Raw genomic sequence first — 144179 nt, forward strand, 5'->3', positions numbered from 1 at the left:
GTTTGATGATGATGAGGAGGTGATATGAGAAGTCAGGGCAAGTGAGAAGTTTATGACGCGAGAAAACTAAAGCTCCATAAGCTTCGTAAATGCCGGGATAATAACAACACTTACGTCTATAAATAATGTTACCTAATATTTTCCCCCCTGGCATCACCATCTGTTATACAGTCAAAAGTCGTTAATTCAGACTCGTCAGGACTTCGACGATTCCGGATTATCGATTTTTCCGGATTATAGATCATCAGTTTAAATATGGTAAGATGGCATGCAGAAATTACAAAATTAAAAATATGAAACCGTAATTTATGAAATAAAGAACAATTATGATCTAAAGGGTATCAAAATTTACAAAAAGAAAAAGCTTATTATTTATTTGTTTACTTTATTAAACATTTCTTTCAATGTAAGTTGTTTAAGTTGGTAACTGATATCCGATCATGTGTAACTGATATCTTCGATTCATGTGACAATATTTTCTCTTTAATTCTATTAAACAGACCTAATTTCTTGTTTAGTTACAAAGTTCCGCTGTTCAAGTCCTATAATTGCTGTGTCGAGAATACCGACTAATTTGTCAATTGAAATTTTTTCGTTTTCAATAACCTCCGTGTCACTTTCTTCACTATTGGAAGCGAATTATAATGACGAGGAACTTGATTTAAATCATATCAAAGATGGAGTACATCGAGAAGAAATACTACATTTAGTAAGGAATTATAAGCCAAATAAAATAAAATCATCTGCCCTGAAGATAGGGATAGTGCTGACAGATCAACTTTAAATTCATTGCGCTCAGCGGCGTTTCCTCCCCCCCACCGCAGAGCAGCGTGAAATTGATAAACAGATTTCGTATTTCGAAACATACTTTCGCTTTGTAGATCCTTTACACATTAGTAAATATATGTCGGAAATTCTATTTGACATAATCGAAAGTTCAAGCTTACTTTTATAAAATTGCTCTAAAAGTCTGCAAAAAATAATAAGGCGGATCCAATTCGAAGATTAAGGAACAACGCAATCTGCAACATTAACTGAATTAGATAATTTTAGCTTAGCTTATACCGTCCGTTATACATTAAATTAAATCCGTTATACATGCGTAAATGTATTATGCGCATGCGCACACGCATATTCGCAGCCGTAAATGTCTTACGCGCACGCGTAAACGCCTATGCGCATGCAAACGCGACGCCTGCGCAGAAATTTTGTAGCTTTGTGCTCCGGATTATGAGTATCCGAATTAACGACTTTTGACTGTATTATAATTTTTGGAATCAGCGTTTTCTATATGAACATTTTTTACTTCCCTAGAAATTTATATAAACCTTCCATATGCATATCAATAATACACTTTATTCAATTCATATTTATTTATAATATACATTTTTATCTATCTTCTATTCAAACACACACATATTTCACAATAAGCTTTAAACATTCATTTGCGATATCATGCAGTTGGAAACTATATTCATAACTTAATTTCACTTTGAAATATTACATAAATATTTTGTAAGACATTTTATTGTGAAATTGATAGACTTCAAGAAATGAAAGGCATAAAAATCAAAATAATCACTTCAGGATATGTTTAAAGAAATAATTTAGGAACTTAATTTTTAACTTTTCATAATTAAAGTACAATACTCCTTATTTCATTATATGAAAATATACACATCATTCAATTTCCATTATTACATTTAAACTTGCGATCAATAACAACTTTGGATTAATCTTCATTTGGGAATATTCAGTCAATAACTTTTGACGGTATATTTATTTGGCACCATTTAAAGCGATAATCACTCAAATACAGTAGCTTGTTTCAATACTGAAACAGGAAGCTTGTGGCAAATTATGTTCAAATGTTACCTATAATTACAAACCATCATTGAATAATCACCAATAAATCCAAAAGATTAACCAAAGTTTGAAATGTCATAAATTTCTTATATTTTAATATAAAAATTATTCATTATTCTTCACCATTTGATGAAATAAATATTATAAAATATTATTTATGAAAAGTTGTACATGCAGCAACTGTACATTTTAGGGGTAACAAATCATTACAAAATAACCTTAACTCACAGCAAGTACTACTATTGAAATACAGTAGAATTTCAATCATGCAGCCTCTAGTTGTGTAGAATTACAACTACCTGGATTATTAATTTACTTTCTAGATCTAAATGATATTAAACTTCCATTTTTTATAATTAATATAAAAAGATAAAGAGTACACTATTTTTTTTTTTTTTTTGAAATTATTTAGATCAATATGTATAACATGAAGATTGGCCTAAAATGTTCAAGACATATGTAGGCTTAATGGGAAAAAAAAAAAAAAAAAAAAAAAAAAAAAAATGCTGCAGAAAGGCCTTTTTGATCATTAGTCCATGAATAATTGCTTAGCCATTGATAATATGCTACCTTTTTTAAAGCATTTTAACAAACCTGATAATTAAACTATGTTAGTTTTCTTTCTTTTTCTTTTGCTTTAATTGGAGTTTGGTACTTAACTACAGTCAGTTACTAATAACTATTTTTTAGAAGAAAAAAAGAAGAGGTTTCCTTTCTTGATAAAGTGTCATGATGTAATATAAATTTATTACTCAAACTATATGTACTGAAAGCATAAAATGCTATATTTTAATCATTGGTTTCATTTGATTATAATATATGTAATAAATAATTACATTAGTATTTAATAAATATAAATTAATCACAATAAATATGCATTTAACTTAAAAAAGGGTAAAACCTAGTTATGGACATGGATTGCAGCTCCAATTACTCCAGATAATTAAGTTCTACAGCTAATTCCTTTGATGATTTTGTTATAAATAATTTTAATGATTACAAAAACAAGCAAAGAAAAAGAAAGATAACACACAAACAAAGAAAAAAATAAAACCGTAACATTATATTAATAAAAGATCATCATCATCATCATTATGCACAAAGATTTAAAAGATTATCATCATTATACAAAATGCACAGAAAAATATATTAAAAAATTAATAACATATAAAATTCTAGATGGGGGGGGGAGGTCTTAGCTGAAATATAGAATCACTTGCACATAAACACACAAATAAAGCTCAAATTTTTCATATCAATATTTCTTCACCATACAATAATAAATACTTGTTACTGTTAGCTTATTCCTTTTTTTTTTAAAGTAAAGTATTAGTTTTTGCAACACATACTGTTATTAAAATATTAATTATAAATTAAATTTATGGGACTATTATCTTTTACTGATCTTTCAAGTCAAATAACATATATATATAAAACATATATAATCCACCTTCACAAAGAAAATTCTTTCAGAACATTTTCAAAAACATCAGGTTTTAATATGCCTGATTTTATTATAATTCTGTAGCCTTTTAAGCTCTACAAAAATATTGCTAAAACTCCTACAGCCTATTTGAATATTATATTTTATAAGTTTTAAATGATCTTCACTTATTACAAGCAGCAGTTAGATTCTAGTTACAAAATAATTATCCCCCTACATATACAAATTTAAACATTTTGGGTAAACTTTTAAAATAACTTATGTTAACATATGTATATAAAAATTAAGCACTTATAGTTTTGAAAATATTTAGAACATGCTTTAAAAAGTAATTACTTCAATAAAATGCATAAATAAGAATCAAAATAATTCAAAACAGTGATTGCATTTTTATTAATTTGCTGCATAAAAAAAAAAGAAAAATATCACAACATATTAAAATACATTTGAGATAATGTTGTTGTATGAAGGATATCTAATATATAGCTTTGTGGTACATGTCATAATGTTACGTTTATCGGATATGATCTTATACAATTCTCAATTTTTTTTTCCTTTCATATATCAAAGGCCTTCTAAAACAACACTTATACATACATATGTAGAAATATGTAATGTTTAGAAAACAAAAATGGTCAAGAATCTTAACGTCTTTATGGGTTAAAACAATCAATTATTTGAAAATAGCCCTTCTTTTAAAATAAAACCTAAAAACACTATCAAAATTTGTTCAGAATCTACGCACAAATTATAACCTAACACATTTTACTATAAAGGAAATGTACATGCCGAAAAAGCCTTGCTTTAAGGTTAATTATCATTGTCAACGCACACACACATATATATGTAATAATAAAATTCCATAGTCAAAAATACACTTAAAATTCTAACTGTATGTTCTTTTCATTTTTACTGGCGACGTTCTCTTATTTGAAAGTACATGGAATTAAATCCACAGCCCCGTAGTCAAGTTGTTTTTCCCGCCTTTTCTACATGTACAGTTATAGAATGTTCTGGAAATATTTAAAGTGAACTGGATTGGCTGACGATATTTTTTTGAAGCTCCGCCTTTCTAGAGGCTATAATAGGACTCGCAAAGGAATATCGGGGGCTTTTTCTTAAATGTCACGATGCAGTAAACGTCATACAAAAAGTTATTAGTAATTCTTTTTATTTACTCCGGTTATCTGATTTTGTAACTGCTATTTCTCCTGAATAATAATAAATGGATACTTTTTTTTAACTTATCGTCTGATAATTTAAGCTACGACTAAAGCTGGTACATCACAAGGAGTCGACAGGATGGGTGTACCCAAAAGGTAAGAAATTACAATGGAAGAGAAAGAACTTTTTTTAAGTGCAAGTTGTGTCTGTTTTTTACAACTGAAGAATTGTGAATTGTGATACAGCTTTGTCTTCAAATTTTGAGCACGTCTCATAGTTATAACCGCATGATTTGGATATCGTCTGCTGGAAAGAAGCTGAAGAATTTCAATCATTTATACTTTTTTTTTTGCAATTGAAGAATTGTGATACAGCTTTGTTGCCGCATTCACCTGCAATAGATTCAAAAAATTTCTTAGAAATTATAATGTAAAACAACTTCTAATTACTGCCCATCCCCCCCAGACAAATGGTAAAGTAAAGCATGTGAACCAAACCCTAGTAACCCGTTTAAGATGTAAAGTAAATTCTACATCATTGAAAATTCCATGGATGAAAATTTTGGATCAAGTTATTAGTGAATATAATAATTCCCCTCATTCGGTAACTAAATTCACCCCTGCATATCTTTTACTCGGAAAACTTCGTTTCGATTCTCCCCTAGATCGAAATACTTACCCTCCGGTTGACATAGCGAGAAAATTAGCTAAAGAGAGAACTATTGAATATCATAAAAGGAATAAAAGTCGTTATGACACAAAATTTGCAGATGTAGATTTTCAACCTGGTGATCTAGTTTTATTTGATGAATTTGAATTTCCAAATAAACGTAAATTGACAACTTTCTATTCTGGACCATACCAAATTGTCAAAAAATTATCTGAGGTTAATTATGTAATTGATAAAAAGAATTACCACACAAATTAGTCTGGAAACATGGACTATTCCAGACTACGACACTACCAAGACCCAGAAAATTTTAAATTACATCACCAATAGGTAGACACACCTTCCTTTTGGTAAACGCTCAACTGGGGTTGCTACTAAAGGTAATTAGAGCACCTAATTATTTAATGTCTAATTTTCTGTGTTGTAAATTTTTAGTATGTTGTTTTGTATCTTTGTATTTATTTTGTATTTATGTGTCAATTTTTGGCAACGACATTAATGGTAATTATAAAATACTATTGAAGTTGAAAGTTGTGTTGAACGACAATGCAGTATATGACATAATTGTCATTGTCGATAGTAAAAGGTAAAATACGAGCAAAATTATTGTGTAAAATTATTATTATCAAAATTAAGTGTTTTTTATGAATAAGTAATCAAAATGAAATACTGTAAACAAACTAAAAGTCAAAAGGAAATGTTAAGAAATTAGTCAAGTATTGCAATTGTCAATGATATGAAGAAAAAAATAGAGGAATACCTCACCTCAAATAGAAATTTTTAATATTAAAGCCACGGCGAACTGGAAATGAAAGATTTGTAAAATACGAACTGCTCTAATGTTTTGCAGCAATCTCTAAAGACCTGGATACAGAACTGAAACTGTTCTCGAGAAATGTTTTCCCAATACTGCATGCATAATGTTATTTTTCTTTATTTTCTATAAATGTCAATATATTAAGGTATGTTATTTACAATTTTATATATTGATATTATTATTGACTGTGTTATAGTGAGAGTGTCTATTTAAGATTAATATTATTGTAACTCAAATTCTGGATGAGAGTTTTTCAAACAAATTAAGCAATTATTTAAAATATTTTTTCTATTTGGAATGTCTTGTAGTCGAGACGCCCAGCTTCAAGCCTTTTCAGATGGGGGGAATATTTTGTAATAATAAAATTCCATAGTCAAAAATACACTTAAAATTCTAACTGTATGTTCTTTTCATTTTTAATGGCAATGTTCTCTTATTTGAAAGTATGTGGAATTAAATCCACAGCCCCATAGTCAAGTTATTTTTCCCGCCTTTTCTACATGTGGCAGTTATACAATGTTCTAGAAATATTTAAAGCGAACTGGATTGGCTGACGTCATTTCTTTGAAGCTCCGCCTTTCCAGAGGCTATAAAAGGACTCGCAAAGGAATATCAGGGGCTTTTCCTTAAATGTCACGATGCAGTAAACTTCATACAAAAAGTTATTGGTAATTCTTTTTATTTACTCCGGTTATCTGATTTTGTAACTGCTATTTCTCCTGAATAATAATAAATGGATCCTTTTTTTAAACTTATTGTCTGATAATTTAAGCTACGACTAAAGCTGGTACATCACATATATATATGTTTCCTACAGTTTCTCTTCAGAAATATGATTTAATATCTTTAAAATAACATAAATTTGCAAATTTTGCTGATAAATTGCTCCCATTAATTTCCTATATGAGAAAATTTAAATATACCTTTTTTCTATTAATAGCTTCTCATAAATTACACAAAGGAGCAAAAGAACTACATTAGAATAGAAATTAATGCAATCACAATCTTTAAGAAATAAATATAATACATATTCAATGATTTTAAGGATTATGAAATGTGGTTTACAGAAGATTATCCAAATTACAAATCTTAATGCCAAAAAAAGGGGGATATTTGCTATCTAATTCTATGTATTAATACAACATATAACATTGCCCTGTACTCAACAACAATATTTTTTAATAAAATCGTGAGAAAATGAATATAAGTGCACACATACATAACTATCATATACATCTTAATTTTCAATAAATCCTTGAAACACACAAACTTATTTTAAATATTTTATGCAGGGGCACAGAAAAATGAAAAATTTATAACATATACCACATAATGAACATACAATACATAAATTATATTTATGGTGTTAGGTGAAAAATATAAAAATGTAAAATGTGAAGTAAAAAGCTCATAACAGAAGCATAATAATAGCAAATAAATCCACTTTTCACATCACAGTACGGAAGACAAGCATAGCGATCAATATATTCTAACAAAAATGCAAATATCAAGCTATGCATGTACTAATCAGTTTATATTTAAATTTTCTTTATAGGCCTATATTCTTTCAATAATTGTCAATTTAAAAATTACCTTGGATTAAATATAAAGTGAAAAGCAATGTAGCTAGTCTAGTCAAATAACACATTTTTCTTTCAAATGTGTCATTTAATGCCTAATTATTTCACCCAAAATGGAAACAGGTATTTTGAATATCACTATTAACCCTGCTTGTTATCAACAGTGCACTTACATTCAATAGCAAATTTCACATATTCTTAAATATTTTTATTGATGCATTGCAAAACAGCTATGGGACTGAATATGTTATGATAAAGTTATTGCCAAAATTAGAACATTTAGCATATTTCAAAAAGTTACTATAATAGTATACTGCTGAGCAAACTTGATGCGTCTGTGTATATTTTGAGTTTTACTGACATTTACAGCAGTATTTCCAATTGGGCATTTGCAGAATATTAAGATCATATTGAGAAGTAATTAAGAATTTCATGATAGAGTCTGCACTTTTCAACTTTAAACATTGAAGATGGGAGATTATAAACATCTTGTACTTTTTAAATACTGAAAAGGGCAACTAGTAATTCACTTGTGCATATCCACAGAAAATATATCACATATATAAGTTAATAACATACACCAGATTAAAAAGTAGCATTTGAGCAAAATTCATATTATTTAAATACTTAATTTAAAAGAAATGTGCTTATCTTATCACCATTAAAATCACTATTATCACTATCTTATTTAGCAGTTTTACCTACAATTTAATACGGCTTGCTTACAAGGAAATAATGAAAGATGAAAAGTAATAAATTCTGCTTAGCACTTCTCTGAAAGAAAAATGTTTCCATAATTACAAAATTAGAAAATGTTACTAGCAGCACTAAATGTATTATTTTTGAATGAGATTACATTTGATTAAATATATTATTTTGAACATATGCATGATTATTTGACTATTGTGCAGGAAATGAGATAGGATCCATTTCATGGTATAGCATCAAAAAAGTGTTAAGTAAATTAACATAGCTAACAAAAGTTTGATAGATTTGCCTTAATATATTAAAATGTTTAAGAAAACAAAGAGACAGGCTGCAAAAAATAATTAAAAACACATTCCCAATGTTTTATTGGCATTATTACCTGTTAAAAAATTAAAGGGTTCTAATTTTATACTGTATTTTACACATAAAGAAGTGGCTAAGTAGAAATGTATAATAAAGCTACTCATAAAAGCAGAAATCATAAATTTATAACATAAATAAGAGTTTCTACATTAATTAAAAAAATAAAGTATTTGTCTTCAGTTAACATAAGACAAAAATGAGCGATTTACAGCCACACATATTTAAAACAGAGAGAAAGGAAGAACTCTGTTCACAAAACAAGATAAAAATGTTATAGGTATTAAACTTTAGAGTGCCTCTTGAAAACACAAATACTTTTGTACATCTCAAGCATTAATATATTAACACATTTATAAGATATTAAAAAATCAACTTTTAATTATGCTGCAGAATAAAAAGCTTTTCATAGTAGTTTAAAACAAGAACAGGTCAAAATAAAGACAATAACATCTCCTATCAGTAAATGCTGTGAATGTGCTATATATGAACAAAATTGGCATTTACAGAAAGAAAAGAACTACATTTAGCAACATTTAATATTATATTCGAAAGTAAAAGCCAACTTGAAATAAAATATATACACCATAAGCAATAAATAAGATACACTACGTGCATATCTTAAAATCTGATTTGGTACTTAATTTGAAATAGGAGAAAAGTTTACCTCGAAAACATGAAAAAATATCACAAGCAACAGTAAATAGTACATCACATGAAATAAAATTAAGCAAATTTTCATGAAATAATAAAGCTAAAAAACTATCTAAATAAAATTTTACATCACATATTTAGAAGATGAATTGATCACAGCAATTTTATAATATTTTCAAAAATCCAGCTTTCTATATGTATATTACATGCAGTTTTAAACAGGTGGAAGTGCTTTTATAAAAACTTTAAAGGCAACAACTAATTTAAGTATTTCTGGCTATGACAACAAAATGCTAATTCTATGATATGATGAAATATTTCACTCAAGAAACGAATTCAAATAATTACTTTAGTAAAAAACATTTAAATGATTTCAATTGAGGCTTTAAAAATCTGACACAATTAAGATGCTAAAAAAGTGAGGATTTCAAATTAGAAAAATGGCAAAAGCAAGTTGAAAAATCATACACATTTATTAGCATACTATAAATAAATTTAAAATAAGCTAAATACCTTTAAATGAATCTAACAGTTTCTAATATTGTATACACTGCATACTTCCAGCAATTCATTTCATGAATACTGCCAGAGAGTTTAAAGTTATGTATCAAATTTTTGGATTATCTCTTTAGGGTAAAGCTTTTGTTCTCTACGTGGGAATCAAGCAAATTAAAAAGGATATAAGAAAACAGCAATAAAAATTTCTGTCTCTTCTTATCACAGTTTTGATTATCTCATACATACAATCCTGAAAGCCTATTCCACTAATGTCTTAGGTCAGTCATGAAGAAAAGTGCAATAAAAAGTGATAAAATTAATTTTTTTCATCCATTTTGGATTTAGTTTTTGATATTGGTGGAAAATTAACTTTGCATTCCATATTGCATTGCAGTGATATGACAATCTTTTTTTTTTCCTTCAAAATATACATTTTTCTAAACAATTATCTTTATAGTCAAGAAATTCAGTACATATTAACAAAAATTATAATTTTTCGCCCATAAAACACTGCAATATTTCAAAAATCACTAATTTTTTTTCAATTTCTCTTGTTCCAGTTTTAAATGCCCAAAAACTTTGAATGAAAAATTCAAAATATTTAAAGGAACAAATATATATGCATGTTACAGCATTACAAAAATTTTATTTAAAAACATAATTTTCAAAGTATTTTCGTGCAATATGCTCCTGAAAATTGATGAGACAAAAAGTAAGAAATTTAGAATCTATTTTACATAAGGACCCAAAAAGGTGATACTCAATACCAACAAATTTCAAAATATCTTCTAAATGTACAAAATAAGAATTAAAGAAATGTGAAATTAAAACCTAAAAATATATACCAAAACCAGAAAAATAAAGAAAGAAGAGGAACTCTATTAAATCTGATGTAACTTATTGAGAAAATGATACATCAGACTGAATTAAATGCCTCTTCTGCTGAAAAACCCTTGTATTTCTGTATTCAAAATCAACTGATGAACCATTCCATGAACTAGTCGAAGGGTTTTTAAATCAATAACAGTTCATCCAAAAATTTTATTGATATATCAAGTTTGATAATAAATATAATTATAAATAATATAAACAACCTTTTGTTAGAACAAACAAAATAACTTGAAAATTAAGTAGTAGTACCACAAAGATAAAGATGACTAGTAATAAAATGGACGCATGGAAACAAAACAGGGAAATGATTGAAGAAATAAATAAATCACTACATTTTTCAACCTACAGAGATACATATTTATATTATCATTAGGTCCAATATATAGTGGTTGTTGTACAAAGTGGCACATTTATATTTGAAAATACATAGCAGTAATGATATAAGCCATCAACAAACAAAAATCAAAATACTATGATATGCAATTTCACTAACTTTCTACATTACGAGATGTACTTCACTGAGAATTACCCTAAAGTTTTTATGTAAATCCTTCCTACAAATTATATAAAAATAATTTTTAATTTCTATTCAATATAATTTCCTATTTAGTAAATGAAAATTTTTTATTCTGTAGCTTATAAAATACTACACAGATTACAGATTTTTTTTTAAAGAACAGATAATTATAATTCTATATGTTTTAAAAATAATATATGGCAGTGATTTTCATTCACTGTTGTGTTGCAGATTAGTCTACAAAAAGTATTTAAATCTATGCATTATCTACTAGGTTAGGAAAAAGCAAATTCAATAGATGATAAGAATTTAATAGGATACTTTTACATTAATCTAATTTCCTGACATTTTTATTATTGTTGAAGGCAATTAAAGAAAAGACAAATAATTAAAAACAGATAAAAATGCAAAAACACTGCTTCATAAATGGTTGATTTATACTCAATGTTCATTAAAAAATTTTTTATTTTTTTCATTTGGCACAATGGTAGATATAGACGTTAAACCTACATTGGTAATACCTGAAATCTGTCAAATCAGACCATTTAACAGCTTATAGAAAACCATTGCAGATACTTTAGGATCATTCCAGTAACTGTATTGAGATTTTCAAGAAATGCTTCAGATTTAGAAGGAAAGAAAAGTATCCTGTTATTATCATTATGATTTAAAAATAACGGTATCCTTTTTTGAATTCATTTCCCTAACAAATAATCAAATATAAAATTTGCATTTGAAATAGGTAAAATGTACCATAATATTAAATTAAATGTACTTTTCTTTTTAATGGCTGGATACATTCCAGATGAAAAAATTAATTATATATATAAATGCCCATCTCAGAACAGGATAATGTTATGCCTTATGTTCTGAGATAAGCATTAGCACTATATGCTGCTGCTTGAGAGCCATTGCAATATGGTATAAAAGTTACAATTTTTTAATGAAAAATGTTATATATTTTGAGTTTTCTGTATGTAAATGATATTATAAAAAACAAGAGAAAAGGAGATTTACTTTGATGATACTTAATCTGCTGGATCCTCATAGGTAATACGAGCATTTGTAGAAGTAAAACCAAATCTAAGAAGCCTGAAGAACTTCAACTATGTTCAAAACAGCTAAATACAATAAAAATTAGATAATTCCCTCTACATTTTTTTTTTCAACTTCCTTTTCCCAAGTAACTAACTCCAAGAAAAGAACTCTGCATTAAATTTCTGTATTGTTTTTTTTTTTTCTTTTTTTTCTGGTGATCTGTTATTTTTTAGAACAATTTTGTAGTTTATAAATTCTTCTATAGCATTTTATATTTTTCATACTTTACACACATTAGATATTAGTTGGTCTTTCTTTAAACTCCATAGTACATAATATACTTAAATATGAGGGCGATTCCGAATCTAACCTCCATTTGTCTGTAAATAAAAAAACTTGCATAGCTTCAACAAATTTTTTATTTATACCTGAAAGGTACAGCTGTCCTCTATTTTTCAGCATAGTCACTATGTTTATTCAAGCACTTGTCATAGCATTTTAGAAATTTACCAAGCCCCTTCTGCATTAAACTCAGCTACCTGCGACTTCAATCAACTTGTCACAGCAATCTGAAGTTTCTCATTATCAGTGAAGTGCTGTGTCCCAAGCTACTTCTTCATTACAGAGAACAGACGGTAATCAGAAGGAGCCAAGACCGGGCTGTACGCGGTATGTTGGAATGTGTCCTACTTGAACTGGTGCAAAAGATCTCATTTCACTGAGCACTGTGGAGGTGAGCATTATCACGCAGGAACAAAACCCCAAATGTCAGCAGGCCATCATATTTGTTCTGGATGGCTCTTTTCAGTTTTCTCAAAGTGTTACAGTACACTTCAGAATGGATTGCTGCACCGAATTTGACAAGTAATATTTTGTTAGCATCCCAAACGCAGTGACCATAACCTTTCTCGGCGACAGAATTTCAAGGGCTTTCATCGGCTGGTTCGGAGAACCGATATGACCCCATCCATTGACTGCTGTTTTGTCTCATCATTCACATGCACAACCCAAGTCTTTTCGCCAGTCACTATTCTGTTCAAAAACTCCTCTCCTTCCATATGGTATCAGGAAAGAAAGTATAAGGCAGCACCCCTTTGATTTATTTGGTGGATATCCATGAGAAGTTTAGGTACCCATCGAGAGCAGAACTTCTTGTGGCCTAATTTGCCAGTGACTACCTAGTACAAATCAGTCCAGGAAATGTTTGGAAACTGTGTAAACTCCGAGATCGTGAATAAATGGATGTGACAGATTTTATCATCAATTTGTGTGACAAGATCATCACTCACTACTGATGGCCTCCCACTCCTTGATTCATCGTGAATGTTTGGGATCTATATGACACACAATTCACAATGAATGTCTGCTGCTGATAGTCCTCCCATAAGAATTCGTATTACTTACATTTGGCAGGATTTTTAATAGTAGCACACATTTTGTGATGTTCTAACCAGCAAACACATGGAAGTATGACACTCTCATTAGGACAGCGGGAAGCTTACTCAATCACAGATTGCTTGATGCTACAATGATTGCATTCCACCCACTACTATCAGTGCCATGCCACATCGGAGGATAATTTTCAAATTGCCTTTGCATAAATGACAGTTATTTCATATTTATTTAATATATTCTAAGCACTGAGCAATATTTTAAAGCAATGTTTAGAAGCTGTGGTTGTAATATTTCAATAATTTAATAAATCAAATTATACACATTACATTATAATTACTTAATTTCAGCTTACAAAATTGAGTTTAAGAAGAATTTATATGTAACCCATGTTTAATACAAAACAGGCAGTACTTAATAAAAGCAACTCTTATTACTCGACCATGAAAACAACAACAAAAAAACTGCAAAGAAAAAAAAGACCATGGCTATTCTGAGTGGTGTTGATCAACTAAAAAGTCAAATATTTGGTTAAAAAGAACTCCCTTTTTTTGAATAGGTATACATCCAGTTACTGTAGCATTTATTATCGCATAAGAAATATTCAATCTGGCCATGATGGCATTTTTTGCCTTATTATAACTCCCAAAAGGAAACTTGTGTTAATGATTCAGGCAAGAGCTACATCTGATATCAGAACACTGCTATAATGCATTTGTTTATACAAGGATTTATTGGAGAAGGGGGGGATTATAATGACAATCTGTACAATCTTATTACACTTATCTTGTTTCATGCTGATACATCAGTACTAGACTTGCATGCATTTACAATTAACAACTTTCACATAAAAAACTTATATATCACAGATGGCACGTAACATATGAACATCAGTCAGCATGCATTATTTCAATCCCTATGAGTTTCAAGTGCTGTTATTTGTATACAAAAGAATGCAATAAATAAATAAAAAAAATACTGTACGAAGAAAATATATTAATCAAAAAGAATAGAATAAGCCTCAAAATATTTCTGAAAGGATTTTAAAAGAAATAAAAAAGTCTGACATATAAAAGTATTCAATCACAAAACATATGGAAACGGCCATGAATTTTTAGCATTTACATTCTATAGATACATTGTAATGAGCAGTTATTCAGCAGCTCAGCACAGTACTCAATTGCAAAGCTTCATAAATATTTCCCTTGTTTGATACAGATATTTTACTTACATTCCTTTCAGCTATGTAGCATTATAAGGATACTGGAAATTTCATCATGGACATTGGATAAATAATATATAAAAGTATTTAAGATTAAACATGAGGTTTCCACAGAAATTTCAACAAAATGGAAAGTAACTAATGATTTGAACAAGAAGAATAAATAAAAAGGCAATGCCATACAGACGAGTATTACTGAATATACTTATTACTGAATTCTCCATTTAACTAGGAACATTTCACTTTACCTACTAATAAATGCAGAAATACCTATTCAGAATTCTCAAAATATATTATCATACTTTAATAAGTAAATTTTCAAATTAGATTAAATTAACGAGACACTGCTCAATACCTAATATTTATATTTATGCCAATTAAAAAAAACTCCAGATTTTTATAAATTCCACTCAAATTATTATCTGCTTATAAAAAAGGATTTTCAGTTTTCACCAATCAGTCAGTGGTTCCTAAACTGTGAGCAGCAGTTCCCCAAGTCACTTCAAAATGCTGCAAATATTTACAAAGAAATAATACTTAACTCACATAGTTTTAGAATTTGAACCATAGATGCAAATGATATTATAATATGAACATCCAATAAACATTGTATTAACCGGTTTTTGAAAAGTACCACTATGAGCTTACCAACTGAACTAATTGAGAAGCTGATCCCTTTCAAGAAGATAAAGTCAATAAGTTAGCACAGATTCAAAAAATATGAATGATATGTGATATTGATTATAATCAAATAATTACTGGACATGGGTGCTTCCTTGCATACCTAGAAAGAATTAATTTGCAAAATAATAATCTTTGTAATGCTTCAAATTTCATCGAAGACAACATGTTAGGAAAAAGCATGGCAACATAGAGGAATTCTATTGCCACAAGAAAGAATTTAAATCTGCAAAGGAGCTGATGAATTGTATAAATGGTAGCAGAACAGTACTGGGAATTTTAATTTGATGTTTGTACCTGCAAATATTTGATTTTATTTCTGCTATTAATTATCCTTTTTTTTTTTTTTTTGGGTGTGTGTGTATGTGTGTGTCTGTGAGTCATGTTAACCATGAGGTTGATTAGTATCAGCTATGAGTGTTGCAGCTCACTCATATATTACATTAAAACAAATTCAAAGCTCATTCCAAAATCAGAAAGCTCTGAATTTAGAAGAAAATTTTACTGAGCTATCTTTTAACAATAAACTTCAAGTAAAATTTTACAGCAAAGAATTTCCTATCTTTGGGATTATCATAAAAATACTGTGCAATGTCATGTTTTTGCAAGGCCAGGTTTTTGACAGTCACAGAGATAAAAAGCAAGCATTGTGATAAAAGTCCCTGTAGCACAGGAAATAAGGTAGCTATATCCAGTTTGGTCACCCTTTTCAAATGCAGTTATTTTATGCAATGATATGATCATTACAAATTACGTATTTTTCAGTACAGTTCATATAAATTATTTCCAAATTTGAAATAATATTTCCTTATTTTTTTTAAAAATTCAACAAACCTAACTGTATTTAGTGTGCACAACAAGACTTAATTTCTAAAATTAGAAGGCCACTATTAGTTCATTTATTTGATTATGGCAAAGCAAGCAAGGGTATCTGTCCTTGCTTGCTTGCCCTAAGGGAAGGAATATCTTCATAACAGACCTTTTGAGGGAAATGGCTTGTATTTACATTTACATATGGGGAAAACTGTGAAAATGCGCATGCTGCTGGCTTGTTCTCCAGAATTTGACCCAAGTTTAACTATCAGTGATCAGAAACTTTACCATTCAGTTGCGTGCCAGCATAGAGAAAGCCACCAGAAATAAATAAATAAAATAGAAAATAATGAATAAGTAAAATGAAATAAAATATAAATAGATAATGTATCAAAGAGTTTATATAAATTAATATTAAATAAATAAATAATAAAATAAGTGAAAGATGAATCAACTAATGATAACAAGACAGGATATTCAGGATTGATGAAAAAAAGCCTTATCAAAGAATAACACTGCTCCTATATGGAAGAGTATTCTTCATGGTGAAATAAAACTGCTTTCTCATTTTGGCTACTGATTCATTGAAAGCCTTTTTGACGACAGCAAGAGTCAGCATCCTCTAAAGTTCAGGGAACGTCAAAGAATGAACTGGAAGTTAAATGTGTGCTGGTAAAGTTCCTGTTCTTTTTCCTGATGAGATCATATTTCAACACAGAGGATTCTTCCCTTCCCATTTCAAGTTTTCCTACATATTTTGCTTTTTTGTAGAAAAGAGAGGCTCTTCAGTAGCTAGTGCCAATGTCAATTTAATCAGTAATACAATAAAGAACTGCAGTTAATGTTATTTTGGACTATAAGTGAAATTATGACTTCGTTAAAAAACTGAGAAGTACTAGAGGTAGGCTCTGGCTAAATTTAAGCCCTGGTTACTGTTTTAAGCAATTTATGTATCGGATATATTCTAATGCTAACAAAGCTGAATAATGTTATGATTAATACAAGACTATTTTTATAAATTCATCTCAAACAATATCACATCAGTTATTGATTTCCTCAAATGCGAATATTCATGTATATACATATTAAAAAAGGCATTTTCTCATCAGTTCTCCTTCAGTGTTATAAAGCTTGTTACAAAACAATAATGCAATCAAGTTCTGCTCATCAAGGAGGAAAAATACATTATCTTGAAGATTTCCAATACAACTAAAAATTTTATGTCTCCACTTTTGAACAATAACCCGGACATCTTGAATGTGAACAAATGAATACACATATTTCAACTTTGAAACATATAAAAAGCAAACTGATCTAATAAATAATGAAATATAATTATGTACATACAGTGAAACATATACCTGAACATAAATAATGGTAAAATTAATAAATGCAAATGATAAAATAATAAATGCAAAAATTAATAAAAACACTTTGAGGTATAAATGACGTATGGTTAAATATTTTTAATACATATACTTTTTTAATCATAAACACACACGCAGAACAAAATATTGCCAGATTGCCAAACATTTGAAACTTTTCTCATAACTAATGGGAAAATGCCTAAAAGCATAGTTTTTATCCTTAAATCAAACCAAACACATAACCAAGTTTATTATTTCCATGTATATTTTTAAATTATATAAATACGTCATTTTACATTAAAATATATAATTACACCTATTTTATAACCTAAATTTACACATAAAAATACATATTCACATTAAACTAATAATATACAATGTTTACATAAATTACAAAGCTTTCAAGTAAGTGCTTTCCTTAGTAGAAGAATAAAAGATTCAGTTGAATATATATAAATATATACATACATATAAATAGTTTTTAATGATTTTTTTATGTTAGTTATAAGATTCTCACTGTGTCAAAGATGTTATACTTCTTCTTTGGTAATAATAAGGTATTTCTTCATTGGGTAAATGTAAAATATATTCTCACTGTAAATATATTTTATCACTGGGTCAAAATATAATAAAATCTAAAATGCACTGTCAATTATGCAAAAAGGTCTTTGGTTAAATAATATTATTTCATAAAGATTTTCAACATTTACATAAGTGTCATTTAAACAGGAAAACTAGAGAGATATTTGCAACATATTAACTACATACAGACACTAAAACAGAGAAATATCTGTAACATATTAATTCCAAACAGATACTAATTGAACAAATATGCTAAAAACTAATATTTATAAAAGAAAATGAATAGCAGTATACATTACATTAAGTAGAACAGACTTTTTAATGAACACAAATATAACAAATATACACCTCCTAATCAATTCGATCTTCGATCGGATTCGGTTTTCTTCTTCGGTCTTTGCCAGCAAAGACCAAATAATTTAGATCTGAAAACATAAAAATATATTTGTGAGTATGAGAATATTATAGTATTAAAAAATAAATTTCAATAGCATTTACATATAATTTTCCAATATATTATAGATTCAATATACAAAGTGGTGATGGCTAATATTCATTGCACAATAAACACTTTAAATATAATAAAAATAAATAACAAAGGCAACTAAAAACGTTTTTGGAATCTTACATGAAACCTGAATATAGATATTGGGAGTAAGTTTTAACAATTTAAAGAGATAGCCTCAAAACTCAAGGAATTGTAAATATACTCAACTCCAGATTAACCAAAATTAAACTATCTCTCTATAATGTTAGTATGATTTACTATATACATCTGACAATAACTTTCTCTCTGTATTTGTTCTCATTACTTCTAACATATGAACAATTTAATAAATTTTGATTGAAGATCATTAAAATTATCAGATACAATTCTGCTATGCAGAAATAAACAGAGAGTTGATGTTAATAAAGAACTTAACGATTTTACAAAAAAGAATTAAATTTTAAATACATAAATATACATATATGTGATGAAGATGCTGGTGTCCACAACGAATGATGTAGATCAAGGATGTGAAACTCGCGGCCCACAACAAATATTTTTGCGGCCCGGCCAATATATCGGCAAATAATAATATATAATAATAAAATAACATATCGACGAAGAAAAAAATGAAATGTTTACTGCTAAGTAATTAACGATAATTTATTCAGTGTTGTTAGATTACTCACAGCGAGCTGACACACACACTACTTAAATTACAAATGCATGTGAGTAGCTTGCGTTCAGCTACCTTCGGCTTGGGGGACACGTGCACTCAGAACTTGTACGCATCCCCCGATAGCCGAATGTGGCCGAACTCATGGTCTCAGTTTTCCAATCATAGTTTTGTACGATATATTGGTGCATGCACTTTGCTTTATTATTAATTATTACTTAATTCATATTGTTACAGATTTCATAGTTATTTATTTATTTAGTTTTTTTTTTTTTTAATTTAGAATTGTAATTAGATTTGCTTCATGTTGCCTTAGCAACGCAGACGATTTTTGAAAAGACAGCTGCGTTGGAAGTTAAAAATAGAACAGCGCGTGCATTTAATACCTAATAAATAAATATTTCGTAATTGCTGTTGCCATCCACAAAAATCCAGATATTTATAGATGTTTCCAGTATATTCGAGAAATTAATTATAAAGCTTATAAAAGGCGAGAACAAACAACTCATCTCAGTAGTAGCCGTAGTTCTAGCGAACTGTTTGTTTACTTAATGCTGTGATTGATTTGTAGCAATTTCGCTGTGAGATAGAATTAGATTCTCTGTTTTGAACTGATTTTTGCTACGGGGTTCATAGCCACATTTTAGTTAAAAAAATAAGCACCTATAAGCACTTTTCAAGAACATTTCAAGGAAAAAAAATAAGCACCTCTCTAATTACATTATACACAACTGCATAACCTTAAAAATTAGACTTGTAATTTAAAATATGAGAAATGCAGTATTAATTAAGAGAGAATAAGCATTACCTCAACCATGGAAAATAATTACTTTTTTTTTTAGTTTTAAATAAAAAAAGTTCAATTTACAGAACTAGTTTACAATGAGAGAAAAAAAAAAAAAAAAACTATGCAGAAGTAAACTATATTACAAAATGTAATGATGAAATTTCAGTTCAAAATAGAGAAAATAAATAATAATAAGGCACATTTATTGTACAGTCAAAAGTCGTTAATTCGGACACCCATAATCCGGACCTCAAAGCTAAAAAGTTTCTGCGCATGCGCCGCGTTGGCACATGCGCACAGGCGTTTTACGCTTGCGCATAAGACCTTGACTACTGCGCATATGCGTGTGCGCAAGTGCAGAATACGTTTTCGCCTGCGCGTTTAATGTATAATGGACGGTGTAAGCTAAAATTATCTAATTATCTATCAGTTAATGTTAATGATTGCGTTGTTCCTTAATCTTCGAATTGGATCCCGCTTATTATTTTTTGCAGACTGTAAGAGCAATTTTATAAAAGTAAACTTGAAATTTCGATTATGTCAAATAGAATTTCCGATGCTGGAACTTCCAAAGGATCTACAAAACGAAAGTATGTTTCGATGTCCAACAAATAAAAAGTGGAATTGCTCCAAAAAATGGATAAAGACATAAAAAATGTGACAGAGAGGTTAGTGAAAACAAAAAAATTTCGATTGACAAGTTAGTCGGTATTCTTGGCACAGCTATTAACGGGACTTGAACAGCGGAACTTTGTAACTGAACAAGAAATTATGTCTGTTTATAGAATTAAATAGAAAGTATTATCACATAAAACGAAGCAACTTAAACAACTTACATTGAAAGAAATGTTTAATAAAGTAAACAAATAAATATTAAGTTTTTTTTTTTTTTTTTTGTAAATTTTGATACCCTTTAGATCATAATTGTTCTTTATTTCATAAATTACGGTTTCATATTTTTAATTTTAGAATTTCTGCATGCCATCTTACGAAATTTAAACTGATGATCTATAATCCGGAATCGCCGAAGTCCCAACGAGTCCGGATTAACGACTTTCGACTGTATTTGCTTGGAACCTAATAATAAATACGATTTATTTTTCCACTCATATTGATATTTAAATAATTTAAATCTAAATTCTGAACATTTTCTAAATTTTCACTGTATATCAGTTTTCCCTTAACAGATATTGCAAGCAAAGTAATTTAGGTAAAAAAGAGGAACATTTCTGAAATCAGAGGACAGAAATTAGCTTTATGCAGTCATCCTTTAACAGTAAATGTTTAACTAACACGCATACTTGGAAATTGGGGAATATTTGGACAGTCGAGCGTAACTTGAAAAAGAGGAGCGGAGGGGGAGTAGACTGTAGCCGCTCTTTAGATTTTTCCGCTAAATAAATGCTTTTGACATTTCGATATGTGCATCATACAAAAGTAAACCAATTGAACTGAAAAATATTCTGCTTAGCAAGCACAGTAAAACTCTTTTAAGTGTTCATAAACAAATCTCGGACAGAACATCAAAATTAATTATCTCTGCAAAATATCACAAACGTTATTGCACAATACGTGTGCCATAATTCTTCCCTACGTGATATTACGCAATCTGAATCAACAGCTGGTGGTATTGGGTGTTTTTCATTTTAATTTTCAACAGACGTCGTTAAATTTCCGGAATAGAATCATTCTTTGCTTCATAGACCGCAGACACTTTAGTCCTATTCAATGCAGATTGGAAAGTGACTTAAAAAAAAAAAAAAAAAAAAAAAAAAAGGTCCGTTGCTTGTTTTGCAGCAGCGAAATGTAACAGTTCCAATATTCGAGATTTTGCGAAGAAAGGGGAGAACCTCCCAATCTTCGTACTGTATAATGTATTGGCCAAAAAAATGAAATTATTTTGACTATTTGATTACTTTCCCTTTATTTAAGCCATTCCGAATATTATTCCTTAGAAAGCTAATCTGTGTTAAAACACAACCATTTTTGGAAGTTTACTATATTTCAGCAGTTACTGAAACTATGTTATTATAAACATTCATACATATGCTCATAATATAAGCATGATGATCATAATAAACACAAATATGAACTGACCAAGTGGAACGAGGATGCAAATTATTAAGATCTTGATAGAAATTCAGACGTGTGTAGTATTTGGGTGGGAGGAAAAGAATGCCGAATGTACCGGAATTTTCTACTGCTTTCGCAATTCTTTGACCGATAGAATGACGCGCACCTGTCTGTACTCTTTGTGCACACCAAAGGTTATGTTAATGCAGAGAAAGGGAGAAAAGCTATTTCCGGGTGTATGATTCCCCATCTGACATTTCATATTAGGAAAAAAAAGTTGTTTATTTAGTTTCGGCTTTGGTACGGGGAAAAATAGCGCGTTCATTAAAAAAAAAAAAGCACTAAAAGCAAAAAATAAGCACTAAAAACAAAAAAATAAGGGCTTTAAAGAAAAAGTAAGCACCTATAAGGGCCCTTATATTTTATTTTCAAATATAAGGACTTATAAGCACTTATAAGGACCGCTACGAAACCTGTGCTAAACGTTTGACATTTTGTGATATTGTTAGAATATTTTTGAAGAAATATTTCAGCATTTTGATTTATCTCTTGTGGAAAGAATAACTTTTTGTTAACTTTTTAACGTTAACCGTGTTTATTCCAGCCCTTTGTATTCAGTATGTCTATATCAAAATAAAGTGGTAGTAAAATTAAACGAAAAATTGCTGACGAACATAGAATATTCCAAGTAAAATGGGAATTGGAATATTTTTGCTGTGAAATAAAAGATAAAATAATCTGCTTGATATGTAATAATACTATTAATGTACCAAAGTTATATAATATTAAACGTCATTACGAACAAACACAAATCGAAATATAACAATGACGAAGGATTAATGAGAGAAGAAAAGTTGAAAGAGCTCAAGTTAGGAGTGAAAAAGCAACAGTCCATGTTTAGTAAAGTATTGCAAGAAAGTGAAGCGGTGGTACATGCAAGCTACGTCTTGTCCAAGTTGATAGCTAAACATTCGAAGCCTTTTACTGACGGTGATTTCATCAAGGAATGCCTAATGAAAGCTGAAGAAATTGTTTGTCCTGGAAATGTGAAGGCTTTTCAATCAATTTCATTGTCTCGAAATACAGTTGCAGAAAGAGTTACTGATTTAGCCGCGAATTTAAGTGATCAGATCAAAGCAAGATCATCTAGTTTCGAAAGTTTATTGCCTGTGACGAGAGCACGGACATTAGTGGCAAAGCTCAATTAGCAGTGTTTCTTCGTTCTTGTGACAAGAATTTTAACATTTTTGAGGAATTACTGGAACTAATACCGATGCCTGGTACTACCACAGGAGAAGATATATTTACTTGTGTTTTTGGACTTCTGCAGAAATACAATCTACCTTTGGCAAAATTAAATTCTGTAGCTACAGATGGCGCTCCATCAATGACCGGGAAAAACAAGGGCTTCGTAGCATTACTAAGAAAAAAACTCAGTGAAATTCATGGTTCAAACATTCATCATATGCATTGTATTATATATCAAGAAGTTCTATGCACGAAAGTAATAAATATGGAGAATGTTTTGTCATATATAAAAAAAGTTATAAATTTTATAAGATCTCGAGGTTTAAATCAGCGTCAATTCACTGCTTTCTTTATTCACTGCTTTTCGTCAATTCACTTCTTTAAGTGAGTTAGATAGTGAATATTCGGGTTTGTCCTACTATACCGAGGTACGTTGGTTATCTTGCTCCAAGTTTCTCAAACAATTCTGGGATTTTAAAGAAGAAATCTGTCAGTTTTTAAAAACGAAAATTAAGACGTAAGTTTGTTTTACGATACAATATGGATACAAGATTTATCTTTCTTGGTTGATATAACCAAACACTTAACCGATTTAAATTTATCGTTACAAGAAAAAGACCATATCATTACGAACATGTTTGACATAACTAAGGCATTCAAATGTCAACTAGTTTTTGGGAAAAACAATTTAAAAATGAAGATTTGACGCACTTCCTGATGTGCAGCATGAACAAATCAAGTTTAGATGATACTTGTTCGTATCAAAAATACGCAGAAAAAATTGCAAATTTAACAATGAATTTGAAACTAGGTTTAATGATTTTAGTTCCCTCGAAGACAATTTTTTTTTTTTTCTTTTCCGATTTTCTCAATAAGTATTGACTCAGTACCCAGGCATATGCAAATGGAGGTGATCGAGATTCAATGCAACTCAAATTTGAAAGCAAAATTCATTGAAGTGGGCGTGCCTGAATTTTACAGATATTTACCAGCCAGGTTTGAAAATACTCAAAAATTCGCATATGAAATTATTTTAATGTTTGGTAGCACTTATCGGTGCGAGCAGTTATTTTCGGTCATGAAAGGTAATAAGTCTCCTATTAGAAACCGTATTAATGATGCTCACCTTGGGTCAGCGTTGAAAGTTATCATTGCAAACAAAATTTCTCCCGAAATAGGAAAGATAATAGCAGAGAAGAGATGTCAAGTATCAGGACGTAAACATTAAATTTTTTTTGTTCTTTTCTACATAAATATATATATATATGTTTATTATTGTGTTATTCGAAATAAATCTACATTTCTATGAATATTGATTTTTTTTTGCGGTCCACCTAAAGTTAAACCTTGTTTGTTTGGCCCAAGTGTACTTATGGAGTTTGACATCTCTGATGTAGATGCTACAGAGCTTCCAGACAAAGACGTAGCACCAATCATAGCCACATGAATGCTTTTTTACTCTTGATAAAATATTCTTCAACATAAAATATACAGTTTAACTGATGGGTGTTGCCTTGGCAATCATTTTTGCATAGTAAAATTGGTATTCTTAAATTTTTGTTATGTATTTGAAGAAAGAAAGAGCAAAAACAGACAGAAGGCTTGCAAGCCACAGAAGCTGAGAAAAAAATGCATCAATTATACTCCAAAGGTTTGGTTAAGAATGAATCAATTTTGGTTTGACTTTATTCCAACCGGCAAATTAAGGTTTCATTTAATTAACTTTAACATTACTGTTGGCTAAAGCATTATACAAGTATGTCATTAGCCTTACATTTCAAGATTAATCTTGCAAGAGTGTAGTTTAGAGATTTATTTTGAGCATGTTACCTTTAGAATAAAAAAGGAGAAATAAATAAAAAATAATTATGAGGCAACTGCAAATTAAAGCTAGTATTTTATCTTGGTTTGGCTTGGTTTGGTTTGTTTGATTATGGCAAAGCAAGAAAGGTCTATCTGCCTAAGGGAAGAGATGCCTTCAGGGGAGGATTTTCTTCAGTTCCACATGACACAAAGAGAAAACAATGAAATGCCCATGCAGGCAACTAGTATGCTAGAATCTGAATCTAGGTTGAACTACTAGTGTTCAGTAGCTCGGTTGCTGGTAAGCCTCCCCCCCTTTTTTTTAATCTTGTACGCATACATATATAATAACATAAAGCTTTGTAAGAATCCAATACGTATATTTATAATCTATATAAAGCAGCTAAAAATTAATATTAGAAAATTCAAAATCAAATAAAAAAAATAATACTGCAGAGCAAAAGTAAAAGCAAAACAAATATTAAGATTCTTGCAACATCTCCTCAGGTGGTTGGTGTCACTTGAACTACTACAGATAGTGATACTGTCAACATCTTATTTACTGCACGTTTTGTATGAACTTACTACTTTTTATTACAAAAATGTAGCTTTACTGGCTAGGCAAGCTTATATTTTTAATTAAGTATAATTAACTATTTATAGTAATTTTAACTAATATTACATTTTCAAGTGTGTTATGTATTCTCATTATATTTATAAAAACAAATCTGATAGGGACACTACATGACTTCCATGTATGGTCGATTAAATTATACAAATTTTTTTGCTGCATTTCATTTAAACTTAATTCCTCAAATTTCATTAGAGATATATTTCTCATTCAATTAATTCAGTTCTCACTTCAAGGCAAAGCAAAAATACATAAAAACTCAAAACATTTTCATTAAAAATTGTAAAATACAGAAAAAACATAAAACACCAAATACAGTTAAAACAGTTAAAAATAAATTTTACAATTAAAATTACAGTTTTCTTTGCAAAAATAAGCCATTTGGCCAACGGGCAAGAAGGCAGATTTTTTGGTGCCCAAAACTAAAAGTTTACTTTTGAGTGAGCAAAAAGACATTGAAGATAAAGAAACTAACTTAATTCACTATTCTACTCAGTTTCAAATGCAAACAAATGGCAGTTCCTTAGGCTTACCTTGCCACTTCAAGTTTTAAATTGTTGACAATTACTCATAATTTTACAACAAATCCATGCAGATTAACTAAAGGCATAAAACTACATAATTCCATCACTTTTAAAGCAAAAAATGCACAATTTACCAACATATACAAATAAAAAAAGTTGAGGTCGATGAGCCAAATAACAGAGTGAATATATTGTACATCAACTACTGTAACAATATTATTAGTTTTGATTGTAGCTTATTGATTGTACTCGAAGTTTTAATTACTTCTTGCGAGTTTTAATTAAGTCTTTTCACCTAAGTTTTATAACGTTCTTTGGATTATATGCTACATGTTTAAAGGTAAAAATTAAAAATTTTTAACTGAAGTATTTTATTTTATTATTTAATTTTCACTTCCTTTTCAATTTTTTAAATAAAATAGATTTCTCTTTATTTAAGGTTCAAAATTTTAATTAGAATTTACTTTGTTTTTTCCTTGCTTTGAGGAAGGGCCAGAATTTTCGGATGAACTATTTTAAGTAAAATACATTGAAATGATTCATCGGCTAACTCTGGACATAAAAAAGCATGGATTTTTGTGGAAGAAAGATTTCAATTCATTTCAATGTTCCTCCTCCCTGACGAAGTGGCACTGAAGTTGATTGAATTCCTCTTCTGTTATGTTAATTTTTCTTTAAATTTCATTAATGTTTTGAATTGGGGTATTGCTTGTTTAAAAATTTTGGTTTTAACATTTTTTGAATTCTTTGTAACATTTAATGGATTATTTGGAATTTATTATAAAATACTAGGCATGTTTATATGTTGTTTAAAAAAAAGTTTTGAAATTATATATATGTGATTAGTGCAGTCAATCACAATGAAAAAGTGAGGAACACAACCACATGTTCTAGCAATCCCATATACAAAATTACAATGTTCTACGGCAACTCGTTCTTGAGTTATGCAAGATAAGATACATAAGTATGTATGTAGAGACATAAAGAAAAAAAAAATCTCTTCTGAATCCATTTTGAAATCCTTCTTGGCAAAAACAGTCCTTTATTCTGTCTGTACGTATAGATGTCAAACAAAAACATTGTTCACATGGTTTTGAGAATGGTTGAAATGAATATTTTGGTTCAAATATGATATGTGAAATTTTTCACAACTACAATACTTCCTTGACTTCATACAAGGAAGTAATAATTCAAAACATAATAAAGAAAATATTTATATATGAATTCTACGCACATTTCTCACAGAATTCTGTTTAGATTAATGATAAGTGCACTCTGATTTTTAGGTCTTTATCAGGTAAGGGGGTTACATAAATAGTCTGCATATGCCCCTCAAAAAATCATTAAATTTATTTAATACATGTAGAACAAGCATTAAAGTAACTGCAGAATATGCCCCATTATTATTAACCTTTTTGTGAAGAAAGGCATATACATAAACTTATCACAGGGGTGGTCTGTTTTTGCAAACATCTCTCCCGAGACAGAGAGAGACCTTTTCTCTACTAAGCCTAAATCCATAAAATTATGGAGATGTGAACACATTGTTTAATAATGCTCTGCAGAATATATATTTTTATTTTATTACTTATATATGAAGTACTCCATATATAAATTCTTTTTTGTTTAAATATTTTTATTTTGTACATTAATTTTTTTTCAGTATTTACTATTAATAACTTTTGACATTATACATTTCACCGCTACACATTTTACTTAAAATTCATTTTTAGTGTGACAAATTTCAAAGCAAAGGATCTACACATAGTCCTGCATTGCAATCATTGCATTCATAATAGTTTGTCTTTTTGGAGAACTATGATGAAGTACTGCCATTAAGTAAATGAAGTACTGCCATTAAAGTTTTTTATAACTTTCATTTGAACAAAGCACTTCCATTCTATTTCTGAAAGCAGTTAAATTTAGGTTCTTTTTCTGTAAAACCAATATGACACCAATTTTCATTTTGGATGGCAGAAAATTTCCCAGTTATTCCTTTGCTTCGCCTCTTTACAGTTGAACAACTACAGTCAAAAGTCTTTAATCCGGACTCATCGGGACATCGGCGATTCTGGATTATTGATTTTTCTGGATTATAGATCATCAGTTTAAATCTGGTACGATGGCATGCAGAAATTATAAAATTAAAAATATGAAACCGTAATTTATAAAATAATGAGCAATTATGATCTAAAGGGTATCAAAATTTACAAAAAAAGAAGCTTAATATTTATTTGTTTACTTTATTAAACATTTCTTTCAACGCGCGCATGCGTAAAGCATACCTTACGCATAGCCGAAATTAGAAAATTGCAACCAGAAAACTATTTGATTTGTATTCGTGATATTTATAATGACGAGGAATTTGATTTAAATCATATCAAAGATGGAGTAAATCGAGATTAAATACTACATTTAGTAAGGAATTATAAGCCGAATAAAATAAAAACATCTGCCCTGAAGATAACGATAATGCTGACAGATCAACTTCCAGTTCATTGCGCGCCCGCCGCGACGTTCCCCCCCCTCAGAGCAGCGTGAAATTGATAAACAGATTTCGGAACGGTTAGATAAACAAAGAATATGCCTTTATCAATTTTTTGTAGCAATTCGTTTTTTGTTTGATGGACATCGAAACATACTTTCGTTTTCTAGATCCTTTGGGAGCTCCAGCATCGGAAATTCTATTTGACATAATCGAAAGTTCAAGCTTACTTTTATAAAATTGCTCTTACAGTCTGCAAAAAATAATAAGCCGGATCCAATTCGAAGATTAAGGAACAACGCAATCATCAACATTAACTGAAATAGATAATTAGATATTTTTAGCTTATACTGTCCGTTATACATTAAACGCGCACGCGAAAACGTATTCTGCGCTTGCGCAGACGCATATGCGCAGTCGTAAAGGGCTTGCGCGCACGCGTAAAACGCCTATGCGCATTGTTGGAAAATATAGCTTATTTTTAAACCTTTTACTGCATCATCTCTCCTCCTTGAAATGTTTATTTAGTTTAGTCCTTATTTTAATGTAATATAGTAGTTACTTCTACTTCTTTTTCTTGCTGCCACTGTTTGCATTGAGGACGGACTGTTTCAACCTAATTGAGATGCAAAAATGAAACATGATTTACGTCATCTGAAAAGCCGATTGGCGCCGATAGCTGATTGGTCACCGTGAGATGACGTCATTCCTATTTCTGCTATAAGTATCTCACGTCGCTCTGGCTCAACCCTGCTAGTTCCTGCTTTCCCAGCACTTGAGTGAGCGGTTTCCAGCCCCTTCAGAAGGATGCATGCAGTCCGGTGATTAAAAAGCCTTGGTTCCGGTTTGCGGGATGATTATTCCAGATTAAAGTTCTTTGGTTCCAGAGGCTACCATGTGAGTGACTGCTGTGGGTGGCATCCATGTTCTTCAATAAAGGCGGCAATTAAAAATACGTGAGAGGCGACTCCTTGTGCAAACGGGGTTAGGCCTGTTTTAAGTGCTTTCAAGAACTTCATTTAAATTTTCAGGTGTTTTTCTTGACCATTGATTATGGACTTATTGAATGGGTAGCCAGCTTTATTTTTAGGCCGCATAATTACTGTTTAGGACATTTTTGTTTGTATAGAATGCCAGTGTTTTGGAGACCAGGTAAAAATATTTGATGAATGATGGTTATATTATATTTTTCCTAAGACTCTAATATTGTTGACATTTATTTTCTGTGTTTTTATTCTTTATTATATTGTTAATAAATTGGTTAAGTTCAAAATCTTTTATTGTCTTCAATGTCTGCACAACATATCTCAGGGAGCTTTTATTGCTACTACTGCTAAATGTTTAATTTCTTTAAACTTTGCTTTAGCATCATTTTGGTTATGGGCCACCAGCTCCTGAGTTATTTTTAGTGCAGACTTTTGAAGTTTAAAGTTAATTTAGGACTTAAGAGATTGGGGGGGGGCGGTTTTTGTTAAAATTCAAATATGGCTACTGTTAGTGTCATGCATAATATTGCTAAACTTGATGCATGTAATTATTTTACATGGTCCAAAGATATGAAGTTTGTCTTGAATGAAAAAAAATGCATGGCTTTTGGTCAAAGGTATTGAAAAATGTCCTGATTTGGATGATGTTAAGGGTATTGCAAAAGAAATTATTGCCGACTATCAAAATAGAAGTCGATTGGCATTATCGTTAATTTATATGAATGTAAGCCCTGAATATAGAAATTTGATATGTGAAATTGATGACCCGGTAGTGGCATGGACGCTTGCCAAATATTTCCAGCCAGATTATCAGTCAAGACATATGTCCCTGTTTTCAGAGTTCTTAAATTGCAAAATTAAGCCAAATGAAAGTATTAGTTTCTTTTCTTCTAGATTAAAATGCGTAACTGAACAGTTAGCTGATATTAATCAGGCTGTAAGAGACATATATATATATATGTTTCCAGTTTCTTAGGTTCCTTCCAGATAAATTTGATCAAGTAGTTCAGAATATTTTGAGGTGGCCAGATGAAAAGTTCATTTTTAAAAATGTTGAACTTGAAATACTAGCAGAGGAAATGCGTCTTAATTTAAGAGAGACAGATAGGGAAAACTCCAATAAGACTATAGAAGTTCAAAGTACTCACTGTGAACCCAAATTTAAGCAGATTAAAGGGCTCAAGTGTTATAAATGTGGCCATCCAGGTCATATTCAAAAATACTGTAGAATGAGAGGTAACTTTTCCAGATCACCCTCACCTGCTTCTTCTGTTTCCTCAGCTGTATCTAGTAGTAATAAAACATCTTCTAAGTGTAAGAATAAACCCAAGTTGAGTAAAAGTAAAAATAATTCCCATGCACAGTCCCATTTTATAGCTCAAGCCAATGTTAACAATTTGGAAGAAAATGATGATAGTTGGATTTTTGATACGGCTGCATCTCATCATTTTTGTAAAAATCGTGAATTGTTTGATACTTTTTCTCCTGTGAAAAATGAGAATATGCTAATAGCTATTGATGGGGTAACTTTTCCAATTCATGGGAAGGGTACTGTTAAAATGAAATTTGGGGATACGGTTATTTTGCTTAAAGATGTGTTATATTCACCTGAACTGAGACGAAATTTAATATCTGGACCTAGGGTGGATATCAATGGAGCAAGATTTTATGGTAAAAATGGGCAAATTAAAGTTACTGATGATGAGAATTCAACTTTGTACAAGGCTAAGTTGATAGGAAGTAACTATCATGTGTTCCCGAAAATAATCAAAAAGGGGGGCAAATCTGTAAAATTTGAGGCATCCACAGTTCAGCATAATAATAGTGAATTATGGCATGGTCGGTTTGGTCATATAAATTATGATACTATTGTCAGGACTAGTATGAGACATTCAGTTCGAGGTCTTCCTGTGTTAAAGCACTCACCTAATTTGTTTTGTGAACATTGCCAAATCAATAAGCAAAGACGAATCTCCTATAGACCTTTAGAAGGTATTCAAGTAAAGAGACCGTTTGAAAGGGTTTTCTCTGATGTATGGGGACCTATTAACATTCCAGGTAGGAATGGTGAACGTTATTTCGTTTCCTTTATTGACGAATATTTTCGTTACGTGGTAGTGTACCCCATTGTGGAGAAAAGTCAGGTGTTTGAAGTATTTGAAAGGCATATAGCACGTGCGGAAAGATCTTTGAACCTTAGATTGAAATACTTTAGGACTGACAATGGGCGAGAATATGATAATGATCAATTCAGGTCATATTGTAATAAAAATGGTGTAAAGCACGAATATTTGGAGTATATACAGATGTATATACTCCAGAACAGAATGGAGTTCGTGACAGATTTAATCAGACAGCTCTCAATAATGTACGTGCAATCTTACATGATAGTGGAATGAGTTCCGAATTTTGGTCAGATGCAGTAATGTATTTTGCATATTCATTTAATAGAATTTGTCATAAGGGCCAAGACAGAACCCCATTCGAATTATACACTAAGCGGAAACCATCAGTACGTCATCTTAAGGCATTTGGTACGATTGCCTATGTGGGAATTCCAAAGGCTAAAAGAAATTCTAAACTTGATCCAAAGGCAACAAAGGGCCGATTGATTGGGTACAAGATTTGGTTGGAAAATGAGCAAAAGGTAGTAGAAACCCTAAATGCTACTTTTAAAGAGTCAATTGGAATGCAGAAAAGTGGCAGTGGAGCTGCACTGGGTACCCTTCCTGATTTGGAATCTGAAGAGAGGGTAGAGTTCCAATCTACTGACACTCCAGTTGGCTATTTTCCTGAAATAGAGGAAAGAACCGATACCAATGTACCTTCTTCTACAATTGGCACTGACACTCAATCTACGTTGAGACAAGTAACTTGGCTTCGTAAACCTGTTCCAAGGCCAGACGGCACTCGTATGGATGTGTATTATTTTGAGAGGGGGTCTAATCAAAGACTACGATCACCAAATGATGTAGAAAGGTATTGCACTGAACATAATATTCAGTATGATCCTACCTTGTTTGATTTAAAGGGAAGCAATACAAATAGTGGTGAAATCGACCCAACTGGTACTCCTTCAACGTCGTATACCCGAGATAGCTGACTAGATGTTTCAATTCCAAACACTTATAACCAGGCAATGAAATCTGCAGAAAAGCTTAAATGATAGAGGCAATGGAAGAGGAAATGGCCAACATGCGAAAGCATAAGGTATGGCATCTTGTTCCACTTCCTAAAGACAAGACTCCACTAGGTTGCAGGTGGATTTTCAACATTAAACGTGACGAATTTGGAAATATTGTTCGTTTTAAAGCTCGTTTAGTGGCTCAGGGTTATCGGCAAATTAAATACGATACCTATGATGAAACCTACTCTCCTGTAGTCAACTTATCAGTAATAAGGCTCTTTTTCTCCCTTTTAATTGCACACCTTGGATGGGCAAATATACAATGTGACGTGAAAAGTGCCTATCTCTACGCTGCTTTATCAGAGGAAATTTACATGTCCCAACCTCAGGGTTTTGTAGAGCGAGATAAAGAAACTTTTGTGTGTCGCTTAGATAGAGCCTTGTATGGTTTGCATCAGAGTGGCCGATTATGGTACTACGAGTTGGATAGAACACTATGTAACCTAGGGTTTATCAAGTTTGAGTGGTGTAATTGTGTCTATCGTTTTAAAGATTTTGTCATTCTGTTGGTTTATGTTGATGATGTAGTTGTGTTTGGGAAAAGTGAAGTTCAGGCCAAAAGGATATTAAAAGTCCTGAGTTCACATTTTGATTTTAAAATTTTAGGTAAAACAAGAAAGCTTCTGGGTGTGGAGTTTGAATATGAGAAAAATAGTGTTCTAATTCATCAGCAGTTATATATAGAAGACATAGTTGATCGATTTAAGTCTTTTAAAATACAAATTACTTCCCTTCCAATAGTTAAAGGTGTGAAATACTCAAAGTCTCAAAGTCCCAGTACACAAGAAGAAACGATTGAAATGATGAATTATCCTTATAGAAATGTTTTGGGATGTCTCTCGTTTCTTTGCAATCGTACTCGTCCGGATATAGCTTATGCTGTTAATATATTTTCTCAGTTCCAAAGCAATCCTGGTAAGTTTCACTGGGAAGGATTACTTAAACTGTTAGGGTACGTTTCCAATACCAGACAGCACAAACTCAAACTGGTATGTAAGGAACTGAAGCTCAATATATATTCAGATTCGGATTTTGCTTCAAGCAGGGATGATATGGTGTCTATTGGTGGACAAATAGCTTTGTTGGGAGAATCACCTGTATCTTGGCGTACATTTAAAGAAAGGGGAGTGAGTTTATCTACTATGGAGGCTGAATTTATCTCCATGACTGAATCAGCAAAAGAATTAGTTTGGTTTAAAAACATTTTGGATGAATGCATTCAGTTTAAAATTGCAAGTAACTATGTTTCGAGGCCAATATTGTTTGCTGATAATATGGCTGCTATATGTTTTACAAAATCACCCATTGAAAACTCGAGGACAAAACATATAGATGTGAAACTATTTTTCATTCGTGATCTATTGAACAGGGAAATTTTTGAATTAAAATATGTCCCAAGTAAAGATAATCTGGCTGATCCCATGACAAAACCGCTGACTAAGCATAATCTGATAAGATTTTGTGGAACAATTTTCTTATGAAATTTGTTTTTGTGTGTATTTAAATTAAGAGTTTTGTTAATTTGAAAATATGTTATAAGTCATATATGATGGATATTAGGTAAATGTAAAATTGTATAGTGTAGAATGTTATATGAGTGACCAGGGCCCTGGGTAAAAGTATTGAGTGTGTGATTATATATATGTCTTTGTATTGTTTTGTAACATGTTGGACTTTCTTGCTACGGTAAAATTTTTTGAATAATGGGATAAGATTTTCCCAAAGAAAAATTTTCTTAAAAATTTCTGAATGAAATTGTGATATTCATTTATTCTTGTTTTGAATCTTGTAAAGATACTGGCATTCGGTTTTTATTTCAGGTCGGAGATGATGATGTGGGGGGCATTTGTTGGAAAATATAGCTTATTTTTAAACCTTTTACTGCATCATCTCTCCTCCTTGAAATGTTTATTTAGTTTAGTCCTTATTTTAATGTAATATAGTAGTTACTTCTACTTCTTTTTCTTGCTGCCACTGTTTGCATTGAGGATGGACTGTTTCAACCTAATTGAGATGCAAAAATGAAACATCATTTACGTCATCTGAAAAGCCGATTCGTGCCGATAGCTGATTGGTTGCCGTGAGATGACGTCATTCCTATTTCTGCTATAAGTATCTCGCGTCGCTCTGGCTCAACCCTGCTAGTTCCTGCTTTCCCGGCACTTGAGTGAGCGGTTTCCAGCCCCTTCAGAAGGATGCATGCAGTCCGGTGATTAAAAAGCCTTGGTTCCGGTTTGCGGGATGATTGTTCCAGATTAAAGTTCTTTGGTTCCAGAGGCTACCATGTGAGTGACTGCTGTGGGTGGCATCCATGTTCTTCAATAAAGGCGGCAATTAAAAATACGTGAGCGGCGACTCCTTGTGCAAACGGGGTTAGGCCTGTTTTAAGTGCTTTCAAGAACTTCATTTAAATTTTCAGGTGTTTTTCTTGACCATTGATTATGGACTTATTGAATGGGTAGCCAGCTTTATTTTTAGGCCGCATAATTACTGTTTAGGACATTTTTGTTTGTATAGAATGCCAGTGTTTTGGAGACCAGGTAAAAATATTTGATGAATGATGGTCATATTATATTTTTCCTAAGACTCTAATATTATTGACATTTATTTTCTGTGTTTTTATTCTTTATTATATTGTTAATAAATTGGTTAAGTTCAAAATCTTTTATTGTCTTCAATATCTGCACAACATATCTCAGGGAGCTTTTATTGCTACTACTGCTAAATGTTTAATTTCTTTAAACTTTGCTTTAGCATCACGCATGTGTCAACGCGGCGCATGCGCAGAAAGATTTTAGCTTTGAGGTCCGGATTATGGGTGTCCGAATTAACGACTTTTGACTGTATTTGTTAAAAGTTTAAAAAGTTCATTTACTAATGAGGAAGACATGAAAAATGATCAATATATAAATATGACAAGAAAATGATCAATATATAAAAACGACCAGAAAGTGATTCAAGTAAATATTTAACAACTCTTCCTCATATAATCCTCATATAATCTTTTTATGTATAAATAATACAATTGCAGATATAATCTGACTTAGATTCACATGATTTGTTAAATATTTTTGATGCTTCAATGTTGTAACACTCAAAACAGAAATATTTCACACACACGAGGTACAATTCTTGACTGGCCTGCAAATCCAAACACTTAATGCTCTAGCAAAAACTTTCCATATCATTTATCAATAACAGGCACATATTTAAAGAGGAGTCAAAAAGCCTGCAAGTCAAGAACATGTTTATATAATCAAAATCCAAGTGCATGTGATATCTTTGTTTCATTTCGAGAAGGTCAGATCCACACTATCTCAAATCCTATGGACATCTTGTTAAAAAATATTAGTTTCTAAAATGTTTCAAAACCCTGACATGAACGCGTGCTAGGCAGGGGTGAACAAGAAAATACCTTCTGTCAAATGGGCAGAAATGAGTTCATTTCATGCCAGCATGTCTGTGACATAAAAAGGTTAACTGCTTTCCTTACAAATTTTTTTGAAAAAAATTGCAAAAAATCATCACATTTTTTTTATTTTATTATTAAATATAACAAAACGAAACAAATCAAAATATGTAAGTTTTAAGTTGAATTTTTAATTTTTTGAAGATGTAAAAGCATTAATTTTTAATATTAGTTTACTATCCCGAGTTATCTTGGGCAAACGAAAGAAAGTTTAATATTAATCTTTGTATGATAGTTTTTGAAACAAGGGACAACACAGAGTGATACCTGACGTTCTACACTGGTATCTGGTCTCTTTTCTTACTGGCTTACCGCTGGAATCTCTTTCATGGGAGCACAGAGTACACTGTCTCGTTGGATTTGACTTTTTTTTTTTTTTTTTTGATTTTTTTCCCAACCTTTTCATAATCACTATCTGAAAATTCATCGTTTTTGCTATCTTCCATAATCGCCATTATTTAATTTTTTTCCATTGCATGCATCCTTCTTTATACATTACTATCCACAAGCCAACGCATACTATACAATAGGGAAACACACGACCAGTCCCTCCAAAACAACCGCGCAACCAACAAAATTTGGCAAACTGTCAATCAAAGCTAAATATTTCCTTTCATTTCCTCGAGACCGAGTAAAACCGTGATAAAAGAAATCGTACTTACAAATTCTGCATCGCCTGAGTTTTCTCGGGATAATAATTAACTGCAATATATACGAACCCGAGATAACTCGGGATAATCAGGCAAGTGTTTAAACAAGTTATAAATATTACTGTTTCAAACTACACTGTCGTATTATTTTCCCTTCACATTTTAAGAAATTTATCTCTTTTGGAATTCTGCTTTTCGTTCACAGAAAACCTTCTAGGATTCACTACATCCCAACAAAAAAGCTGCCTTTTTTTCTGCAATAAAAATACAACACTTGCTGACATCATATTTCATATTTAATACCAACAGTCCATTTCTGACATCTTTTGCTACGGCTGTTAAGTTTTCATTCATCATAAATGAATGGTAGTTCATACTCATATTAACAATTTATCTATTTGGAAATGGACTGCACATCTATAACTTTGAATGGATATTTTGTAACATGCACAATTACAAGATTTGAACATGAGAATCTGATGACACTTCAAGACATATAATTTTTTTTATTTAAGTAAATTTTAGGGCAACTTGCCTCTAATAATCTGTATACTTAAAAAACTGTTTACCATGATTTCTGATTAAGAATTTTTACAAAACGAAATGGCATTTTTTGTTATTTCTTTATGTAGCACTATTTTCGTTCTTTGGCATTCTAAAATTTCTCATAATTAAACAAAATTCTTAACTACCCAGTACAAAAGAGATTAGATATTCACCATTTCACAGCTGAGCAAATTTCAGTCACTGTCAAGATGACCTGACGTTGGAGCAACTTCAATTGTTTTAGAATGATGATAGCGCTTCCTAGAAGTATAATCTGTATTGTCCTCTGTTAATTGAGCAGCTTTTACTTCAACTTCAGGAAGGACAGGGGCAACAATAATTTGATCATAATCAACTATTTTGCATCTGAAAAAAGCATAACTTTATAAAAACAAATTATAAAGATAATGTAAACATTTGTGAAACATGATGAAAACAAAAACCACATTTTTTAGTGAAAATAATAATAATAATAATAATAATAATAATAATAATAATAATAATAATTAAAAAAAAAAAAAAAAAAAAAAAAAGAAAAAAAAAAGAAAAAAGAAAAAGAAAATGCATATATGAAGTAGCAAAAACAGAAATAATTTGAATGCAAAGATGTACGATATAAACATGCCTCCCCCCTTTTTTCCCCCTCCCATAGAAAATATTAAAAAAAAATCAAACCGACTTTTAAGAGTTAATATTTTGAAAATGCTTATCGATTTAAAACCTTTTAAGAAAATAATACATGCAAATTTTTAATTTTTTTTCTATGGAAAAATATTGCTGCATACAGCCACTTATCATATAATACAAAAACTGCTCACTTAGACATTAAGATATAGAGAAAAGAACATGTTGTACAAAATCTACCATGCAGTTAGTTAAAAATAACACATTTGTTTTGCTAAATAACTATAGTCCAATGATTTAGAGCTTAAAAGATACAAATGCTTCTTCTTAATTAATCTTTTGGAGTTACTCAGATATATTCAAAATGGGAATTTTAACCCAGTTAGCCAATGATTTGGCCCCAGAACATAACATTTCTAGAAAGGTCATGAATAAACGGTATTTTTTTTTTTAAATTATGATTACAAAATGACCCTCTCTGTTTGTACCTTGAATTCTTTTCTTTCAACATATATACTAAAATTATCTGGAAAACATTTTAAGATGCATGTCTGTGTTCTTAAAGATATCACGACTAATGTTTTTGAACATACAGGGTATTTTTTTAAAATTGACACTACTCAATTGTAGCTCAACTGTCAGCTGGACTGCCACCATATTTGGTAGGTGGACTACTGATGACATGAAAAAAAATAGATTCTGTGAAAAAATATTTTGAAAAGTTGCCAATAGCAGGAAATTTGGTGCTGCACTAGTCTATATAGCTGAAAATTTGCATGAAACACGGGTAAAATTTGAAAAAGCAAATGCACAGTTATATAAATAAGAGCACCAGCAATTTAATCTATAAATATAAGGAAAAAAATTTCTAAATGTTAGCTAAATTCAATATGCATCTCACATTACCTCATCATGCCAGGAACAGTCTAACAATTAGACTTAAATCTTTCAATAGTATGAAAACTCTTGTGGAAAATTTTCCTCTTCACCCCAAACAAGATAAGCCACATGCAGGAATTAACACAAAATGATTATGTTCTGACATTTCTGGCCATTATGCTTGGCCAAAAGTAGAATTCTACGTGGACATGCTGCCATTTCCCCCTAAATGGGACTGTTAACACTCACAATTTTTTACTTTAGGCATCTAAACAAACCCACATAGTTTAAAAATCCCACTGTGTTCCCCAAATCACTAATTGGTGTGGTTTCACAGCAGATTTCATCTCTGTAACTCTTTGGGGCAGTTTATTAGCTGCATTAAAACAGTGCTGTCCTTATATTTTTTTGTTATTCGCTTGCTTAATTAACAACTCTGTACATTACAACAATGCTATATTTTCCACTATCAATGACTTCCAGAGCTAATTTTTTTTTACATAATCTTTTTTCCCCATACCCTCATCAGTCCTCCAAATTTGATGGCATTTAAGCTGACAGATTCAGTTACAGATAGTTCTGAATAATATCAGTTAATATATATATACCGGGTGGGCAGAAGTAAAATGACAGTGCTCACAGTGTTCTGCAGCAGGGATAAATAGAAGGGCTAGCTCTTTTCTTTGTTTGACTCCTCGCCGACGCGAGCCTAATGGGGGGACGTAAGAGGCAATAATCTGACGTCTCTGTGATGCCACCAGTCCTGATTTCCCGCGTTTCCCCGCGTTTAAAACAGTAGTTTCATTGAGTTGCGAGACGATTTTCTAGAGGTTACATATCATAATTAATTTTAATAATATATATATCTGTTTTCTAATAAAGTATATATTTAAAATAATTTATATATATGTAATTTTAGTCAGTTTTTATTTTAAATTCTATATTCTAAAGTATCGTTTACGTAATATGGCTTTTTGCGCTGCAGTAACATGCTGTAGCACTTACAGAACTATGAAAGGATGAGATATTTTATTTCATGGGACCAAAGGATCCAAATGAGAGTTTGCTTTTGACGAAAGAATGGATACACAAATGTCAAAGAGAAGATTCTATTAATGTGAAGAGCGGAAAAATCTGCAGCGAACATTTTCTATGCAGTGTTTATGAAGATATGAAAAATTGCTTGTTTGGATAGCCACAAAAAGAAACTGTTGAAATGGAATGCTTGCCGAAAATAAATTATGATGACAATAATAAATCGAACTTGATGATGACAATAATAAATCAAATTTTAATGATTTTGAAATAAAACTCACAAATGAAAATGTAGATCATCCTGAATGTTTAAGGATAAACAAGGATGCATTGATAATTTGAAGAACAAAATAATATCCTTAGAAAATTGTATTAAATTGTATTAAAGTACTGAAAAATAGAGAAAAGAAAAATATTAGAATGTTTGTTCAGCGACAAAGAAGGTGGACGGCATCTAGACAGAAATTGGTATCAGAAATTAAAATATCAAATAGCGAAATTTGGGGGGGGGGCACAAATCGGAGAATTTGGAAAAATGTCTAAAGCCAATTTTTATAAAGACGCAGATTAATGCATTACTGAAAAAGAAGAAAAAAATCAGGTAGACTAATAAAAATATTTCACGTTGCATCGTCATAAGAGCTCTGTCATCTCAAAGATATGATTTTTGGAAAGAAAAAAATTAAGAAAAAATTTGGAATATCTTTACCTAGTATTATCAAATTAAAGAAATGGTGTTTATTTTATTTTTTAGTGTTTTTTAAATTTTAGTGTGGTCCAAGAATTCAAAGTAATGTTCTTACTCTAAAGAAGGAAAGAGGCGAATATTTGTATTCTGTAGAAAAAATATGCGTTCTCAGTTTCGACAAAATGCACATAGATTGAAAACTCTGCTATGACTCTAAACTGGACTAAGTTGGTTCTTTTCAAAATGTGCAGTTTGTTTTAATCAGATGTCTCATTTCGCGCTCTGCCTCAAATTACTGAAAAACCGCGTTTTAGATAGAGGATTTGTTTTAGAAGATGTAACTGTTTTAAATTTTGATATTATTAAAGAGGTTTTAAATAGAGATTGAGAAGAAATCAAATTGTGTCACAAACTAAAACCAAATTATTTAATGGTCAAGGGAAGCGAGAGACAAAAAGTCGCTCCAGAGAAAGCATTATTTTCAAAAAGTACCGCAAAAGGTATACTATACCCCACAGAAAATCAAAAAGCATCTGACTTCTATGAGTTAATCGATAATATTTCGGTATTATGAATAGTACTAAAATAATACCAACAATAATAACAAGTATTTAACAAACTAATTTTGTTAAGTACTTGTTATTCTTATTGTATCCTTTGTAACTAATTATTGATTAGATTTTGTGCTAGATTAGCATTCTAGATAAAATATAATAGTGTAAAACATCAAAGTAATTGGCATAAAAAGATCTGCTTCCTTTACTCACACTTTTGAAAAATTAAATAACTGTTTTAGGTACTCTGAATAAAGCTATTTCGTCAAAATTAAGGTAACAATCTTATATACATTTATTTAATTGTAATATAGATATAAGTATAAATTACAAAATTATTTAAAAATTATCTATTATATTGAATCGGAAGAGAATTATAACAATGTAAAATTTACAATTAGGCAAAAAATCAAACGTAGGTTAGCAGAAATGTTGCCATATATGTCATACATGTTTAAACCTATGTCAATGTAAAGTCGTTTTTTGAGTAAATTTAAATAGCTACTATTATAGTTATCTTAGAAGCAGTATAAAAATTCTCTCAGTTAGCATGCAAATAAAGAAATGATTAGAAATAAACGTGCATGAAATAAAAAAACCCGCAAATAAAAATTAAAAAAAAAAAAAAAAAAAAAAAAAAAAAAAAAAAAAAAACGGAACTTTATGTTAAAAGAGTAGCACATTTTATCTATTATTTTAAAATTGAGTAAGCATTATTAAATTCTTAATGGTTCAGTCTAAAATGCATAAAGCAGTAACATTGCCTCTTCCAAATTATAGCTATCTTTCACACACAGTTCATTTTAAATGCTGGTTCAAAAACGCTAATTTCCAAGCTGTGAATTATATTGGCGCGCTCAGTGTCATCATGGCTACGTCATCACTTCTCACTTTCTGCTTCAGGGGGAAAAGCTCTATGAGCTAGCCCTTCTCTTTTAAGTCCTGGTTCTGCAGCGCGATCTATTTGCGAGAATGACACCACATTTTGTAGGAAGATTAAACAAGACGGGGGACGAAGGATTCCGCGAAAAAACAAACTAGTTCCAAAAGTCACCGCTAGGGGAATATTTGGTGCTGTGTAATAGAAAATAGAGTGTTAACAAATGCAAATTAATATGGAATAAAATTAATTGAAAGTTTATGCGCAATGTCTTTAGTCGCGCATGCGCTACTGGTCAAATTCTTTTACCTCAACCAGTGCAACGTGTCAGCCGCTCTTCGCACTTTTAGAACACACAAAAAAATGCGTAAAGGTAACGGTCCTGTGTCAGTTAATGGGCTAAAAACAATGGTTGCGGCGTTTGCGAAAACAGGTTCTCTGAAGGTTTAGTCAGTCAGAGGACAAAAACCTGTACCACAGGATACAATCGAAGAAGTTACTACAGCGATTGTCAACAGAGGACCAGACAATATTGCTGCCACCTCTAGCGCTCATGAGGTAGCTCGGAATATGGATATGCCTTACTGTACGGTATGGAAAATCTTACGAAAGATTATCAACTTCTATCCGTACAAGATAAGCCGCGTACAGAAGTTACTGTACCCTGACCATGATAAGCGATTGACTTTTGCTCTCACCTTTCTTGCTAGAATGGAGGTGGATGATGCTTGGGTGTGGAAAATCTTATGGGGAAACAAGGCCCACTTTTACCTGAATGGAACTGTGAATACCCAGAACTGCCGAATTTGGGATGACAAACCACCACATGCAGTCACAGCAATTCCCTTACATTAACCAAAGGTAACTGTTTGGTGCGAGTTCACAGCGGAATTTATCGTAGGTCCATTCTTCTATGAGAACATTACCCCAACAGGACAGGAAACCTGTTCTGTTACCGGAGAGAAATATCGCCACATGTTGAACACATGTTGAACAGCTTTGTCATTCCGGCACTTCAGCAAACACAATGCCTGGGGGAAATCATTTTCATGCAAGATGGAGCCCCTTTACATGTTGCTGTATGGGTGCAACAGATGCTACAACAGAAAGAGTACTTTCCAACTGCATGGCCACTTCGGTTGCCTGATCTTACCCCATGCGACTTCTGGCTATGGGGTTACCTTACGACCAAGGTCTATCAAGGAGTGGTCCAGGACCTGGCTATGTTGAATGATAACATATCACGGACTGTACGGGAGATTCCTGCAGACATGTTACTTTCTGCTGTTGTGCATACTGTGCACAGAATGCAATATGTGGTCCACAACAACGGCAGCCACATTGAACCTCATTTGAATGCAAAATAAAAGGTAATTTCGGTATTGATTTAAATTTGTTAACACTCTATTTTCTATTACACAGTGCCAAATATTTACCTAGCATTGACTTTTCAAATTAATTTGTTTTTTCGCGGAATCCTTCGCCCCCCGTCTTGTTTAATCTTCCTACAAAATGTGGCGCCATTCTCGCAAATAGATCGCGCTACAGAACACTGTGAGCACTGTCAGTTTAATTATGGCCATCTGGTATAATAAAAGTACAATTTTGGAAGCACTGATGTATGACCGTTGAGATGTTGAAGTATAGTAATACTGTTTAGAGTAGATGCATGATCCATAGAGCGCCCATCCACTTTGAAGAAGCAGTCAAGCCAGATTAAATTCTATATTTATTTAAATTCACATTTGTAGCCACAATTCACTTAGCACTCTACTCATGCCTATTAAAGAACATTTACATTTTTTATAACTGTTGCGATAGCAAGCAAGCACAGCGAAATTACGTCCAAGAGCATAGAGAGAAGCTGAAGTGAAAAAGTGACATATTCAGAGGAAGACGGAAGGGAGTCAAAAGTTTCAGTTCCAGTTAAAAGAGTTAAATGGTTTACAATTATTTGATTGGGCAAGAGGCATCTGCATTAAGCGTTATGTAGGATCGCATGATTAATTTCAATGACACAGTTTAGACTTATAGTGCTATTTTAAAAATAGAGAAAGGAAGTCCCCAAATTAAACAAAAAAAAAAAAAAAAAAAAAAAATGAGGTTATTGCCGATTAAAATTATGAGTTTGCTTTCATGCTTTTTATATTACACATTAAATTTTTGTGAACCATAGTTTGACCTTACCTGATTCGAAATTCAAGTAGTGATGAACATTTTCTTTTTTATTTTATCCATTAGTTAACGATGCTAGATTAGTTGAATAAACACTGCATAGGGAGTTCCACACACATTTTCTGAAGAAGACTGCAGTTTGAAGACATGACATGAAGGATTTCATTTTGAATGACTTACATTGAAATTTTCGGTGAAACACGGCTTTCCCATGATTCACTGTGAACATAGAATAATAAAGCTGTGTAGATTTCTTCATAATTAGAACAGGCCGAATAAATGTTTCCAGATATGAATGATGAACTTGCAGATACTATTTTACAGAAATCCAACTAAGGAATAAATGTTCCATTGAGGTTAGTAGCTCATAACTCGATCCTGTGCAACTAAAAATGTAACGACAGAACAATTTTGGAAGCATTGATGCAAGACCACTGACATGTAGAAACACAGCAATGCTGTTTAGCGTAGATGCTTGATCCATAGAGCGTCCATCCATTTTGAAGAAGAAGCAGTCGAGCCATATTAAACTCCATATTTATTTAAATTACATTTGAGGAAACAATTCACTTGGCACTCTACTCGGGCCTATTAAAAACATTTAAATTTTTTATAACTGTTGCGATAGCAATCAAGCATAGCAAAATTACGTACAAGCAGTGCATAGAGAGAAGCTGAAGCGAAAAAGTGATACATCAATTTGGAGGAAGAAGGGAGGGAGTCAAAAGTTTCGGTTCGAATAAAAGTTTTGGTTTACAATTATTTGATTGGGAAAGAGGCATCTGCATTAATCGTTACATAGGATCGCATGATTAATTTGAATGCTGCAGTTTAGACTTACATCTCACTTAAAACAAAAACCAAAACACTTCAAATAAGAAATACTCCAAATCAAAAAATAAAAAAAACAAAGAAATTTAAATAAAAAAGAACATAATAGAAGAGGAATTCCATCAACTTCAATGCCACTTTGTTAGGAGGAGGAACGCAGAAATCAATTGAAATCTCTCTCTATATATGTAATGAGAATGATGTAGCAATGTTAATGCTGTAGAATGTACACTGCTTAAAAAAAAAAAAAAAAAAAAAAAAAAAGGGACAGTGCTATATCTCCCGTTCTACTGGGCCGATTGACAAAATTCAACCTGCATTTTTCATGTCTCGAAAGCGCGACTTAGGATATATATTAGATTTATATATAGCACTATTCTAACATAGGTATTTTGACACAAAATCGGACTTTTTCTGAAATAACATACCATTTTTTTCCCATATTTCGATTCTACGACTCAAATTATGCCAGAATACCAAGTTTTGTAAAAATCGAACGAGTAGTTTTTAAAATATTAGCTCTCAAAATTTTAGCTCCTCAATGTTAATTGAATTTGCTAAATATTTATTAATATCTCTTTTTTTTATTAAACTTTTTCGATTTTTTCTCTCACATTTCGAAATTTAGATTCATTCCAAATAAAATTTACCCATTTTTTGTGTTTTATTTTTAAAATTTCTATTTTAAAATAATTTTTATAAATTTTTCGAAAAAAAATTTAAAATTCTATAAAATTTTTACCATCATCTTAAAGTAGGTGTATTTTTAAGCATATCTGCAAAAAATTAGACTTTTCTATTCAGAATTTTTTAAGATATACACGAATTTACATATTTTCGCATTTTGAAATTTGGCATCTTTTTTTGAGCGATAATAACGCCAAATGTGGTCTATGGAATTTTGTTACACTGAATTGCCACAGCTATTTTTAACCTTAAGTTTCAAGTAAAATTTTACGGAGAATTAATTATATGACATTTTTTTCCCTCAATGATGCGTAATAAATAATTATTAATACTATATTTAAAGCTATTTTTAAAAATTACAGATGATATTATTCAAATTTTTAAATATTTTTTTAAATTTCTCTATATCTTTTAAAAAAAATAAGAGTAAATTTTTGCATGAGTAAATTTTTACCTTCGGCGTTTTATCGTCTGCTGCTTTACCTCATTTAAATCGAATTGTCTAAAACTGAGAATTTTCGTTTGATGTTCATTTGAATTTTATGACAGTAACTGCATAATTTATTTCTAAACAAACTATTGCTTTTGAAGTGGCTGAAAGAGCGGCTGATACATATTTTTAAAGCATAGTATATTTTTATACAAACATAAGATTTAGAATAATCATTTTTATAAAAGTCAAATTATGATATAAACATACAACCCTCTAGAAACTGAATTAATGGAAGTTTGGTGGTTGTGTAGAAATGATTTGCAGCTACTTAATGGCTGGATAAGTCAGCAGATTCTGTGGACAAGTAAGAATAATTATATAAACAACACCCAACATTCTGGATTCAATTAACAACGAGGCTACAATGTTTATTAAATGAATTCAAGAAGTTTTAAAACATAAAAAATCAACTCATTTTTTTATCTTAAAATGTATTTTTGTGCGTAGCGTATTTTCATTATATTCTTAAAATTCTTATTTAGAATGTAATTGTCAAGAACTGAATCCTAATCATTAGTAGTATAATAAATCCTTCTTATAAATTGCAAACATTTCTAATTTTATATTAATCAAGATTGCACACGATATTTTTTATTTACACTTCAATTCTTACCGTCAGCTCTAGTAGAAGTTACAAATCAATTATATTTAATTAAGGATCGGATTGGATTGGATTATTTAATTATCGAAAAGCACACGAGGGTTATCTGCCTAAAGGGAGGGATTCCTTCGTGGAGGACTTTCTAAGGGAAACTGGCTCGTATACAAGTTACGCATGGGGAAAACCACGAAAACGTCCATGCAGCCAGACCGTTCGCGGGATTCGAACCTCAGACCGAACTATCAGTGTTCAGTGTCTTTAACGCTTGGCCGCTGGTGGGCTATTTAATTAAGGAATGACCATCTAAGTTTAAAAACAGCGTACCCTAGCAGCAATTCAATTATTGGCGCCGTATCTTTCATGTTACTCCCGATTGGCAAGCTACATGATTTTTAATGAGTATTCGGGTTTTGCTGGTAACTTCACTTAGAAATCGCGCTTAAACTAGGTTAGTTGGTTATTTGAACATAGAAAGAACATGTGAGCTATTTGATTAAGATGCTTTCATAGAGAACCTTTGTAAAGAGAACCTAGGAAACTACGAAAACCAACCATGCAAGCCTGGGTTAGACTTTGCAACAAACAATTAGTATTCAACAATCTTCAAATGCTAGGCAACTGGTGAGGCTCCAATTAAATCTCCAATTTAATATTTTATTTGTAAATATTTAAAATATTGTTGTATTCTTAGACACAAAAGGCAGAATTTAAGTTTTGTTAACTCGTTAGTAAACTACCAAGCCGTAGTGCAAATAAATATTCAATTGCTTTTGCAATAATTGTATTCACTTAATATTCTTGGAATATGAGCTAAAGAAGGAACGTTCTCGGAAGATTAAAGAAGTGTTTAAATCCAGTGATATTAGGTTTGTCTTACAAGCTCAGGATCAAAACGATTCTGCAATTGCCCGAGTAGTTGACTTGTAAATGACTGTGAATTAAGCAGATGACTTTTAATCTTACGTTTTCAGTCAGAAAACCTATTCCAAATGTTTTTGTATTGCATGACAATGCATCTTTTCATTATTCAAGAACCAGTCGGAGAACCGCTTGTATTCCGAAATTAAGTATGTGTACTCAATCGTCCTGCATGTTCTTCAAATTTGTCTTTTTGTGATTTTTTTTCTTTCCCAAAAACTAAAGTTGCCTCTCAAAGGAAAGTTTTTTGACACTGAAGAGACAAAAGGAGTATGACATCTACTTTTAGAGGCATGTCAAAAACAGATCTCTACAAGCCTTCTCTTCCATTACATGTTGTGCAGTCAGACAAAAAGTTGCATCAGCGTAAATTTTATAATCTATTTTTATTCCACTCTGATTACTTTATTAACATACAGTGAATATATACTAAATCTTTTACTTTAGCTTAAGTAATTTGGAAGTTTTGACGGAATTGTTGTCGGAACTAGGACTTAGAAGATAAGTCAAATTAAATATTTCGATAACCCAATAAATTCAAGGTCGAAGTTTCAATATTTTATTTTCGGAGGAAGGGGAAATTTTTTCAGTTTTGGTCCATTATCCTAAGTATATTTGCTTCGATTCTTTATTTTTCCATAAAAGTGAAAAATTTACGCATGGTATACATATAATGCATAGCTTCATATTAAAATTTAATAATATACAGAGTGGTTATAATTAAAGTTCCACATTGAAACGGTCATATAAGGAAAACTACTGGATCAATATGCAATATTGTTAAATGAAATATGGGTAGGAATCTAACTTAACCTTTTGTTACATGGGTTTAACATGTTGCATACCCTTAAGAAACTTTGAAGTAAGCAAATTACCATTCAAAAGCGTTGAATTCGATAAAAGTTGAGTGCGCCATCTGTGTAAGTGGGAAATTCGTCTGTGAAAACCACGAATTAGCGATTAGAAAATGTGAGATCACAAATCACTCGCACAAGTGCGTACAATCTGGAAATTGTTTTCTTACAGATCGCTAATTTGTAATTTTTGAAGCCTGAATTCGGCACTAAAACATGAAGATACTGATTCAAAACGCTTTTAATCGATTTGGGCCAAAGAAATCCCTCATGTTATCTACCTAGTTCCATTGCATTCTCCTACTGCATTCGATTGCATAGCAGTCATTCCACACTGTTTAGTGTTGAATGACAGCTAGTTTTATAACTGAATCATTTTTCTCTGAAGAGCAGGCGACAGCTGGACCACTGTGATTGCAGCTCACTTAGAGTCAATGTTAAAATGTTTCGTGATACATGAACTGCATGGAACTGCAGTAACATGGCATTTTAGATACTACGATTTTTATGCAGGGCTGGGCCCCACCTCAAGTGTGTCGCACAGTTACTTAGGAAACATTTCACGAATGAACGTCTTATAGGCCGACAATTCCCCTCTTCCCACCAGACCTCAATCTCTGTGACTTCTGGCTATGGGGTCATCTCAAAAGCACTGTTTATGGTGATATTCTAAACAATTTGGCAGAAATGAAAAATGTCAGTAACATTCCTCCTGATATGCTAAGAACTGCTGTTAAGAATGCAGTAACAGGATTTAACTAGCTCTCGGGAAATGCTGGACGCTACATTGAACATGCTTTGTAAAACGTTTCGGAAACTATTAAACACATTTTAAACAGATGTTTTCACGTCTTATTTCATTTACCAATATTGTATACAGCGCCATTTTTCCACTGGTGGTGAGTTTTTGAACTCTTTTTTTTCCTGCGGAAAATAAATTCCCGTAACCTCCTTTACACGATTCCCAAGTTTGATAACATTTGGTCTGGTAGTTTTCCTTTTATGACCATTTCAAATTGGAACTTTAATTATAACCACCATGTAAATTAAACTTTAAAAGTCTGACAGTTTGGTTCAAGTCCCAGCTTTAAAAATATATATATATATAATCTTTCATATTAATCCTCTTAGAAAGAATGTTTTAAGAAGCTAATTTTTCTCTCGCGTTATAGATTGTATATAAAGAACATGATCTTTAATATGATTTAGATTGTTTCAGCCTATATAAGAATCGGGTCACTTGGTGGTACAGAATAAACCCTGCTGGACTGTTTTATTTCTTTGTCATTTAGCAAAAATCTTTTAATTAAAATATTTATTCTTTGGACTTCGCTTTAAACTTTACTTATAGTTAAAATGACTAGAAAATGAAAAGCTGTCTTCAGCTGAAACACAATTCATGTAATTCATATTATAAATGATATTTTAAAATATTATAAATGATATTTTAAAAAATTGACAAGAATGCAAAATTTATGGAAGTCTAGCAATCGAAAAATCTTAATTTTTTTGTTTGAGCACTGAAAATAACTGTAGAAGGAAAGAAGAAAATTAGGGAGAAAAGTAAGCAAAAATTTGGAGGGAAATTTGGCTGTCAGACATACCAAAATGTTTCAAAAAGTTGGACGCTTTTGAATATACCTTCAGGATACTTCAAAGAATTTAGGTGTTCAAAGAGAAAACACTTGGACGTGTACACCACCACCACCACCAAATACCATCAATTGAGCTTGTGTTAACAGAAAAGACAAAAACGATATCATTACAGATTAAAGTGAAGAGCGACTGGTTGTAGACTATATGGTTGTATAAATTTAAATTACATTATAGAACATCATATCGTATCATAAATGGAGAATCCCATGATTTTCTCAGTCGAATTATTTGAAGATTCAGGAGCTTATCCAGTGATGTATGTGGATGTCACCTAAAGACGTTTTTTCTCCTTCTGATGAAACAGCGGCTGAGCGGTAAATCGCTGAACACTGGTAGTTCGGTCCGAGGTTCGAATCCCGCGAACGGGCTGTCTGCATGGGCGTTTTCGTGGTTTTCCCATATATAACGTGCATGCGAGCCAGTTTCCCTTAGAAAGTCCTCCACGAAGGCATCCCTTCCCTTAGACATAATTAAATAAACCAAAACCTCTTGATGAAACCAGACTTTCCTTTCATCTCATACCTTCAAAATGTTTAGCCTCTAAAGACTGATAAAGGCTCTGATCAAATACTTTGTGATGAACTTTCTAAGAGAAACCAGCTAGCATACACGGTACACATGGGAAAATCCATGAAAACGCCCATGTAACGAGCCCGTTTACCGGGATTCGAACCCCGGAGTGAACTACCAGTGTTCACCGACTTTACCGCTCGGCCGTTTGTGGGCCTTTATGAAATGGAAGGCGATAACTTTATTTAAAATGATTGTCAGAAATACCAATATATTTCGAAAAGTTGGATGCTTTTTAATATACTTGCAGAATGCCTAAAGAAAAAGTGCAAGAATAAAGTAGAATGCCTGAAGAAAAAGAAAAGAAAAAATAAATTTTTGCGTATAATTTAATATTTCTACTTTTCTTTTTGAATTTAAAACTTTTTAATCTTATGATATTTGATTCTTGCGATTTCAAAAATAAAATATTTGACTAAAATGTGAATAACATTTTAAGAAACCAAATGTAAGATAAAACTGTGTAAAGCAATGGGCACAATGATTAAACTGTTTAAAGCAGTGTATGCAAGTCATCCTATGTTAAAATGTCCGTTATACATCTCTCTTATTTATACATTTCTTTTCTGAAAGGAATATTGAAAGGCGTGTTAACTGTGCTTTACTGTGATTTCTCTTTTAATATATGCAGTTTTCAAATGCATCATAGTCTGGGTTACAAAATATTCTTCGGAAAGAAACGCAATTCAAATAAATAAAATCAAATTCTGGAAAATTTATATTAATAAATATATTTTAAATGCTCAGTTCGAAGGAATAAATAGAAAATTTTAAAACAATTATCTGAAGAGACAATGCAACTGAAACAATTAAAAAAAAGTATAAAAATTAAAAAATTTCCTAAAATAATAACTATGACAAATAATTATATATAAAGAAAACTATTTGAAAAAAAAAATAAACGCTGCACCTTTATTGACGCAGTTTGAATAGGTAAATAGAAATTTTTAAAACAGTTATTCGAAGAAAAACATGCAACTTAAAGAATTAAAATGAAATTCGAAAAAGAAAAATTTACTTAAAATAATAACAGTTATAATAAAAAATATATAAAGAATATTATTTGGAAAAAAGAATGATGGTGACTTTTTTCCTCTCACGGGAAAGGAAACAAGGTTGCCATATATTAAGACGTTCGCCAAGTGAACTATTCTTGGCGCAAACTGAACAAAAAGTGCCAACATAAATTTGTGAATTTCTCTGTAAATTTCGCTCCAAATTTTGCAAAATTTCATATTTAGGCGTAATTTGAGTCGTAGAATCAAAATATGTAAAAAAATTGGTATGTTATTTCAGAAAAAGTCCGATTTTGTGTCAAAATACCTATGTTAGAATAGTGCTATATATAAATCTAATATATATCCTAAGTCGCGCTTTCGAGACATGAAGAACGCAATTTGAATTTTGTCAATCGGCCCAGTAGAACGGGAGATATAGCACTGTCCCATTTTTTTTTTTTTTTTGAGCAGTGAACATCCCTACTGAGGAGGAATGGCAGGCGAGTAAGATTAAATATTCAAGTTTATTTCAAATGACATTTGCAATAGAGATGGACGATCTGCTCTGGAACCGATTCAACCATTTTACTGAATGAATGATCAGCTCTCCGGTGAAAACGGAACAGCAGTTCATTAACAGTTCACCGACAGCTAGCTGTTATTGGGAAGTGTGCCAAAAAATTTGATTTATCTTAATTCTTTCCTTTATAATTTACCAGAAATTTACTGAAAATCTGCTTAGGGGGAGGAATGCTGTTACAACTTGAATGCGAAATGAGCAAAAGTTTTTTTTTCTGCAACTGGCAACAGTGTCGAAAAAAACTTGGACAAGGGCAGTCATTTACTCGGTTTCTCTTAACAGTATTTTGATTTGAATGGGGAATTATCCTCATCTTTTGATCTAAAATTAATCTTGAACCATGTGAATGGTGTAATATAGTAGGTGTACATAAATAAATAGTCACGGAGATTTTTTTTTAATTGTGATTCAAGTTTGAATTGGAGCATGCACTCTAAATCTATCCCCCCCCAAAAAATATCGTCAACATGTTGAATTCATGGATTAGAACAGATGCCTTTGTGAAAAACACTGAGGGCATCTGGCTCATGCACATGTTACACATGGGAAAAACCATGAAAATGCCCATGCAACCAGCCCATTTACCTGGAATTAAAGCCAGGTTGGAACTACCAGTGTTCAGGAATTTTACCGTTCAGCCACTGGTGGGCCTTCATAGTAATAAATGTATTCTGTATAATAGAATATCTGTATTAGTATCTGCATTTTCTCAAAAGGTACGATTCTTTGCACACAAAATTATAATATTTCAGATTCTCTTCACAGGAATGATTTTTTTTAACTCATATGAATAATTTTTTTCCTCAAAGCAGTAGCATTCCATTAAACAAACTCGCATTACTTTTATTTGGGGGCGGACTATAAATTAATACAGTTAGTTTACACCCAAATAAGCCACCCAGTTTCTGGATTCCTTCCTAAAGTTTTGCAATAATAATTTAATAAACTTACCCTAAACATCTATAGAATGTGTTTTTTATCCATGGAAATAATCTAAACTCAGCTACACCTAAAATTAAAAAATATAGATCTAACAAATATTTAAAGGTACAACACTTAAACATTATATAAAATGAGAAAAATAACAAAAAATCCCCCAGATTTTCGAAGAAAAATGCTTACCACGGCAGCTTCCTGGATTAACTTGCCCAATATAAAACCATAAAGCAATAAGAATCAGCAAAGAAGATAAAGCATAAATCCATTGGACCAAAAACATCATGACTATCTTTACAACAGCCTATAGTTAAAAAAATTATAAATTATTGACTGCATATCTAAAATGTCAGAAAGATTACAAAAATTTTAGATTTTTAATTGACTAACTAATCAATTTAAAGACAATGTAATTTCTTTGACATTAAAAAATAATAAACAAACATATTTAATACAGTAAAAGTTTACAATCCAGAATTATTAGGACTCTGGCAATTCTGGATTACAGGTCATCAGTTTAAATCGAGTCAGATGACATGTAGGCATAGCAACATTGGAGCTTCACTTATTGTTTAGACCATATGGAAATATGCTAACCCACTCACAACCACTAAAGGGCCCTAAGTCAACATCATTATGCCAATGGATGCATTGTCATTGGCCAGGTGCTACTCCTTACTTAGTCAGCAGGTGTTTGAAAGTGACATGCCAGTTAAATGGAGAAAAACATCACATTTACAGCACACCTGCTTTCTTTTGCTGAGTATTATATTCTCAATTCCTAAACCTTTGTCAGAGAGGGAGGGAGATTTTTTTATTATTTTAATTTTATTTACATATTTGTCTCTTTATTGGATTGGTAGTTTGGAGATCCAGATATTGCATGTTTGGATTTCAGACTTTATATTGTTACTGTATATATATATATATACATTTTCAGTATGATTTAAAAAATAATTACCCCAAAGAGTGCCAACCATCTGTTACAAAAGACTGTATACCAATGTTTTTGTTTACTGCCTATTTCTCTTCTATAATACTTATCTGAAACAGACAAAAGATTATATTAAAATATCATTATTATACAAGAAAATATTGTATTTATAAAATTTTCATGTTAAAGGTTATTATGAAAATCTTTATGCTATTAGTAGAACACATACTTGATTAATAATACAGAGGCTGTTCACACATTTTTTAGACTATGTATATTGTATTCACAAAACTAAATTAAAATTACATAAAATTCTTGTGTTTTAAATGTTCTATTTGACATCCCTTATTCTGAACTATCTTTCGACACCGCAATTTCCAGGATAATAATGCCTTTTGAAGTCTATCCCATTCCTCCCGAACAGCTTTCCAGAGTCCTGTTAGGGTTTTGGGACAACGTTTGGATAATGCAGTTTTTAAAAGTCCGAAAGCACAAAAATCCATAGGTGACACATCGGGAGATTTAGTAGGGATATGAGTGAAGGGTATGGCCTTGATACCAGTTTTTTGTTCCATTTCTTTTAGAAAATTTGCAGCGGATTTTGATGTGTGAATGCTAGCTTTGTCCTGATGGAGTCTCACAGATTGATGGCACTGTGGGTAAAGCGATGGTATTTCACTCAGAAAAATTGGCGATAAAATATGTTCCTGATAATATTTGAAGTTAATCTTGACATTTTTTTGCACTCTTTTTATTTTTAACTTGCCATTATAAGAAAAACCAGCAACAATCATGAACCCCTTAGAAAAACTTTCTTTCGATTCTTTGAACCATGTACTTAAATTTTTTTCTCCCCTTTTATGATAATAAATGGCTTTTTTTTTTTGTTCCAATCATTTAAATACACCCATGCTTCATCTATTGTGACAATTGTTTTCCATTTTTCTTTGGATAAGTGTTTTTCATATAGAATTCTGCAGCGTGTCCTGCGTTGAGCGATATGCTTTGAAAGAAGAAGATGCACATCGCGTTTTTTCGCTTTCTTAAGATTTAAATCAACGTTTATCATTTTGTTTACAGTGGACACCGAGCATTTTAATGATTTTGCAACTGTCCTTTGACTAGGGGGATTTTCTTTTAACATTAAACAACGTACCTTTGCAACAGTCGAAGATGTCCGTTTATTCCTTGGATACTTGTTTGGAAATTTTGTCCCACTTGGGGCTCCAATTTGACTTTTTTTTCCTTTCTTGTTGATGATATTACATATTGACGCTTTAGATATCACAAAACCATGACTCTCACATCGTTTTTGGATAACGGAGTATGCATATTTCTCTTCGGAAAGAGCGTAAAAGTAGCCTTCGAACCACTGCTTTGCTAAATTCGCCATTTTGAATAAAAACAAAACTTTCAAGCCACAGACAATAATTTTGACTTTTGAAAACGTAGTACAATTGCAATTACTTCTTTTGCAACAAACAATTTTTTATTATTGCTTACCAAAATCATCTAAAAATGTGCGAACAGCCTCTGTAGCAGTTTTGTAGAGAGAATGACACAGTCAAATGTCCAAATGTGATAAGGAAATTACTATTTAAAGAGCATTGCATACTAATTTTAATTTATTGATATATTCTTGCCAAAAGAAACACGCATATTTTATGAATTCTTGTCTGACTATTTACTGTCAGCAATCTTTTGAATATTCTGAATTACACACATTGTTATTCTAAATAGTTCTTTCATACAGAAATATATTCAAGTGCCAAGACTGCTTTTTAAAGTACAAAATTACCAAACTTCTTACAGCTAAGTTTAAATGAATTCAAACACAATTCAAAGAAATCTAATGGTTCCTTTATATTTGAAGATACTTGTGGTCCTGTGGCTCTTTTGTCAGATACAAAAGGTATTCTTTGTGAAATTTCTTTGAATTCTGGACATGTTATCCATTTTGAACTTTCTGTCTCTATGGAATCACTGTTGCTTTCACATTCACTATCCATTACCATGATTTTTCACTTTCTTACACATCTTACTTGATTTTTATCTTCATCACTGCTTTCCTACTCTCTTGTCATCAAATAGTCTATGCATAGACACAATTTCATTCTTCATCAACAAAAAATGGAACTTATCTTCACTTGAACTGATTTCCATGCTTACTGGGTTCCGTAATTTTGAAAAATACTTCTTTGTCATGACATCTGAGTTTGAATAACGTCAAAGATGCACATATAATAATAAATCTAAAAAACTTATTCAAGATTAAAGTACGGAAGTTGGTTTATATGCATGAACTGTATGAAGTGATAATGCCTAAACCAAGTGGTGATCGAGAGTCACCTTTCATAGTTACCGCATTAAATCAACTGTTGACTGAGAGGCACTTCCCAAGTGCAAAGGGTTAAATGCTTCTCACCATTTTGCAATAACAATATTGAAACTATAACTTATCATCAAACAAAATTCAATTTTCATATGATATGTAGAGCTTTGGGTCTAATATTTAAAAATTTAAAATCATTCCTATCGTTATTAATGATTTTGTCTTGAAACCATTCTAATCAAACATTAGCATAATAAATATTTGAAATGGACATATTACAAAAGTGACCTTTAAAAAAATTAAGAATTAACATGTCTTACCTTGATCATGAATATTGTTAAGTTCATTAGCACTACACTGAGAATTCCTACTTTCAACACTACGTATAGAACTATGCTCATCTGGTGAAGTCACTGGTGAATCTGTTGCAGTGACACTTACACTGCTTCCCTCTCGTACCATGCCACGCTTATGATGAGGAACACGCTCTGGAAATAATTCATCTAAGTCTGCATCAGCCTGAAATATTTCAATTTGTTAGTTCACTTATCATACCTAATACTATTTGTACAAATTTCTCCAAAAATCTACATAAAATGTTTTATAATTTTAGAACAAATCAAATTCCCACAGAATTTTAAATCATTTAAGTCAATAAAGCACAAAATAATGATAAAACATTTTTTAAAGAAAAGTTATAATTTTATTGTTGTGTAATATTAAAAAAAAAATAGTATACCAAATATAAAGCAATATATGGCAACTCTATCAGGGATTTTAAGGAAAGCTGCTTTTAAATACTTTGTAGTTGAATTTTATGTGGTGTAAGTGTAAAGAAAGTGATGTTTAATAAAGTTAAAAAGGCAAAAAGTTTATTATGTTAAAAAAAAAAAAAAAACTTTTGCCTTTTTAACTTTCATCTAATAATAAAAAGATAAGAATAGTTGTGTGGGTCATATTGTTAAGAAAACTAAACACTGATTATGATGAACTGAGAAAAGACTGAACGAAAATTAAAAAATGTACGGCAACACTTTAAATTCTATTGGAAATTCTAAAAATATGCTGCTTTTAAAAATTTCATGATTTAATGCTGACTTTTATGTGCAAGTGTGAAGAAAGCGATGGTTAATAATAAAATTAAAAGATAAAAAGAGTTGCATGGGCAGAAAGGAGTCAAAGAATAGATTGATAAGCTGTGAAAGCTCAATGAGAGCATAAAAAACCTTATTTACTTAATCCTAACAAACATTATTCAAACTTCTTAATATCAGTACTTGAATTAAAATTTTCTAGTAATTTTTAGAAATCATTATGCACTGCAGGTAAGTTGAAATGAACAGTATTATCACCTATTTCTCTTTAATCTTTATGTTATTCACCTCACTGATAATATGATCTTCAGTTCTATCCATAAGCATTACTCACGCAACTTTTTAAATAGCAATTGTTCATTTCTGGCTTATTTTTCGAATGGATAAGGATTTGGCCTTCACCTTCAGCTTGTCTGATACATCTAGCTAAGTTAAGCAACAAATTATTCAGACTTTTGGATATATATTTCAGCTTTAACTTCTTCAGCTGCAATTGCTGCTAAAGAATGGGATAGTGTTCAGTCACAGAAAGCAATTTTCCTTAATCAAAATCTGTGTCAATTAATATTATTTTTCTTGTATTCGGAAATCTAGCTAGATTTATAGGACAATTTTAAATTTAAGTCATACATGTATTTTCAATTTTCGCTGAAGTTTTGCAGCAAGATCTTACCTCTTGGCATTTACTCAGAAATGCACAGCAATTCTTCCTTTGTTTTTTGATATTAAGAGCTATCTAGAAATACTACCTGAAAATATCTTGAACTATTCTTTCAAATACCTAACACGAAGAAAGCACAAATAAAAATACAAGGAGCATAAATTTAAGAATTTAATCTGAAATGGAAGTAAATTAGTACAAAAATGAAACAATAAAATAATGAAAAGTTAATAATTCCTGGTTTTTATTAAACCGCAGCTTACAGAATTAGCAATGAAATTCCTCTTTGAGTTTCATCCCCCACCAACCCACTCGTCCATCTGAGCCGAAGATGTTAAACTTGCTTTCATCAGTGAAGAACACATTTTTTCTAGTAGTCAGGTGTCTTTTGTTTCATCAATTTTGCAAAAGTGATTTGAAGTTTTCATTTTTTTTTTAACAGACAAAAATTTTTTTCTTGCTACTTGCCCATGATATCCTGCACATTGCATTACTTTTCTTACAGTTTACGGATTCACACATATTCCATATAATTCATGAAGTTCTGCAAAAAGTTTAAAAGCACTTGCCTTGGATTCTTTTTAATATTCCTTAGAATAAAGCATTTCATTCCATGAGATAACTTAGATGGTCTTCCAGGTCTTTTGTTTTGGATAAGATTCTGTTCTTATAATGCTTAATAATATCAAAAACTGCAGAATCACTTAAATTAAGTAAACAGGCAATTTTTCTAATAGGTTTCCTTTTCTTTTGATGCTAATCAATAACTAATCTGTGGGTTTCTAACGATGTTTCCTTTTGTGACTAAGCCATTGCAAGAAAACATTAAAATAATGAATATTTTCTAAAAAGAAAATTTGAATTATAAAAGCAAATGATTTTTAGATTTTTGCCTAACTTCTTTATTCAAATTAATTTCATAAAATTTCATTAGAGATTAGAATGGTTAGAGAAAAAAATTCCAATGATACTGCTATTTACTGTGTTATATACCATCCGCAGCTAAGACACGTCCAAATGAACTTCCCGATGTCTTAAAACTATGCATCAAAACTGTCAATCATATTAAAAAGAGTGCATTAAATACTCAACTTTTTTTGCAAAGATTTGGAAACAAAACATACTGCCATTTCATATGGAAATATACTGGCTCTCAAATGGCAATATGTTAGCAGGATTATTTGAACTTCGAGATGGAATGATTCAGTTTTTGGAAATTCAAAATTAAACTGAATTCCAAAAACCAAGTGTTCATATTGTATTGGCTTATCTATCAGATATTTTGATTTGTTGAACTCATTAAAATTGAAATTATAACATGGAGACTGAAATATACAGAAGAAAGTGCACATCATAAATTACTAGTAATATTGTGTTTGCTTCTTTACTTCATTTTTATTCCTACAACTGCTGAAAACTACCTTTCACACAAATAAGTGCTTGAAAATGGTAAGTACAGTTGCAGTGTTTGTTCTGCTATGCTCAGTAAACTTTGAGATATTTTACCCAAAATTAATGGCTTATTTATCAAAGTCATATTTGGCTGCAACCAGGAACTGAAAATCTTATAAAAAATATACAAGCCCATCCATTTCATTGATTCATTTTCCCCTTACTATATATGTATGGAAACACCATATTTCTATAATAAAACCTTTATAAATTATGTTTTTATTGTTTTTACTATCCTTATCAATAGGTATTATTACTATTATTGGGAAAGCACGGGGGCACTGGCAAAAAGGAAATTTTTGGCAGCAGGGAGGTGTGGTAAAAATTTTGCCAAGAAAATTTTATAAAAAAGTTCTAATTTTTAATGTTTAAATTAAAAAGAGAAATTAATTTCCATTGATTAATTAGTTTTTCTTTTAAAATTTATCCAGGTATCGTTCAGGAATATAGCTCTGTTGATAACTCTTTCATCTGCTATTTGACAAAAAAATTGTCAAACTTTGTTATTTTATTCTTTTGTTTTTGGATTAATTTACTCCTTGTTAAGGATCAGTCCCAAGTTTATACTTCATGTTATATTTTTATTTGTGCATTTGCCATGTTAAGTAACTTTCCTCTTTTAGTAAATTCATATTTCATTTTATTTCTTCTAAATTAATTAATTAATTTTACAGCTTTTTGCACAATATTAATTGTATTTCATTAAATATTCTTTAATTTTTGATGCTACAGTATCACATATTAAAAAAACTGCTCTAGGAAAAAAATAAAATAAATAAATAAATAAAAATAAAAATAAAAAACAATATATATATATATATATATATATATATATCATATTAAAATTCCTTAATTTATACTAAAAATGATGATATGTTTACCTTGCTCTCAACTGTTGACCCATAAGCTGTTATCCTTCCGACACTATGATCCACAACAAATGAAGGACTCTGCAAACCTTGTTCTGCATACCTTTCTTCACGTCTTTTTTGCAAGTCAAATGTCATTGCAAGTGAAAAGTAAGCATACTCAACAGTGGCATATGTTAATAAAAATGGTATTGTGACTATAGGAGCCAATGTGTTAATACTCCCAACAAGCACAAACATGAAAGTGACAGTAGCAAAAAGTATTAGTGAATATATTGGTACTTTGTTAGGACCTTTCTGTAAGACACATAAAAAAAAAAAAAAAAAAAAAAAAAAAAAAAAAAAAAAAAATTAAAACATTAAATTGTTCTTAAAATAAGACATACAGAAACTCTGCTGTGATAAAAATAAGACATACAGAAACTCTGCTGTGATAAAAACAAAAAAGTTTATCAGGAAAGAATACATTCACAAGAGACATATATTTTATTTAGAAAAGTGAACTTTTTGTGAAGAAGTTAGAAATAGTTAACTATGCACGCATGCATTTTCTTTTGCCGATTAAATATGCAAAAGCAAATGTTTTTATATTTCTCAAATATTTACCAAGGTACTTTCAACAAAAATAATTGCTACTTGTTAAAAGCATCATTAATAGCTTCTGTTATATATTTTCCTGTTTATATATTATTAACTCCCTACACACAATTATATGTATCAGAAAACGTAGAGGGATTTAATATTATATGTCATAACTACTTGGATAAGTTTTGTTGGTGGAATTAGCTGTTAGTAATGATCTGGAAATTCACATGGTTCTATTTTATGTTGGTAATAAACAGAAGATTGAAAAAAAATATTTATGATTATAAATTTAACATATGAAAAACATTAGCAAATGATTCCAAGTTTTGGGCAGCACGTCTTCCCTGAATACATAAAGAAAGATGTGCATCTATGTATTTTAAAAGATCCTTTAATTTATAAATGTTCAAACTGACTTTAATGGTGCATAGCTAAATTATATCCAGAACTTGTCATGCAAACATTTAGTTATATAGAATCTAATTGTATAACTATGTAAGAATAATGTAAAACATTATTAAATAACAAGTCAGTTATATTACTATAAAAATGACAGAGATCACTGCAAATACTTAAGAATGTACCAATTTCATTTAGAATTTCCCAAATTTTGCAAAGAAAAATATCTTACCCCTTTTCCTAAAAATCGCATTATTGGAATAACATTTTCATTTGCCATACTTTGGATGATTCTCGGAGTTGCATATAATGCCCCTAAACATGCTGACATAGCTGATATATAAAGGCCAGCAAGTAAAAGAACACCTATAGCAGATACCTATGTAAATAAAATTAGAATATATAATAATGTTCAGTTCAGTAAATGATAATGGTTGTATTAATATAAGCTTTATTAAATAGAATGTTATAGAGTTTAGGTAACTAATATATAGCTGAAATAATGATGCTAGAAATTAAAAATTTTTCATGTTTCCAGAGACATTTTTGCTTTATTCTTGACCGAGTAGGAAAATATCATAACTCAGCCAAAACTTTGCTTTTATCAGCCTGGTGATGATATTTACAAATTTATCTTATTCCAGTAAGAAATCAGGTAAGTTTTAATTGATATGCTAAAGTAAGGTAATGAAAGACTAATGTAAAAAAAATAATATAAATTTTATGAATGTTTTACTACTAGCATTACTTTCCTATCAATGAAAGAAGAAGTTCCCAATAAAATTTCTGTAATTCAAATTAATTTCAAATGTTAATTCCCAAATGAAGAATATGCATCTCGAGAGATATTTTACATTAGTTTCCGCTTCTCAACAGATTTTTAGAAACTCCACATGTTCTTGGTGAACTTGTCTGCACCATAGTTAATTTGGTGTTATTATGCACCAAATTAACGATGGTGCAGAAGTGTCTGAAGCCTCTTTTTTTTATTTGGGTGAATCTTTTGGAAAATTCCTTTATTTCATGATCTTCTTTATTTGAAGTCCAACAAAGATACCTGCTTATATTTTTAATGTCAACAATTTAAAGAAATCCTGAAAGCAGTTCACCTTTTACAGGAAGCTTTGAAGAACTGCTTAATTAAACCCAATTTGAAGTGCAGAGGTGGGATCAACAGTTTCTTGGGATCTAGTAGCTAGGAAATCTTATGAATAGTTTAACAACCAATTAAAAATGTATCTCTTTTGATGTTTTCCAAGCCCCCCTTAATCTACATTTATCATCTTCCAAAATGAGAGCCTAGTTCTTAAAGTGCACAGAATAGGATAAAATCTGAGATAAATCCTTGCTTCCATAGCATGGAAAAGCTACCATTGAGAAAGAGGTAATTTATTCATATAAAACCGATTTTTTTTCATCTAACATAACAAATCATAAGACAGCAGAAGCAAATCTTATTTTGGCATGAAGATATGCTGCAAAAATTTGAGGACTCCCTCTGAACAAAGATGTGCTCACTTTCACTACCAAGATTCCACTGCTTAAGCCCAGATGTTAAAATCTAAGTTCTGGCTTTAATGAATCCACAGATCTGACACAAAGCGATTGAAATCTATTTGACTGATGAACAAGTATTGCTTATAAATTGAAATTTTAGAAACATATTCAGGATCAAGAACCTCTTTTTCATTGGTTGCCTTGTTATACTCTTTTCACATTCCTCTTTCTCTAGCAGAGAGATTATGTACAATTTTGAGAAATGTAGCACTAAGGCAATGAACAAAGGAATGCTAAAGGCTACTTTAAATGAACTAAATTAGTCAGATGATCAACTAATTAACACAATAAATCACTCCATAGCAATAATTATTATTCCTTCCTTTCACCTGAAAATCATAAGATCCCTGCATTGCTAAAACAGAGAAAAACTGCACAAAAAGAATTTACAGAAATCAACTTATTAACAGAAAAGCAAACAGTATACAGGAAATGAATATGTTTTATTCTTTCCTACTTGAAAACAATAATTTGATGTCTAAAAATAAAAACCATGCAGCATATTGCAATTAAAACTTTTTGGAATTAATTCATAAAATAAGATGAATAAATTATAATTAATATATCACAACTCGGAATTTTGAAAATGGGATTCCTGTTTTTATTTCCTGCTTGATATTGTCAACACTGGCATCAAAAGAAATATTCTAAAATAGTACAGCTTAATAGAAGCTGTATGTTTAATAAATAAAATTAATCCATGCAATGCAATAAGTATCTTATGCATAAAGAAAATAATTAAACTTTTAAGAAAATAATTAAACTTAAACTTTTTAAATTTTGGAAATTTATTTAATACAAAATTACATTACTTATTGCACAAATCATATTTAACAAATATGCTCTTATATGCTTCTAAAAGTTTTTTTTTAAAATGTACTAAACATAAGCAAAATAACTGAAAACATTTTGAAATAAGTAAATGATCTTAAGCAAAAACTATTTCAAAAGTCTCAGATCAGAATGCACATTAATAACTTTTATAATATATTTGTAAATTGGAGACTCTGGAAAGAAATAAAAACTCAAACAACTTGACTTTTATTTTAAGAAAAGAGAGAGAGAGGGAGAAGAAAGAAAACTTTCGGAATTAAACATAAATAAAATACGATGAACATTATTTTTACATTTAAAGAGTTGCTTATTTAATTTTGCATGTTGTATATATAATATTATTTCTCTTAAAAATTAAATAATACATATGCAAGTTAATCAACAAAATATCTATCTTAATAAACCACAGAAAAAAGTTTACCTTAGCAGCTATCATATAATCTGTTTGTAGAGCCCAACGTTGACAAGTAGCTCCCAAACCAACAACAAAAAGCATATAAATAAAAAAGCTGAAAAGAAATGTGATAAGTATATTTATACATTCTATATAAGAACATTTCTCAAGGGGAGGGGGGCAAACTCACAAAGGAAAAATATATGCTATACATCAAAAATCAAATTCTAAGATAAAAGATTAAAAAAAAACTAATAATTATATCACGAGTCAATTTTAAGGAAAAGTTAATCCAAAAACTTAAAAAGAAAAGCTAAAATTAAAATGAAACAAATTTCTAATATTAATGGCAACTGTTTTTTTTTTCCCCCGAACGAAACACAAAGGTTTCAAAGGCAGATGATCTCTAACAATATTTGAATAAAATATTACTGTTTTCAATCAAATATTGCTAAAGATATTGTGATTTCATCATCACAAGTTATCTTTTTGCTTCTGGGTAATGCATCATGCAAACTTGAAATTCTCCAATATCATAATCATAGCAACAGGATCCTTTTACTGTATTCTACAATTTGGCATAGATTAAGAAGTCTAAATATCACTTCAACAAAAATTTTGCCTGTTTAACATTGAAGACAGCAGATGAGTTGGAAGTTAAAAATATATATATATGCATATTTTTTGACAAAGACTTTTCAAATATTACTGAAATGATATCATTACAGTTAATGTCATACAAACTTGGACGAAAAGCTTTATTCCTAAATTATTTTGAATTCTCAGTATATTAAGGATTCTAGATTAAATGCAAATAAAGCTAACAGCATAAGTTTTAAGAGTGTGGAAATCTTTTTTTTTTTTTTGAAAATGTAATGGAACACAACTGCAGTTTGGCTAAGATTTTAATAATAATTCTAAAAATACAACAACAGTAAGGCTGATAAGCTCATACTACTGCGATAATATGCTTAAAGGTAACAAGCCTCTGCCATGGAATTCACAGATTCTAGTTATCCAAAGTAAGCAAATCTTTAATTTTTAAACTCATCAGAAACATCTAAATATGCTTGTGCTTATATCGATGAATAACACACCTATTAATGCTGTTAAGAATGCATCTATGTTTTTTAATAAATGCCTGTGTACTTGTAACTAATTATTTTATTAGATAAATGATATTATTATTTCTTTTACTTAGGTGATTATACGCTCAGCTAACATACTGACATTAATTAAGACACAATAACACGCCGAATAAATACTAATTCAGAAGTCAAACAACAAAAATCAGCGTTAATTTACAAAATTTTCACAGGACTAGTTTCGATGGTTTTACCGAACCATCATCTTCAGCTGCAAAACCGCAAATGAACAAGATAGGAAATAATGTTTAGATAAGATAAGAAAGCCTGGACAAGAATAAGCAAGTGGTGCCATCTGTTGGCGAAACCAGAACTAAAACATAATTTCTCTAAAAGCTGAAGGCAAATTTGGATTGGAATTAGGATCGTTAACTAGAACAGAAAGATTTTTATGAATGTGAAATGCCTCTAGAAAATCCAGTTCTCCAATGGAAGATGTTTTTTGAATAATTTTGGCAGCAGAAAAATTGAAAGTGTGATTTTCGGACCAACAATGTTGAGCAACAGAAGACTTCTGTGTTTCCTTTTTTCTAACATATGCCTCATGTTCTTTGACGCGAAATTTTAAGGCTCTCTTAGTTTGGCCAATGTAAATTAAACCGCACTGGCAAGGAATCCTATAAATACCCCAGGAATTCATATCCGGAATGGGGTCCTTGAGTATAGAAGTTGGAATTTTATTGATGGGAGAATAAACAACCTGAAAATTAAACTTCTGCAAAATATGTGCAACTTTATAGCTAATTGATGGAAAGAAGGGAATGACAACAGAATTTTTATAATCTCCTAAAATAAGAGTGTGGCTTTTAGTGTGTTGAGATGAGAATTTTTTAACTGCTTGATTAATAATGTTGGGTGAAAAGCCCCTGTCAATAGCTATTGCTTTTAAATAATTTAGTTCTTCATCAAGGGCTAGTTTGGAGGAGCAAAGTTGAAGAGCACGGAAAACATAGGAATAAAATGAAGCTAACTTTTGTTTAGTCGGATGACATGATTTAAAGTGTGGTGGAAGGCAAACCGATGAAGGTTTACGGTAAACTGTAGTACTGAAGTTGGATGTGTTATGTGTGACCAGAATGTCGAGAAACGGAAGAGAATTGCAAGTCTCAAGTTCAAAAGTGAACTGAATAGCAGGATCAATAGAATTCATTGTTGAAAGAACTCTATTTAAATCATCTTTATTACCTTCAAACAGGGTAAAAGTATCGTCTACGTAGCGGAACCATGCCGGGAAGTTTAAAGTTTCAAATAATTTTGATTCATAATAATGCATGTAGATATCAGCCAGGATGGGACTGAGGGGGCTTCCCATGGCTAATCCTTCAGTTTGCTTGTAATATTTATTTTGGAAAACAAAATGTGTTTGTTTCAAACAGAGTTGAGTGAGAGAAATTAGCTCATCAATTTCGATGCAAGAGAGATGAAATTCGTGAAATCTGGTTTCTAGACATCTTAATGCACCCTCCACTGGGACATTGGTGAATAATGATTTTACATCAAAAGAAACCATGAGTAAATTACGAGGAGAAATGTTTTTAACCTTTTTTACAAACTCTATTGAATTTTTTATGGTGTAAATGTTATTGTCTAATAGAGTGGAAAATCTAGAAACTAAATATTTAGCTAATGGATATGAGGCAGTACCTAAATTTGATACAATAGGGCGGAAAGGAATACCACTTTTATGAATTTTGGGAAGAGCATATAATCTGGCACAATTCGCAACAGATGGGATAAGCGAATGTTTTAAGTTGCTTGAAATGATTTGCGAAAATTTGATCGCAGTTTTTATTTTGGATAAGTCCGAAGGTGAAGGATCTTTAGGGATCGGATTATATGGTCCTTCGTTTAAGAGTTTAGTGACACCATCGATGTAAGTGTTCTTATCCATGACGACTATCTGGCCACCTTTGTCGGCCTTTGAAATGACAATATCCGGGTTAGAATGAATCTCGCGCATTGTAGCTCTTTTTTTCTTTCAAACATTTTGTTTTCTATTCATTTCAGTGAGGGATTTTTCTGCTATTTTGTGTGTACTTTATTATTGCTCAGTTAATTTAGTTTGATTTTCTGCATTGTTTATCATGCCTTCATCCGTTAATCGTTTCACTAAATTACGCCTGAAACGGCAAAAATTCCTGAATCATCTTGACTTTTTACTTAAATGCAAATGTAAAAAATTGATCCCCAATTTTATTCAAATCAAATCTAATCAAAAACCTTCGAGTCGCGTTTCCAGAATTCTGTTAAATTGCAAACTTGCCTTACTTCGGTCCGTGATAAGGGATACACGTCAACAATTGTCCAAAATTGAACATGAACTCTATAAGCTTCATCTGGAACTCGCTAAAACATATCCAAAATTCACTGCCCTTGAACAAAAGTCTTGGTCTAGAACGGAGAATGCAGTTAACCGTCATAAAAACACCCTTGCAGTTAAATTCGAAAAACTTCTTTTACAGTCTTCCAGTCCAAGTAGTTCAAAAATTCTTCCCATTGTAAACATCAAGCCAATAGTTAATATTTCTAATGTTAGTCTTTCAGAAGAACAAGAGAGAATTCTAAAATATAATTTTAACTTCTCACAAACCTGTAAACCCTCGATTCCAATGATTTTGGCTCCTATCGAAAAAGCTTTCAAGTTCAGTAAAGTTTCAGATTCACAGAAAGAAATGATTAGGCATCTTATCGCTCATAATGTGAAATTCAATAATAAACCTTTGAAACCAAATCTAACTGCGAGAGAAAGAGCTACAATGCGCGAGATTCATTCTAACACGGATATTGTCATTTCAAAGGCCGACAAAGGTGGCCAGATAGTCGTCATGGATAAGAACACTTACATCGATGGTGTCACTAAACAATAAACGAAGGACCATATAATCCGATCCCTAAAGATCCTTCACCTTCGGACTTATCCAAAATAAAAACTGCGATCAAATCTTCGCAAATCATTTCAAGCAACTTAAAACATTCGCTTATCCCATCTGTTGCGAATGGTGCCAGATTATATGCTCTTCCCAAAATTCATAAAAGTGGTATTCCTTTCCGCCCTATTGTATCAAATTTAGGTACTGCCTCGTATCCATTAGCTAAATATTTAGTTTCTAGATTTTCCACTCTATTAGACAATAACATTTACACCATAAAAAATTCAATAGAGTTTGTAAAAAAAGGTTAAAAACATTTCTCCTCGTAATTTACTCATGGTTTCTTTTGATGTAAAATCATTATTCACCAATGTCCCAGTGGAGGGTGCATTAAGATGTCTAGAAACCAGATTTCACGAATTTCATCTCTCTTGCATCGAAATTGATGAGCTAATTTCTCTCACTCAACTCTGTTTGAAACAAACACATTTTGTTTTCCAAAATAAATATTACAAGCAAACTGAAGGATTAGCCATGGGAAGCCCCCTCAGTCCCATCCTGGCTGATATCTACATGCATTATTATGAATCAAAATTATTTGAAACTTTAAACTTCCCGGCATGGTTCCGCTACGTAGACGATACTTTTACCCTGTTTGAAGGTAATAAAGATGATTTAAATAGAGTTCTTTCAACAATGAATTCTATTGATCCTGCTATTCAGTTCACTTTTGAACTTGAGACTTGCAATTCTCTTCCGTTTCTCGACATTCTGGTCACACATAACACATCCAACTTCAGTACTACAGTTTACCGTAAACCTTCATCGGTTTGCCTTCCACCACACTTTAAATCATGTCATCCGACTAAACAAAAGTTAGCTTCATTTTATTCCTATGTTTTCCGTGCTCTTCAAGTTTGCTCCTCCAAACTAGCCCTTGATGAAGAACTAAATTATTTAAAAGCAATAGCTATTGACAGGGGCTTTTCACCCAACATTATTAATCAAGCAGTTAAAAAATTCTCATCTCAACACACTAAAAGCCACACTCTTATTTTAGGAGATTATAAAAATTCTGTTGTCATTCCCTTTTTTCCATCAATTAGCTATAAAGTTGCACATATTTTGCAGAAATTTAACTTTCGGGTTGTTTACTCTCCCATCAATAAAACTCCAACTTCTATACTCAAGGACCCCATTCCGGATATGAATTCCTGGGGTATTTATAGGATTCCTTGCCAGTGCGGTTTAACTTACATTGGCCAAACTAAGAGAGCCTTAAAATTTCGCGTCAAAGAACATGAGGCATATGTTAGAAAAAAGGAAACACAGAAGTCTTCTGTTGCTCAACATTGTTGGTCCGAAAATCACACTTTCAATTTTTCTGCTGCCAAAATTATTCAAAAAACATCTTCCATTGGAGAACTGGATTTTCTAGAGGCATTTCACATTCATAAAAATCTTTCTGTTCTAGTTAACGATCCTAATTCCAATCCAAATTTGCCTTCGGCTTTTAGAGAAATTATGTTTTAGTTCTGGTTTCGCCAACAGATGGCGCCACTTGCTTATTCTTGTCCAGGCTTTCTTATCTTATCTAAACATTATTTCCTATCTTGTTCATTTGCGGTTTTGCAGCTGAAGATGATGGTTCGGTAAAACCATCGAAACTAGTCCTGTGAAAATTTTGTAAATTAACGCTGATTTTTGTTGTTTGACTTCTGAATTAATACTGACATTAGTTAAAAAGAGCAAATTATGATACAGCTTTGTACTTATGATACAGCTTATAATCATTTATATCAGCTAAACTGCATGGAAAAAATCAAATGATAAGCAAATATATTAATTTAGCTTTGTGTAGTTCAATAAACCTTGCAAAACACACATCTGCCTTTTACGGGGAAGATATAAAAAATAAAGTGTGATAATGTTTACTTATGGAATAAAAATTTACCTAGTGCCAACAGATGCGAGAGTGCCCACAGGAATATCTCTGGATGGATTATGTAGATCTCCACTCATATTTATGCCAGCTAATATACCAGTCATAGCTGGGAAAAATACACCAAAGACTGTAAACCAATTTTCATTATTTGTATAAGCAGAACCTGTATTATTTTGCAGATTTGTCAAGTCATATCCAATAACACCATGGGCTAAAGGGAAAAAATATTCTTCTTCTTAGAAACTTATTTAGAAAGAAATAATAGATCTATACATTAGAAATATTTTATTCAAAAGCAGACCCATTTTCTTAATCAAATATATTGCATTTATAATTCCATATATCTGCTTTTACTTTAAAATGAGAAGGATACATGTTCTTTAAAGTTACTGTAATCTAGTTTTTCTTAAAAAATACTTAACATAAATGTACTCAGGTTTCATAATTAAGAAGTTTTTAATGAACAGATAAAAAATCATTATTTTTCTTCTTGCAAGCAGATGAGACAAAGCCCGACTTGTACTAATTAAAATACCACTTCCTAAACACTACATATACGATGCCATTCTAATTCTTCAGCATCCATATGAGCAAATCAGAACATTAATATAAGTACCTTCAAAACAGAAGCACAACCAGCATTGAAATAGGAATGATCTAAACCAGGGTTTCTTAAATTTTTTGGGGTGAGAACCCCATAATATTTATGAATATTTTGTGGGACCCCATACGCATTGTGCAAATCCGACACATGCATGAGTGAAAAAACTGTAATGTAATATATTATTGCAGCTTTAGGTCATTAATTTTAATTTTTAAAGTAAAATGAATATTTCTGTTAAAAAAATGCTTCAAAACATTTTCGCTTTTTCTTTTTCTTACTGTATAGTCTTATCTTTATCTATTTTCAGATATATTATGTAAAAACACTTGGCAATTGTAAAATTATATAATTTAAAGAAATATCAAAATTGCTAAAATTTTTGGCAATCCCTTACTGCAGGTCCTGCAACCCCATTTGGGGTCATGACTCCAGTTTAAGAAACTCTGATCTCAACCTAACTTTATCACAGGGTAGTATTATAGCCAAGGTTTTTTACATGAGGAATGAAAACTTTCCTCACTTTGCTGCCACTGCTTGATTGTACCATCTTTAAATGAGGGTGGTAACTATGCCACGGTTGCCACATATTCTTGGAGGTCACCTTGTTGAAGTGACCTTACGTCTCAAGCCAAAATCAGTGTGGTCTAGAAACTGCAAATTGTACCAAAAGGCAAAAGTGCCTACAGAGCCATTATATAATATGTTTTTTGAGCATGAGCATTGGATGGTTATTAGCTTGCATCAAAGTTAATGAATAATACGGACTGATTATTTTATTCAAAGGCATTCATGACACACATAACTTTTCAAGTTGATTTTGTATTTGGGCATTAACTGATATGGTTTGTTTACTTTGGTGAGTGACAACATTTGGCTTTCTTTGGTGACATTAATAATCTTTGGTTATCAATCTTAAAAAATGCAAACTGAACAACATTCTTTTTTTTTTTAAAGTCCAAACGGGCAATTTGCCCAGAAGAACTATTAATTTCATTTTGGCATTTTTCGTTGATTCACTATGAATGTCGGTTTACTTTTCAAATTGTTGCCACCAAATATTAGAGCCCTGTATTACATTTAAAGAAATTAAATAATGAAGAAGCTGCATTAATGTATGTATGTTCCTCTCATTGTGATAAAACAATGGTACCTAGAGCCACCAAATTCTAAATACCGTACGTTTCCACCTGAATATGGGTATCTGGAAACCCATATTTGGAATTTGTTTTATTATCTATTTCATATTTTGTAAAACCTTAACAAATTTTTGATTAACAAACTCAATGATTTAAGAGCGAGCAATGGCAAAACTGTAAGGGAAAAATAATATTTTTATCTCCAGCGTGCAAGACAGTGTACTGGAAATTCTAAGATATGCTCATTTTAAAATTATTTTGCGATATTGCTGTTGAACTGAATTTTATGGTTTAAGTACGAAGAACATGATATTTAATAAATAAAGGTAACACACAAAACGTTAAAAAACATCCCTTTGGGCGTAATGTAAAGTCTAAAAGCTTTCAGAATTTCTTTTTAGCCCGAAGGGCATTAGCCCAGAAGAGGACTATTAATTTCATTTTGACATTTTGTATTGATTCGCTATAAATGTCGGTTCACTTTTCAGATTGCCACCAAATATTATCGCCATGTGTTATATTTAAAGAAATTAAATAATGAAGAATCTGCATAAATGTATTTATGTTTCTCGCACTGTGATAAAACAACGGTATCTAGAGCCACCAAATTTGGAATAACAGAATCTTCCACGGAATAGGAGCATCTGGAAGCTCTAATTTGAAATTTGTTTTATTACCAATTTCATAATTTGTAACACTTCAACAAATTTTTGATTAACAAACTCGATTTCAAAGCAAGCAATGGCAACCCTGTATGGAAGAAAAAGCATTTTTATCTCCATCGTACGAGACTGTGTATCAGAAATTCTAAAGATATGCTCATTTTAAAATTATTTTGCGATATTTTTGTTGAACTGAATTTTATGGCTTGAGTGCAAAGACATGATATTTAATAAATAAACATAACACACAAAAGGCCAAAGGTTAAAAACAGTCCCTTTGGGCATAATGTAAAATCTGAAAGCTTTCAGAATTTTTTATTATATAGTTTATTTATTTATTCATTTTTTGCTATCTCCATTTCAAATACAAATACCTGAATTAGATAAATATTCTAATCTAGTTTCAGTTTCCTGTTCCTTCCTTACATCAACAGAAAATAAATTGCATCGCTTTTATATATGTCACATATTTCCTTTTTAACTAATGTCCAAAATACATTCTTATAGTTTATCTATATTTATCAATGCAGCACTTCTATTAAATGTCATTGTAATTGATGTACAACTTCATCTATTGATAAAAAACTACATTTTCAGACTGCATGCCCATCTTGAAACAATCGGATGGCTTCGTTTTTATTACTGGATAACATTCCAATGATTCATAACTATACATGAAAGACCACAAAAATTAAGTGCAATTATGTATGATTTGTAATATTATGCTATAAAGCACTAGAATAAAAATCGAGTAGTCTAAACTAAGATTAGAAAATATATATCAATATTAGTTCAAACATGGTATTGAGTAATGTATATGAAGAAATAAATAAGCCTAAATATATTGTAATATCAATGAACATTTTTAATGACAGAGATTATCTTAAACATAGTTGCATACAGCAGAGAAAAAAAGGGCGAAGAAGTAAGAATGGTATACATATACATACATACGTAATAAACAGTTACATCATCATTCATCACCGCGCGGATAAACGCGAACGGCGCATGCGTCAGGAGAAGCTCTCTTAAGCTAAACGTCGTATTATAATTTATGATACAACAATCCCCCTTTCGACGTTTGCGGCTGAAAAAAAATAAACATTAATCATTTACAGTTATTCCAATTAATTTACAGCACTTAGAATGTTTCGAAGCAGTCAATGTTTTTGTCAGTACATCTGCAGGCATTTTCTCTGTTGGCACATATTTAACGTCTATTTCATTTCTTTCATAAATTTCACGAATGAAATGATGTCTAATATCTATGTGTTTAGTGCGTGAGTGATAAACAGCATTTTTCATAAGCTTTTGTGCACCTTGATTATCACAATATATAATGGTTGGATAATCAGCAGTAAAATTTAATTCTTTAAGAAAACGACGTAAATAAACTGCTTCTTTGGCACTTTCTGAAAGACTGATGTACTCTGCTTCAGTACTTGATAATGCAACAGTTTGTTGCTTTCGTGATTCCCATGTTATCGAATTTCCAGCTAGCTTGAATAGGTAACCTGTATACGATTTTCTAGTATTAACATCTGACGCCCAGTCGGCATCGGTATATCCAATAAGTGCTTTTCCAGTCTTTCGAAATTTTACACAATAATTTTTAGTTCCTTTTAAGTATCGAAGAACGCGCTTTGCAGCCAACCAGTGTAGTTTTCCAGGATTGTTATTAAATTGGCTCAGGTGACTGACGGCATATGTAATATCCGGCCTAGTAAACACAGAAAGATACATAAGCGAACCAATTAGACGGCGATAAGGTGCGTTGTTCATTTCTTCCTTTTCGGTTTCAGAAGGACACATTTCTTTACTTAACTTTACACTAGGATCTAAAGGAGTTGCTACTGGTTTTGCATCTTGCATATTAAACCTTCGTAGAATATTATCAACATATTTCTGCTGAGATAAACTAATAGAATTATTATTTACATCTTGATTAAATTCTATTCCAAGACAATAATGAAGTTTGCCTAAATCTTTAACATGAAATTCTTTAGAAAGATAACCTTTAAATTCAGCATATAAATCACAGCTATTTGTTGCTATTATTAAGTCATCAACATATAAAATTAGAATTAACTCACCTTGAGATGTTTTCATCCTGTATACACACTTATCTGATTGTAATGGTTGTAATCCAAAGTTTTTGAGTTTTTTGTCTAATTTTTCATACCACTGTCTTCCACTTTGTTTCAAACCATAAAGAGACTTTTGCAAAGCATAAACATAATCAGGATTATTTTGGTCTTCAAAACCTTTAGCTTGTTCCATGAAAATTTCTTCTTTTAAATCTCCGTTAACATAAGCCATAACAAAATCTAGTTGATATAACATAAGGTCTTGTTCAGCACTGTATGCAATCACAGTTCTTATAGAGCTTGCTCTGGCTACTGGAGCAAAGGTTTCATTAAAATCAATTCCAGGTTCCTGTGCAAATCCTCTAGCAACCAATCGAGCTTTTCTCTTTTGAACTGTTCCATCTGCATTATATTTCGTTCTAAGAACCCAGCGACATCCTATTACCTTTTTGTTGTGTGGTCGCTTTACTAATTTCCATGCACCATTTTTAACAAGTGCTTCATACTCAATTTGCATAGCCTTATGCCATTCCTCAGCATAACTTCCATTTAATGCTTCTTCTAATGTCGGATTTGTATCTTCTTCAGCAATTTGTGCTTCTTCCTTTTCTATGTTTATATTGTGGTACTCCTTTTTTGGTCTTCCTGGCTTCCCAGTCTTGACTTTCTTTGGACGACCTGGCCCCCTTTTAATCTGCATTTCAGGTAGTGCTTCGGAATCAGAATCTTCATTATCAGATGATTCAACAGATGTTTCTGCCATATTTGAGGGGTCTTCTGTTATTTCATCAGCCGATATTTGCTTTACATTCAGAGGTTCTTCCTTCTTTTTATCAGGAATATTTTCGAGAAATAAAACTTCTAAATCTTTATCATAATTAGTACAGTTTTCAAATTCATCAATGAATCTAACATCTCGGCTTATAACGATTTTTCTGGAATTTTTATTCCACAGCCTGTATGCTTTCGATTCATTTGAGTACCCTACAAATATATGTTCTTTTGAACGAGGATCGAATTTCCCTTTAGACCTTTTATTAAGTACAAAAGATTTCTGTCCGAATACTTTGAAGTGAGATACAGTTGGCTTGATGCCAAAAAATAATTCATAAGGTGTTTTGTTTACTCCCAGGCTTCGATTCGGGCAACGATTACGAATATAAACAGCACAGTTCAAGGCTTCAGCCCAAAAGGATTGAGGAAGATTACTTTGTAGCAACAAACATCTGGCCATTTCAGTTAAAGTGCGGTTCATGCGTTCAGCTCTCGAATTCTGTTGAGGAGTCATTGGTGCAGAGAATTCTCGTTTAATCCCGCATTCTTGAATATATTTATTAAATTCTTCTCCGCGATATTCGAGACCGTTATCAGTCCGAAGGATTTTTATTTTCTTTCCTAGACGATTTTCGACCACAGCTTTGTATTTAATGAATGCATTTTTCACTTCATCTTTAGTTTTAAGAAAACTGACTTCCACATAACGCGATTTGTCGTCTATGAAAGTAACAAAATAACGCGAACCAGCATGGGATGGGACTCTCATAGGTCCACACAAATCTGAGTGAATCAAGTTCAGTAATTCATTACTTTGAAATTTTGATTCTTTTTGAAAAGGTTGCACAGTTTGTTTACCTCTGATACAGACTTTGCAGTCTTTTAGAGATTCAGTGTTATTAAAATTTAAATTTCTAACCATGTTATCAGACTTAAGTCTTTTCAAATCAGACTCATTTAAATGACCTAATTTAAGATGCCACTTTACAAAATCACTTACCTGTGCTATTGCAGCTGTTTCAGTGCTTGGATGTATATAATAAAGATCACCATGACGAATAGCCTGCACTAGTATAGATCCATTTGGTTCTATTATTCTAGCATGTCATTCTGTAAAAATCACTGAACGATTATTTGCAGTAGCTTTAGATGTTGACAGCAAATTACATTTTAATTCCGGAACACATAACACATTTTTGAGCGTAAGTTTAATTGTCTTATTTCCGTTAGGTACTGTGATAAGGACAGTTCCAATTCCTGTAATTTTTGATGTTTTGTCAACTGCTAACTTTATGGTTGAATTCGTTCGAGGGTGAAATTCTGAAAATAACCTTCTGTCATTGCACATGTGAGATGTACAGCCACTATCTAAGCACCATGAGGAGGTCTTCTGATAAGCATTGTTTACTGCTAAACTAATCTGCTCTTCATAATTAGAAGCCATCATAGAACCTTGATTTCCCCTATTTGATTGCGCATATTTTCTATCAGCTATTTTCTTTCTGCATTCAGATGCCTTGTGCCCAATTTTCAAGCAGTAATTACACTTCAAATTTCGAAAATTTCTTTCAGCTGGAAAATTTTTGTTTGAATTCACCTTCCATTTTTCATTTTTCTTCTGTTCTTGATTTCTTCTTTTATAATCAGTATAGTATGCATTCTGTGAATCTTGAGACGTTTTCCCTTTTCTTGCTTCCCATTCTTCTAACATTTTGATTTTCAAAGATTCGGGACTAGGTAACTGATCTCTTGATTCGATGGCGTATCTAAAATTTTCAAAATTTTCTGGAATACTGTAGAGCAGAAGAATCGATAATAAATCATCAGCTATATCAATTTCCATTTGTTTAAGCTTATCAACTATTTCGAAGAAATTATTCAAATGTTCAGACATCGTTTCGCTTTCCACCATTTTTCTAAATAAAAGCTGTTTTAATAATGTAGCCTTCTTCGCAGGTCCTTTCGATTCATATACTGATTTGAGTTTATTCCACACAGCATTTGATGTCACACAATGCTTTATATGACACAGTTCACTAGGATTAATAGCAAGAATTATATCTGCGCGAACTTTTTGATCAGCTTGGAGCCATTTCTTTTCGTCTTCGGTTCCTTCAGCAGGTTTTAGCACTTTACCGGTTACATAATCCCAATGGTCGTTTTTAATCAATACTGCTTCTATTTGTAATTTCCAACTGTCAAAATTATCTTTTCCGAGCTTATCTATAGTAGTCAAATGCGACATAATGTAATACAGTCTCTCACAGCCAAAAAACAAGATTGAACAATATAAAAATAGGCTTAACTGAACGCTGATCAGTTCTTACCGTTGATTAGACGTAACAGTTCTTGCACTGAATTAGGCTTAAGAGTTCAATGCTCGAAAACTTCAAAATGTTCATTTTAAAATAAGTATTTTGCTAATTAAGCGCAGTGGAAGCATGCTGGGCCCATAACCATTGAAGAAATAAATAAGCCTAAATATATTGTAACATCAATGAACATTTTTAATGACAGAGATTATCTTAAACATAGTTGCATACAGCAGAGAAAAAAAGGGCGAAGAAGTAAGAATGGTATACATATACATACATACGTAATAAACAGTTACGTCATCATTCATCACCGCGCGGATAAACGCGAACGGCGCATGCGTCAGGAGAAGCTCTCTTAAGCTAAACGTCGTATTATAATTTATGATACAACAGTATATTTTTGCTTTCACTGGCAAAAATATACATTACTCAATACCATGTTTGATACATCATTGTGAACAAAAGAGGTGGATAAAAATGAGAGCAATGGGAGGATGAGGGTGTGGAATGGAAGACCAACAATTGACAGAAATTTCTAAAGTTGTCTATTTTAGTATTATATAACTCCCTTTTAATTTTGCAGCTGGAAATTTGGCTGATAGTTTTTTTTCAGTACTGTACAGCTCCAAACACATATATGAATACACACTTAGAAAAAAAGATCTGAGTATAAACATATTTGCACAATTCAAATTTATGTTTTTGAAAGGTCAAATGTATGTTGTTCTAAATTTTTCAATAAACTGGCTATTTTCAGCACATGCTTTCAGAAATTCTTTGTTATAGTAATGCAAAAAAGACAGTCAAATAATTAAAACAAAACTTCAAAATTTATATCAACATCATTAAAACTATTCAAATTTTATACACAATATAATAATGAAGAAAACTTTCACCTATATCTACTTGAATAAATGTTCCTACAGCAAAATCAAGAGCAGCTAGAAGTAAAATTATAAGCAGACCAAATTGGAGGCGAATTACCCACTTTACTCCAGCTAAATTGATGCCTGAAAAGATATAAAATTACAATTTTATACAATGAAAAGATATAACATTGTTTACAAAAATTATGCAATTAATTACATATAACATTAAATGAATTAAAACAAAAATCCAGTATTATTCCATCAGTCATTAATCAAATAAACAAAAATGGACTTAAGCTAATAATGCACTGATAAAAGCTAAATTGATTAGAATAATTAAATATTTTCCTAAAGTAGAATGTATTATTTTTTTCCCCTTGCAGGGAGAGGGAATCTACAGTTCAAATAACTGGAAATTTATATACAGCCATGGCAGATGAAATATATTACTGAAAATTCTGAGTAAATATATTACAAAGCAACAGCAGGACTACAGATAAAACATTAACACACAGTTAATTAACAGGAGAATTTCTCCACCTAATTACTTATGTATCAATTTTCTTGAGGTCTATATTCCCAAGAAATCATGATTAGATTTTATAATCAAAACTATTTTTACTAATTATAAATCTTAAATATATTATATATTACTAATGATGGAACTTTCAGATAAAGTAACTATTAAAAAAATAATTAGAAACTGGAAAAAAAAAATTATTCAGGAAATAGAAAACAAAAATTCAATAAATATAAAAGATCTGCTGTGAAGATCCCTACAATAATATGTAAAATAATAACTACAGTGTTTTTAAATATATGGATTATGAAGTTTTATATTTTTGAACTAATGAAACTATAATTACCTTTACTCATATACCTTTAACAAAAACATTCAAAACATGTTCAGTTAAAATAAATATATTTGGCACACAAAGAAAAATTTCAAATTACTACATTTTTCTTTTATTTACTATTACTATTAAGATAAGAAAAAATAATTATGACTTGTATTTTTCTTTCATCAAAATATTAAGCATACTAAAACATTTGCGAATAGCAAGAAAATGTTTTAATTTGCAGTAATACAGTAGAAGTCCAGAAACCTGCAAAGCTTGGAATCAGCGGTTGTGCGGATTTCAGGACAGAAAAGATAAATCATAATATTCAGACTAAAAGTGCAAAATAAAAAAGGCATATTAGATACATTTAATTAAATTATTATATACATTATCGCCATAACTTATTATATGCATTAATATTACATATATAAATTGATTATATTATTGTATTATCGATCATTATTCACCAAGTTAGCCGATTTCACCTCATGCAAAGATTTCCAGTCTTGGATTCCGGTGTTAGAATCACTGTTGCTGTAAAATTTCAACAGCTTTTCTTTATTTTTCCGCATATTATTATCAATCGTGTTGCAATTCCATACAATTCTGCTATAAATGGAGGAGTAGCACCTGCCTCCCTCTTTTGCAGAATTTGCACTTAATGGTATTACCGTCAAATTCTTTTGCAGAATTTGTCCTTTTTGCGTTACTGTCAACGCAACACGTGTTTACGTTTTTCAACATTGCAAGCAGTAAAATCATGAGTACGTTTCTTATCTGTAATTGTATTAAAAAGGGCTGAAATTTAAAATATTCTTAATTTATCCACAAAATATCCAGATAAAAAAAAAAGGCAACACTAAATAATCTCGTGAAATAACAAAGCTCAGAAAATACAACAATGTGAATCGTGAACTTGAAAAAAGAGTTGAGTGAATCGTCTGCTTTTTTACCTCGATGCAGATTAGAGGGGAAAAAACTTATCATGACGTCAATAATTTGGTATTTCCATTATGACTCATTATTATTCGGTAATTATGATGTCATTATTCCGTAAGTATTTTTTCTTCGATATTTCGTACTCGATGTTGCGGTTTCCAGAACCTATAAATTGAATGTTTATATTTTGAGAGGCAACGCGGATTTCGGGAGTTGGCAGATTTTTGGTATTTGACTGCACTTCTAAATAGATGTAAAGGCAGGTAACGGAAACTGAAATAAGCAGATTTTGTAATGGAATTCGTGTGCAAAAATGATGCTTTGATATGGTACAGAGTGCTGTTGAGCAGCAAATGAAATAATTTTTCTGGCATAAATTATCATTACTTGCCATCTAATGCTGGTTTCACTGTCATTTATATGCAGATTTTGAGTAGTATGCAATACTACATGAATGCAGAATTCACCGATATAAATTTTATCAGTGTGATTGCTGCTAAAATGGAGCAACTGTTTAAAGAAGTACACAGAACACTGAGCAGTTCCTCCATTTTCACCTGCAGACTCATGGATAGAATGCATATTGGTGAGCTTTATGCTCATGTAGTGATGCCTAAATCTCAAAATTTGTATGGGGAATGACATTTTACTTCAGCAGAAAAATTTTACCAGCCATCAATGAACTGAATACACTGAACAGTCGTTCACCTAGAAGATAGCGTGCGCTGACACGACCATCGACATGATGAGTGAAAAATTGTGATTCATCTGACTAACCATTTTCCACTTACCCATGGTTCAGTCTCGATGTTCCCCAGCCCATTGCAGGCATAGTTGACAATGATCCTTGGTCAACAGAAACACATCAGTGGGACATCTGCTGTACAATCTCATATCCAACAGTCCCCGCTAAACAGCGTCTTCCGAAACACTTGGACCTGCATTCTACTGGGCTGTTAGCTTAGCCCCTGAGTGGCGCTGATTTTGCCAGTCTCGGGACAGTCTCCAATTGTTAGATATTAATTACGTTGCTTGCCGATAGATGGCAGTGCCTCTAACCTGACTAGCTAGGCAAGTGCATGGTATTTGTGCTGCGTCACACTCTCATCGCTTGCCGCCAACCATGTAGCATCAATGTCTCTCTTATGTAATCTAATTAAGTAATCTAATTTATTCTTATAAATAAACAGTAATTTATCTATGTTTGACGAGTCAACATATATAACATGGTGTCAGAGTAAACCATGCTCACGAATTTAATGCATAAATTGATATTTTAAGGATTACGTGCATTTGAAAAACTTGGAATCAAAAATGGTGCATAACCTGCCCACGTTGTCACCATTTGACGCTGGATCGAACCCTTCTGAAGCTTGGAGACTTCGAGGACTATATCGAGGCATTAAGATATAGCCAAGAGTCAGAAAGCACAAAAATTGCGCTTTTTCGACACGTTTGTGGTGACGAATTAAAAGAGCAATATCGATCGTTTGATTTGAAGCCAGAAGCGGGCAGCAGTGAAGTGTCCTTGAAACAAGTGCTACAAGATTTCAACAAATATTTTGCAGATTATCAGAGTGAGATTTATGCATCATTCAAGTTTCTCGAAATAAAGCAAGAGAAAGGAGAGAAATTTACGGACTTTTACTCAAGGCTACGATGTGCAATAGTAGATTGTAGCTATGGGCAAGTGCAAGATAGAATGCTCCATGATAAAATAGTGCAAGGCATCTCAGATAAAGCGTTACAAGAACGGCTAATAAGAGAGACAAATAGAGCAAAAAAGATGCTGCAGAATATCATCGTATCCATGGTTGCTGAATGATTGACCCAGATTACATCTCAAGCTGCCACACCAGATCAACTTTGGCTATGTGTGGAAGCTGCTTGGTCTGCTGTACCCCAAGAACACAAAGTCTCTTTGAATCAATGCCGAGGCATGTGGCAGCGTTGATCTACAACAATGGCGGCTACTCTGGCTACTGATCTTGGAAGGAACCACATATCACAGAAGTCTATAAATTTAATCATTTGATACTTGGTCAACATGTTATCCACTAAATAAATTTTGTTGCGATATCTCTTTTCTTTCTTGGTGTTGCAGTTTGGGTGGCCAGCAGTGTATTTTTCAATTACAGCAGAATGAAACTCTTCCAATCCCATCCAGAAATTTGGCTAAAGAAACTGAAATTGATGCAGAACTCAGTCCTCTGCTACGAATACTTCAAAGCGGCGGTGAATTGAAAAGAAGGGAGATGGAGTACAGTCTCCAAGGTGTTTGTATAATGTATGGTCAATGCGTTCGTATTCCAAAATGATACCGTGATAATGTTTTAAAAGAGTTGCACCACGGACACTTAGGGACAGTAAAGATGAAAGCAATTGCTAGATCATATGTATTTTCGAATAAAGATATCGAAAATACTTCCAAAAACTGTTCTGAACGTACATAAAATAGATCCTCCTCAGGTTCATCATTGGAAGTACCCGAGCGCTCCAATGGAACATATTCACATCGATTATGCAGGACCTATTTTTGAGCATATGTTTTTGATAATAGTTGATGCTAATTCAAAATGGCTAGAAGCCTATCCATTGAAATCAAGCTCGACTTTCAAAACAATAGAATGTTTACGGGACTTATTTTGCACGACTCGGATTACCAATATTGTTAGTGAGTGATAACCGATCACAGTTCACTTCACATGAGTTTAAGATATTTCTACCTAGTAACAGAATCAAATACAAAACTGCAGCACCATTTAAACCATCTAGTAATAGGTAGGCTGAACAGTATGTGTTTACAGTAAAACAATCTTTAAGAACAATGCAAAATTATCTATGAACTTTGAGAAAAAAACTCAGTACATTTTTGATGCAATATAGGAAAGCTCCGAATTTAACTATTCTCCAAAACCCTGCAATGCTAATGCTGAAGAGGAAAATTCGAACAAGAATAGATTTATTGAGACCAGATCTCAAAAGGAGGGTGGAAGACAGAGTTCGAAAAGAAAACTACGAGTTTGCAGACCGAGGATTTAGTGTAGGAGCCAGAGTCTCAGTAAGAAATTATCGCCAAGGTGATAGACGATGGAGATTTGGAACTATCCAATCCGAGGATGGACTGCTTTATTACACCATAAATGTAGACGGTCGCTATGGCGACGACATATCGATCAGATGCGTGATGGAGGAATCGTAATAGATGAGGGGGTCATACATCCACCTCCAGCTCTCGTGATTTCCAAAGAGCTTGACAAGAGTGGAATTCCAGAACCATCCAAAGATAATAATCACAAGGCAGATGAGTCTGTGTTGTCCTCCGAGCCCAAGGTTGTACGAGATGTTCCATCCACCGGACCTGTTGCTGATATAACCAGGCTACCAAAGAAACCTGCAGTGCCACAACTTTTGTGTCGGTCAAGTAGAATTCGACGTTCCCCAGATAGGCTGTAGTTATGATAAAGGGGGAGGAATGTGGTATATCGAGAACTATCGATGTGGTATATCATAATTGGACTTTAAGCTGGCACAGCGCCAGGCATCAAAGCGCGCACAGTAATAAGAAAAGGACTGGAATGCAAGTAGCTGTACATATAAGTGTGTATGTGAGTGATGATATATTTTGTTTATAATAAAAGTAGCATGTAGTTTAAAAGGAAGTATCTTTTGAAATAATTACCCACTAAAGGATACACGACATTTACAGCTCTATGTTCGACTTTTCAGGGGCACAGTTAGGTCTTGCTTTCCTGTTTAATGGATAACAATGCTCGTCCACATAGGGCTCAGCTGGTTGACGATTACCTGGAGAGTGAGAATATTCGTCACATGGACTGGACAGCTAGATCCCCGGATCTTAACCCTATACAGTATGCTGGGATGCTCTTGGGAGGACAATTTAATCTCGCAATCCCCTCCAAGAACCATACTGGAGTCGAAAACTGCCTTGCTCCAGGAGTGGGACTTTTTTGCCACAGGGATTCCTCAAACTGCCTCTTGCATCATCCTGCGCAAGCTGTCAGGTCATGAGGAAGAAATCATACTCCATATTGGACTCCTTTTCTGTTTGATATCACAACATGGATTTTGGATATCCTTGTACTACGAGCTTTACTGATAATCACAGGTCCATCAAATGACTTTTGAATGGTACATATCTTTCTCTGTTTAAATGTATATTCATGTTGAAGGGGGAGGGGAGATATAAGAAAAGTAATGCAAATCATGTTCTTTATGGTTCGAATGTGGATCCTAAATGTGGATGGCATTCAGATTTAGTAATTTTTTTATTTAAATTTGTAGAAATTCTGGAAAAAGCATAAAAAACAGACAAAGTTTAGGTCAAAGATAATTATACAGTTTGGCGTATTCAATTTTTATACTTTTGGAGGTTCGCTGTAACAATATTAAATAACATGAAGTACATAGCAAAGTTCATTCATTATAACAAGGAGAAGGGGGCTGTTATAAGATGGGTTCAACTGTATTTATAAATTAGTTAATTTCTTTAAAATAGAAGTAGTATAACAAAACATACAATAGGCTTCCCAATAGATTACAAATGTTATGAAATTAATTACCAAAAGAAGATGAATAATATAGTTTTGATGCAAATTTGTTTCAAAATGTTTCATGCGTTTGCAAATAAAAACTGAAGATTTTGCATTTACCTAAGAGTAACGTTATAACTCCAACAGCAATAGCTCGTATTGCCCATGGATTAGAGACAGCAACAATCTGTGAAAATGACTCAGCAAAGCCCATTACGTGTAATGCACAACTGACTGACTGCGAAAAAAAAAATAAAAATAAAAATGAAAAGCAGACTTCACAAAACAAATTTTTAAAATATAGATATGGTACAAAATCAAAACTTTAAGTGCTCAGTACTTAAAACACTTAAAAATATACAGAGTAAATTTCACAAATCCTCTGCAATCATATATTAGAAAAGTCAAAGAGAAAAAAAGTGTGCGAGGCATGGACACATTCAGTTGACTAATGTTTATCGTTTAACAATGTTTTTACCTGAAACTTTGTGCTTAGTGAAGTTTTTGATTAAATTCATGGGTTGATTTATTTTGTTAATGTTACTGCTCATAGTTGCACAAAGTTATATTTAAAATAAAACAAAAAAATTGATTCACCTTCCTTTAATCTAAGATTATTTATCTATTTATTTAATTTCACTTATTGTCAAGTCGCAAAATGTATAATACAACTTTGAAACTGGATTTATTCCCTACTTCTTAATTCTCTCATACTCATTCTCATGCAATTCATATCATAGCAAGTTTCATGCATTCACTTATTCAATTCATTAGAGAACAAGCAAGGGGGCTTAACCATTGAGTCCCAGGGGGTAGAAAAAGCACTGCTGAAGAATCCCAAACAGTGCAACCGCACTTTCTCTAAATGAGTACAAAAAGACCCAAGCAGCGTGATAGCACTTGTTTTATTTTATGTCAAGAAATACCAAGCGACACAATAGCACTTTGTTTATTTTACATCGATGTGCACTTGATTTAAATCAAGTGCACCATCAGTTGTCCACAATGTCCGAGTTTTCTCGACATAAAATCTCAACAGTGTGATCATGCTGCTTGGACTCAAATGGTTAATAAAGCAAACTAGTTAGCATAATTAAAACAATTAGTATAGGAACTTAATCTTTGAATAATATGTCATTACTTTTACAGAGTTCGTACACATTTCTGCACACGGAAATTAAGTACTTTTAAGAACCATTAATGAAAAAATTAAGGACCTATGAGCAAATGGGAACTGAATAAATTGAATTAAAAATATTATTCTATGCCTGATTTTCATTTTTGTAATACCATTCTAAAAATAAAATAGATCCCTGAGTAGTATGCATTATTACTAAACACGAATTAATTAACATAATTATTAATAAGTTTGAGAATAAAATAAACTGTATGAAATTTATCAAGTAGCATTAACTATTTTACACTTATATATATTTGAAAGACATATTGAAAGAACATATAGGACATATTTGAAAGAAGATAAGTGACATTTATGTTTTACTAATAGTTAGCTTTATGTCAATTTTTGTTTATGTCTTATTTTGTCACATACTTAGTCAGTCTAGAAGTTTAGTAAATAGCAGGTAGATTTTATGTCAAAAGGCATAGGTTAAAATGAGAAGTAACTCATAACAAAAGACTAAAGTTCAACATGACTCAACAAAAGACTAAAGTTCAGCATGACTCATAACAAAAGACTGAAGGTTTTTACTGCTGTTGCTTGTCTAGAGAGAGACCTGCTCATTAGAACAAACCTGAAAGGCCTGATGTAGACACAGTTGGGAAGTCTTGAAAGTTAATCAGGCTCTGTTTGATGCAATTAGTGTCATAGTTTCGTGTAGAGTTCCAAGGGGTTGTAGCCCAGTTAATATACTTTAATGTTCCAATAAGTAATTAAAGTACCAGAGATGATAGGTTGTTTTGTATTATTTTTAAGTTTCACTAGATGCAAAGAATAAGTTTTACTTGAATTTTTACATTTTATCTTGTGACCACAGTGAGTGTTAATGAAAAGCAATAACTCACTTTAATATGTAGACATAATTTTTAAAAGTAAGATTTAGTTATAAATAATTAAATTAGGTAATTAGATAACCTTAGTCATAATGGATTAACATGGCCACTATTAAATTTTATTTTTTAACAATATTTGTTAAAAAAGCCTATTAAAATCAAAAGCTAATAAATTTTCATAGTTTAAAATATATATAATTTATGACATTGATTCTTAAACGATATTAGGATACACATTAAAAGCTACAAAACATTTATGCTTTGTAACAACAACACTCAACAAAATATTTATCCATCATTTTAATTTGAAGCCTTCCCAAATATTTTAACTAGTTTATATTCATGTCCTTCTCTTCTCTTTAAGCATCTTTTCTAACAATTAAGAGATTTGTCTCAATAAGCAAACCAATGCTCTCGCTAGTTTCTGCGTGCTTATCTTCTAACTTGTTAACCTCTCCAGAAGGTACCTAGGAGGGATTACTTGATCTGGTAAAAGTTAAATAGTCCCAAACCCTTGAGTGAATCATAAACTGAAAGGCTGAAATCATAAACAACAGGTAAGTTACATAATAACAACCGCACATATCTTTGAAGAGTAATTTTCTTTACGTACTCAGTTTCTTTCTTCAACATGTTTCCTTTTCATTTCAGAATTTTTGAATCTAACTAAGGATTTCTGTTATTCTAAAAAACACTAAATGCATTTAGAATGTATAGAAAAAGTAGCTAATTTTATTTCTTTAGTAATATGAACATTCAGAAGAAATATGAAGTATATATGGTAAAGCCCGATTACAAAGCTGATGTGGCAGAATTTTTAGAACTTAGTGACACACCGAACAACAAAATCTAGAAATAGCAAAACTTTTAGAATTTAAAGCAGGCATTGGAAGCAGAGTTTAGAAAGGCACTAGGCAGCAGAATTTAGGATCCACAGAGATTGCATCAGGTGGGAAATGCCTAGTGCGAGCTATGTGTTGATGCATCAAGACATATTAGATGAATCTTTTAAATTGTAAATTTTCAATTTCTTTATTAATAAAAAAATCCCTTTCTATAATGTCTGGCCATGTGATAAGATTAGAAGCAGTTTTGATATTTTCCATACTTGTGTCTAGTGAGAAGTAGAGAAAATAAAGGGAAGATAAACATGTAGGGAAAGAGATTCTAGTATCATAAGTAAAACATTCAAATAGTATTATGTTTTTATTGTTCTTCCAGACGTTCTCCAAAAGGTAAGAAATTCATCGCAAACTTTCTGTAAAATACATCCATTACATGTTGATACCATGGAGACATTTTTCATTTTGTCACATATTTCTCAAATCTTCTAGAATCGTGGGTCTATAAATCTTGCCTTCAAATCCTTCTAAACTTTCCAAGCTGCAATGTCTAAAATACTAGAGAAAAATTATCCCTACCAATTCTGTAACAGCAAAAAGGCAGAAATATTTTTGGGGGGGGGGGGAAAGAGGGAAAAAATGTAAAATTAATTTTATAGAGAAAATTGATGCATATTCTGAGAATTTTGAATATTCTGAGACTTACTATGAAAAAAATTAAAAAGAAGACATTTTTAATTAATTACATAGCTAACTTTGCTCTTGTTAAGAGCTGTTTCGTAAATTATGCTTTATAGCATTATGCCTTATTTTTCAGATTCATAATATAGTATAATAAGTTGCCAAAATGAAACTTTATAATATGACAGCGAAAAATAGAGATGTTTTATTTTAATGTTATTTTTTAAATATAATTTCAATATATTACCATTATTTTAATGAAATTTATCAATGTTGTGATGTTTTGAAAACAATCATCTATAAATTCTCAGATCTCGGAATTAAAAATTTTCTATAGAAACTGATCTTAAAATCCCCAAAATGTTGACAAGTCGCCAAATTTAGAACCGTTTAATAAAAGAATTTACATCCCCAAAAGCGAAAAGTTGTTTAAGATTTCTTTATTAGATAAAATGAATTTTGAAATGCTTATGTTTCACTTCTTGGTTAGAAACTCGAGTATCCCATCATTTATATTAGGAACAGAAACAAATTATACCCCATTCAAAAGAAACCATACGTGTCAGTGAATTGCCAAAAATATTCCTCCATAATGCTAATTCACACTCAAAATGGGTGTCATAAAAACAGACGGAAATTTCAGATGATTAAAATTACGGACCTTCTGCTGATTTTGGCCAAAATTAAGGACTTTTAAGGACCAAAAATCAATTCCAAAAAAATTAAGGCCTTAAAAAGGACTCTTAAGGACCTAACGGAAGCACTTCCGCAGAGAACCCGGTAAATGTAAACATCGCCAACTTTGGCGATAATAGTTCAAACCTGGTAACCTAGCTAATTCATCCTATTCGCTTATGCGAAGGTTGTCGTTGTTCGCATTTGGAGATTTATATTATTTTTCTCTTATTTATTATTATTTTTTCTGAATTTTTTAACAACGAATAGATAGAAATATTTTCGCATAATTAAAGAAGTTTTCGTCGAAAGATGCCGGTTCTCGGGTCGTCAGTTCGGGATCAAAGGAAGAAATTATGGCGGGAGGGGTGAATGCTAATTTGTAACATGGCTGTTCACGTTATATTCTTAATTATTAACAGCTGTAAGCACGCAGAACCATGAGGTTTCCAACCCCTATAATAATTTTAAAATGTATAAAGTTCTAGTTTTATTAAAAATGCTACTGAAGAAAATTTGATTACTGTTGAAGGTTATTTGTATTGTGAAATACATTATGAAAAAGGATAGGTATTTGTTTCAACGTAAAATGCTTTAAGCTGTATGCAAGTAACTTGAAAAAAAAAAAAAACTTAAAACTATGTAAAATGGATATATTAAAGGTCATGCATTTATTAATTTATTACATGGGCATGGCTCTTACCGAAATACATCAATCAACAGGCAAAGTACTTAATAGTGAAAAAAAGACATTTGTAATAGAAATATTAGTATTCTATGAATTAGGGAAAATACATATAAGTATATTGTAAACGTAAGTATAATAATACTAATTGTTATTTTTTAAATGAATTTTTACTTCCCGTTATGTTTAATACATTGTTTTCTGTGCTAACTTGAATTTAATAGAAATTTATTTTCGTATATCACGTTTAACCTGTTAGTTTCATATCTACATACTTATTATCTGTGAATTTTTACTACCATTGTCTGCTAACTTGAATTTACATCACTAAAAACCACGTTTACAAAATATCACGCTTACGGCTCGACTCATTGGCGAGTAAAACTGCAACTGCTCTAAAGGGTTCTTTCCCGAAGCGCCAACGGGTTCTCTGCGGATGAAAACCCGACCTAACTTTTAGCTATACCTTCATTTACACTTTATAATAAAAATTATTGAATATTGTATAAATTATTAGCAGAAAAATAAATAAAAAAACGGTACTTATGTAGTAGCACAACCACTTTGGTACAATTTGATGAATTTACAGAAGAAAAAGAATAACTACCAAAAATATCAATTACATATATACACATTATTATAGATATACTTTATATTTTAATTAAGTATTTATTCTGAAAATCAATCAAACTTATTTACAAGCAGAATTTTGTTTATTTTGTTTCGGTGGAAATTTTGAAGCAATTCTCAGTGAACAAATTCAAAGCAACTATCCATCTTATTGATTTTGCAGAAAACTACTATATTCCTACAAAAATTCTACCATGATTTCTTCCATTGCAGGCAAATCTCATAAGCACATATTTTTGAAATTGAGTTCAAGACAAGAAATTTAGTAGACAACAGCTGGAAAAACAAAAAGATATGTATGAAAATGGCAACACTGCTTGTTAAAAAAACAGAAGAATTGTTATATTCATAGTTGTCACAATTTGGCACTTTCTGACAATCTGCTGACTCCTACTAAGATGATTATGCTAACACATAAATATTGAAAACATTAATACTTCAATTTTATCACCACATCAAATGAAAACACACTTTAGCAATTTAAAATAACAAAATTTAATTATTAAACAGAGATTACATGACACATTAAAAATAAAACACATATTTTTGCAATATCCTTGTATATAGTTTTTTTTTTGGGGGGGGGAGCTGCTCTTCTTCACCTGTGCACATCAGTTTTTGCTTTAAAAAAAAAATCAGAAAATTGTACATTACACATTAGGTATTTACCAAATGCATCTCATCATTATTCTCTTTAGAATTTTTGCTGCAAAATAATATATTCTGGCAGAAATATCACTCCACTTTCTTCTACTGCTAGCAAACTCAATAAGCACATATTTTAGAAGCGAATTTAGGGCAAAAATATCACAACTTGTTTCTAAAAGTCATTGGTTCAGAAAAAAAAAAAAAAAAAAAAAAAAATGTTCAGTAACAGCTCGACTATCCGGAATACTCAAGAAATGCTGAATTCCAGATACGTGAAATTTCCAGACAACAATGTATAATTATCAAAAATATGCTTCACCTGACCAAAGCAATATATCAGACTAACAGCTCCTCCTGTACGAGCTCCAAAAATATGAGACAGAAGGAAATGAACTCCTCCACTTTCCAGATGACATCTTTCACAAATTCCAATACCAGATAACACTGTTGTTGTTCCAATAAGAACTGTTATGCATACTATACCAATAGATGGGCCGACTCCAGCATTTCCCTTAAAAAGAAATAAAATCAGCATGGAATTTCAAAATCAAAAGTTTTAATAAATGAGTTATTAATTTATAAGAAAAATTTTATAAGCACATATAACTTATGCTGAAGCATACAAATTGACAATACCAATACACACAGTATATTTTTTAATAAAAAATTCCCAACTAATTTTAACTCATTCTTATACATTCAAATATCTGTTTATATATTTAAAACTTAAGTAAATTAACACATTACAGTTCAATATAAAAATTAGCAGTTTCTTGAACTCTCCATGATTTTGTTTCTAGATATAGATGTACCGGCTCCCAAATTAATAACATCGTTAGATATCTCATTTTACTATTAAAAAATATTAATAGAAAACCAATTTTTATTCTAAAATTCAAAATGGGTTTTGAAAACCAAGTCTCACAGTTCTGTTATACATCTGGGAGATATACTGATAATATTTACACATATTAAAAAATTCTGAGTTTTTATTAAAAAATAAATCACTTTACTTTTGTAATTTTTACAGTTACAAAATTAATAAAAAATATGATTTCCAAAAAGTATATTGCAATGATAAAAATGAATTTTTAACTTATTATAATATACAATAAAGAATACACTGCAAAATGCAGGGAAACAATGATTTTATTATTCTGTTAAATAATATAAAATCCTAAAAAAATAATTATGCACACAATAATTAAAATTACAAGGAATGGCACACAATTTACCTTATAGTAAAATGTTAATTTTGGGCAAAAACAAGAACTACATTCTATGCAGCTTCAACCCATGCCAGAGTTAATCAAATGTAGTGGCTGGTGAGTGTTGACATGACAGTCTCTCAGCAACCCATGACCAGATGCTCTGTGGCCATGGTCTCTGCTTTGGATGAGAGATCTGCAGAACATGCTGGCTAGGGCAATAGCTAAACATCCTCTATACTGAGGAAGGTTAAAACAGCATAAAAAACATGCAGTTGAGCATTATCTTATTGAAAGATAGCATCACACAAGGCCTTTAAGATGCCACATGCCTTATACATCAGAAATATAAAAGCAGCCATCCACATTACTGGGTATATGTACAAGAGGTGAAGATGAGTACCCAAGGACACCCTATAATAGTACAGCAGATGCTGGGCCTTCATGATAATGATAAATACCAGCTGGCAACGTTAATTCTCCTAGTGCCTCCATAAACATCATTATCATGATGCTGTATATAAAACTGGGACTCAAAAGAAAAAAACAACTTGATGCCACTCCTCTGTCCAGTCTCATCATTTGCAACACCACTGTAGACATGGATATCTCTGCTACAGCATCAAGGGAAACCGAAACAATGGTCATTATGCTGACAGTCTCTGGAGCTACAGACATCATCAAACTGCCTTCGTGAACAGTTACCATCCTACACACAAATCAAGTTCCCGATTCAGGGTACATGATGTAGCTGTATAATTACACAAGGTTGAGAGAAAAACATGTCTCTTTTCTCAGACCTAGGGATGCTGAGATCCTACATGGTGCAAAGTATGACCCTCTTGGACCCATCAGTTCCATATTTACATGACAATCATAGGATACCAACAAACATGAGCAACAGTATCATGGAATGATAAACCACAGTTCTGATAGCTCTGATCCTGCCTTGGTAGAATTCTGATATGTGCTGGTAGGAATTTCTTCTTTTTATACAAGGCATAACATGACTTCTACAGAAATAACTACTGTTCAAATGCAATTTCCAAATGAGAAACCCATTGTGCAATCTTCCCATTTACATACAATGTGAATGGCATTATTCATACCTGCTTTGTGAGCATGCATTGGAATGCTAATCATCTGCATATTTCAGCATATAGAACCTTTCACACAAATTTGACATTTGTGACAAGCGATGGCTAGCACAGCATTATCAAAGCATGAATAAACAGTAATAATAATAACATAAAGAAGGACATTAAAATTTAAATTTACTTTTGAACTGAAAACTAAAGACTGGTTATACTTTGTAATTCAAATGTAAGGACAGGTAAATATTAAATTTTCAGACTAACATTTATTTCAGATATTTTTAATATGTTGAATTAAACACTAAATAACTTACTTGCATTATTAAATAATTTAATGAAATTTTCTAAGTTTTCAGAGAAAACTTTCCTAATGAGACAAAATTTGAGAATAAATAATCACAAACTATTTTTCTTTCTTTTATTTATTAAATTTTACTTTAACACATGCAGACAAAATACTAGAAGCTATTATCACAAACTATTTTTCTTTCTTTTATTTATTAAATTTTTCTCGAACACATCCAGAAAAATCATTAGAAACTATATTCATCTTAGTTAATAGATGCTAACTGGTTTATCAGGTTTTCTAAATTTATTAATTTTCAACTACTGAGGAAAAAAAAAAAAAAAAATTGGTCGCATATAAATGTATTGCCAAACAAAGTGACTATTCTTATCACAAAAATTCATAACTGTGAATGTTTGTCTTTTGGCAAGGGGGGTGTAACGTAGCAGGCCTCCTCGTGGTGCACCCTGGATAACATTAAATCTGCTACAGCTTTACTGGAAAAGCTGTTACATTGGTTAAGAAAGGAACTTTGTTAATGCAATGCATAAATCGACCACTTTCCTTTCATGACTAAACTGTTTGTTAATCTGACTCTTAAGAAAATTCTTAAAAAGGATATGATTCAACATGCTATGGATAAGAGATGAAGGTTTCTGGAAGAAGAGACAACTTTCATTCCCAGTTTTCCAAGAAAGACTGCAGAAGCTTTATTTAGACATCTGACTGGACATGACTGTTTGCAAAACCACCTCTATAGAATTGTTGCAGTGGATTCCCTAAACTGTGTTTTGTGTGACTCTGATCAGCCTATGATTTTTGAACATTTAAATAATTGTATTGCACTTTCTCGCTATGAGGACATTGTTAAAAAGCACTGGAAAGCCTGTGTCTTGGGCTTAAGCGCTAATATTTGGCATTGTAAAATCTTCTGACAAAGACAAATAAAATTTATTTAATTTTTTACCTTCAAATCTCTGAATACGATTTACATAACAGCATAAATTAGCTCTTGTACAATTTCTTGGGTGTTATACATATTCATTTTTAATGGTAATGAAAATAACATAAAAACAGATTAAACTCATTAAAACCACTCTTCAAAATTTTGCTTCAATGATGCTATTTTCTTTGCATATTCCTGAATGTTTTGATTTGAAATAATAAGACAAGATTTAAGATGGAAACAGATGTGAATTATTTTAATTCTAGTTATGTTTCACACAGTTTCAATTAACTTAAGAAGCTTTATTACAAAATATAAGTCAGTGATAAGTTCATTTTTACCTTGCAATTCTTAATTGAAAATATTTAAATGGCAGGTCAAATTAACAAGAAATACTACACTGGTTATCAATGTATCATCATGTAGCTCCTCCATGGTTTCATTTCATTTCATTTTTTTTTTTTTTTTGTGTGTGTGTGTGTGTGTGTGTGTGTGGTGAATATTTTTGATTTCATTTGTTAAAAAAAATTACTCCAGTTCCTTGACCTAATCACCTAACTTTGTTATAATAAATCCTGCCTCCAAACTCACTTGTTCAAGCAATGTAATAAATTCTCAATGATTTAGAGCTCATCCATAGATAATTTTAGTTTTAGCTACTGCTCTCATAACATTATTCATCAGCAAACTTTTCACACAAATTTCTTCTTGATAAATAATGCAATGTATAGAACAAGCTGAAATTTTTCTTTCACTGCACTGCTAAATTTTAAATTAAATAACATAAAACAGATTAAAATTATTAAAACCATTCTTAAAATTTTTGCTGCAATGATGCTATTTTTTTTGCATATTCCTGAATGTTTTGATTTGAAATAAAAAGACAAGATTTAAGATGGAAATATATTAATTATTTTAATTCTAGTTATGTTTCTCACAGTTACAATTTAACTTCAGAAGCTTTATAACAAGATATAAGTCAGCGATGCTCATTTTTTGGGGGGGAGGCATGTTCTGATTATCCAGTGCAGGTAATTAGAATGCAATTAAAAATAATATTATCTGATAATTTTTTTAAATTAGTTTATTTGAATAAAGCAGAGCACATAAGGATATCTGCCTAATGGACACCTTTATGGAAGACTTTGAAAGGTAAACTGGCTTATATTTATTTTACAATAGACAGTTCAATTGCCCGAGTTCAAACTACTAGCTTGATCAATTCTTTCAATCATTTTAACCATCTGGCCACTGGTATGATGGATAGATTTCCAAACTGTTGTTAGAAGAAAAACTGGTTTTTGGAAAAAAAAAAAAAAAAAAAAAAAAAAAAAGGATTACATCTCCAAACTGTTTTTTTGGGGAAAAAAAAAAAGGTTACATTTGTTACATATTCAATACAATTACTTTAGATTAATATTTAATTGGGTGGAATTTTTATACATTATATTGTGGAATGATACAGACTTTCTGGTACTTTGATTTTCTGTACCACCTAAAAAATATTTACAAGGCAATGCACTATGCCATCAAAACAGACAACATACTGACATTGGCAAAATATATTTACGTGTCAATCCAGGTATGTGTGTGCACGTGCAGAGCAGAAAGCTGATTTTTACCTTCAAATTTAATGGTTATTTTTTTATTATTATTTAATTCTGTTGCATTCAAGTAACTTTTTAAATACTGGTTAGGAATCATAATGAGACTATGGAGTTTGCTAGCTGATGAAAAAGAAAGTGTAGCATTTCTTCGAAAATGTGGCAATTTGCCCAGCTTTACAGAATGCAAAAGTTTGCATCCTATGAAGATGTATTGCATTAATGATCAAATTTTATTGATCAAAATTTGTGCAGTTCTCAAATACCTTTTTAAGTGAATACAAATTGCTGTGTACGTGGGAAAAATAACAGTTGTGCATGGAGTTTCTGCAATTCTCCGATTTTTTTTTAAGTTAACGCATATCATCATGTACATGCACAGAACAGCACAAAAAAAAAAAAAAAAAAAAAAAAAAAAAAAAAAAAAAAAAAAGAGGGTCAGTTTTTTAGTATAGGTGCTTCTCATATTTTAAATTTTATTAACTGGTTGCTCTTTTATGTAATTCTTAGCTCAATGCAATTTCTGTAAATGGTTGTTGTTTTTCACATCTTAGTTTGGTGAAAAATTAGTCGCCAACGGTTGGCAATTTTTCGGGATGGAGGGGTGGATAATTAGAAAGTATTAGTTTCCTTTGATAAGTGCATAAGTTTAAAAAATACTTTTTTGGGTATTAAAATTTATTGACAGCATTGGCAACATCAGAAAAAAAAATTATGTAACTCCAAGAAACAAATTTTTTTTGCGTGTTCTAGAAGTCTCCCCAATACTTAGAATAATTCAGAGCTCAAAATTCAGGTTTGGATTTTGAAATATCACTATTTTGAACAGTATTTTTCCAAAATTTCTAATAGATAAAAACATGAAAAATATTTGAACATACAAATAATGTAACAGTTCTAATACAAACTGAAAAAGGAATAAACAAAATATCTAAATGGTGTTGATTTATTCCTCATTTGCAAAAATCTTCTAAAATTTGTAAGTCTTTGTGTTACAATAGAGTTATTGCCCTAAATGCAAATAGCATTTTACACAAATTATTATAAACTACAGCATAATGTTACTTATTTTCATACTTACCACAATCCAACCAACTCTTAAGAATATTATAACACTGAAGAGATTGATCATGCATGATGTGAACACTCCATCCCATACACCAAATAATACAGGTTCTGACAAAAAGAAATTTGTTTTCCACCATGGTTTGCTATTTGCTAACTAAAATAAAAATTAAAAACATAAATAAATTCATTGATAATATCATTTTATTAACCATGTTTAAAAAATAAATATATTTTAAAAGAACATTAATTAAAATTTCTTTAACCTGCTGAGTATTAAAGGTTTGGTCCTGAAACTCTAATGCCCTGAATAAGTAGCATTTTTTAAATTACAGTTCTAAAATGACCCTTTTACTTGGTACTTTGCTTCCTTTTCTTTCGATATACCTTCTACTTGCAATCAGATCCATCAGGAGCTGGCAAAAATTTCCATCCATAAAAAATTGGAAAACCATCCTTCTATGCCAGATTTTATATCCATAATCCTCAGAAGGTTAAAACGTTGAAGTGAATATTTACTAATTTACATAATATTTTATTGCATATATGAGACTATAGCTTTAATTAATCTGTATTTAATCAAATAAAACACCCAATAATCAAAGTATAGAGCCCTAAGGACAGACTCCTCTTAAAGGTTCTCAAAGCTCTTTATTCTCATAAGAGAAAAATAAAGTATGAGGAATTATAGAATGATCCTTAGGTTTGAATCTTGTAGGCTTAGGTGTTATAAAGTTCTGATATGCATATTACATTGGAAATAAATTTGAAAAGGCATCATATACAGAGTTAAGTAGAAGACGTTTTATATCTGTTTTATGTATATATATATGCACAGGCTTACAAGATGTCCTTTGACAGGGACTGTCTCAGATTGTTGATATGATCTCTGTATTTGAGTACTTAGTCATTTCATTTCAGTTATTTGGTAAAATTTTAATACATATACAACACTATCGATGAAATAAAAATAGTGCAAAATTAAGTAAAATGACAATTAAAATATCCCTTCTGTTACACTCACTATTGCCAATCTAAATATTTTGCATCTAGATTTAACCACATTTAACGTTATCTAAATGTTTTTCCCCACAATAGCACCACATGTTTTATTGTTTCAACAAGCTACTTTGTCCCACAATTTATCATAGCATGAGTATTTTCTCAAAATTGTTCCAATTTACAAAAAATGGAACAAAACATGTTCAGTTAGAGAACAAAAAAATGGCCATGTTTAAGTAAAGAATTTTATAGTAAGTATATATATATATATATATGTATGCATGTACCTGTTTAAACGAATATTTTTAGCTTGTTAAATTTATCATTTATTTTCTGAAGAGGCAGACCAAAATACATTAAATCTTCTTCAATAACATTTTAGGGATATTAAGAAAATGATATTTTTCTGATAATTGGACAAATTGAAAAACAACATGGTAAAGCAGTTGAACTACTGAGAAATCTATTTAGAGTCTATAAATCGAATTTATCATTTACTCACTAGTTTAAGTTGAAAAACTAGTAAATAAATGGCGAATTATTTAAATTAAATGCTGATAAATAAAATACAGAAAAAAATGTTTATTAATAAAAATCCAAAGATTTATTCACTTCTTTCTCAACATTCTTACTCATAACCAATATCAGATTTAAAATTTGAAAATTGTCCTTACGCACATCTTTAATAAAAATGGACAGATGTAAAATGAATGTTCATAAAACAGGTGATATCGTTATCACATTTTAATGATTACAAACAAATTTCCTTAAATTGGCCAACCCATAGTCTGTTGGTAATCGCTTAAATTTGTTTAAAAATCTTAAGAAAAATATCAGTCACAGATGTAAATTTTATCTGATCTTCATACATTACCTTTTTGTGTACCCGGATACTTAATTTAGTCATTCTAAAGGCATTTTTAATAGACCAAAAACATTCATTAAAAGATAAAATGCATTCGTAACTCATTAGAACTATAGGTAACTTATTCCTACTATACAGGATACTATATGGGAGTGGACTGTTATTGAAGGCGGCTCGACGAAAGATTCCATCTGAAGTTCTGACGTCTACGACTACTAGTCCATCTGGACCAGGAAAGGTCTCCTCAATGCGAGCTAGTGTCCACTTCATGGGTGTCTTGTTTTTCCCTTTTTAAAACTAGATTGAGTATTATGATCATAGAATCATAACTGAACCACCTCTTATAGAAAATTAGATGTGGCATTTAGATTCATAGTTAGATGTGTAGGCAGCGCCATTCGTTGATTCGATTAGTGTACATTAGTGAGTACATAAATATTTTTGGTGCGACATGTCGGGAAGCCGGCTAATATTAAAAAATATGGATTCGTAAGCATGGATTAGCATGGTGTGAAGTGTACAAAGACTGCAAAAAGATAGGATAAGTTTTCTATTTTAAAGTGTAATTATGGAAGATCCTGTCACTAAGCTGAAATCAAAACGCAAAGTATTAAGGACCGCAGTGTCCAAGGTACTAAAAATTGGGACAGAATTAAGCAAAGATGACATTAGTATAAATATAATAGAAGAAACTTTAGACATATTAAACGAAAAAGCAAAAAATCTGAGTGATTTAGACACTCAAATAGAATGGGATTTGAATGTCGCAGAGGATGAATTTGAACTTGAACTTTCTTCCACTCTAGAATATGAAGAAAAAATACAACTGTGGCAATTTAGAGAAAGGGAAAAATTGAGGAAATTAAATAAACTCGAAAATTTGTATAAGGAAATTATGAAGATTCCTAATGAAACCACTATAGATTCCAAAATCGAAAGTAATAAATTTTTGAAATGAAATTGAAATGAAAGTAATAAATGATAATGAAATGAATAAATGATAATGAAAGTAATAAATTTGCCTTCCAAAATTGGCTATCTCTAAATTTTTTCATGATTCTAGCAATTGGCAGGAATTTTAAAGTTATTTTGAAGCAGCTATCCATAGCAATGACTCATTATCGAAAGTAAATAAGTTAAGTTACTTAAAGCCATTACTAAGTGGGGCAGCTTAAAATGCCATTTCCGGACTTTCGTTTACAAATGAGAACTACGATTCAGCTGTAGAATTGTTAACTAACATGTTTGGGCAAAAAGATTTGGTAATAAATGCTCACATGAATAAATTATTAAATATTTCCCCTGTTAGAAATGTAAGGGATATAGAAAATCTTAGAAATTTTTATGATCAGTGTGAAACTCAAATTAGTTGCTTAAAGCCAATGAACATGGTATCCGATATTGTTAAAATTTGTGTAATATTGTTAAAATTAATTCCATCAGAGATTACATTAAAATACAGTCGCAGTAGAAACAGTGACCAAACATGGAACATTAACAAATTAATGGAATTTATTCGCAATGAAATTGAAAGCCATAAAAGAGCTATGCAGTTAAATGGCAGTAGAGAAACAAAAACAAAACACCGAGCCGAAATGATTCATAACTGGAGGCATAAATCAAACGACCGTCTCCACTCAACTCAAGATAATGTAAACAGCAAGTGCAGTTAACAGTTTGAAAATGGTTCGCCTGAAACATATGAATATATCGCTCCAGTTGCTAGGAGTTATTGCATATAGTGTAACGAACTTACATGATTATGAACGCTGTGCAATTAAAACCGTGGAGGAGAAAAGAAGTATTTTGAAAGGTCAAGCTCGCTGTTTTTTATGCCTTACACCTCAGCATTTGTAAGGAAATGTAAGGAAAGAAAAATGTGCGAAATATGTAATAAAAAACATAATAGGTCTATTTGTTTCCAACTCGAAACCAAATGAGAGAAAAACAAGGTCGTCTCAACAATTCCATCTAGTAAAGAAGATATTCGGATTAGTCAATTAAAAACCAAAACTTTCCGCAGTGCATTGCTACAAACGTGCACTGTGATGATATGTCCATTTTCTGATAAGGATGATTTAGAACCAGTTCATATTCTATTAGACAATGGATCGAAGAGAAGTTTTATAATTCAGGACATTTCAGAAAAGTGTAAATTACCTGTTATTCGAAAGGAGACTTTGTCCTGCCTTTGGGGTTAACCAGGCAACAGAACAAACTTACAATGTTGTGAAAGTCAAACTCGAAAACAGAAGTGAACCATCTCTAAATATAGAAACTGAAGCTTTAGAAACTAACCAAATATGTGCAACTAATTTACCTTTCCCTGATATCCTAGTTTCCAAAATTAACAAAGAATTAATAGGATTACAATTAGATGATTCTTGCGAATTCAGTGACAAAAACATTGCTGTTATGATCAGAGCAGATTACTATAATGATGTAATAACTGGCAGACTTAAATGTTTTAAAAATAAAGTTATAGTTTCCGAAACAATATTTTGGATGGTGCCTTCAAGGCCGAACTGATTCTATCGGTGAATTGTTAAACGTGGACATTAATGTTGATGACAAATTGGTCTCAATACAGTTAAAGTAGGTTTATGAATTAGAAGCACTGGGAATTGAACAAGGGAAGGAAATTAGTAAAATAAATAATGACATTTTAGAGAATTTTAACAGTACAGTCAAAATTCTTTAATCTGGACGTCCATAATCCGAAATGATGTATAATCCGGACCTCAAAACTACAAACTTTCTACGCATGCGCATATGCATGCGCGTAATACCTTTACGCATGTGCATAATACGTTTACGCATGCACGTATAATGTATAACGGATGGTATAAGCTAAGCTAAAATTATCTAATTATCTATTTCAGTTAATGTTGCAGATTGCGTTGTTAATTAATCTTCTAATTGGATCCGGCTTATTATTTTTTGCAGACTGTTAGAGCAATTTTAGTAAGCTTGAACTTTCGATTATGTCAAAAAGAATTACCGATTCTGAAGCTGCCAAAGGATCTACAAAGCGAAAGCATGTTTCAATGTGAATCAAACAAAAAGTGGAATTACTGCAAAAAATGGATAAAGGCATATCTTTTGTTTCTCTAACCAATCCGAAATCTGTTTATCAATTTCATGCTGCTCTGGGGGGGGACGTCATGGCGCACAATGAACTGGAAGTTGATTTGTCAGCACTATCCTTATCTTCAGGGCAGATGTTTTTTTTTTTTTTTTGCTTATAATTCCTTACTAAATGCAGTATTTCATTTCAATGTACTCCGTCTTTGATATGATTTAAATCAAATTCCTCGTCATTATAAATATCCCAAATACAAATCAAATAGTTTTCCGGTTGCAATCTTTTAACTTCGACTATGCGTAATGCATGCTTTACGCATGCGCGCGTTGAAAGAAATGTTTAATAAAGTAAACAAATAAATATTAAACTTTTTTATGTAAATTTTGATACCCTTTAGATCATAATTGCTCTTTATTTCCTAAATTACGGTTTAATATTTTTAATTTTATAATTTCTGCATGTCATCTTGCCAGATTTAAACTGATGTTCTATAATCTGGAAAAAACGATACTCCAGAATCGCCGAAGTCCCGATGAGTCTGGATTAAAGATTTTTGACTGTACTATCAAATTTAAAGAAAAGCGATATGAGGTTAAACTTCCTTGGAAAGAAAATTCGTCTGAGTTAAAAACGAATTACGTAAATGCAGAAGTTCGCTTTGTGACGTTAATAAACTGGTTAAAAGGTTGAGAAATGACCCACTGCTTCATCAACAGTATCAGTCAGTTATAGAACAGCATTTTAAAATGGGGACAGTTGAGGACATTGATTAAAGTTCTGAAAAAACATAAAGAATTTATTACATTGTAAGGCCAAGCAAGAAAGGAAGGAGTTAGTAGAAGCAGGCCGCTTGCCTTAGCAGTTTTACTCGGTTGCTGGTTGCCTTCCAGGCCAGAGGTTTAATCCTCTTAATAATTTTAAATGTATTGTAGTGTTAACAGTTCTCTGTACTACATACGGCTTCCTGTTAATATACGGCCAATTTTCCACGTAGGCCCTTGTTTATTATTCCAAAGTTAAGTTAATATTTTTATATTCTTACGTTCAGACCACAAGTGGTTGGTCTCTGTATTCCGAAGTCCGGAAATTATTGTAAAGAGTGAAAAATAAAGGGTTTCGTATAGCCTTCCCGTGTATCTTGTCTACTTCCCACATTTATTGAACATAGCTTTAGTAAGCTCCCTGTTCCGAGTCAGGTTCTTGAATGTTCCCCAAGCAAGTAAGGAGAAACACTGAACCTGATAGTGGCGCCCGACGAAGAAGAATAACCATGGCCGAGTTTCAAGAAGAACCTGTGCTGCCTGCAGAAGTGGCTCAGAATCCAGAAATGCCAGCTGCCGCCCTAGAAGGATTTGGTTACATCGTCCAGACCATGCGCTCAGCGATGAAACCAGAAGCAACATTTAATGGAAACTCACCGGTAACCAGTTTTTTTGAAAAACTAGATGACCACTTCATGATGTATCCCATGCACGAGTTCCAGAAAGTCACATTAGCTACCAGCGCTTTGAGGGGCCAAGCACTTAATTCGTTCAAATGTATAGGCAGAAGTCTCTTGGGTCAAGCAGGAAGTCCCACCTATACTTACGAAAATTTCAAGACTGCCTTAGTAAAAGCCTTCCCTGTCGTAAGGGATCGTGCGAAATTAGAAACGGAACTTTTCAGCATATATCAGCAAAGAATCGAAAATCTTTCCACCTTTATTTTAAGAAAAATTCACGTCTTGAAACTCTTGTATAGAAACCATCCGGATCCTGAGATAATTCAAGTGATTTTGCCGAGGTTACTTCCCCAAGTGCAAGACTTTATTGAATTAAGGAATCCGACTACACTGGAAAAGTTATTTGAGCTAGCAATCCAGTTTGAAAGTAGAAGAACGGCGGACATTGAAAGAAGACGCCAATATCAACAACGAAACCAATTTGGTGAGCCAAGACCACAGCAAAGTCAAGCACATGGCTACGGAAGCAAAGTGAATCAGTGGGCAAGGAAACCCAAGCATCCAAAAACAGCCGGCGAACGTCGACAGTTCAATAGCAATCCAATAAAAAAGTCTCAAGGCCAGTGGAAAAAGAAGGAAAGCATGGAAAGAAAAAAGGATTTAAACTAAAACGGATTTCTGCTGACGGGAGGATGCGGAAATCCGATGGCCAAGAAAACCCCTCTTCCTTCAAGTTAAATACAGTAATTGTGAAAAATTTGACTCTTCCGAAGATTGAAGTGTTGGTGAATAACATCCCAGCCACCGCACTCCTGGATACAGGAGCGCAGTGTTCCTGTGTGGCAGAAGATTTTTTTAGGAAGTATTTTCGTAAATATCGCATATATAGTTCGGATAATACAAGAGTGTTAGCTGCGCAAGGAGAAAGATGTAAGTGCATAGGTAAATTACCGCTATATGTTCGTATCAAGGACGAACAAGTGAAGATTATGTTTTTTATAGTAAAGAATCTGCAAGCACATATCATCTTAGGAATAGATTTTCTTTCAGAGGCAGAAGCAACGCTGGATTTTAATGAAGCGTCCCTTAAGCTGACGATGAAACCAGTTCGAGAAGAAAAAACGGAACCGCCAATGTTAAACCTTAACCACCTGCCTAAGGAAGAGCAACAAAGAATCCGACAAGTGGTAAGTGAATTTGCTTTGTTATTTAGTGATATTCCAGGATGTAGTCGAGTTACTAACCATAGTATTGACACCGGAGATTCAATGCCAGTTCGCCACAAAGCATACCGGTATGATAAGAATAAACAAAAAATTATAGAATGGCACATTAGAGATACGTTACTGAAAAAGATCATAATGCCCATCTCAAGTAGTTATGCTAGCCCGGTGGTTTTATGTAAGAAAAACAGTGACTATCCATTAACACATCCAAAAAGGTGGCGTTTCGCGATTGACTATCGTAAATTAAACTCCATAACTAAATATCCGGTATATCCGTTACCTATTATTGAAGAAATTCTAAGGAACATAACGTCTACCAAATACATGTCGACTTTAGACTTAACGACTGGTTATTTTCAAATAGGGGTTAGACCGGAAGACGTGCCTAAGGCTGCTTTTATAACCAAGTCTGGCACTTATGCATTCCTGCATATGCCGTTTGGCCTTTCAGGGGCACCGGCAACATTTCAGCGATGTATGGACATTGTGCTAAGGCCTGTTCTTGGAAAGTCCACATTTATCTATTTAGACGATATCATTATTACTAGTGATAATCTGTACCAACATGTACAGGATTTAAGACAGGTGTTTTCATTATTAAATGAGGCTGGACTAAAAGTTAATGTCGAAAAGTGCAAATTTGCACAAAAGTATCCGCCGCCAAATACGGCGAAGAAGCTCTCTTCTTTTCTAGGACTTTGTTCATATTATAGGTCCTTTATAAAAGATTTTACAGCTATTGCTGAACCATTGTTAAAATTAAAAAGGAAAAAGGCAAGATTCTCGTGGACGGCCGAAGCCAATAGTGCTTTCGAAAAATTAAAGCAAGCATTAACGCAAGCCCCTGTGTTGAAATTTCCTGAAAAGGATGAGAATTTAGAAATTTCAGCGGATGCTTCGGATTATGCAGTAGGAGCGGTACTTTTGCAAAATCAGCAGCCCGTGACATTTTTTAGTCGAACTTTAAATCAAACACAAAGAAATTATTCCGCGACCGAGAGAGAGGCACTTGCAGTTCTGTTAGCAGTGCAAAAGTTCCGAGTCTATTTTGGAAGAGCGCCAATAACAGTGTATTCTGATCATACGGCGGTAACTAGATTGTACTCAGGGAAAAACTTATCCCCAAGGTTAATAAGATGGGCACTCAAGCTACAAGAATATAATCTGGTAATCAAGCATACCCCTGGAAAGGAAAACATCGTAGCAGATGCCCTATCCAGAATAAAAATAGATGAAGAAGGTAATACTGTAAAGGTTGCAATGCTCACAGCATGTACAATAAATTCCCGAGAAACTGTAATAACCGAACTGGGTAAGGATCCTGAATTTAGGAACATTTATGAGTATTTAAAGGATCCTGAAAATTTTAGCCACCAAGATATTGTGGCGATAAGAAATAGGGCGGCCCATTACGAACTAAAGATGGTCTATTATTCTATACAAAAACTACAAATTCCAACAATGAATTTCGACCTGTTATCCCAGCTAGTCTTAGATTAAATATCCTGCAGGAGTTACACGACAGCCCATTAGCTTCTCATGCTGGTATTCGAAAAACTATCCAACGCGTACGCGAGGCAGTCTATTTTCCTGAACTGCAAAAGTTAACAAGGGCGTATGTCCAGTCCTGCCCAACATGTCAAGCAGTTAATTATATTAATTTCCGCCCGGCCGGGTTTCTAAATAGTATTAAATCCGAATTTCCAAATGAAATAATTGGCATCGATTTATTGGGCCCTTTCCCAAAAAGTCAGTTAAATAAAAGTCGGTATCTCCTTGTTATGGTTGATCATTTTAGTAAGTGGACTGAAATTGTTCCCTTAAAATGAGCCTCCGCGAAATTAGTTACTGATTCTATTTTAAATAAATATATTTTAAAATACGGGGCGGCCCTAAAAGTTATATCGGATAATGGTCCTCAATTTGTAAGTAATATATTTGAAGACGTGCCAAAAACTGGGCATACGTCATTTAAAAATGGTCCCATATCAACCGCAATCAAATATAGCGGAACGGGTCAATAGAAATATAGTGAAAATTATCCGTAGTTATGTTAAAAATGTTCATAAAAGCTGGGATAACTATGTCAATGAATTTGCTTTCGCCCTTAGGACCGCAAATTATGATACAACGGGAAAACTCCTGCTGAGTTATTTTTAGGCAGAAAGATTATAACGCCGTTAGATAAATTATTTTATGTTCAACAAAGAGCCCCAGAATTTAAAATGGGTGATATAGAAAAATTAATTAAAGAAGCAAAAAAGAACACTGAAGTAGCACAAAGAAAACAGAAGCTCTATTATGATATGAAACGACGGGGAGTAACTTATAAAGTAGGAGATGAAGTATTAAAAGTTAAGCATTCACTTTCTTCAGCACCAGAAGATAAAACCGCTAAATTTTTTCCACGATTTGAAGGACCATATGTCATAGAAAAAATAACTCACGCTGTAGTGGTGTTAAAAGCCAGGAATGGTGAAACATGCTTCGCAAACATTGACCAAATAAAACCATACTATGACCGTAATAAAATGCAAATATTTAAAGATCTTTTGCAGGATCCGGCACGGCAGGCACAAGCTCCAGAGGTGGAACAACGACAAGCCATTAGGAGGCAGGAGCAATTGAAAAGAAAGTTTCCCCGTTGGAAAATTGAAGGTAACAAGAAAAAGAAGCCGTTCCACCGACCAGAAAAGAGAGCTCACGACCACCCCCAGAATGAAGAAGGGAGAAGTACGACGAATGCAAAGAGACCCAGGAGAAATAACGTCAACTGTAACCCGGCCCCCAAACGGAAGATCTACTCATCGGACAGGACTCTACGCACAAAATGTCGCCGAATTGCGGAAGGACCACCAGCGGCGGAGGAAAAGATACAAGGAAAATTTGAAGGAGAGAGAAGTGTCCCGGTTCCGCCAAGACCAGTGGCCATCAAACGGCCAAGACCACAGGCAGAGGCGAAAAAGAAGGTATTCAAGGGTGACCGAACTGGAGGGAAAAGAAAGCTCCTAGAGGAAGGAACTGAAGGGCGAGCCTGCACAAGAAGGAGGATAAATCAAACACGAATCTTTGCTACCTTCCAGGACTGGGCAGAGAAAAGAATGTCCGAATACCACAAAGATAAGTAAAATTTTATGTTACTTTGAAAACTTAAGTTAATCTTTCATTCTTACTGCAAGTGGCAGATTTCAAGACGTTTTACCTCATGTGAGGTCTACCTTTATCGCCAAAAAGGCAAGAAATGAGTTGTAACCTATTTTGGTATTATGTTTTTCAATTACTCGCGAGTAAAACTAAAGTTGATGTATAATAGGAATGTGTAAATACTTGAATATTGTAAAAGTTATTGTACAAATTTTATTTAAAACATTCTGGTAAAAAAGAAGTTTTAGTCTGAAAGACTTTTGAAATGTAGTATTTCAATGTAGAAGAATTGGCACTTGCTTGGAAAAGAATAGAAGTTAACAATGTACTACTAATGTATGTTTTAAATTGCGTAAAATTAACGGCATGTTAATATGTTCTTATATACAACGTGAACTGTTATTTTAAATGTTAAGAAATACTGTGATATGGTAAAAGTGAAAGTAATGCCAAAAATTTTAAACTTATTTGTGTGACTGTAAAAAGGCCAAATTATTGCGAATATGTGTTAAAGGTGGAATGAATGTAGTTAGGCTCTCTGAGGCTACACTTCAGAGTTAACCACTTTCAGAATAGTACCTCAGGGTTTAGAGTTGAAGATAAGGTGTGTTACGAGGTCTTGTTATGTTGAATTTTAACACGTTAGTGTTTTGATTGTAGGAGGCAGTGTTGAACACTTGTACATAAAAACATTCGTGTTTGGTGTTTTCTTTTACAACACATGTCAGAGAGCACGGGGAGAGATAATTAAAATAAAGTCATGAATGAAATAAGAATGTTAAGAGAAATATAAATATTCATGTTACTTGCCATTGAATTGTGTAACATTTCATTAAACTAGTTTTCCTTCCAGATCTCTGGAAGGAACCAGATTTCAACTAAAAGCTCCTGTTTAGATGCAGTACAGCTGAAAAGTAATTGTCCATGGAGCTGATAATGTAAAAACAAATTTTTTTTTTAATTTCTAGTTTCTAGTGAGAAATGTTTGTAAAAGATTCTAGAGCTAAAAGTTTTCAACAAGGTCGTTTTAGACCTCAGTTTCAAACTAATTAACTCTGGCGGGAAGTATGTAAGGATCTTAAGTTTTACTAACGTTTATTTTATTTGAAATCTTTACTATCACTTCTTATTTTCTACTTCCGGCCAGAATTAAAAGCTTTAACTTATTTATGCAAATTTGTCTGGCGAATGCGAAGTACTTAAGTTGTGGCTTTTTGCCAAGCAAGAGAGGAAGGAGTTAGTAGAAGCAGGCCGCTTGCCTTAGCAGTTTTACTCGGTTGCTGGTTGCCTTCCAGGCCAGAGGTTTAATCCTCTTAATAATTTTAAACGTATTGTAGTGTTAACAGTTCTCTGTACTACATACGGCTTCCTGTTAATATACGGCCAATCTTCCACGTAGGCCCTTGTTTATTATTCAAGTTAAGTTAGAGTTTAGTTAATATTTTTATATTCTTACGTTCAGATCACAAGTGGTTGGTCTCTGTATTCCGAAGTCCGGAAATTATTGTAAAGAGTGAAAAATAAAGGGTTTCATATACCCTTCCTGTGTATCTTGTCTACTTCCCACATTTATTGAACATAGCTTTAGTAAGCTCCCTGTTCCGAGTCAGGTTCTTGAATGTTCCCCAAGCAAGTAAGGAGAAACACAGAACCTGATATAACATGCCTCACAAGCCAGTTATTCGACCTGACAAACTCGTGAGAGTTGTATTTGATGCATCCAGGCATTCGAAAAATGAACATTCTTTAAACGATTGTCTGTATTCTGGTCCTAATTTAAATCCACTATTGTTAAAAGATATTAATACAATTTCATACACACAGCATTTACTGCCGACATTGAAGAAGCCTTTCTTCAGATGTCTATGTCACCTGAAGATAGGGATGCTGTAAGATTTTTATGGGCAAATAAACTTATAAAAAGACAAGGATGGGAAACCCAACACGAAAATACTCAGGATGACTCGCGTTTCGTTTGGTGCTACATCCAGCCCATTTTTGATTGCCGCTACTACATCCAGCCCATTTTTGCTTTGCCGCTACTATCAAACACCACATAGATACCTTTAAAAAAACAAATCAGAAAGTAGTTAAACTATTGAATGAATGTTTATATGTAGATGATTTAATAGGTGGAGATGAAGATAAAAATGAAGCTAAACTCATATATGAAGATGTTGGATATATATTTAAGGCTGCAGGTTTCAACATGTGAAAATGTAAAACAAAATGTGCGAACCTGCAGGAACTTTTTGACGAATACGAAAATGGTGAGAAAGTTCTCAAACAGAAGGTATTGGGATATAAATGGAATTACAAGGAAGACCTTCTGAAGATTAAATCACAAAATCTAATTAACCAAGCTCTAGGGAAAACAAAGCTAATGACAAAAAGAGAAGTTCTTAAAACCATTGGAAAGCTTTACGATCCCATTGTATTTATAAGTCCATTCACTATTAGGGCAAAAATACTAATGCAGGAAATTTGGCAACTTGGAGTAGATTGGGATGATCCGTTACCATTGGACTTTGAAAACAGAATGAAAAAATGGATTAATAAACTGTCAGCGATTCAGGGTGTAAACATTCCGCGACATTACTTCCGAAAGACTAACAAGTCTGAACTGAGAGATGTTCAAATGCATTGCTTTACCGACGCAAGTCAGAAGGCATATGGAGCTGTGATATACCTGCGATACGTCACAACGGACAGTGAAATAGGAAGTAGTTTTGTCATTTCCAAAACCAGAGTAGCTCCACTGAAGAAGCTGTCCCTTCCAAGATTAGAGCTGATGGAGGCACTCATCGGAGCAAGATTAGCCTCAAATGTGAGAGAACAGTTGAGAAAAGACTCCAGATGAATGCATATTTTGGGTCAGATTCTTCCGTGACATTACATTGGATAAAGGGAAATTTAAATAAATGGAAGCCATTCATCCAACATTGAGTAATGGAAATACAAGAGAAAACATCACCCAAGTCCTGGAGTTATTGCCCTGGTGATGAAAATCCAGCCGATATTGCTGACCAGAGGAACGAAGACAAATTCCACGAAAAGAATAACGTTAGCTGAACTACGAAATAGTGACATGTGGTAGCACGGACCTAAGTGGGTATTACAGAGCATCGATTCATGGCCTAAACTTGCAGAATCAGTAAGAGATTTCAAAGATAATGAAGAGCTTGAACTTCGAAAGGGAGCTGTGGTGAACTCAACAGTTACAGGTGAAAATTCCATTGAAAACAAATTCATTAAAAAGTACTCATCAAATTGATTTTAAATTTGTTTAAAAATATCAGTCACGGATGTAAATTTTATCTGATCTTCATATATTAATTTTTTGTGTACTTGGATATGTAATTTAGTCATTCTAAAGGCATTTTTAATAGACCAAAAACATTCATTAAAAGATAAAATGTATTCGTAACTCATTAGAACTATAGGTAACTTATTCCTACAATACAGGATGCTATAAACCACGCTACCCCTACTTGCAACTTGGACAAATCACATACAGTAGGACACACATTTAATACAATACTAAATGCAGTATTTCAAAATGGCAGTTCCAAGCTGGACATACCATTGCAACATTCCATGCAGATGGACACCACCAAGCTGACAATGCTTGAGCTATAGCTTGTCTAGCTTATATGCAAATCCAGCCCTGCTTTCACAGCAAACATTCACCATGTTTTCCAACAACCGCCTAAGAAAAAAGCTGCAGGCCCAGATGAAAATGACAATGCTATAATTAAAAGATCTATCACAGCAGATCACAATACTTTCTGAAATTTTTCAACAAGTTACTCTATTATAGAATCTTTTTCCAGAATTTCCAAAATAGACCAAGTTGTTCTTTTTCTCAAATGCAAAAAAGATGCATGAAGTTCCAACTCCTACTATCCCATCTGCCATTTATCTGCACTAGAAAAAGCATACAAAAAAATTAATAGATTGTCTCACTATCCATATAAATCTCATACCTGAGTGATAGACAAAGCCAGAAAATCATCAACCAATATCCTCATGAATTAAAAAACAGTATTTTGATCAAGCCAAACAGACATCACACAGTTCTTTTAGGCCTCAACCTCCAAAGCATATTTGCAACCCTCTGGTGGTCTGCAATTTTGCATGGCCCATTTCCAGTCTATTTTCATAAACAATGCCTAAATAGAGCAAGATGGACCAGAGCATTTCTGGTAACACGAGAACTTTTGTGCAATACCTAATGAGCTGTCCACTGACATCAAGTTACCATCTCAGATTTTTAAACAATATAGATGACAGAATACCGTAAAAATGCTATACCATCAAACAAAAGGCATTCATGACAAAAATCAAGGTTATCCTGGATATCCTATCAGCACACGGGGACTGGATCTGTGCAATGTTCCTAAACATCTCTTTTTATGCAGTTGCACATTATACCCCCATAGCAATATGCAGTTTTTTTCCAACATCACACCAACTATTATGCCTTTGTATTCCTTGCCAAACAACAGTGTGAAGAAGATTCTAGCAAAGTGGGAAGCTTGGGACTACACTCGTCTAACTTTCAAGTATAACAGCACGGTATTTTTGGTCTCCATCTTCCGTTACCTGTTACAGGTAACTTATTAAATTTACATCTTATAATTGACTTTTTTATAGCACTGTATATATCTATATTCTTAAGAATGTAAACAGAATGGCAACTGGAGCTAGATGTTATCATTTTTTGGTAGACATTCTCTCTAATTACATTAAATAGTTTACAATCATGCTTACACATGTAAGTACCTGATCTTCATGATATAATTCTTTTCATACCTGATCTTCGTGATATAATTCTTTTCATACCTGATCTTCGTGAAATAACTCTTTGTCTCCTTTATCCTGAAAATGTGAACTTTCACCTTCAGAGCAACTTCCCAGAAGAGGACCCTTTTCCAAATTAGGTTCAGAACTAAGTCCATATCGTTCCCAGTCAATTGGTTTTTTGGCACGCGTAGAAGCATCTTTATCAGTTGTCATGTTACAAATAAACCTCACTTCTAAATATCAAAATTAGAGAAGTAAGATTTAAATAAGTAAATACAATAAGATAACTAAAACTATAAAACAATTATAATGAATCAATAGTAACAAATTAAAGTATAAAGAGTTAACTGCAACTGTGTTAAAAGATAATAATTATGGTAATTACAGAAAATCTTGTCGACCACAAGAGATGGCACCAATCGTGGGGGGAAAAAAAAAACATTTACTAAAAAATACAAGAAAAATGTTCTATTCTTATTTTTCTTTCAAATTTATTATATTATCATTTATTTATATTTAATTTTTCATTCAAAATCTCCATTATTTTTAAGAAGATATACTGTAAAAGCAATTATTTTCACTAGGTTTTAATTTTCGCGAGAAATGACACGTGAATTGACATTTACTTCGCATAAGCCTTAATGTTGCAATACCATTGCTTCTCAGTTTTTAAATAAAGTGTCATTTCGTGGCCATTAAAACATTATTTTGGGGGCCAGTAAGATTCCATGACTTTGGAAATATTCAACAGCATGCTCTTCTGTAGTAGGCAGGTCCCAAATTTTAATCTTTTTTTTTTTGAAAATGCGTGATATAGGGAAAAAAGGAGTCTTTACTTAAGAATAACTAACACGTGTAATCAAGGTTCTAACCAAACCCAGCGAGTTTGAAGACGACCTTTTCAATTTTTGATGAAAAATCACGTAGTTTGGCATCTTTTCTTTAATAGGCAAAAATGGTTGATGGGACTTTCTGTAAGTACCATAATTATTTTAATTTGCATAATTAAGAGTTAACTACTGCTCTATAAGAATAAAATGTTTTTCTAATGTGCAATAAATTTTTGTAAGAGGAAAAAATGAATAAGTAGTTTATTACAATTAGTTTAGATAAAGTCAAATTAATAAGTTAAAAAAAGAATATATTTCAATCAATCAAATTAATACAGCGGCTCATATTTGTTTTTGGACACTTGTGTTTTTCAGTTTTATTTGCAAATATCAGTTACTAAATATTAGTGAAATGACTTTTTCTTTCACATACACTGGTTTATCAAATAATAATAATAAACATAAAATAAAATAAAATAAAATAAGTAAAAAATAAATAAATCATTCCAAACATTTTTGTTTACAAAATAATTTATTCCAAAATTAACATACATAAGTTCTTGGACACTTGAGTGAACAGTTTATATTTAATAAAAATATTAAAATAATGGGACATTCACTATTTCATTGGATATTCCTTAGTTAAAATTTACACTTTCATACACTTGGAATTAAACTCATGATTTTATTTAAGAATGTTCTTATTTGGGTAAAAATACATTTACGGGTACCCCTTGATGAAAATTGGCGATTTTGGGAGGTATGCAGATACTGTGTTTGCGCAATTCTTTGACTTGTTATTTTGCACAAAAATCGCCACTAACCAAAGCCAAAAACACAAGATAAAGAATTCTACAAACTTGGTATCCACGTACATATCAACCTATTTTCACTTAAAAAACTTCAGATAATTGCACAAACGTGGCATTGCACACTCCCTTGACTTTATCCCTGTACACATCGACCTATTGTCACTTAAAAAAACATCAGAGAATTGCACAAACTAGGCATTGCGCACTCCTTTGACTTTGTCCATGTACACATTGAACTATATTCACTTAAAAAGTCAAAGGAGCAGCCGTCAAAATATATATATAATCCCAATAAACTACATTTTAAATCAAACAATGAAATAACATAAAAAATCAAGGCTGATCTTTGGAATATGGTAACTGGTAGTTTGGCGACATTTTGGAGGTGATAAAGGTTACTACCTAGGACTTTGGTAATAATGTGAGAAGTATTCAGTTCCGATTACGCATTATTTTGTGTGAGGGAAATGAGAGATCATGAGATATGTCATGTGACATTAATGGATGAATTACAGTTCTTTAATCGGAAAAGGGGGGGAATTTGGAAAACTGTAGTACTATATTATTTTGTAATAAGCTTCATTGTGTGTTGTGTGAAATAGTGGGAGTGTGCATGCCACGTGATGAAGATTCTGAAGATTAGGTAAGTTAGTATTTTTAATCATTTGAGGATATTATTTTTATGCATTGTTCTAAATGTAAGTAGTAAATAAATTAATATGATATTATTGGAAAATTGTTATTAGCAATGATTTAGTTTAAAGTAATTAGTATTGTAATCTAATTTTTGTTAATTTAATCTATGTGCTTATTTATATTTTAAGTAGTGTTTTTTTAATTTAATTATATTTTAATTTAATGATCGTGATTTTGTGAGTTATATGTTTGTAGTATTTTGGAATATGTTTGAGTAGAATACGTTGAGTATTTTCATGCATTTTCGTGAAATTTTTCTAATTTATGCGAAAAAGCAGTGTACATGGATATAGTGAAGAGTGTGCGCAATGCCATTTTTGTGCAATTCTGGGATGTTTTTTTAAGTAAAAATAAATCAACGTGTACATGGTTTTGTGATATTTTAATTAAATGACAGTTATTCTGTGAATTTTATGTTTGTAGGAATTTGGTATACGTTTCAGTTGAAGTAAACGTGTATGGAAATAATCTAAATATTTGACACTAAGTATTTGTAACCATTTGTAATGTTTGTGGTATGAATTCATTGGTGACGTTTATAATACTATAACAGATAATTTAGAGGTAAAAGTTTTTGGATATTTTATTTATTTTATACGTGGAAATGTTCATCCTTGGAAAGGGTATATACTTTTTTGCGATCAGGTAATTTCATATATGTGCTTTTTACCGAGTTTAAAGATTAACAGAATTTTTTTGCATTTTCGTGCAAATTTTTGTAATTTATGAGAAAATAGCAGTGTAGATGGATAAAGTTAAGAGTGTGTGCAATGCCATTTTTGTACAATTCTGGGATGTTTTTTTTAAGTAAAAATAAGTCGACGTGTAAATGGTTTATGTGACGGAGTTTGCGATTGTGCACTTTTTCCCAATTTTGCAGTTAATATTTGTCTTGATTAAGCAGTTTTGTTACATAAAATTTCTAGCATAAGTGTAATTTGACTAGTAGATGGTTGGAAAAAGTGTTCAGTAAATAAAAAGAAAAGAAACATGTCTTTACTTCGTGAAGACAAAATGGCGGCGAAAAAAAAATAGAGGGTTGCTGTAGCAGAGTTGGTCGCCAAATTTTTGCCAAGTTACTATAATCCAAAGATCAACCAAAATTAAATTCCTCTTTGCACTACACAAAGGAAATATCCACTTATTAACAAGTCTTCGGTCCAACAAAATTCCTTAAGAGCATCAAAAAACTTCCTAAAATTATCTAAACCAGAATCTGTATACTGGCGTCGCCACATAAATTCGCAAATTAATAGTCAAAAATATCCTCCGTAGTGCCCGAACATACGCATTTCCTCTATACAAACAGGACACTTAATAATGGCTACTAAGTAAACCTTCATTTACACAACAGTCAAGTAATGCTCTTTTCCCTTTTCTTTCCAAATCGTACAGAAACTTCAAATTTATCTTACCACATTCTACCATTTTACCGTCAAATTCAGAAAACAAGCAATGTATTTCCTAACCAACACACACGACAAGACCTTACAAATTCACTGCAATCATACAACCGATTAAATCATAATAGGGTTTCCATAACTTTCAACTACTCAGGCTACCATAAATAAACCACCACTTGGCGATAAATGAAACAATAACTTCGCGATAATACAAAGGGTATCCTTCTCTCTACTCTAACCGAAGCTTTTTCACATGTTTAGACGAATGTCACATGTTTGAAGCAATTTTCACATGTTTGGACCCCTTAAAGAAGCATCTGGAGGCAAGCGATTTGAGCAACAATTAAGTGGAAATATTCATGCACAATTGGTTAGATACCCATCCAGCTTCATTCTATGAAAACAGAATAAAAAAATTACCAAATCATTGGGGAAAATGTATCATAAAGGGAAGAGATTAGTTAGAAAAATAATTCATAGAATTGTAGTTGTTTTCTATAAAATAAATTTTGTGTACACAAAAGGCTTGTTTATATTTGGTTCACTCTCATATTAAATTTTAACTCATCTATAAATATAACTTTGTTCCAATCTTACCATCCATTTTTCAAACACCAAGGGTATTTTTCTTGTTTCCTAGTTGACAAAGAATTTTCATTTTTTTCCATTTCGCCGGTGCAAATCTCGCCAAACAAACTTTATTGGTGACAACATACAGTATACACATAAAAAATATTTAAAAAATGTTAGTTCTAAGAATTCTTTTAAGAAAAGAAGGCATAAACATTTTAATATCGCTTAAAATTTTATAAAAAGCCAATAAATAAAGACAATAAATTTGTAAAAAACATTAATTTAAGAATTTACTATGCTTTCATGGTTCAACATCCTGATTCGGCGGTTCATATCACGTGACCCCAAGCAATCTCATCTCACGTAAACTACTCTACAAAAATCTAATGCTCTCAGTAATTATCTACATTAATTTCAAGTTAAATCTTAATTTAGAACACAAGTTTAAATGCAAGAAATATTTCAATTTGTACGAATAGCTTACTCAGAAATTATGCAAAACTGCAGTGCTTTACTTCGCTAATGCATTCTCATTAGAATTGATGAATTTAACCTTTGACTTTACCTTTTCTATATTTTCGGCTTCGGGTAAGCGCTGTGATTGCATCCTAATTGACTTAATTACCGAAAATGGCCTTAGACATAAAACTGAACTATCTGATAAAAATTCTATGTATTCTATATGCCAGTATTGAAAGAAACAATCAATCTAATAAGAAAAAGCTGCAACTTGTTTTGAAAATGATGCGTAAAAGGTTACCAGAGAGAATATTCCGTTTGGCATCGGTTGTACCATTATTGGCAACTTTATTGCTTGCACCGGCAAAACGGAAAAGTACCTAATTTTCTTATTGCTGATATCCATTGTGCTCATGTATCCTAAAAGCTCTTCTATCAGTTTCATGGGTAAACTATTTTTTGCAAACAGTTCTTCTAAATCTGCTATAAATTTACAGAACTAATTTTTGGGTATTGTTTGATTCTGCATAGTATAAATCTCCAATGGTGTCCAGATTTCAGCACATTTTTGGCTAAGTGCAGAGTCGCCCACTTATATGGCGTATATCAATGCGTACATGGACAAAGTCATGGGAGTGCATAATGTCAAGTTTGCAATTCTCTGATGTTTTTTTCAAGTGAAATATGTCAATGTATACATGGATACTGAGTTTGTGCAATTCTTTGACTTGTTATTTTCAGGTTGACGATTTTGAGAAACGCACGAAGCAGTGGGCGATTCTGCACTTTCCGCGCATTTTCAGCAGTTCCAAGCATTGTCCATTTTTTTTAAATATCAAAGATTGTGGAATGCTTTTAGATCAAGAATATTTCAGATACTTTTACCATTTTAAAAATAATGAATCATTTAATTTCTAACAGAACTTGCCATTAATTTGTAATGTTTTGCCATGTTCACAACAGATGTGAATCAGTTAATATATTTTGCCAAACAAGTATGATTTAAAAGATAACTTTTGTGATGTATTTTCATCTAAAACAAAAAATTATGACAAACATCATCTGCAAAAACATGTCAACAAAAATTTCAAGTGTCCGAATTATTACACGAGTTACTGATTAACACGAACATTTTAATTTTTTTATTATTTAGGAACATTTTTATAACATTTATTTTGTAACAAGCAGGGCTTAAAATAGAGAAAACATTATGCATTGGAAAAAAAATCCATGTTTCAATATTTAGAACAAGACCTATGCAAATTAATTTCAACAACCTATGCAAATTTCTATATTCAAAAACAAATGTGAGGCACTGTAGTTTTTTACATAAAATTTAATGGACATGAAACAATAAAAGTAATAATATTACTCTCAGGAAAAGTTTGAAAATTCTATATGTGTACTAACAAAGATGTAGTAATAGTTGAGATATGAAAGAAAACAAAAATATGTAATGAAAAGTATTTATTTGGGCATAGTCCAATGAAAAACACAATTTTAAGCTAAAAAATGCAAATAATTAATACTAACAATTTTATGCATATAAACTTGAGAAAAACTTAGAAATAAATAAGAAATCAGACTAAAATAAAAAAACTACCAACAGAAGCCTTTACACATTAAAGAAAATAATAATCAAATATAGTAAATTGTGTTATAGATAATTTAAAGAATAATAATTTCACATCTGTGCATTAATGCATTTTTATTATTATTTTTTATATATAATTTAGTTGGAGATAATTATTTACTGATATAATGCTGTGTAATATATTCTTTTACATTGCGAATATAACAAACGATTTAATGTCCGTGGTTTGTGGTAAAATGAAAATAAAACAATTTAAAATAAATGTAGTTACAAGTGACCATATGGTGTGACGATTTGAATGAATAGGCAATACTTTAGAATCGGTCGAAAAGCTTCATAATTCATAATCAAATTTATTTCCACAGAAAAATGATAGGCAAAAATTTTTAAAATACATTTTAGATCTCAAAATTAATCATAATATGCGTTTCAAACCGAAATCTAAAATCCCACGCACATAAAAATGTTAATACAGATTTATAAAAATTAAAACTGAAACATTATTTAAAGGTCTATTAAAACTTCAAGTAGAGCGTAAACTATTTTATCATCAAATGTAGGTCACTATATTTAAGAAATAAATTTTTATTTTTAATTACTATTTCTGCTCGTGGCCATTAAGACAACAGCTGTTACAATAACTCTATTGTGTAATAATATAAACAGACATAGAATGAAATCGAAACGATAACCCAATTATCTAAGACAATATAATTTAATCACCTGCTGCGCCAGTTCGGACAATGAACCATATGGACAAACACAGCTGTCATCCATGCTTACAGGTGTGCCATTGAACTCCGTACGGAAAGTTCAAAACAGAGCAGTAGAGCTGGAGCAAACCGCATGTATTCGTTACCGAGTAACGGGTACATCGGTTGACTCGAAGTACCGATTCGGTACTCACAAATCAATTTCGTTACTCGCATCCATTTCGTTACTCATACGATGCGAGTAGGAATGATGCGGTTTCTACTCGAATACGAATGATGCGGTTGTTCGAATACGAATGCGGTTGCTGTTCGAATACGAATGATGAGGTTGCTAACAATACCTGTGCGTCACAATGCGCGCATATTTTTTTTATTGATAATTTCGTACTTTTTTGTATAATTCATCGGGTAAACTCTTATTTATATTATGTGTTTGTATTTTAGTTGAAATAATACTTAGTTGATGATATTTAATAAGATGAGCCATTTTGACAGCGTGAAGCGTTATTTTGTACTTACATTAAGATTTATAGTGCATATTATGTTTGTAATTTGAAAATTTGGATAATTTAAATAATTATTGATTTTCTCTTGAGGGTGCCATTGGGATATTTTTATTGATTTGAAATATTTATATACTGCACTTAGGTATTGTTTATATAAGAATATGTAGGTCAATATACGTTCTTTACTTACTTGTACGAAGTAAAAAGGAAGTAAGTACTGTAATCGCGAAAAATATTGGGCATCATATTTCTACGGAAACATCCATTTTTGACCATTACATAATCCATGTGGATAATGTTTTTGGGTGACGTATGTACGTACGGACACAATGAAGGACTCTTTCTTCCCAAAACGGATTGCTAAGTAGGATTAACAGGGATATGATTCTAAGCTGATACTTAAAAGGGATTTTTTTCATGACGTGTACGTATGTATGTATACATTTCTCATAACTCCAAAATGATTACTTGTAGAACGTTGAAAATTTGTATATGGGACAGCTGTAACATCTAGATGTGCACCACCCATTTTTATTGCAATCGCCGATACTATCAAACGTAAATATATATATTAAATAAATTATAATTAAATGCAAAAGTATATATATATATATATAAACTATAGGAATATAGTCTATATATCATATATAATATTATATCCATCTTCCTTATATGGCTTTTATTTTCGCAATCGTTGGCTGCAGTCAGGGTTTAATTTTTAAAATTGGAAATGTTGGAGCCTACGGAAGGATATCAGGAAAGATGAAAATAAATAAAAAAGTTAAATAAAAAAATCTGAAAGGTTTTAGATTTTAAATTACGTCCAAAGAGGCCTTTTTTTAACGTTTTGCGTGCTACCTTTGTTTATTAAATATCATGTTCTACGTACTCAAACCATAAAATTCAGTTCAACAGCAATATCGCAAAATAATTTTAAAATGAACATATCTTTAGAATTTCCGATACACAGTCTCGCGCGCTGGAGATAAAAATATTTTTTTTTTCCGTACATTGTTGCCACTCTTCACTTTGAAATCTCTAAGTTTGTTAATCAAAAACAGTGAAGTGTTACAAAATATGAAATCGATAATAAAACAAATTGCAAATTCAAATTAGGACTTATACATACCCATATTCTATGGAAGATTACGTTATTCGAATTTCGATGGCTCTAGGTGCCGCTGTTTTATCACAATGCGAGAAAAATACTTACGTTCATACAGATTCTTCATTATTTAATTTCTTTAAATATATACAGGGAGATAATATTTGGTGGCGAAAATTTGAAAATTGAAACAACGCTTATCGTGAAGCGGTGCAAAATGTCAAAACGAAATTAATAGTTCTTCTGGGTAAATTGATCCTTTGGACTAAAAAAAATTTGAAAGATTTCAGATTTTAAATTACTTTCACAAGGGCGTCGTTTTAACATTTTGTGTGTTACCTTTACCAAGTTCTTCGCACTTAAACCATAAAATTCAGTTCAGGAGCTATTTTGCAAAATAACTTTAAATTGAGCATATTTTTAGAAATTCCGATACATATTTTTAGAAATTCCGATACATATTTTCGTACACTGGAGATAATTTATTATTATTTTTTTTATTTTTTGTTTTTCTGTACAGCGTTGCCATTGCTCGCTTTGAAATCCTTGAGTTTGTTAATAAAAAATTCGTTAAAGTTTTACCAAAATATGAAATCGATAATAAAACAAATTCCAAATTTGCACTTCTAGATGCCCATATTCTCAGGAGGATTACGTTATTCAAAATTTGATGTCTTTAGGTACTTATGTTTTATTACTATGCGAGAAACTTACATGCACATTCTTCATTATTTAATTTCTTTAAATATAATACAGGGTGATAATACTTGTGTTTGGTGACAACAATTTTAAAAGTGAAACAACGCATGTGAATCAACGCAAAATACCAAAACGAAATGAATAGTCCTTCTGGGAAAATTGCCTCTTTGGACTAATAAATAATAATTAAAAAAATCTGAAAAGTTTCAGATTTATATTACGTCCAAAGAGGCGTTTTTTGAACATTTTGGGTCAACAATATCGCAAAATAATTTTAAAATGAGCATATCTTTATAAGGTATTTCTCCCGCTTTCTTGGCATGCCTTCGTAATGCAGTGGTCCGCACTCTCGGCGTGCATTCGAGAGGTCCGTAGTTACGGGTCCCGGCGAAGGCATTGCTCATTTTTCATCTCGCTTCGAAACAACCTGATGTCTATACAATGGCGCCCGAACTAAAAAAGATGGTAGATGATGATTGTTGCTTTGAATCTACCTGAATATTGTTTCATTCAGTCGTTCTTGCCTTTAAATTAAATTTGACTCCGTTCTATAACACGTGAGAAGAAATATTTTAAATAAACAATTACGTTTTCTTGCTTAAGAAAGCCAAACTTTATTTTCTTACACACTTAAGGAAATCAAAACATTATTCCAAGCTTTCTTACCGTTGCCAAACTGAAAAAAAAAAAAAAAAAACTGTCTAAAATGGAACACAACGGCTGATGAATGTCGTTACCAAATATAAATCATGGAGCTCACAACAATGATTCTCCACCACCATGATTTGGCAACTGGGTCGCCTAATCCCCAGTCGCCCTTTAAAAGGGTGAGAATATAAGGTATTTCTCCCTCCTTCTTAGCAGGCTTTCGTAGTATAGTGGTCAGGACGCTCGGCGCGTATTCGAGAGGTGGGTAATACAATTTCCGGCGAGGATATTGCTTATTTTTCACATCTCTTACATCGAAGTAACCTAATGTTTCTACATCTTTAGAATTTTCGATACAAAGTCTCGCGCGCTGGAGATTTTTTTTTTTTTTTTTTTTTTTTACCCGTACAGTATTTGCCATTGCTCACTTTGAAATCGTTTAGTTTGTTAATGAAAAATTCTTTGAAGTGTTACAAAATACGAATTGGATAATAAAACGAATTTCGAATTCAAACTAGGAGCTTCCAAATGCCTATATTCTATGGAAAATTATATTATCCAAATTTTGATGGCGCTAGGTACCGTTGTTTTATCACAATGCGAGGAACATACACGCATTCATGTAGATTCTTCATTATATAATTTCTTTAAATATAAGACAGAGCGATAATATATGGTGGCAACGATTTGAAAAGTGATGCACCCTTTTAAAGTTTCCAACACAAAATCCAAAACGAAATTAATAGTCTTTCAGGGCAAACTGTCCCTTTGGATCTTAAAAAAAATTTAAAATCTGAAAGGTTTCAAATATTAAATTACGTCCAAAGGGGCCTTTTTTTTTAAGTTTTGTGTGTTGTCATCTTTTATTAAATATCATGTTCTTCGCACTTAAACCATAAAATTCAGTTCTACAGTAATATCGCAAAATAATTTTAAAATGAGAATATCTTTAGAATTTCTGATACACAGTTTCGCGCGCTGGTGATAAAAAGGTCCCCCCCCCCGTAGAATATTGCCATTGCTCGCTTTTTAAATCTTTGAGTTTGTTAATCAAAAATTCGTTAAATTTTTTACAAAATATGAAATAGAAAATAAAAGAACTTCCAAATTCCAAATTTGGGACCCACCAGCGGCCGAGCGGTAAAGACGCTGAACACTGGTAGTTCGGTCTGAGGTTCGGATCCTGCGAATGGGCTGGCTGCATGCGTGTTTTCGTGGTTTTCCCCCATGTGTAACGTGTATACGAGCCAGTTTCCCTTAGAAAGCCCTATAAGAAGGCATCCCTCCCTTTAGGCAGATACCCTCGTGTGCTTTGCCATAATTAAATAATCCAATCCAAATTTGGGCTTCCAGATGCCCATATTCGGGTGGAGACGTACCTTATTCAAAATCGGATGGCTCTAGGTACCGTTGTTTTAACACAATGCGAGAAACATACATATATGTGTACATGTATGCAAAAAGATTTCGAAAAAGAGAATTTTGATATTGAATTTTTTTCAAAAAGAGACATCATATTCATTTCCAAAATAATTTAAATCTGCTGTGGTGAAATAAAAATGTAATAGAGAATATTCTTTGGATTTTTTTATTGTAAATATAGGATTTATTATTATTACGTGTGTGTGTGTGTGCCTGTCTCAAAGTAAATATTTCAGTTATGTACAATAAATGGTATAAGAAAACAATTAAGCTTACATAACAATTAATTGCGAAAGAAATATTAGAGCCATAAATCTGTCTTAATATAAAGGTACACTTTTTAAATTGACATTAAATTACATTCATTCCATTATCTTGTAGAGACATTAGGATTTTTTGAAAGCAAGAGAGATTGAAAAATTAGAAACCGCTTTCGCTGGGAATGGAACCACGGACTTATGGAATACCGGTTCAGCGTGCAGAACCACTACACCACGAATACATGCTAGGAAGGCGGGAGAAATACCTTATAATCTATTAGAAAATATTTATAAAAATATCTATTAACGTGTGGTAGTGGTGTATTTAATTATGGGAAAGCACACTAGGGCTATCTGCCTAAGAGGAGGGATGCCTTTCGTGGAGGACTTTCTAAGGGAAATTGGCTCGTATACACGTTACACATGGGGAAAACCACGAAAACACACATGCAGCCATCCCCTTCGCGGGATTCGAACCTCGGACCGAACTACCAGTGTTCAGCGACTTTACCGCTCGGCCGCTGGTGGGCTATCTATTAACGACATCAAGAGAAGAGGACATCTATTAACGACATCAGAGACATCAAGATAACGAAGAGGTCACTTTCTAAAAGAGATCTGCATTTTTGAGAACATAAACATACATTGGTAGTGAATATCACCTTTTTTAAGATCATCACATGAATTTCTCTAACAGCATAAAGAGTTGCATTTAAAGACAACCCATTACTTTTAATAAAGAATGTAACATGAATCTTAATTGCACATTTTTTTTTTTTTTTTTTTTTTTGGTGTGTGTGTGTGTGTGTATGTGTGCGTGCATGTCAAAATAGTGATACCGTGGTTCTGCTGCTTTAGAAATGCGTGAAATTAAAAAAAATGGATACTATATATAAAAAATTTTATTATATTCACATACACACCTTTTGAACACGTCTGAAATTCATTATTCTGCTCAGCATAATTTGTTTGCGTAAAATATTAAATAGTATTAGAAATGAAAAGCTAAGTCAAAGTAGAAACAGTTATCTCCTGGAAACCATTTTAATTAAAGTAAACAGGCGTTCGCCTTATTGTAAAGTGAACACCTGTTTTTCGAACAGCCGATGGATTGAATTGGATTATTTAATTATGGCAAAGCACACGAGGGCTATCTGCCTAAATGGAGGGATACCTTCCTGGAGGACGGAAAGAGGGAATTAAGGAGAAAGCAGTGGACAAAAAGACACTTTTTCGAGCTGGGGATGAAACCATACAGGACGAAATGTTATTAAGCCAGTAAGATGAGATCTGGTATTTTAGTTTATTATTTAACTATTCATTATAAATTTAAGAATTAATTAATTTTTTATTATTTTAAATATTACGTATTTTAATAACTACTTTTTATCATTTTATTTAATAATTATGTTATTATTGTATAATTTATTTTATTTCCCTCTTTATTTTTTTCTGCATTCCTAACGTCATTCCGTAGCTTTCCAAGCTACTGATTTTAAAAATTAAGCCCTGACACCAATAGAAAATTAAATATTTAATGATATGAGTGTACCACAAAATAATAGCCAAAAGAAAGTGAATTATTTCTACCCCAAAATGCGATGCAAAAAAACTCCTGCGGGATTCAGCCGTTCACGTGATTCAATGCGATGCGACGCTTTATACCTACTATAGTCGATTCTACCGAAAGTAACGACTAACGATACGAAAGTAACGAGTACTGATTCATTGAGTAACGAATACATACGGGTACTCAATTTCTCGTTACTTTTACAGCACTACAGAGCAGTGACGTCAAGTAAACGAAAGATGTTCTTAACGTACAGTCTATGTCATTTTAAATGAATTATTTTATGTTTAGGCGATAGGTAACAAGTTTAATCGGAAAATTATACCATAGTTAATTTTACAATGAATATTTCCTATATCTCAGAATTTAAAGATCGGGAATCAAAAGTATCTTTTAAAAACGATCCGGACTGGCAATCTACAGTGTGCTAGTGCATATTAACCATAGATATACGTTATTGACATGCTGGAAAACTAACTACGAATTTTTAAATTATATTTGACAACCGCTTTGATATTTTACCAACCTCCTTGTTTTTTACCACTATCACTTCCTGCCTGCTCGACGAAATTGTGTATAAGTAGAAAATAAGAGATAGAAATAAGGATGAGTTATTCTTTATCAGTCTTTTATTCTTCATTTCAATTTTTGAATAGAATAATTGATTAGAATGGATTAGAATAATTGTGTTAGAATAAACAATAAATTTTTGTATAACGTTTCTGATTCCTTGCTTGTAGAATCCGTCTAAAACACTGAAACACAGTGTTACTAGAACATTTAAATAACACTGAAACACAGTACGATTTAATACACGCATCTAATCCTCTATTCTCTTTCGGATAGGGAGAGTAAAATTAAATTAAATTTTCGTATATTTAACCCTATCAAAGCAAATCAAAGGAATAATCGCAACATGCAATAAAAAAAGACGCAAAAGGTTTTCTTCCCCTTCTGCTTTTGTAATAGCTTCGTTATTTCGCAGTTTAATATTTGTTGTGTGGTGACCTGCAATACTTCAGTTTATTCTCACCATCTTTCCAGCACACGAAACATATTCAATTTATCCAGCAGAAGGGATTCCGAAGATGGACGACAACGAGGTCAGACGTGTTGCAGACACTCTCCCGCCGATTCAGCCAAATACGACAGAATTTTGTGATCTGAATGAAAATTCAAACTTTTCTGTCAAAAATGTTATTTATGATAAAAAAAACAGGATGAAGTTCCCCTTGTGCAGTGTGATGACAGATCTGGGTTGTTAATTGTGACGTGCTACGAACTTAATAAACGGGTCTGATCCTTGGGAGTAACAACTTAACGTTAGCGCACGTTTCTTAAAACCCAAGTTCCGCTAGTGTAAACGGGGCTTAAGGCTCTTATATACCAGGTTCAATCATCCGCCATGCGCTAGCCCAAGTAGGAAGATTAAAGGCGGCTGCATAATTAGCGGTGCAACAATTGCTTGTGCATTTTTGTGTAAAATGGGCGAATGTGCAGCTGTTAATTGCTCAAATCATACACGAAGAGGTCATATGTTGGTAACATTTCTTAAAAATGAAGAAAAAAGAAAAATTTGGGTAAATAATTGTTGAAGAGATGATATTATTTGTTTATAAAGCATAATTTTAAGTTAATATTAAGTTTAATATTTTGGCAACATTGAAATTAAATTGTAAAAAGAACGAGTTAAAATGTATCTGGAAGAGAGAGTTTTTTATTATTATGGTTTGGTAGAATGTGGTAAGATTTTTTATGTCTGATTTTCTTTAATAAAGTTTTCTTTTTGTATATTGCCATAATGTATTTTTGTTAGAAGTGGATGATTCTTTTGAGAATGTTATATATATGCCAATCTTAAAAAAAATCCAACATTTGGTAGCAGAGCGTGGTTGTCCCCTCTGTTAATAAACTTTCAGATAGAACATTGATGTTGTTTAAGGCTTAACAAAATAGCCAATTTCTCTAAGAGATAAATTAGACTTGTATTATAATTAGTGAATATAAATTAGAAAATATGGCATATAATATGATAAATTTGAGTCATATAGAAAAATTAAGTGACGATAATTATCTTATTTGGGCCAACAGAGTTTAAAGTGAATTAAGGAGTTTAAAGATATGGAGAAGTGTGATAGAAGCTCATGAACCACCAAAACCATATAAAAAGGATGATGTTAATTTCGAAAATGAAATAAAAACTTGGGAAATATGGGATGATAATAACGCGATAGCAAGAAATATAATGAATCAAACTATGACAGCTCCACAAGCGTTAAAATATGCGAATGAAAAGAATGTGGGAGAAACTCAAAAATGAAATGGCGGCAAGAACAGAAGATATTCAAATCAAATGCAGAATAGAATTAGCTCAACTGAAAATGAGTCAAAATGAATCAGTACATGATTATATGAATAGAGCTGTTATTCTGAAAAGTAAAAGTATTCAAGTTGGAGATGAAATAAGAGATAAAGAATTAATTTACTTCATACTAGAAGGACTTAGAAAGGAATTTGAATTTGATGTTAAAATTATTAAAAGCAATAAAGAGAAAGATCTAGCTTCAATTAGACAAGCTTTAAAAGAAACAGAAGGAAAAAATAAACAAAGAGGAAAAGAAATAGAAGTAAGTTCTAAGGCAAAAGAAAACTGGATAAAATCGGAATATGAAAGAAGATGCTTTAATTGTGGAAAATTAGGACATTTAATAAAAGAATGTCGAAATAATAATAATAATAGTATAAAGTGCTTTTGCTGTGGAAAATACGCCCACAAATCAACTGAATGTAAAATGAAACTAAACAAGAACGCCGACAGCAGAGAAATGTAACAAATAAAACTTATAGAATGTCAAGCAAGGAAAGAGAATATGAATCAGCTACATGCTTATTTGATGTATCTAAGAAAATAGAAAGCTCATATCTTAATCAAGATAGAAATGATGGAAAGAATAAAATAAATAAACAAGAGAATAGAAAAATTAAATGGATTATTGATTCAGGAGCCACATCTCACATGGCAACTAATAAAGAAATGTTTACTAATTTTAAAGATGAAGAACGACAAATAATGACGGCTGAAAAAGGGGCCATGATCAAATCAGTTGGTATTGGTAACATTAAAATGCAAACTGATAGAAATAAGAACATCTTGAGAGTAGAAAATGTTCTGCAAGTACCAAATTTAAGTGAAAATCTGCTGTCAGTATCAAAAATTGTAGATCATGATTTAAAAGTAATTTTTACCAAAAATAAAGTAGAAGTGATCAATAAACAGGGAAGCATTCTATATATAGCTAACAGAAATGGAAATAAATTTGAAGTTGAAGGAAATATTGTTGAAGAAGCTAAAATTAGTTATGTTAATGATGTACTATGGCATCAGAGACTAGGTCATATAAATTATCAAAGGCTCATAGAAATGAAAAAACACTCATCGGTCATTGGATTAGAAAATGTAAAAATTTCTGAAAACAATTGTGAACCTTGTACATTAGGTAAAATAACACGAACATCTTATAAAAGTGTGAAATTTAAGCAATCTGAAGATATTTTAGAATTATGGCACATAGATTTAGTTGGACCAATTGAGAAATCAATAGATGGAAGTTGCTATTTTTTAACAGTGGTAGATGATTACAGTAATTTCATATTTGTGATAACAATTGAGAAGAAGAGTGAAACTTCAGAAGCTCTAATCAAACTTATCATTCAAGAAGAAAGACAAACAGGAAAGAAACTAAAAAGAATTCGTAGTGATAATGGTAGTGAGTTTTTAGCTAAAAATATAAAAGAGTTTTTTGAAAAAATGGGAATTAAACATGAACTTACAATCCCTTATACTCCGGAAAGTAATGGAAAAGCTGAACGTTTTAATCGCACTATAATTGAATCTGCTAGAACTATGTTAATTGATGCAGAATTACCGATAAAATTTTGGTCTGAAAGCGTTAAAGTAGCTGTACATGTGAATAACAGGAGTCACAAAAATGATAAAAGGTTTACACCATATGAACTATATAAAGGACGCAAGCCTAACATTACTTATCTTAAAAGATTTGGATGTGAAGCATATGTTCATATAAGACGAGAAAAACATAGAAAGATGTATCTAAAAGCTAAAAAAGGAATTATGATAGGCTATAGCATGAAGAGAAAAGCATACAAAATTTATATCCCTGAACTAAATAAAATTCAAGAAGTGAGAGATGTAAAATTTGATGAACAGAAACTTGGATCACCTTTACTGAAAGAAAATTATTTAAATTTCGATAAAAATCAAATATTAGAAGAACTTATTATTTTTTATAAGGAACAAACTAATGGAAATGAGAATAATTCAGAAATAGCTAACAGATACTATAGAGAAGATAATACAACAGATGAAGAAACTGAGAAAATTTTGCCATCCAATAGTGATGATGAACACGATGATAACAATTCATTGGAAAAGCCAACCGAGTATCCGCAAATAAATGAAGAACCTGGAAATGATAATCATGGAAATCCTGTACAGAAAAGACCAGCGCGAATTACGAAGCCCCCATAAAAATTAAAAGATTATGTAGTATACAATACAAATGAAGGATTACCTAAGACGTATGATGAAGCTATAGAATCTGCTGAAAGTGAATTCTGGCTACAAGCAATGACAGAAGAATTGAGTTCAATGGAGGCTAATGAAGTCTGGGAATTAGTTGAAAGACTTATCGATAAGAAAGTTATTAAAAACCGCTGGATATTCTCAAAAAGGGATGAAAAGGGTAAATTAGAAACAATTTACAAAGCAAGACTAGTAGCGACCGGATTTAAAAGATTTAAAAGAAAAGGAATTGATTATGAAGATGGATTTAGCCCGGTAATGAGACTTGCAACCTTTAGAACATCGATTGCAGTTTACAAAAACTACAAAATAAGATTTTTCGATGTAAAAACTGCATATTTAAATGGATACTTGGATAAACCAATTTACATGGAACAACCACCTGGCTTTATATCAGATCCGAACAAAGTATATCTTGTAAACAAAAGTACTCGTATATATGGATTACCACAATCAGGAAAATGCTGGTATGATGAATTATGTAAAGTTCTTAAAGAAAAGAATTTAACTAGACTAAAGTCAGATCCGTGTGTTTATATTTATAAAGATAAGATCAAATATTTTATCATAGCAGTATATGTGGATGACTTAATGGTGATTGGTTCAAATTCTGAGATAAATGACATCATCTCTCAACTATCTAAATCGTTCACATTACGAGAAGTCACTCAAACACAAAATTTTTTAGGAATACACATCCGGCAAGAATCTGGAAAACTTATACTCAGTCAAGAAAACTATATAACTAAAATCTTAAAAAACTTTGAAATGGATGAATGTAAACCTATCAAGACTCCAGGAATATTGGGTGAAATTCTTGATGACATAGCATCTTCACCACCTGTGTCGAAGACAAAATATCAAGAAGCATTAGGTTCATTGATGTACTTGCAACAGGCACAAGGCCAGACTTAGCTTTTGCAGTAAGTAATTTGTCAAGATATAATCAAGATCCCAGAGAGAAACACTGGAAAGCTGTAAAGAGGATATTTAGATATATTAAAGGAACACAAAATACTTGTTTAGTGTATACTTCAGACAATGGGAAATTAAATGCTACATCAGATGCAAGTTGGTGTACCACTGAAGATGGAAAATCATTTGGACGTTATTTCATTAAATTGGAAGTGCAACAAACAAAGAATAGTTGCTCGATCTACAATGGAAGCTGAACTTTTAGCATTCTGCGAATATGCATGTGAAGTTATCAGGTTCAATGTTTCTTCTAACCTTCTTCGGAAACATACAATGACCTGACTAGAACAGAGAGCTTACTAAAGCTATGTTCACTAATTGTAGTAAGTAGACAGGATACAGACGAAGGGTATACAAAACCCTTTATTTTTTTCTTTATATACAATGACTTCCGTACTTCGGAATACAATGACCCTCCACTCGGGGTCTAACTCAAAAGATATCAAAATAAAACTAAACTCTAATTTAACTTTAGAATAAGATTGGCCTTATAATAACAGAAAGCGTATGTAGCACAGAGACTGTGAACACTACAATACGTTTAATTTATCAAGAGGGTTAAAACCTCTGGCCTGGAAGGCAAAGTAGCAACTGCGTAACTTCTAAGGTAAGCGGCCTGCTTCGAACTCACGGCTTCCTCTCTTTTGCTTGGCAAAAAGGCCACACTTAAATACTTGGCGTTCGCCAGACAACTTTGCATAAACTCCTTCACGCTTATAATTCTGGCCGGAAGTAGAAAATAAGAAGTGATAGTAAAGATTTAAAATAAAATAAACGTTAGTAAAACTTCAGATCCTTACATACTTCCCGCCAGAGTTAATTAGTTTGAAACTGAGGTCTAAAACGACCTTGTTGAAAACTTTTAGCTCTAGAAACTAACGCGAGGCCAACCTTTTACAAACACAACTTCGCTAGAAACTAGAAAATTTTAAAAGAAAGAAATTTGTTACAATAGCAGCTCCCGGAATATACAACAATCTTTTTTCTTTTTCATCTGTACTGCATCTAAACAGGAGCTTTATTCAATTCTGGTTCCTTCCAGAGATCTGGAAGGAAAACTAGTTTAATGAAATGTTACAGAATGACATTGCAAATAACATATAGAATATACTTTTCTTAACATTCTTATTTCATTCATGACTATTTTAATTATCTCTCCCCGTGCTCTCTGACATGTGTTGTAAAAACACCAAACACGAATGTGTTTCTGTCTATGTGTTCAACACTTCCTCCTACAATCAAAACACTAACGTGTTAAAATTCAACATACGAGACCTCTTAACACACCCTAATTTCAACTCTAGACCCTGAGGTACTATTCTGAAAGTGGCTAACTCTAAAGTGTAGCGTCAGAGAGCCTAACTACATCATTCAACCTTTAACACATATTCACCATGATTTAATCTTTACAGTCACACGAATAACAAATTTTTAACATTACTTTCACTTTTACCATATCACGGTATTTCTAAACATTCAAAATAACAGTTCACATGTATACAAGAACATATCAAGATGCCGTTAATTTTACACATTTGAAAACATACATTAGTAGTACATTGTTAACTTCTATTCTTTTCAAAGCAAGTGCCAATTCTTTCTACATTGAAATAATACTACATTTCAAAAAGTCTTTCAGACTAAAACTTCTTTCTTGTTAGAATGTTTTAAATAAAATTTATACAATAACATTTTACAATATTTAAGTCTTTATACAGCGCTATTATACATCAACTTTAGTTTTACGCGCGAGTAATTGAAAAACATAATAAGAAAATCGGTCACAACTCATTTCTCGCCCTTTTGGCGATAAAGGTAGACCTCGCATGAGGTAAAACTTCTTGAAATCTGCCACTTGCAGTAAGAATGAAAGATTAACTTAAGTTTGTAATATTCAGACATCCTTTTCTGGGTCCAGTCTTTAAAGGTGCTGCAGACCGTAGCTTGGTTGATCCTCCTTCTTGTACGGGCTCGCCCTTCAGTGCTTTCCTCTGGAAGCTTCCGTTTTTCACCACTACGGCCACCCTTGCACATCTTCCTTCTGTCCTCTGCTTGTGGTCTTGGCCGTTTGAAGGCAGCTGGTCTTGGTGGAACCGGGAAACTTCTGTCGTGATCCTGCTTGGACCTCGTTGTTGGCCGTTCAAATTTTTCTTGTACTTTTTCCTCCGCCGCTGATGGCCCTTCCGCAGTTCGGCGACTTTTGCTGCGGAGAGTTCTGTCGGATGAGTCAATCTTCCGTTTCACAGCCGGGTTATAGTTGCCGTCCTTTCTCCCGGTCTTTTCCACATACGTCGTCCTTCTCCCTTCTTCATTCTGGGGGTGTTCGTGAACTCTGTTTTTTGGACGGTGGAACGGCTTCTTTTTCTTTGTACCTTCAATTTTTCCGCGGGGCAATTTTCTTTTCATTTGCTTCTGTCTCTCATTGGCTTGCCCTTGTACTTGTCGTTTTCCCACCTCCGGAACTTGTACCTGCGGTGTCTGCCGTACCGGATCCTGCAAAAGATCTGAAAAGATTTGCATTTTATTACGGTCATAGAATGGTTTTATCTGGTCAATGTTTGCGGAACAGGTTTCACCATTTCTTGCCTTTAACACTACAACAGCGTGAGTTATTTTTTCTATAACATATGGTCCTTCAAAGCGTGGAAAAAATTTGGCAGTTTTATCTTCTGGTGCTGAAGAAAGTGAATGCTTAATTTTTAGTACTTCATCCCCTACTTTATAAGTTACTCCCCGTCGTTTCAAGTCATAATACAATTTTTGTTTTCTTTGTGCTACTTCCCCTTGATACGGATGTACAAAGGTACTTTACCTACGCACTTACATTGTTCTCCTTGCGCCGCTAATACTGTTGTATTATCCGCATTATATATGCGGTATTTGCGAAAATACTTTCTAAAAAAGACTTCTGCCACACAGGAACACTGCGCGCCGGTATCCAGGAGTGCGGTGGCCGGGATATTATTTACCAAGACTTCAATCTTCGGAAGAGTTAAATTTTTCACCATTACTGTATTTAACTTGTAGGAAGAGGGGTTTTCGTGGCCTTCGGATTTCCGCACCCTCTCGTCAGCAGAAATCCGTTTTAGTTTAAATTATTTTTCCTTTCGGTGCTTTCCTTCTTTCTCCACTGGCCTTGAGACTTTTTTCCTGGGTTGCTATTGAACTGTCGACGTTCGCCGGCTGTTTTTGAATGCTCGGGTTTCCTTGCCCACTGATTCGCTTTTTCTCCGTAGCCATGTGCTTGAGTTTGCTGTAGTCTTGGCGTACCAAATTGGTTTCGCTGTTGATATTGGCGTCTTCTTTCGACGTCCGCCGTTCTTCTACTTTCAAACTGGATTGCTAGCTCAAATAATTTTTCCAGTGTAGTCGGATTTTTCAATTCAATAAAGTCTTGCACTTGGGGTAGTAACCTCGGTAAAATCACTTGAATTATTTCAGGATCCGGACGGTTTCCATACAAGAGCTTGAAAACATGAATTTTTCTTAAAATAAAGCTCGAGATGTTTTCTATTCTTTGTTGATATATACTGAAAAGTTCTGTTTCTAATTTCGCACGATCCCTTACAACAGGGAAGGCTTTTAGTAGGGCAGTCTTGAAATTCTCGTAAGTATAGGTGGGACTTCCTGCTTGACCCAAGAGACTTCTGCCGATACATTTGAACCAGTTAAGCGCTTGGCCCCTCAAAGCGCTGGTAGCTAAGGTAACTTTTTGAAACTCGTGCACGGGGTAGAGCATGAAGTGGTCATCCAATTTTTCCAAAAAACTGGTTACCTGTGAGTTTCCATTAAACGTTGCTTCTGGTTTCATCGAAGCGCGCATGGTCTGGACAATATACCCAAATCCTTCCAGGGCGGCAGCTGGCATTTCTGGATTCTGAGCTGTTTCTGCAGGCAGCACAGATTCTTCTTGAAACTCGGCCATGGTTATTCTTCGTCGGGCGCCACTATCAGGTTCAATGTTTCTTCTAACCTTCTTCGGAAACATACAATGACCTGACTAGAACAGAGAGCTTACTAAAGCTATGATCACTAATTGTAGTAAGTAGACAGGATACAGACGAAGGTTATACAAAACCCTTTATTTTTTTCTTTATATACAATGACTTCCGTACTTCGGAATACAATGACCCTCCACTCGGGGTCTAACTCAAAAGATATCAAAATAAAACTAAACTCTAATATAACTTTAGAATAAGATTGGCCTTATAATAACAGAAAGCGTATGTAGCACAGAGACTGTGAACACTACAATACGTTTAATTTATCAAGAGGATTAAAACCTCTGGCCTGGAAGGCAAAGTAGCAACTGCGTAACTTCTAAGGTAAGCGGCCTGCTTCGAACTCACGGCTTCCTCTCTTTTGCTTGGCAAAAAGGCCACACTTAAATACTTGGCGTTCGCCAGACAACTTTGCATAAACTCCTTCACGCTTATAATTCTGGCCGGAAGTAGAAAATAAGAAGTGATAGTAAAGATTTAAAATAAAATAAACGTTAGTAAAACTTAAGATCCTTACAAAGTTAAATGGTACATCTTTTTACTTGAAGAATTGGGTCAAGATGATCTAATTGACAAACCAATAGGAATTAAAACAGACTGTGAAGCATTAATAGATTGGATTAAAAAACCAAAACAAAGTAGCAGTTCAAGGCACATTAATAGAAAATATTTCTTTGTTAAGGATGAATATGAAATGAATCAAATCATTCCTCAGTTTGTGTGTTCACAAAATCAAGAGGCAGATATTTTAACAAAGTATCTACCTAGGGTGAAATTAAAAGATGAACTATTAAATTATGGACATGACTGACTGATTAAAATTATATCTTTAAATACAAATAAGGGGGGAATTGATAGTATTTGTTTATAAAGCATAATTTTAAGTTAATATTAAGTTTAATATTTTGGCAACATTGAAATTAAATTGTAAAAAGAACGACTTAAAAATGTATCTGGAAGAGAGAGTTTTTTATTATTATGGTTTGGTAGAATGTGGTAAGATTTTTTATGTCTGATTTTCTTTAATAAAGTTTTCTTTTTGTATATTGTCATAATGTATTCTTGTTAGAAGTGGATGATTCTTTTGAGACTGTTATATATATGCCAATCTTAAAAAAAATCCAACAAGAGATAACTGGGAACCTGGTTCAGGTGCTCAACTTTGGCTAGGAAGTATAACATTATTTGCTCCTTCATTTAGAGCTTGTATCTTCTCAAATGTTTATAATGTGCAAGTAATGTCAAATTCTTGGTTACAATAATCTAAGTATCTGCTAATTTCTGTCATAATAGCTATAATTAAATTGCTCTAGGGTTAATGTACATGTTGCCGAACATCGCCAATGCGGATGATTTAAATGTGGAAAATAATTCGGTTGATCTTTACATTATGGTAACTTGGCGATTTTTTGGCGAAAATTTGGCAACCAACTCTCCTACAGCACTCCTCTATTTTTTTTCCCCCGCCGCCATTTTGTCTTCACGAAGTAAAGACATGTTTCTTTTCTTTTTATCTACTGAACACTTCTTCCAACAATCTACTAGCCGAATTACACTTATGCTAGAAATTTTATCAAACAAAACTGCTTAATCATGACAAATATTCACTGCAAAATTGGGATAAAGTGCACAATACCATACTCCTTACGCGTTTTTCAAAATAACACATACACATAAACCATGTACACGGCGACTTATTTTTACTTAAAAAAACATCCCAGAATTGCACAAAAATGGCATTGCGCACACTCTTCACTATATCCATGTCCATTGCTTTTTTCTCATAAATTAGAAAAATTTCACGAAAATACACGACAATTTTCTCAATCTTTAAACCCGGTAAAAAGAACATATATGAAATTACCTGATCGCGAAAAAGTATTTACCCTTTCCAAATATGAACATTTCCACATATAAAATAAATAAAATATCCAAAAACTTTTACCTCTAAATCATCTATTATATTATAAACGTCACCAACGAATTCATACCGCAACCATTACAAATACTTAGTGTCAGATATTTAAATTATTTCCATGCACGTTTACTTCAACTAAAACGTATACCAAATTCCTACAAACATAAAATTCACAAAATAACTATCATTTCATTAAAATATAATTAAATTCAAAAACACTACTTAAAATATAAATGAGCACATACGTTAAATTAATAAAAATTACCTTACAATCCTAATTACTTTAAACTAAATCATTGCTAATAACAATTTTCCCAATAATACCAAATTCCTTTCCACCTTACATTTAGAACAATGCATAAAAATAATATCCTCAAATAATTAAAAATACTAACTTACCTAATCTTCTTCAGAATCTTGATTACGTGTCCGATAAACTTTTCTTCTTTCTGTTTCAGGATCTTTTAAATCATACTTATATTTCACAGCAAGATACCAGGTAAAATAAATAACTTAATAAAACATCTTTATTTCTATCTCGCACAACCTTAAACAAACATTTATTACTACCCTTTTCAATACCACTAAATACCCATTTCGAATTCACATTTTTACGGCCATGGGATCCAAAAATTAACCAACACTGTTTCACACAACACAGAATAAAGCCAAATACAAAATTTCCAGATTTTTTCCCGATTTCCCCCCTTTTCCGATTAAAGAATCGTAATTCGTCCATTAATATCACATGACATATCCCATGATCTCTCATTTCCCTCACACAAAATAATGCGTAATTGGAACTGAGTACTGCTCACATTATTACCAAAGTCCCAGGTAGTAACCTTTATCGCCTCCAAAATGTCGCCAAACTACCAGTTACCATATTGTAAAGATCAACCAATAATTCTAAATTAATACGCGGATTTTGTTTTCCTGTGCTAATTGTGGAAATTATGGTAATGTAATATGAAAATCATTAGCATATTGAAATTTAGCAAAGAATAAATAACAATTTGAGAATAATAATTTAGAAACTCAAGTTAAAAGCTGAATGTTTGCCAAAGATATATGTAACATAATGAGTTCGAATATCGTTAATATTACATCTAATTGTTTTGCCTATTTTATAATCGCTATTGTTGAAACGTTAGATGAGTTGTTTATGCATGATTCCCATTACCATTTCTTGGTTAAAATAATTTCCAGAATATTGAAATTGAGGTCTGAAGTCAATAGAATAAATTGAATACTCTGGGAAAAACTATATATAATTTGCTTTCAATAATTGCAAATATTGTTCAAGTACTATATATTTGTAATCACAGTATTATTCAATTTGGCAATACAGTAAAAATTTACAAATGAATGCAGAACATTCAGATAAGCACATAAAATTTGCGAAAACTCTGCATGTGTAATTTTCGTAGAATAATTGTGTTTTTAATGCATGCATAACAATCAAATAAATTTACCAATAATGATGAATTTCAAAGGCTAAGTCAAAATCATTTCATGAATTCAATATTTCAAAAGAATTTAATCTCATCAACTAAATCCTTATTACACTAATAAACAGTTATTACTGATCTGTGTTACAAAATATATATTTATGCACGATAAATAATATTTTCTGAAGCGTTATTTTGCGTTGTCATCCTTAAATAAGAAATTGCCTACATATTCAGAAGGTTCTTGAATTCAAAATGCTGTACTTTCTACTTTCATATATGTTATGAAATATTGTGTACATATGAAAGAAAATATTTCATCAGAATCTTTTACAATATTTCCATGAACGAAAGTGATTGTGAGCTTGTTTTACCTCATACTTAATTGAACACGTGTTCTAAAGTTGTTTTTTGAGTATGAATTTGCAGTGTTTTTATTGAAAATTTTGTTAAAATAACATTAAGATAAACTTATTTGCACACTCTACACTTTAACTATTGCCCCATTTGACACTATTGAACTTTTTATTCATATCTTGTTTATTTTACTCCAGTAACTAAACTGAACATCTAAAGCATAAGTTACTTTGGATATGTTTTATAAAATTTACGTGTAATTTTTATCTAAGTGAAAACGTCTACACTGCTTATCATAAATTAAGGTAAAATCACAAAAATCATGATTACTGAAAAAGTTACATGTAGAATTTAATAAAACTTACCCATAATATACAACACATAGTAAGGTATCAAATAACATAAGAAGAATTTACCAGACAAATATGGTAGTATAGAAATTAGCACATGTATAAAATGAACAAATCGAAGGTGTTAGTTTGCTATAGGAAAAGTACCTTCAATATCGAATATGATAGCCTCTAGAAGCAATACAGCACATACAGCGATGTGTGATGCTTTCAATAATGCGGTCTATCAGTTCCATAGGAAGCGAGAGCCATTGCTCTTGCAAAGCAGTTGCAAGCGCGACAAGGGTTTGAGGGGGCGGATTGAGAGCAGCTAGACGTCGCCCTAAAGCATCCCAAACGTTCTCGATAGGATTCAAGTCCGGAGATCGACCTGGCCACTCCATGCGCATAATTGTTTCCTGTTGAAGATAATCATCTACGATGCTAGCTCTGTGTGGTCTTGCGTTGTCGTCCTGTAACAGGAAAGCATCACCTATTGCCCCGGCATATGGGAGCACATAAACATCAAGGATGTCATCTCTATAAATCTGAGCATTCACGGTTCCACTTGGAAAGACATGGAGGTCTGTGCGTCCACCCAAAGAGATGCCACCCCAAACACAGACACTGCCCCTTCCGTATGCATCTCTTTCACAGATGTTTGACGGATGATAACGGGTTCCAGGTTCTCTCCATATCAAATAATGCCTACTGTCGCGTTCTAGACTAAACCTGGACTCATCCGTAAAGAGAATAGCCCTCCATTGCTCAGGCGTCCAGTGGACATGTTGTCGTGCCCACTGCAAACGGTATCTCCTATGGCGTGACGTGAGCGGCAGACAAATGGCTGACCACCTTCGTGAAGCCTTCTACGCACAGTTGACGTTGACACGAACCTTCCGGTGGCTGCAGCAAAGGAGGATCTAAGAAGAGTCGGAGTAGCGGTTCTTTTCCTGAGTGTACATAATGTCAAGTATCGGTCATCGGCGCTCGTCGTAGCAGTTGGCCGTCCTTGGCTGAACCTGCTAGGTGCTGAATCTGTGATTTGAAATTGCCTCCAAAGTCTATGAACCATTGAAGGACTCACATTTAGCAATCTGGCCATTTTGTTTGACTTTGTCCTGCCTCTAGTCTCCCAATGGCTCTCTATCGTAGTTCTGCAGGCAAATGATTCCTGGAGGTCATTTTTACGAATTAGCTATCTCAGATTTCTGATGTCACTATCACACTGAAATATGTGGGCTTGCTCTCAAACATAGACTTTTATGCTCCTCGCAGGTGACGTATTCCGAGTGCAGCGCCACTAATTTGCATATTGGAGGTTTACTCAGCTACTCTTACTTGGCAACATATTCAAATTTTACACGGTTTGGCTTATTTTTGAGGAAGTTATCGCTATTTTTGTGATTTTTCCTTAATTTATGATAAGTAGTGTATTTACTATTCGGGAACTAATAAATTATCCGAAAAGTTGATATGCGCGGATTCCCGCACGTTTACAAAATCAATCTTTATAAAACAGCAGACTTTCAACCAGTGTCTGCGATAAACAAGCCAAAACTGGCAGCGCTTTCCCTTTCTCGCCAAAAGGGAAAAGTTGGTGATTCAGCCTTATACGAACTGAAACAACAAGATGAGGAGATACAACGACAAAAGCGATGGGTGAAGCGGACGTCAACGACATATGGTGCAAGTCCCGTATGGTGCGCAACAGCAATTACTAACAGGAAACATATCCAAATTTTCCAAAATATTATGCTATGGCAAATTTACAAAGCTCCTTGGTTTATTACGAACGAAGGTATTCATGAGGCTGCCAAAATTCTTCCCTTGAATCGCTTTATGCAGAGACTTTCGGTAAACGTTTTCAAAAATATTCTTTCGATCAAAAACCTCATTCTCCATACATTGACTATTTATCATCCTGGAATTACTTCCTCAAAGAAAAGACTCAGAGCTACTCGAAAAAGCATGTAATTCGTTACCATTTCCTAAGATGCGCTGCTATGAAGACAAGGCGCTTTGAAGCTATCACTCTACTTGTTCAATGCACCCCCCCAGCCCGAGCGAATTCGCTGTTCTTTCAGATTCGTTCAGGGTCCCTTTCTTTGTCCCGTAAACGAGCTTTATTATCTCTTTCAACCATAAGCGGTTGCAATTTAACTAAGCACTTCTTTGTTCCCTGTTTAAGAGTTCGCGTGCATTTACTAATGTTAAACTTTAATCTTTTTAAGATAATTTATCTTTTGTATTATTGGATCATAACATTTAAAATTAAAGCTACTTATTTATCAATCGAGTTTCTCCTTATACGCAGATCAGGTTCTGTCTCTTTAACCCTTTGAGGTTCGGTGCATAAAAATATTTTTTTTTTTTTGGAAAAAATAACTTTACACGTAGGTAACTACGTTATGTATTAATTGTTATTATTTTCAAGCTTTAAGTTTTGCTTACTTAATTCAGTTTTGATCAGTAATTGAAGATATTAATTTTTGCTTTTGTTTTTTAATGTTGGTTGTAAGTTTAAACTCTAACTTTTGTAAACTTTAAATTCAGGTCTGGTTGCTTTAAAAGTTTTCTTAAGTTGTTATTTTAATTTGAGTTTAGGGACTTAAGTTTACTTGGTTTTAGTACTTTATGTTTTTGACCCTCAAGGTTGTTCAACTTGTAACTTTAATTATTTTAAAGCCTTGTTGCTGCACTTTTGGTGCGTTAATTTTTTAATTTTATTTGAGGTAACTTATTTTTTTACCCCTCTTTCTATTAAAGTTTATTGAATTCATATTTTTTTGACTGGTGGTAAGGTAAATCAATAGTAATTGAAACTCGATCTGGATAATGTGTATACTTAATTTCTGCAGATTAAACAATTTATATTGTGTTGGCATTTTAATGAATTTAATTGCTAAGTAATATTTTAATTTTTAACGTCCTAAATTTGTTTATGGTGTTGAAAACTATTCACTGGTTATGTAATTTTTCACATCCAAAGTTGTCGGCTGAGAACTTATTTCTCAGAATTCCTTATCTGGGGATTACTGCATCCCGAAATTCTTTCGCCCAAGCGTTTTAACACATGTTCTGATGACTGCACCATCTAAAATCTGTAATACAATATAAATAGCCAATGTATCTCTCATCTGCCCCTGTATGGCAATGTAATAAATCTTTTAAGATCTCAATAAACCCCCGGTAGATAGGGGAGGGCGCGGGACATATGCCTGTTTACCACTGTTAAACACCAGGCGTCCCCGTCCTCCGTCACCTGTCACCTGTCACCTGACTGCACCATCTGGAGTTTTCTGCACCCCGAAATTCTTTCGCCAAGCCTTTTAACACATGTCTGATGTCTTCACCACATGTTCTGATGACTGCATTTCCTGCACTATTTGCATAACCGTTACCCCGTTTTCTGTGACATCTCTAGCGGGGAAATGTTCTACGGAGAGTTTGTTTATGAGAGTGAAAAGTCGTTGGATAAAATGCTCGCAATATTGGAGATGCACCTCGAGACGAGGCTAGTGTCCCCCCTTTCCATCAATAGAGAGGAGGTTGACCCAGCACAGTAATCTTGAAGGCTGCATGGTTGAACCGTGATAGTTGGCGTCTTCTGGTAGTCAGGAAACCCCTTCCCGTGAAGATTGCTCTGTTTGGGTTGCTGTGCTTGGCGTTCTTTCGATCAT

General features: G+C 32.1%; 1 protein-coding gene across 1 annotated transcript; it reads right to left on the reverse strand.

The window, feature by feature from the left end:
* Positions 1-1336: 1336 nt before the first annotated feature.
* Positions 1337-120877, reverse strand: LOC118184133 (solute carrier family 12 member 8). Its single transcript, XM_085813613.1, has 16 exons — positions 120663-120877; positions 113612-113805; positions 98020-98160; positions 92120-92311; positions 85747-85864; positions 79320-79433; positions 70855-71056; positions 64913-65000; positions 62333-62479; positions 61129-61413; positions 57361-57559; positions 54736-54818; positions 53961-54078; positions 53790-53847; positions 37989-38181; positions 1337-18688 (listed from the first exon to the last, which is right to left on the reverse strand). The coding sequence occupies exons 2-15, from the start codon at positions 113783-113785 to the stop codon at positions 38010-38012; spliced, it is 2091 nt and encodes a 696-aa protein (XP_085669739.1). The 5' UTR covers positions 113786-113805; positions 120663-120877; the 3' UTR covers positions 1337-18688; positions 37989-38009.
* Positions 120878-144179: the final 23302 nt, after the last annotated feature.

Source organism: Stegodyphus dumicola, chromosome 3 (assembly GCF_044657685.1).
Source record: "Stegodyphus dumicola isolate Sdum_Otavi_A_Nest chromosome 3, ASM4465768v1".
NCBI lineage: Eukaryota > Metazoa > Arthropoda > Arachnida > Araneae > Eresidae > Stegodyphus > Stegodyphus dumicola.

What these genes read in the sequence shown, in the direction of transcription:
- LOC118184133 (XM_085813613.1), bottom strand. Translation starts at nt 113,785, where the DNA reads ATGACAACTGATAAAGATGCTTCTACGCGTGCCAAAAAACCAATTGAC. An exon ending in CTCGCATCTGTTGGCACTAG is followed by an intron (nt 65,001 to 70,854) that starts GTAAATTTTTAT and finishes ATTTCTTTTCAG; the next exon opens with CTTTTTTATTTATATGCTTT. An exon ending in ATTATATGATAGCTGCTAAG is followed by an intron (nt 62,480 to 64,912) that starts GTAAACTTTTTT and finishes TTATTTACATAG; the next exon opens with GTATCTGCTATAGGTGTTCT.